This window comes from Cryptomeria japonica, chromosome 6 (genome assembly GCF_030272615.1).
Source record: "Cryptomeria japonica chromosome 6, Sugi_1.0, whole genome shotgun sequence".
Lineage (NCBI taxonomy): Eukaryota > Viridiplantae > Streptophyta > Pinopsida > Cupressales > Cupressaceae > Cryptomeria > Cryptomeria japonica.
In genome coordinates this window covers 575141274-575274528 of record NC_081410.1, presented here as the reverse complement: position 1 = coordinate 575274528, position 133255 = coordinate 575141274, and the positions used below count along the sequence as shown (strand labels likewise).

At 36.2% G+C, this 133255-nt stretch overlaps 1 protein-coding gene across 4 annotated transcripts; it reads left to right on the top strand.

Annotated features, from left to right (window-relative positions):
* The first annotated feature begins 21768 nt into the window (after positions 1 to 21768).
* Positions 21769 to 121219, top strand: LOC131062953 (calcium/calmodulin-regulated receptor-like kinase 1). Of its 4 annotated transcripts, XM_059207495.1 has the most exons (8): positions 21769 to 21908; positions 22024 to 22205; positions 65078 to 65231; positions 94298 to 94424; positions 118207 to 118292; positions 118424 to 118495; positions 118833 to 119036; positions 119398 to 121219. In XM_059207495.1, the coding sequence occupies exons 2-8, from the start codon at positions 22156 to 22158 to the stop codon at positions 119716 to 119718; spliced, it is 1014 nt and encodes a 337-aa protein (XP_059063478.1). In that variant the 5' UTR covers positions 21769 to 21908; positions 22024 to 22155; the 3' UTR covers positions 119719 to 121219. The 4 variants fall into 4 exon arrangements, with proteins under 4 accessions (XP_059063478.1, XP_057852681.2, XP_059063477.1 ...); XM_057996698.2 differs by having other exon boundaries at positions 21867 to 22205; XM_059207494.1 differs by lacking the exons at positions 21769 to 21908; positions 22024 to 22205 and adding an exon at positions 27548 to 27929.
* The last annotated feature ends 12036 nt before the right edge of the window (positions 121220 to 133255 follow it).

Here is a 133255-nt window from a genome sequence, read left to right as displayed (position 1 = left end):
CAAATTAAGCCTTTTCTATGCATCCTCCATGTGTTTAAGCATTAATCCATATATCTCACATCATATTTTACATATGCACTTCTTAGAAGACTCAATACATTGACAACCTTGTCAATTTTGGCCACTAAATATACATTTGTTTTTATAGATTCAGGTCACACAAATACAACCAAGTGGTAAGATGAAACCACGTGCCTTCAAATCATACAAAGCTATAACCATTGACCCTTCATTTACTTTTTGATTTATATTATTAAATACATTTTTTTAAATAATTTTTTTTTTCTCACATAAAATAACCAACTCAATGTTACATACAATTTTACAAGTGGATCCAAATAAATATCTAATATGGCTAAACACGTCTTGAAGATATGCCATAGCTAACTATTTATTTAATTTACATAAATAAATTATTCCACATTGTGCAAGGTGTTTACAAAACTAGAAGTGCAAAAGGCATTAACCTCTCAATTACTTTTTGATTTACATTATTAAATATATTTTCTCGAGTAATACTTAATTATCTTGTCTTCTACACATAAAATGACTAACCTAATGTTACAAATTTACAAGTGAGCCCAAATAAATATTTAATAATTTAGTTTGCATAATTAAATTACTCCATGTTATGCAAGGTGTACAACACTTATCTTTATTTAATTTACATAAATAAATTATTCCACATTATGCAAGGTGTATACAAACTAGATGTTTATTGAGTTTGCATAATTAAATTACTCCATGTTATGCAAGGTGTACAACACTTATCTTTATTTAATTTACATAAATAAATTATTCCACATTATGCAAGGTGTATGCAAAACTAGGAGTACAAAAAGCATTAACCTCTCAATTACTTCTTGATTTACATTATTAAATATATTTTTTGAAGCAATAATTAATTATCTTCTCTTCTACACATAAAATGACGAACCCAATGTTACAAATTTATGGGTGAGCCCAAATAAATATTTAATGTGGCTAAATAAACACATCTTTTAGATGCACCACAACTAAATATTTCTTTAGTTTACATAATTAAATTACTCCATGTTACGCAAGATATACAAAACTTATTTTAACATTCTCCCACTTTTATATTTTGTATAAGGGTCAACGAATGAAATACATTATCATATTCATACATTAAATCAAACAAATCTCCAACATTCTTTCGAGTTCCATCAAGATACTTGCAATAAAACCAAGGTGACGACCATCTCAAGCTTTGATTGTCCAACATGCCACCTATGGAAGAAAAGGAACAATCCAAGGTGAAGAGGCACTAATCCAAAGAATACAAGTGTAAAATCCAAGTGATGACAAAGGCTCCAAGCTACCATTTAAGGTAAAAGCCCACATGTTTGGAAATAACACTCATAAGATATGATAATATATCCAACCATTCGTACCTCTGAAGTATCAACAACATTAATAATCTCATGCCAATAATCTATGCATCCCAGAAGCCACAATCACAAGCTCATTATACATTAAACTTGTCAATGAAGTACATACTCAGGAAATCTCATTGCATGAGTAATTTCAAATCTGAAAATACATTAAGGCATGTCAAGTCTACCAATCAAAACTCATACCAAGGTGTGGTTGATGGTCAAAACCATGTAGTACTAGTGACAATCACAACATTTGATCAACACATGCAACACATATAGTTGCATATTCTCTCACAATATGTCACCATAAATCTTCCAAATCATATGAAAACAAACCTTCAAGAAGTAACCACAAAAAGTTAAGAGAAAACCCATAAATCAAAACATGTCATAGAACCACCTCAAAGTGTTATGCTATGTAAAGTATGATATCCTTGTAACCTCGAACGAAAAGCCTCAACAACATCAAACTAATCTATCTCATAGATCAAATCAAACATGTATTGTGTAATACCAACATGGATGCAAGCTTTTCTTAACTAAGGAAGACCAAATTCAAAATATCCATTCTGAAAGCTAAAAAACCACTTGAATTAAACATCTCCTATGATCTTCATAAATGACATAAAACAACTCATATGCACAAGGAGGTAATCATGCCAAACATTCCTCAAATGAACTCTCCAAAACTAACTATCCACAACTTAAGATCCAATCTATGAGAAGACAATGCATAAAACATAATACATCTAAAAACAAGAATGGGAAAATACCTTTTAGGTGATAAAATGTCAAGTAGATCAATAGTGGGGAATGAGAATGTTCCTCCAAGATAACTGAGTCATCATGACTCTTTGCAAGAACGATTTCCTCCCAAGTTCATCATGAGCTTGCATCATATCCAAGTGTAGTCTCCTCGATATTCTTGTTGAAACCTCCAAAGAGAATAGTATCAACATATGTCTCTAATCTCAAGAGAACTCCAACCTCACCCAAGTATCCAAGTATCCATGTATCCATTAACACCGACAACTGATCAAATTATTCTAAGCTTCAAATGCAATACGACACTCTAATGAAGTTCCTAAGCACATAACCAATGCACTTAGTACAAAGAGAGCCAATACGACCATTGCCAAAACTTCAATTGCAAAATTAGGAACCTAATTGTGGCACCATGATCTAACATCCCCTAGATCACATGCACCAATGCAAACATCTTACTCTCAAGAGAGCCAGTATCATGCCTTGTAATGTCCCCTTTTTAGCTAGTTAACTCATGCTTTGTCGTTAGCCTATTTTCTCATGATCCCATAGGGTAACCAAGACACAAAAGGGATCCTGGGGGATTTTCACCTAGGCATTTTTAGTCACAGATCATTCTGAGATGCTTTGATGTAGTTTTGTCACATTTACTATTTATAGTAAGTCACTTTGGGATGATCCAGATCTTCAACAACATCATTGACTTCATGGTTGATGCTCAGATGGATGACAATAACTCATAGTCATTTAATTTTTATTTATTCAAGTAAGTTATAAAGTCAAATTAAATATTTAATTTAATTTAATAAATGACTATAATGGGACAATAAAATAACATGTAATAAAAATTAAATGTTCCCTTTCATTTAAAAGTACATAGTACACATAAAGAAGAATAAAATATGGAAGAAGTGTTTTATTATCCCACATTGACAAGACAAGTGAACAAGTCCCAAGAAGTTATAAAATAGATTGAAGAGCTCACTTTCATTTTACTTGGGTATATATGAAATAAAATAAAATATTGGAGTTCTTTTTGAAGGTTTGTGAGGAGGTAAACCGTCATGAATAGAATTCTTCTAGCTGTTGAAAGGCATAGTCAAGAGCATTTGAATCGAGTTTTAAGGAAGATATCTTGCTCCTATAGTAACGTGCTACAGTGTCGTGCTACAGTGTCGTGCTACAGTAGCGCAACTACAGTTTTCGCTATATTGCTAGTGATTGACATCATTTGGTGAGAGTATTTGTCGTGCTACAGTACAAGTCTAGTTGAGCCCAAAACTGAGCCGTGTGAGCTGGGAGGAAGATACAAGGGCCGTACAAGTCTGTGATCACATAGAACAACAATATAGTGGGAGCAACTACTAAAAATCAGTCGTAGCAGTCTGCAACTGCAATATAGAGGGAGCCATACAACCTGTAGGTGTATAGAAAAAGCTGAATTAGGGATTTGCTGCTCATGAAGGACAACAAATATATAGTTCCATCCAAGTATTTTTGATAGGGGTCTCAGTACTGTAGAAGTAGGACAGCGAACTTGGTATGTTGATAATGCTTTAATTGTTTGGAATCAAGTATCAAATATTGAATACAAGAGTGTCAAGATATGCTGTTAGCCTGTGACAAGATTGTAATCTTTGTGAAACATCATTGCTGTTACGGTTTCAGTTAAATCGCTTATCTAATAGAGTTCATGCATGCATTGGAATCTGTTTTGGTTGTATACACTTCTGTCCTTGTTAGTTATTAAGCATTAAATAGCATATACATCTGCACACTGAGAAAAATCAAACCCTAGTAGTCAGCTTGCAAGCCAACTGTTTGACAAAATTACATTGAGGGAAAAGGCACAAAATTTGGTCTAGAACATGAAGTGTTCTTGCATGCCTATACTCAAATCGAAATCAAGAGTAAACCAAGACATTATAACAAACATATTCTAAATAAATGATGATCATCTCAAATTAAATGAAGATAAGCATCTCCTAAAAGTGGAACTCAAGATATCTAAGCACTCATGCAACATAAGAATCATAATCCAAGAGTTTGTCCATAACACCCAACCATTGTAGTAGATCATCCATCACCAAATGATGAATCCATATCACTACCAAAAGCTCCCATTGAACTATGATATTTAGCTACACACTTAGTTGCAATCTCCTAAATGAAAATAACCCATGCTTCACACACACTTAATTGCAATATCCTAAATGAAAATAACCCATGGTTCACACACATTCACTTACAATCTTAATAGCTCTAGACAAGTAGAACCAAAATCTCCAATCCAAGAAGATATAAATTTTGACTCCTTTTCTAAGTACACAATAGGCTAATCCACACAACTCGATGCGCACGTTTGATGTACCAACATATCCTATATCAAGTAACTAAGTGTCCTAGAGAGTTTTATTTAATTATCAATTACTTGGATGCATCTTCTTGTACGATGCATTGTATGTGCAACTAAGGATTCTCCAAGTTACCTATCAATTGCGTAAAGGAAACTTAACTGAATTCAATAACTAATGAAAACATAAACAAGGCTAGGAATAAAACTATTTGCACACCAGTGGTTGCGGGTAACTAGCAAAGTGATTTAGCAGTGTTTGCGAGTGGTGTAGTATTATAACCATGTTGCAACTTCAATTCACAATCCTATGCTACTAGTACCATTAACAAATTATATCTATCTAACTAAAAAAGAACAACACAACAAATAATCTACTAAAGCAATGAACAACTTAAGTAATGCTAAAATTAACAATCTAACTATAAAGATGATTACAATACCTCAAGCGGCCCGTGCTTGAGGGTTGCAACCTTTGATCACAAAGTAGTCGTAAGGCAAGGTATCGTTAATCATCAACATTATTCATTCTTCACTAGTACATAACAAATAATTTCACTAGTCAACAAGAAAATCTAGCAAAATCTAATGTCCATCATATATTCAAAGATCCCCCAAACTCTGACAAGATTAGACTTTTATAGATAGTCCTGAGAAAGTGGGTTAATTACAGCTTAGAAACAACTATTAACACCTAGAGAGTGTGAATTTTATTAAGATTGTAGTAATGGCTCCCGCTGCTCCCGCCTCCTCGAATTTGAATGTTGCTCCATTTTTGCAAGCCTCATCCACTGTTTCTCTTATGGCAATGCCCTTCGCGTTGGGTGGATCAAGTCCCCCTCCCCCTTGCGCAGGTGCCAATGTGGTCTCCGATGGTGCTTCTGCTTTGGCTATGGAAGGTTTGTGCCCTCCCCCCCTTGTGGATGCCCTTCTTGGGGATGTTGCTGCTATGGAAGCTCTGGATAATGGTGTTGCTCCTCTATTTGGTGATGCTGCTACTGATGGCGACCCTGTTGTGAGTGCTAAGGTCACGCCTAGGCCTTCTTTTTTCACTAGTAAGAACAACTTTTCTTGTGTGGCTAGATCTGCTACCTAGCCCTCTAAGGGGATTCGTCCTCTTCCCTGTGCCAAGTCTTCTCCTATTGTGGTATGTGGACAGGATGTTTTAGATAATATTGGGTTCTACCAACGTTGTGCTTTGGTGTGCAAAATTTTTGGGCTTTGGCCTTCACTTCCAGACCTTCATCGTTGGGCGAGTGATTCCTAGAAGCCTTTGGTTTCTAATAGTATTAATCTTTTCCCTTGTGCTAAAGGCTTTTTCATTGCTTCCTTTGCTTCTTTGTCTAATCATGAATTGATATTGGGGAAGTAGTGGGCTTGGGGAGTTCACTCTTTCTCTATTAAGGCCTGGACAACCTCTTTTAATCCTCTTACTGAACCATTTAATGTGCGTCCGATTTGGGTTCACCTTTTGAATCTTCCCCTTCATTTCTGGGAGCATTCTTGCTACAAGGCTATTGGTAACCCTATAGACCGTTTCTTGAAGGTTGATGATGCTACGTCTTCCATGGGACACTCTGCCTTTGCCTGCATCTTAATCGATATTGACATCTCTTCACTTCTCCCTGGGGATGTGGTTCTTATGGTTGGGGATAGGCTTGGACTCAACCATTTGATTTTGAGGGCCTCCCCTTTCATTATCGAAAACGCTTCTCTACAAGTCATTTAGCTTCAAATTGCTCTCTTTCGCGTCACAAAGGTGCTACCACTTGGTGTAAGGATGTTATAGCTGATCACTTGACTATCTATGCTTCTGATGTAGATTCTGTGGACTCCTCTTAGGAGGATGTGACATCCTCCTGGGATGAAGTTGTGCCTCTTACTGCTACTGTAGATGTTGTTGTTGTGGCTTCTTGGACGTCCCTGAGGATTCAACTCTTGTTGCTCCTGTTTTGCAACTCCATCCTACTCCTATTGAATCTCCTCTTGATGTTGTTCCTCTACAACAATCTACTGTTGTTCTGCAATAACACTCTACTAGTGCTACTGATTGTAACCCAGTGGGATCTTCCCCACTTGGTCTCTCTTTTGATGGTCCTAATGATAGTATCGCTTGGACTGTAGTTTGTCGTAGGCAGAAGGGGAAGTCTTCTCACCTCTCCCAAACCCCTCCTTGTCAAGGCTTAGGTATCTTTCCCCTTCCTTGAGTTGGGTTCTGAGTTGTTGCTGGTTTGACAAGTTTTTTCTTTTGCCCCATCCGATCTTGTTTTTGGGGGACTTGCTCCCCTATTTTGTTGTCTCTCTTGTTGCCTACAGGCTATTGTATTAAGTACCAACACCCTTGTTTTTTGTTGCTTTCATTATAAAAAACAACTATTAACATATGTCGATCCTCCCTAATACCAAGATTGAATTATTCTCCTATAAAACTGAAAGTAAGATTTATAAAGTGACAAGAGTCACAATCCTGATTGGACTCTTATTCAACTATAGAACAGAAAGGATAAGAAACATGTAAGAATCAAATGGATGTCATAATGAAGCATGAATTCATTAGCGAGCTCCTCCATATTCTTCGAGTGCTTTTATTCCTCAATGACAAAGTCAATATAGCTCCTTAACAATTGCATTTCGATCAACACATTCTTGATTGTTTCCTCAAAGGTTGTAAAGAAAATTCTAAAGAAAATTCCTCAAAGGTTGTAAGGAAGATTTTCCTTTGGTTGTGGGCCAATAGTCAATTCTTCTTATGCATATTAGTATCATTTTTAGAGCCCATCATTCTTCCTTTTGTTTGCAAGCAAACTAAAGCCTATAGTATACTAATTCATTGACACCTGTACCCTACTTGAAATAAAAGCCCTTCAGTTTTTCTATTTTGTCCCAATGTTCCTTATCTACAGTCATGTCCTTTTTCTTCCAAATTCTGTAAACTTCCAAATGATTAGTAAACTATACAATTCCCCTTGTCTGCTCTCCTTCCATAAGATAATCAAATTAATGTAATAGCTAATGCTTGTCTTTCACTCGCGTGGGGTAATCAATGCAACTAGCCAAGTTTAAACTTTGTTGATCAATTACTAAAAATTTCAAGATGATGCAAAAGGTATTTAATCATGACGACAATCCCCCCCCAACTAAAGGTGTAATTTTTCCTCAAATTAATGACATTGTGATAAGGAGTATGAAGGCATAAAAATTAGGATATAGTGTGATGATATATGACTAAATAATGAGTAACATGCATGGAAAATCCATAGTGATAGTAAGATTAACATGAAATAAATGATTAAATGTGCGGAGTACCAATTTAAGATATGTAAATTGATATGCACCATGCTGGTAGCTCGCTGAGAGCTGGATAACGAGACCAAAGTGATAGTTGATTGATTGATGTGACTATTGTACACGCAACATAATTTTTCTGAGTATGTAGCCGTGATGCCACATGGCCAAAAAATGAAATTGGCGGGTTAAATATGATTGCATGCATGAAATTGAAAAAGTGCCTTGCACAGTGCGTAGAAATTTGAAATGGGTGCATGTTGGGTCGTTTATTCTTATGCTGCATGCTACTGACTAAATTGACGACTACACCAAAGACATCAATTGGTAGACATGAACAAAATTAGGTCTCGACTAAGAATAGATTTTATAAGTTCCAATTGTTGTATGATGCTATGTTCTCCTTGGTGGGACTGGAAAACATAAGTGGATGATATGGGCAGAAGCTAATCTGGTTCTAAAAATACAGTGTGTTTGCACAGAATGCACATAACATGAAAGTTAGTCACACATTTTATACCGTTGATTGTGAAAGTTACGACTGCGATTTTCCAAGCAGGCAATAACACAATGTACGACTGCGTTGTTTTGGAGCTAGAATAGCTGCATTGGATGATGTGTATAGCATGTGCATATGATAGCAAGACATAAACATTTATTTTAATGGAATGGTTGCAGGTGAACCAATTAGTTCATTAATAGTAGGTGCATGGAGTGAGGGTGATGCGCATGACGATGGAATGGTATTATCAGATGGAGTAGATGAGGTGGCTAATTCAAGTGATGAGATAATTTTTGGTGCAAGTGAAGCAAAAAATCATGTATATTATGGGGTTTCTTATATAACTTAAGCCTATTCCCATTCACCATCAAGGAGAAACAGAGTAGGTCTATATTGGTGAGCTAAACAACTCCATTTGAAAATACCCATTGAATCTCGTAGGGACCTAACCACCTTGTTTGAATTTTTCCATTGTCTTTTGTTGCCCCAATTTCAAACTCTTAAATTTTAAACTTTTGCATTAAATCCAATATCTAGCTTATCTGAGATGTGTACTTGTGAAAAGTTTTCTTAGGATATGCAATTATGTGGTCTCAGTTCAAAGTCATCATCTTCGAGCCCAGTCAACTATAGTCCTATCATGCATTGGCAAAAGCAATTAAATTTTGAAAATGGTAAGGCCTCAAGGAGAACCATCCTTTGAACATGTTTCTAATACCATTTTGAGTTATGGGGCAAATTTTCACGAAAGAAACACTTCATTGTTTATGAGATTTTTGTACTTATAAATATTTTAAAACCTATTTTTGAAAAATACTAAAATCTCATAATTTAATTTCTCATCATGAATAAATTCTCTTGGTTTATGGTCATCTCGCCACCTTTGATGCCTGGTGAAAATTTCAAGTCCAATCTCACCATCAATCAAAAGTTATGACAAGTTTCAAAAAGAGGGCAAAAAAAAGTGAATAAAATAGAATTAAAATTAAAACTAAATAAATTCACTTCTTAAAAATTTTAATAAATAAAAAAACATTGTGCAATCCAAATTCATAACTATAATTTTGAAGAGTCAAACACACAAGGTTGTGACTTATGGGAGGTGACAACGTGCAAAACAAAATCACAACTCACAATTAGTTGTGATTTTGAAAAGTCAAATTTTTAGAGGTTATGAATTGCAAATTTTGAAAGCGATAGGTTGTGGATTGCAAATATGAATACGGAAGTGGTTATGCAAAATCAAAATCCACAACTAACAACTGATTATAATTTTGAAAAGTCAAACATAGAAGGCTGTGACTAAAGGTTGTGGGTTGTGAAATCAAAATTCACAACTCAAAACTAGGTTGTGAGTTGTACATTGTAAAAATGGAATGCAACTATGTTCTGAATGATGAAAAGTAAATGCAGGGTAAGTTGTTAGTTGTACAATTTGAACGTAAATGAGTTGTGAAAAGCATTTTAACAACTCACAACTAAATTATGAATTGTGAATTTTGACAACACAATTGAAAAAAGCTATTAACTACTTGAGAAGAAGAATTCTTCGGATAAAAAAACATTAATTATTGCACAGTTCAATTTTCCAAATTCTATCCGTATACTCTTTGTGAATAAGTTATGAGCAACCATTATAATACAAGGGATTTCTATCAGATGTTTTTGTGACTGACATAATAGACATGCAAAACTAGAAACATACACAAGGGAAGAAGCCTGCTTGACAAAATGCTTTGAAGAGATATCATCTAAGGGAATGTGATGAATACTAAATATGCACTAATAGATCTGATAAAAAGGTTTCAAGAAAACGTTCGTGCAAACGCAATGGTCAGGTGTAAAACCAAAACTAATAACCTTTCTCCACCCCCCCTCAACCCCCCGTCCATGCAAGAAAATGGGCGGAGGGCTTAAATCTCTCACACTAAGTTTTGACTTTTAGATTTAAAAGTGTTAAACACTCAGAGTTCTCTAGACTTAATAATATGTTGCTTAGTGTATGTGATTTAAGGCTCGTCGAAAATGGGAGTCTTGGAACAGGTTAAGAACATTTATGAGAGTTGCAGAAATTGGTTCGATAAATGAAGATAGCACGATATTTCTAGATACAAAGCAATCACTTAAACTTAAATCCATGAAAGAAACAAGTAAAGGAATTGTTAATTGTCACCATCATGAAAAGTTAATGATTGCATCTTTTATGGTTTTTTAAATATGCCTCGGAGAATAGTTGTTAAGAATGCGAAAGTGTGCATTAGCTATGACGTGGTTGGGCCATCCTTAAACCACACACACTAAGCAACATATTAAGTCTAGAGAATGTCGGCCAGCCTTAAACCACACGCACTAAGCAACATATTAAGTCTAGAGGATGTTAGTCAACTCTGAGTGTTTAACACTTTTAAGCCTAGAAGTGTATTCTTAGTGTGACAACATACATTTAGCAACATATTAAGTCTAGAAAATGTGAGTCAACTCTGAGTATTTAACACTTTTAAGCCTAGAAGTATAAGCTTAGTGTGTGTGATTTAAGCCGTTCCGAAAAGGTCAGTCAATTTTGAGTGTTTAACACTTTTAAACCTAGAAATTAAATCTTAATGTGCGTGATTTAAGCCGTCCGAATTGAGATGCATGCCAAATGTAGAATCATAAAAAACGCACATGAATAATTTGACTAAGTGCTCCAAAGAGATGTCATCTCAACGGATGAAATGAAATGAAAGGATTGTAGGATGTGCGAAAAATAGAATTTGGAAGGAAGCTCTCAAAGTTTTTAGGTTAACGAATCACTCCCGAATACATTCTAACATTACAAGCTTGGTTTTTGTTCTAGTTGGTGAATACACACTCCATTCACATGAGCTGCATTATGGTTGATCAATACGTTTGTGTGGACGTATTTTCTTGATGTATGTAAGTCGAGTATTATCAACAACTGGACTTCTATTTATGGTCAGATCCTAAAACGCCGCAACTTATGTTCTTCTCGTGAACATCTAGGCAGGAGTGAGCATTTGCAGTGAAGTTCAAATAGTAAAAAGATTGATGAAAAATAGAGGAATTAAAACAATACTTGGAATGTAGTGGGATTAAAGGCCATAAAATGAGTCAATTATTTTTGTGTAGGAGACAAATAACATCTACAAGCACATGAATAATTCCTAGTAGGTCCAGATAGAGCTCAAGCAATTCACCTTCAATGTTCTTGGCTACTTTCATATTTGAGCAAGAATGGACCCCTACAACAATTGGGAGTTGAAATCATTGTTTATTTTTGCTTATAGTCAAATTATGGGCATTTGCCACCTACTGACATAATTCCAAAACACTAAGGTGATGACATGGATATCAGGGCAATTTGTGTGAAGGAACTATGTACCCTTCAACCCTTATATATGTAAATGTCTTAAACTGAGTAAAGTAGCTACCAAAATACCTAATTTCTTTGTCAGCCTCGGGGAATATCCTGTTACTAAAGTCTCCCTCAATGGACCTGATAATTGCAAAAACAAAGAAATCATTGACAACCCAATGATATTTTATGCTCCTATGTAGCTGCAACTAGGGGTAATAGTTATATATAGGATTACTTGGAAGGGATCCCTCTCTTCTCAACCCTGGGTAAGTAACTTGGGCTGCAAGCAAGTAGATCACATATGAAGTCATGTAGAACCTTGGGTCTGTCTTTACTCATTGTAGTTGCATGTACAAGTTATCACTGATCATTTTGCCCCAATCAATATATTCTTTCCTTGCCAATTTTTTTTAATGAAGAGCAACATCCAAGGACGAAATTCCTTTGCATCTGGTAATCCCGACACCCTGCTAAGGAGAGTGACATAGTCTTTAACATCCATGTGGAAATAGGCCTAGTGAAAGATCTTGATTTGTTCAATCTGACTAAGTTTCTTGGTTTTCTCCATCAAATTTTTATTTCTATACCTCATGGGATCTCCTTCTCTTGAAAGTACCGCTCCCCATGAGTCATTGTAACGTGAGCATATGAATCATATTTGGGAATATGAAACAAATATTCTATGACATTAGGGGAGATGTCCAAGATCACATTGTCAAGGGGGCCATAGACTCTTCTTTCATTCAACTTATATTTGTATGCACAAGCCATTATCAGGTCTGGAGACTGCAATGACACTGGGAATCTTGTTGTTGGAACAAGTCCTGAACTTACCAATGAAGTAGCCCAAGTGGTCCTTCCATCTGGCTTGGCCATTGTTTGCAAGAATTTATTTAAGTCCACATGACCAATGTTAGTATCAATGATGTCCCTATTTGATGAATGTAACTTTGTAGGTGGGAGATAGGAATTGAACTTGCACTTCATGGCGACCACTCTCAATCCATACGTTAGCAATTCTGCACCCAAAAGAGTTGTATCAGAAACATTATTGAGAAATAAAACTCAAAACAACTACACTAATTGATGCAATACACCTTTTTAAGGAACTAAAACCTACAAATAGTTGGGGGTTGGGGATAGGAACATCCCCAATCTGACCCTTATTACAAACTCAAAACCCATCGGTGGTTAGGAAAAATATAGTGTATTAAGTTGCACTACAAAAATTCATATGTGAACTGGTAGGTATAAAGGGAACAAACATCATGATATTATCTCAAATTAATTTTGTGTAGGTATATGCCTTATATTACATTAAGGATTTGCCTTATATTGTATTTGATGAAGGATATGCCTTATATTGCATTAAGAATATTCCTAATTGTAGTATATTTGATGAACAAATGCTTTACTATCACAATGATCATTTATTTATTCATAGATAGAGGATAAAATATTTTTCTATGAAATATAATGGCTATTAAATATACATAAGAAAAATTCAAAATTTATAAATTTATCATTAGCATTTTTTTGGAGATCAAAGAGATTTGTTGTCTTATTTTGTATTTGATCCAATTTTAAATCATTCTATTGTGAAAAATAAAACACCTAATATTGATCTTATAATGGGTGGCTATCGCTCCTATAAACTGTTTGGGGATCACACCTTAAAAGAATAGCTCACCCATTGCTTTTTTTGGATGATTACTATATGTAGTAGCATGCATACTTCTATTTTAAACAAGCCAACTAATTATTCATGCTTATGCTCATGAAAATATATGTTGATCCCCTTGCTACTTTTATGAGGAATACTATATGATCTTTGGCTAAATGACAAATACATAATATTATGTTTTTTCTTGCACCAAGAACCAATTTTAATTGATTATTATGTTCTCACTATATTAGTGGTTCTATTTTAGATTATGCCTTCAAAACATATGGTGTAGGGCCTATTACATGGATGGTGAAATACTTTAATAAGAAGGTTATCTATTATGTGTATTTGAATCAAAAGGGGCAAAATATGAAAATAGCTCTTGAAGAATAAATATGACCTTGAATATTTATGGAAGAGTTCCAATTGGGTACATGTAAAAGTACCATCTTACTTGAAGATATTCTACTCTTTTCCGAAGAATATCATTTATAAAGAGAGAAAATCACATTGAAGATCATGAGTACTTCACTAAAGTGAATATATTTCATCATATAAGTTCTCTCCAGTTCCATCATAAAAGCACATTGAATATCATGGGCACATCTTATATATTGAATAGTCATCACTTGTTAAAATCTCTATGCAGTGATTGAGTTTTAGGTGATGCCATTCAGGGGGTGTGTACATGACACCACCTAGTGGCTTAAGCCTATATGTAATGCCTAATAGGCATAAGACCTTTAGGCATTATTAGCTCCAAATTCAAATCAATTATTGGCCTTAGGTGATGTCATTGAGGGGGAATATGCATGTTAGTGACACCACCTAGTGGCTAAATCCTAGTTTTAAATCCCACGAGTAGGCATACGAAAAGTCCTAATAGGCATAAAATAAGACCTACGTAGGCATTTGTGAGTCCTTTAAGCCTATATGTAGGCATAAGTAAGTCCTTTATTGTTTTAAATTCTATGGATAGGCATTAGTAAGTCCTATAGGCACATTTGTCCTAAGGTCCTATGGGCATATTGAAAATTCTTCTCCTTGTAATATTTTGGACACTTGTAATAGAATTTTATTAAGTCCTGTGGGTACTATGTAGTGAACTCAAGGGGAGAGGCTAATTTGAGGAGATTATAGCTGCAATATAATTTTTTATAAGACCTTATAACATCATTTAAAAAAATTGGTATTATAAATTATGACAAGATGACTTTCATGTAGTTAGGAAAGCATGATCTTCATGATGGCATATATTTTGTCCTTGTTTATCATTGTCAAAGAAGACCTACATTATTAGGGTACTTCATTATTTCTTTTATGAAAATTTACATGTGATGTCCCCTATTAACATTAAGGTTCTAAAACATTATATATCGTATGCTTTATAAGCATATCCCATTTGAAATAATTATAATCTAATAACTAAATTAGATTATTAATTATTTATGAATTAGGGCTATAGAAAAGGTTTGACTAGTGAAGCCACCCTTCCTCCTATGTTTAAGGAGGTTCTCTCTCATTTGAGAGGTGTGGGAATTTGGAGATTGATAGTGAGTTACATCACTAAGCACAAGAGGTATTATTGGCCATTTGGAAGTATTAAAGGAGTTTCCTCAGCTTCTAGTCTATTTTATGATAGACTGCATTTATATGTGTTTTAACAAAATGATATTCTGTGGGGTTTTTACTAGAAAGAGTTTTCCCCATGTATATCTTGTGTAATGTATACATTTATGCAAGTATGATTCTTAGTTCATTTATTTTATATCTTATTTATAATGATTAATATCCGAAGATCCCGATTTCTGACAATTTTGTCGCCATGTCTATGACAATGGGTTCTGAGGGGAATGCAATGGTATATTATACATTGAGTTTCAAGGTGGGTAATTCTAATTTACAACATTTGAATTGACTCTAGGGAATGAAACATTATAATATAGTGGGTCTAGAGACATGCTTTATTTTTGTTGCCATGGTTTATGTTGAGCAATGTATAAGAATCACCCTTCTTCATCTTCCAAGGCATGAAACTCTGGTCATGTAAGCTTTTCTTTATAGATAACAATAATCTTCCTAGATTTACGATTGCCATTGTTTTGTCTACAGTGAGGGAAATACTGTATGAGAGTTGCTTCGGTTTCATCTCATTCCTTCTTTATATGTAGGGTACCCAATTATGTGGCAAGATTATTGATAATGTCTTCCTTCATATTAGAGAAAAGCTTGTTGAGATTAACTCTAGAGATAATATTAGATGTATTGGTGGTATGTAAGAGTCTAGAGATTTTAGTCTTCCTTAAATTTTAGCTAGAATAGTTCCTACAAAGATTGCATATGTCATCAAATGGTACTTGAGAGATATCACCTTGTTCAGAACAATTATGTGCGTCCATGCATTACTCACTCACTCCGAGCTTAGAAATACCATCTTGAGGAATTTAGGGGAGAGTTTGTTTTGTCAAAACTTCTTCAAGAGAAATTGGAATCTCTCCACATAATATTCAAGAGGCTCATCCCCTTTTTTTGGACATCTTGAAGATGTCTTCTTTCTTCATGTCTCCACCCCTACAATAGCCCTAGTACTTCAACATAATTTCCCCTTCATTACATCCTAGCTTGTAATAGTATTTCTATCCAACCCCATAAACCATCTCAAAGCAACATCCTTCAAGGTATCACACAAAACATCGAACTCAAACAAGATAGTATCATGGTTCTCCAAAATTAGACCATAGAAGTTAGGCAGAGTGGATGAAGGTATGTTTTTTAGAATAACAACATGCTCTTGATCAGATATGGGGAACTCAAAATTGACTGGTTCCATAAGGTTCTCCACTTCCTCTTCAACCATTATGGAGGTTGTTTCTTCTATTGTTGTGGATGCTTTGGGTTCCTCAAAAGATATTGAATCCTTTGTTGTATCTAATATATCTTCTCACTCCTCTATTGTGTCTAATATATCTTTTGAATCCCTTGTTATGTCTGATATATCTTTTGAACTCTATGTGGATGGAAGGAGCCTTCCTAAAGCATCCCTCTACCACTAAATACAATTAAAATTTTGAGATTATGGGCTACCTTCTTGCACTTGTTAGTAAATAGTTTGAATTTTATCTCAAAATCTATTGTTCTTAATGCTAAAAAATAAAAAAATTAATATAATAAAAGAAAATAACATAAAACAAATAGAAAATAAACAAATCTAAACCTAGGGATCCTAAATCTGTTATCCTAGAGAGGTTCATTTAATTATTGACCAAGGACATATCTTCTTGGATGATGCTAGCACTATATGTGTAGCTAAGGATTCTTCAAGTTACCTATCACTTACCTATCAATTGCGTAAAGGAAACTTAACTAAATTAAATCACTAAAGAAAAGAAAAACAATATTGGGAATACAACTATTTGCACAACAATGGCTGCAGGTAATTGACAAAGTGACTCAACATTGGTTGCAAGTGGTGTAGTATTATAACTGTGCCATGGGTATTCCAGAGCGAGATTTGACAATGGTGAATGAGGCTTTGAGAACAAGGAAGATTATTTTATCAAATAAGGAGGAAGAGGTGATTTGGTGTGGGTCGAAGTCAGGAGACTATTATGTGCGGTTGGGTTATCAAATTCAAATCATTTATGGTGCTCCCACAAATTAGCCTAGGAGATTGTGTTGGCATAAATTTGTTCTCCTGAAAGTGGGAGCCTTTTTGTGGACCACATTGCATGGACGGATTTTGACAAGTGATTGTCTTATGCAACTGGGTATTCAAGGTCCTAGTGTGTGCAGGTTGTGCTTTAACAATGGCTAACTTGAATAAAAAAGGGGAAGAAGAATTGGTTCTTTTCCACTTGGAACTACAAAAGAATTGGGGGAGGCTTGGGCCTTCAGTTCAGATATTACCTAATAAAGGCAAGGATATGAAAGATCTAAAATGGAGTGCACCAACCGTAGGAAGGTTTAAATTAAATTTTGATGGAGCAACTAAAGGTAATCCGAGAGAAGCAGGGGCATGGTGTGTTATTAGAAATTACAAAGGTGAATGCATTTAGGCTTTGGCTAGGAAGGTAGGGATTGCATCTAATAATGAAGCGGATTTTGAAGCTTTGTCTTGTGGTTTGAATTTTTGTATAAAAAAAGATTTTAAGGAAATTGATGTTGAGGGAGACTCTTTCTATGTGTTAATGCAGTTAGCAAGAATGTTGCTCATAACTAGAAACTAAAGAAATGGTTGGGGATTATCAATAATCTAATGAATCAAGTGGGAAACGTCTCTATATTGCATGTGTATAGAGAGGCCAACTGTTTAGCAGATAAATTGGCCAATATTGGAGTCGAGCTTGATTCAAAAGAGAAGATCTAGGCCTTTGATGATTTGGGCAAGGACTTAGTGGATATTGTTGAGATGGAGGGCTGATTTTGTCAAGTTTGAGTTGTTGAGTTAGGGCCCAGGGGTACTTTTTTGATCGATTTAGCATCTCCAGATTTGTTTGTTAAATATGGCAAAGATTTCCTTAGTGAAGAAGTGTTATGTATAAAATCCAGAATGTTCTCCAAGGATCCTTATATCTGTCGTGCTCGAAGGGAAGAGACACTAGTTTTTCATTTATCTTTGCAGGTTTAGGGGTCAAGCTATGGTAGAGAGAATTTGCTTTGGAGCGATGTGCCTGTGCGACATAGAGAAGTTCAATTCTCAACTAAAGCGACTTTTTGTGGTTGAGGAGGATTCACTATTGCAGACAATCAAAAACATTCTAGGTGACAGGTTCCTCCTTGGTTCTTACATCCATGATGGGCTCATACTCAAGCGCCTCTTCACGATGGTGGCACAAGCGACATGAAAGATATACAAGGTGGTTAAGGTGGCATATAGGCTGCTGCAGGAGCGTTATAAGGAAGGAGTAAGAGCGCCTATTCAACCTGTGAAGCCCAACCCGAAGGAAGGATTTATTGCAGATGTTTTCGATGCTGAGGCAGTGGGGAAGAAGCAGAGGGTTGTTGAAGACACAACTATGCCCTTTGCTAATTTTTTTTGGGATTCATGGAGATTTGTTCAATGCCTCTTAGATTGAGAGGATTAATGTTCTTAGTGAAGGGATCATCCATAGATGTAATGTTTTTTGTTTTTTAGATTTATGAAAAAGGGATCTACCCCTTATGGTAGAGGTTTATCTAAAAAATAAAAATGGATACGGATATCGTTCCTAAAAATCAATGTAATTAAAGTAAGTTCTTAAATTCATATTATAAAAATAAAATTGATAATTTTTTAAAAAAATATTTAAAAAATAAAAAAATAATAATACTGTATTATTTAAGTGAAAAATACAATATTATATTATTAAATTTTAATATTTTTTCTTTTATCTTTTTAAAACCTCAAAAAAAAAGATAGAATGTGCTCATAATAATCATCAATTGAACTAAATAATTCATCACCATCTCCTTATCACTTTGAAATGACAATTTTTCATTCTTCAACTTAGATCCTTGATCTTATCTTCATCTTTCAATTTCTTCCCTAGAAAAATCTATAAATAAGATCATTATTCAAAATTTTCATACAATCACATTTATGCAAATCTAGACTATTGGAATCAACCATCAATAAAATCAAAGTGCATCAATTTTGAGGTTTGCATCTCAGATTAGGATTTTAATTTCATTTTCAACTTTTGGTTTCAAATTGTTTATATTTCTTTTTTCTTTTTTATTTTAATGCTTACATTAGAGTTGGGTGAAGCTATGGATGCACAATTCTATTTTCTTGTTTTTTGATTTTAATGCTTATAATTGGAGTTGGGTCAAACTGTGGATGCACAATTCTATTTTGTAGGAATATCCTACTCGGTATACATTGAACTAGGGAGCAATGAATATCAAATGAGAGAGTTAGTTGGTAATGGGAGAGATATTTTGCAAATGAGGGTAATGTTGATGAAGAAGTCGGCCCTAAAGTTGATGTTGAGATTAAAATTATAATAAGTCCAACTGGGGCCTCGAGTGTTGATAACTGTATTAGATTTGTTGCTTACTTGAGTTTTCAAAGGAAGCACTACAAGTAATGGTAGATGAGAATTGTGGAAATTGAGTTTGGGTGCAAGTGGAGCAAAGAGCACAACACTAGATTAGTTTTGCACTTATCTTAGGTTCAAAGATGCCCATTAGTTGCATGAACTTTCTTCTCATCTTATCAATGTAGTTTCGTTAGCTAGAAATGCCAAGGGAGGTCCCCTTTTGTCATTTGTGAATGGAGTATGTGTGGATCTGTTCATGACCTTGAAGCCCAATTATAGAGAAGTTGTGAAGAATTAATATACTACTAAAATTAATTTAGTATATTTTATGAATAAGCTATATGTCTTTCTTTCATCCCAAAATTTAATAACACGAGATATATTTAAGTGATTTTAGTCCATTTTGTTATTTGAATGTTTTTGAATCTTCAATTCGATGAGAATTTACGTTGCCTATTAAATAATATGCTAATGAAAGTAATGAAAAACTTCTTCAATTAATACTCAATTTAATTATCACTTTTCTAATAAAAATCTTAAGCCTAGAATAATAAAGTCTAGATTTTTTAAAATTTAATATATTAAAAAAATAATATTTTAAAATGTAACATTTTTATTTTCAATTATTAATGTATGTTTGAATTTAATTATTTTGATAGTTTTATTTTATGTTTATAATATTCAAAAAATTATAATTTAATTTATTAAGAAAATTTAAATATAAAAAAATTGCAAACTTGCATTAGTTGGATTTATTTTCATTTTTTTGATGAATTTTAATTTTGTCCAATTTATTTTAATTTAATTTTTTGATGATGGAAAATTTGTTAATGAGATTTATATTTAGTATTAGTATTCTTATATTTATGTCTCTATGTGTAATTTAAATTGATATTTGTTTGGGTATTTTACATAATTTTTAAAATATAAATATATTAATAATATTCTTCTTGTTATACTGAAAGACATTCTGTAATGACCTTGTGAAATCTCATATTGTAATCATGTGAACATAAATAGAAAAACTTCATAATATTGAAACTATTTACTTATGATATAATTTATATTCAATAATAAACATAATATTAATATAAAAAAGAAAAACCCAATTTCACATTATGAGTAGATGACCATACAAACTTATAAATAATTATTAATATAAAAAAGAAAAACCCAATGTCACATTATAAGTAGATGACCATACAAACTTATAAATATAAATGTATACAAATCACACAAATTATCCAACAAACAAAAAGATATGATGAACCCTACATTTTTCTTTTAAATTAATATGGAAGTCATAATATCAATCTTTTCTTTTCTTTTTTATTCTTGTAGGGTGATGTTTGGTTGAAGATGTGTTTGAAATTCATACTCAAAATTTAAAAATGATAAGAAAAAACAACTCTTAAAGTAAAGAAAAATAAACTTATTTTTTAATAAAAGTAGATCTTCAAACACAATAAGATTTCTTAAATATAAAAACCAAATAGTCTAAAATAAAATGAAATAAAATAATTCTAACTAAATAAAATGATTTTCATATCTTTCACAATTTTTTATATAGATGTGTTTATGATAGTTATATTAGTTGTTAATATAAACATTTATTAATTAAAAAATAACAAAAATTCTTATTTTTAACTTAAATTTGACAACCATTTCTTTCTCTATATTTTTTTGAAATAGTGGTAGAACTTAAAAATTTATATATAAAAAACTAGAAATTAGAATAAAAAATTTATATTAAAGAAATTTTTTAGATTCAATAAAATATAGATGTTTTTTATGAAATAAATAATTTTTTTAAATAAATAAAATAATTCCAATTGATATCTCTAGAGATTTATTTAATATTTAAGATATCTATCATAGTTAAATATAAGAAATACAATAATTCTTTTCTTTAAGAAGTCAATCATGATATAATTCGATGATTAAATTGCAACATTGTTATCCTTGTCACCAGATTTCATACTTTTATGAGTGCCTTGAGTTCATGTTGAGTTGTTATGCTCACAAGTTTAATTATTCATCCTTCTATAAATTATAAATAAATTTCTGAATTTAACTCTGTAAATTTTTTTGCATCAACATTTCATATCACCCTCCTAAAATCATCAACCTTCTATATTCAAACTTTTGTTGGTCTCCTAGAGTGATAGACTTTCAGGCCCTATTTGTCTGCTGAATTGAAAGACTTGGAATTGTTGAATTAATCTTGAGCTGAAAGAAAATATCTGCAAGAACTATTCAACTTTAATAAAATATAATTTTTTCAATTATTATTTGTCTTTGACTCAGATCCCCATGCAAGAAAACGATCGCTCAAAATTGAAAAATCTTCTACGAGAGGGTAAAAGCCAAGCCGCGGATTCTATGCAACTTGTCACGTGCGGGCATTTCGTGGCGAGTTAACGCGTGCCACTAAAATCCAACAATTATTTTCCATTTCCTTCTCCTTTCGGCCCCACAAATTTTTTTTGGGAGTCATATCAGCAGAGCTTCGTGGAAACAGAGGACTGCTAAATTAGTTCACCTTTCTTCCTCATGGTGGTAAGTTTCCCGACGTTGCATGACAGCCAAGTAACGAATTACACGACATTCATTACCAATAATCACAGAATTAAACCACATGAATGTTGACTTTTGGATTTTCACTGGTAAACAGTTCGTATGATGAAAACGAGGAGATTGGGGAATGACAAGTCAATGAAGATGACGAGGTAGAAATGATATTCATTCATTCCCATCAACACAGATCCTCCCGCCAGTGAAATGAAAAGCCCTAGCATGGAATTTAATGCTCTGCATGAAGAAAATGATGAAGGGGACTGTTCACGTACTCCACAGGTTGTTTGATTTCTTGTCTTTTTGTTTACAGAGAATTTCAGCAGAGAAATTGATCTTAATTTCTGTAGTTTTGTGTTTTGGACTGTATATACCACATATATATGCTTCGGCTTCATGTATAATCATTCGTCTTTTCAAAATTCATAAGATGCAGTATGACCTGAATCGTCAAATATCATAACTGTCTAGACATGGTTTTCTTTACTGGTTATTATTGACCAACGTTTATGGATTGTGGAAGCTTGAAATCTTTAATTCGAACATTTGTTATAGGCAGGTTTTGCCACCGAGTAAAAACTTAAATTGGCTTGAAACGGAATAGGTTATTGTTTGGACTCTGGAACAACCAGTGAAATGGTACAGAGATCTTTCTACCGAATTTGGATTTGTTTTTATATTTGATTAACAAAGATCTGTACTACAAAAATAAATGGAATCGTTGCAAAACCCTTTTTAAGTACCAGCTTGCAATGGTGTTTACAAACTCCCAAAAAGGGAGGTAAATAACACATAAGACTAGGAGATGGTACAGACAATCAAGATCAATAAACTCTGTTCTTGTATTTGTTTAATTTTCTGAGGTTATCGACACAAATAGCCTGTGACTCACCGAACTTGAAGTTAACAGGGATTTTAGAACTTTGACATAGTCGCGATCCAAGTGTCTAATTGTAAGGGGTAGCACTTAGCGTCACAACGGTCCAAGATTAAAACTGGAAGGGTGGAGATATAAGAGGATGAATAAATTGGTAGTAATGCAAGCCAAAGCTGTTTTGCAAATAAGGAAAAGTCCATTCCACAATTTAAATATGTTTTATATATATCTGAAGACCATCATATTATCTCGAGGTACAAGGAGGAGTTGTGCATACATATATTATTATCAAGTGCAAGACTAATGGGAAAAGGGTAATCAAGTAATCCCACTAGAATGAAGCTTTGTACCATGCAGCCTTTGGGTCACTCACCTTCTGTAAGTATGGAATTTGCAAAAGTGTGTGCATCGAACCTCCAACAGCCTAAACATATATTTTTTTTGGCTTCACTATTAGTATTATTCAGGTTGGGACTCTGTACAATGTAGCTGACATTTGTGCTTTGCATTTTGATACTCTGCCTTTGGGTCACTCACCTTCTGTAAGTATGGAATTTGCAAAAGTGTGTGCATCGAACCTCCAACAGCCTAAACATATATTTTTTTTTGGCTTCACTATTAGTATTATTCAGGTTGGGACTCTGTATGATGTAGCTGACATTTGTGCTTTGCATTTTGATTTTAGCCACATAGTTATATTATACAATCTATGAATAAAAAGGTGAAACTGTATAATGTTGTGATGTTGGAAGAAACTGAAATATGAAATCAATGATTCTGCTGCTGGTCCTGCCAAGTAACTAATTAGCTGATACCTTATTTTTCTATGGAAGATATTGTTGTCGGTAAAAAGAAATTTAAACTAGCAACTTCCACTATGGTTAAAACATAAACTACAAAAAAAACTGGTGCATGCAATTTATTTGAAGAAAAAATGATATATAAAATATTTTCTACAATAAATAGGTTCAAAAGAGACAAAACAGAGAACAATTCAAGAGGAGAAGACAGCCACTATGAATTAGAGGGTTATCAGAGGGTAGAGTTTTGAGCCTGTTGGTGTTCACCAATGTGGGAGAAAAAATGAGACAATTTTGAAGGACCATGAATGAAATGTTTCAATGGTATTTCTGATTTTCTGCAGGCATTCAAGGAATATTTATTGCCGGATGCTTGAAGTACAAAAGCAAATAGCTGGAGGTTAGTGATTCTTTGGTGATGCAAGGGCTTTTATTTGACCATCCATATTTGACCCAGCCGAAGAATCAATTGGGTTATGCTACTTTGGGTATATTTATATTGGTCGTTGTCAGATTTTGTGAAAGCTTACATCTTGAAAGATGCTGGAAGAAGATTGAGTGAAGTCGTGTGTATAGCCGAGATCACCCAACCAAGGGATATTTCCCCATATGCAAGCATATGTTTCAAAAAGGATCTCTTAACCTTTTGGCCCTTGGAAGTAGCTATTGGACTTGAAATGCATGCCATTTTGATGTCATGAATGTCATGAGCAAGGTTATATAGTTAGAGAATACTCAAAAGGAAAAAGTTTGATGTTGACAATAATGGTCTTTGGTAGATATTAGATAACAAGGGACAAGAAAAAACTCCCCAGCCTAAGAAGAAAAGCTGGCAATCAAAACCCACTTTAGAGGAAAGGAATAAAGAGCTAAAGGCACTATACCATGACATGTTGGTTTGCAAGGCCAAGACTACGTAGTTTCAACCGCAAAACAAAAGGAAACCCTCCAAATCTTGGTCTGAACCCTAGCAACAGGGAATTTAGGAGGAAAAAGTTCATGCCAGGGATGAGATATTTTGGGTGCAAGAGTCTAGAGATCAGTGAGTCAAGGAAAGGGGTAGGAGCTCTAGGTTCTTTCATCGATCCACTGTAGCAATAAGACAAGTGGATTGAATTACCAAAATATACACTTAGGATGGCTGCCAACTCTCATCACCAAAGTAGATTAGGGAGGAAGCAATATTTCACTTTCAATCAATTCTCGTAGAGGACCACATAGATTAGATAGAGCCCCAAATGTCTATGGCAAATAGATCCCATTTCTAATTTTGGAGGATCATGACAATGCTCTTTTGACTCCTTTTTTAGATGTAGAAATTACATCAGTTTTTTCAAAAATTTCAAAAGAAAAGCTCCTAGCCTAGATGGCTCCCTCCCATGGTTATTTTCTAGCCTTCTGGAAGTGGTGGTTCATGATGTAGTGCCAGCTGTAAATGAATATGGGAAATATATGCTACCCCGAGTTTCTGGGATGGGGGGATACATTTCTGAGTCCTCGATTTTTCGAGCCATTTTTGGGGATGGCTAGGGGATGGCAAATGGGACAGCTATATAAAAAATAGGGAAAATTTAAAATATATAGGGACATTTTAAATATTTATATGATAACATTGATATTTGATAAAGCATGCATATATATGTTATTGAACTTTTATATATAATCTTTGTGTTAAATTGAGAGTTCATATGAGAGTCAAAGTCAAACAAATTAGCAAAACTCAAACCTCAATTCAAATTAGCAAGTCTGGAAGCTTCACTTTCAGCAGCTTTGTAGGTAATTATAAGGAGAATTGTAGAAGGATTGAAGGGAATTCTCTCATCCATCATTTTTGGCAAATCAGTAAGGATTTTTAAAATGAAAATATATCGTCGATGAAGTCATATTCACTCAATATAAAGTTAAACATAAAAAGATAAGGGTTCTATAATACGATAATCTGCAAGCTTATGATAGTACCCATTGGGATTATTGATGAAATTATTGGAGAGATTTGCATTTCAGACAATTAGTGTAGATGAATATATTGCTTCATTTCTACTCGTTGTTGCCCGGTTTTACTTAATGGAAGCCCAACTAGGTTTTCAAAAGCAACACAAGGGTTGAGACAGCAATATACCATTTCTTTGTAATTAGGGGCAAAGTTTTGGGATGATCTTTGGATGTGGCCAAACAAGTGTTGAGATTTAGGAGATTGTACATGACCCCACTATGATGGTTTTGTAGACGACACTATTTGCATGGGAATGACAAAAATTGAAGAAGCCCAAAAATTCAAATGGATACTCCATTCTATTTGAAGTCTTGGCTCAATTTATCAACATATGTGAATCCAAAATTCCAACGTTGCCTATCAAATTGGAATTTGAGATTGGGGTGCTTCCCCAAAAATATTTGAAAATCTTGTTTGGAGGAGGACATGTGGTGCACCTTTGGAAGGACTTGTTGGAGACATTTCAGGGAAGACTGACATCACAAAAGGTTAGCTGGCTGTCCCTAGCTGGGATAGTTCAACTGATAAATCAGTATTACAAGCTATCCCAATCTATCTCTTTTCCATCATGAAGGCCCCTTAATGTTGTCCTATCAAATCTACGGAATTTTGTGAAGAAATTCTTGTGACAAGAGATGTTGAAAGATTCAAATCCCCCCTCTAAAATGCAACAGAGTCTGCTGCCTTAAATAACATGGTGGCACAACTATCAGAGATCCGATGATCTTGGACTGAGCCCTTAGAGCAAAGTTAGTCTGTAGATTTTTCAGAGAAGATTATTATGAGGCAGAAGAAGATGGTATGAAATACAAGAGTATCAATAAAAAGAGTAAGTGAGTAAACCCATTAGTATAAAGATTTTCATTTTATCCATGCATCTTGGAAATTTGCCAATTTGCCAGTTAACTATTGTAAGATATGGATCAGCTAAGATTTATACCTCGGATGATACATAACCAGAGTGGATATTCCACACCTTGATTCACTAGCATGAATATGCATAAGTTGCTTCTTCCTAATGCAGAATTATGGAAAATCAGTCCCTATTAATGAATATCAGGACACTGAACAAGATATTAAATATGGAAATGCAAACAAATAGGATAATAAGAATGGTTGACCCCCCCAACTTAAAGCACAAGGCACATGTGACGTTTCACAACCTAAAAGTAAAAGCATTATGGTTTCATCATTATTCTGGATGGAACCCTGCACCATTTAGCCAGCCAATCGTCTAATTTGTCTTTAAATCACAGTCATATCCCACTATTTATAAATAAAAAAGCTGAAACTTTATTGTTTTGTGGCAATGGAAGAAATTAAAACAGGATACATGTTGCTGCAGCTATTAATGAATTAGATTCCTTATATTTCAGGGGAGTATTTTGTTATGCCAACAATACTTGGAAATTGGTAGTCTCCATTGTGGTTAAAACTTAAATCACAGAGTGAGAAAAAAAATCTGAGACACATATAAGAGTTTTTTATAAAATAATATCAGATTTGAAAAAGAAAAGAACACAGAACAATGCCTAAAGATCTTGCCATAGTTGAAAAATTCGTTCCTGGCAAAACCTGGCAGACACAAATCTGGTTTGGACTCAACAAACAATAAATGTTAAGACGACAACCATAACCAATAAGACCTGATATTGCTTATAAACAAAAGACAAAAGTTGATGAACTTTCAAATAGAGAAAATCCTAATTTTCCAATAATAAGGATTGACAATGTGACAGGAAGCTGAAAATATGTTATCTTTTTTTAACCAAAGGCCCTTGAACTATGTCAAGGCATGCATCATTTACATTTCATTAATTACAGTTACTGAATGTTAAATTTGTACATTGAAGCAATCATGTTTTGATAACCATCATAAATTTTTGCAGTCCCATTATAAGGATTAATCAAATTTTTCATTCTCACTCTGCTTATATGTTGCAATTTGCAGGTGTAAACATTGATTCATGTTTTGCAGAAGCTGTTCTGGACCCTATAATTCAGAAAAGTACCGAGGAAATGAAGAGCGAATATATAGGAATGATAATAGGAATTTCCATAGGTGTGATTGTTGGAGTGCTGTTAGCTGTTTTCTCACTGCTCTTTATTAGGTTTAGGAGGAAACATGCTCAAGTCCATCGTAGCAGTAGTGATCAAAGAGGTGTGACCATCCCCATTCGTTTCAATGGTGTTGATTCAAGTGTAATACTTTCAGATTCCACTATTGGTCATGAGTCACCTCCAGCAGCTAGACACAATGGTCTTTCCTTGTGGTGGGAAGGACACACCAAGAATATGGTAGCATCAGCTTCAGGGATTCTAAGATATCCATACAAGTATATTCCTTTTCCTCTGTGTGTGTTGGGTGGTGGTTCATGGAATGTAGGTGCAATAAATGAAGAGAATTGAGTTTTGAATTCTAGAATCTTACCTCAAAATTATATTCATTTCACATTTATGCTTACAATATGCCAAGTTTTATAAATTACTGAAGGTAAGAGAAGACTATTACCTTGTTCAAGCTTTGCTAGAACCAATTTTTTTTTGTTTGGATTTGGAACTAAATAAACAAATTGTTGAAATACATGATTCCAGTAGATGCATTGTAGTTGCACCCTTAATCAAAACATATACTGTCTACTCCACTAATAGTCTAGCTAATCTGTTAAGGCTTTATGGTAGTTTATCAGTCATCCAGATCCAATACCTATTCCAAGTCTTCACACAGTAAAATCTCACTGCCATTTGGTTTAGCGTACCTTGGTATCCCGTAAATTCTTCCAAATATTTAGTAGCAACTTGCTGTCTAAGCTATTACAAGGTTGAGATGTTTCATGCAAAAAATGGAGCTGTCTTGTGAAAATTTTGTCCTGCACACATATCTTGAAAATAAATATTTATAGAAGATCCACCACGCCATACTTTGAAGTTTGAAGTATTTTGTGAATTTTATCAGTAGGTACCATATATAAATGTAAACCTTCTAGTGCGCATAAGTGGATTCCAATAGCTTCATATCATTGAAGGTGTATATACTTATAATTTATGTTAGGTAACTTGTGTCATGAGATTGAAGGTGTAGAGATATGTTCAATGGATTAGAAGCTTCTGCAAAGATTTGATACATTTGTACCATTATCTGAATTGATTTTATTACAGAGCTTGTAAAATACATTACTAAACCCCTCCCTTTTCAGACCAATAAGCAACCTACTAGACATGTATGTCGCTGGACATGACTTTAGGAGGCCTTAAACAATGTTGACTAGCAATTTTCTAGATTCCTAATGGTACTGTTGGATAATCTTGACCACATGCAGGAATATCTAAATTTAAAAGAATGTGATTGAAATATTAGGAGAGCTTTGGCAAGATCCAACTATATTTAGACCATAACGAATATAACTTTTTACATTTGTGCTGTGTGTGTGTTGTGAAGGGAAGAAATTAATTAATACTTATTGGAAGCAGCTGGGCTTTACCTAGCCGTACCAATTTCCAGCTCTTTGAAGAAGTCGTACCCTACTCTAAGAGCCTACAAAAGAGCCGTACCATAGCAAAGGGTTGAATGATATTTATAAAGACTTGGGAGCAATTTTCCTTGATCTCACGTGGCCTCCATAGGGCCCCACCAAGCTAGGCACAACTTCTATTAGGCTACCGTACCTTCCTTTAATGCTGTTGTAATTCAACAAAGAGTGCCTTGCCATATTTTTGGGCCCATTGTGAATAACGTGGTATCTTGGGGAACTCATAACATGGTCCAATTTGGAAAAGCTTGGTAAAAGAAAGTCAACAAAACCTCCGCCACCTTCCAAAAGTAGAAGCAACCTTACTTGTAGCTGCAATGCCTTGTAGAGGAGTGCAGTACTAGTGGGAAGGAGTCCGTACAGATGGAAAAGGGAAAAATAAGGATGTTGGATGATTGGTTGTTGACCATTCTTTTGTTGAGGTCAGCATGTTAAGCTTCAAATATTAGTTTTTATCTATGTTATTAATTCTGTGAGTAATAGTAGTACACAAAATTATTTAATGATATTTGATGCATATGTTATTCAACAATCTTGGCAAAATTGAATTGCTATCAATATTCAGAAATTGAGAAATCAATGTTATGATTACCATTATGATAATTCTTCAAAACATGTTGAAAAAGCAAATTCAGTCTTGCTGAATACAAAATATTTAATGAAATATTTGTGTACTAAAACTCTGGAAAATTGTAAAAATTTGGTTCGAAAATTTGGTCCAGCTTATTACAGTGGTATCAGAGTAGAGTATCCTACCAGCCAGTGGGAATTTGAGGCACTTTTTGTTAGCGGAAATTTCTTATGCAGATTGAGGGTTCACGGAGGTATTATTTTAGAAGAAGGGCAAATAATCTGCTAGAATAGTCAGATGTTAAGAGGAAGTTCTCATTGCAGATTTGTTTGTTGAGGGAGCTCTAGGGAACATGTGTGACGGGATAGACCCAAATGAGTGCAGTTCAATGCAAATTTTGAATGCTCTTGCTAGAGGGCAGTAGCAGATAGTCTAGTTGATGCAACATATGAATGCCGATCAAAACAATAGAGGCAACAATGGCAATCAAGGGAACAATGAACAAGCCACAACACCAACGTATGTGCTAACAATAATTCTAGGGCAGTTAGTGGGACAACAACTAGACCTCTAATGCCTACTTTTCTACAGAACACAGTTGGAGCAATAGGAAATCAGTAGAATGTAGATGAAGGTTTTGTAGAGTGGTTGCATGAGTACGAGGCATTGGGTGATGGATTTCATGGTGCTATGTCTCCACAGGATTTCTATTAGCTCAAGATCAAGGATGGACCCAACAAGGATAGAGGCCCTAATAGTCATGATTTGAAGAAGAGGTTGGGCAAGCTCTCTATTCCTACTTTTGATGGCTCTAGTAAATGCACAACAAGATCATGGGCTCAAAAACTTGATACTTATTTCTCATTGAACCCTATGTTTGAGAATGAGGCTATCAAGTATGCCACTTTGCACTTGGATGGTGATGCACATGAATGGTGGTATCATAAGATGGTGACGTAGTGTCATAATCTCATTAACTCTTATGCAGAATTCAGCCAGAGGCTTATAGACAGATTTGACAAGAAAGACCAAAAATACAGTTCTGGGAGTTAGCCCTTTTGAAACAACATGGTTCAGTGGATGCTTACGTGTCAGAATTTTAAAGGTTGTTAGTTATGATTCTTGATATTTCAGAGAGGAGGTTGATACTTCTTTGTTTTGGAAGGATTTGTTGTTTGTAACTAGGGCTATATAGGGTTCGGATTGCCTTAAGGCAACATCCGAACCCTTTTAGGTCTGGGCCCTAAAGGGTAACGTGCCCCAAGTCTAGGCCCTGCCCTATTCCTCACGCTATCCTAAATACACACGCCATAATAATATTGGCGCCAAAACTTAAAGGAGGCCGACTTACAAATAAGGGTTAAAGGTGCATATAAATAAAAGACATTTCACAAGTCAAATACATTCAGTTTTTGCTTATGCTCTCAGTTATGCAAAATAACTCCAGCAAGGTGCGAATTCAGTCTATGTGAAATACTTCAGTCAAGGTGCAAATTCAGTCTAATCTAAGTGCGACCTTGATACCTAGAAGTGCGAATATTATTGTGCAAGTTGAAGACTCTGCTGATAACACAAGATTCAACTTTGTGTGAAGATCTCTATGCCCTAATTGCAAACTGAAAGTGTAGATTCAGTTGTCAAGAAAGTGCAGACCTGGTGCATGTGAATGTCCAGATTCAGCTGTTAAAAGGAGCAGACCTGGTGCATGTCAAGGTCCAGATCTGGTTGATGTTAAAGTTCAGACCTGGTGTTTAAAAAGGGCAGATCTGATTCATGCAAGTGTGCAGTTTGAAGATCTCACTTTTGAGCTAAGTATTGTATTATTATAATTCAGAATTGAATACATAATCTGACCTGTGGGTCTTTAGTGCTGGGTTTTTCCTCCTTGGAGATTTTCCCAGGGTAATTGAGTTGGTCTCTTGTGCACTCATTTCTTTCTTTCATTTACTAGTCTTATTCACTTAATCCTAATCTGAAATTACATATTGAAAGTCTGATTGCTGGTCTAATACTCAAAATCCAACATGGTATCAGAGCTAAGGTTATACTAACATTCAGATTTCAGCAAGCCTTTTACTTTTAGTTGCTGTTCGTTTTTCAGATTAAGATAATGGTAGGGTTGAAGAGGATAGAGTTGATGGGGCACTCAACTTTACCTCCTGGAAAGTTTTGTACCCTTTGAGGGGAATGACTTACTAAATGTTTGGGAATCAGATTGAAGAATAAGGACATTGAGGGGTCCACATCAAAGGTATAAAGGATTCAATCAAATAAGTGTCTTCATTCCCCTGGTTTCAAGAAGGGTTCACTTTTCTTGAGCATTTGCATTGGTTTGCCTTGTTGTTATAACCCTAGTTGGGGCCTTATCTAAAAGCTAAGGATGCTCTAACTTTCTATCACATCAAGAGTATTATTGAGGGTTTGCATATTTTCTAGGTTTTGTAATTTTGTCTAAACCCTACATTGATATATATTTCATGATTCTTAACCCTTGACGTGATCTGATCCAATATTAATGATGATTGAAGCTGTTATTGAATGGTAGATTTATTTTGCTACTAGACATGCAACACTTTATTATTGGACCTAGGTGTTGTTGCTAGACATGAGATGCCAATCTTCCCTTGTCCCATTGTTGTTGTTTTGTGTTACTTGATGGCACAAAAGGTACCTCTTCCGATTGGCTGTGATCATTCCATCACCCTGGCAATGTATGTCTCTTATTGCTGGATGATTGGACCTATAGGGCTTCTGTAGACAATGATACATCATTGTTAATTGGTTATGATGATGCTTTGATGCTCTGTCCTACATAGTAGAGGTTAGTATGTGTTGCAGTAAATAGCATATGTAGGAAGAGTGAAAGATGAATGATTCAATAAAGACAGAGGCTTCCTCTTGTGATTAGCATTGAGGTTACTACAGGTTGAGGTAAGCATTTCACTTGTTAGTTTATTCTACTTCCATAAAAGCTGAAGATTCCGTTCCATTTGATATTTATCAATCATATGTATGTGGCCAACTATATATTGTGATTGAGTCACTAAGGTTTATCAATTTCATTTGTTCAGATAACTTGGTTATGTACATCGCTTGCCTGAAACTGACATTTGTTCTTCTGATCAGTATAGAAGGTTCCTTTTAGGCATGGCTGGCTATTCAGATGTTGACTAGTTTGTACATCAGCCTCTCATTTAACTCTCAGGGTCAAAAGTGAAGGGTAAGGTTGGCCTCTCAGCTTTTCAGAGATTCTTGGGCTTGAATAGCTTAAGGATGCTGGAGGATTAACAACCAATGAAAGAGATAAGCCTTCCTTTATGATTAATTATATCTGATTTTAATTTGATTGTTCTCTTCAAGTTAATATTTGATTCAAGTTTCAGAGGGAGCTTGAAATAGCTATGAAATCCTATACAAACCTTCAGCTCATCTCCTTACTAAAAAGATGACTAAAGGTACGTCATAGGGACCTTTCACAGAAAGTGAAAATAAGGGAAATAAAAATTTAGTATCTTCAGATTTATATGATGAGTGCTTTCTTTATTGATTCTTATATTTGATTGTCAAATGTTAAAGATTAAGAGGGAGTCCTATATGCCCAGAAATACTTTTCAAAGCACAGATGATTGTGAGTTGAAGCTGTAATCACCTTTGAAGATTATCTCAGGTTCTGATTGAACAAGAAATGCTACAGATAAGGAAGTCAGTTCAAGCATTTCCTTCAACTTGGATACTCTGGGCCTACAGTGAACAGTCCTCAGTTGCATTGAGTAATGCTGAAGCTAATTCACTGTTGCAAGTTTTGCCTCAGGAGAAGTAGTGTGGCTTCTCAAAATTCTTGTTAAAGTTATTTGATTTATTATCAAAATTGTATATAAATATTTGACAATGCAATGTTTTATGGCAGGACAATCCTGTGTTGCAAATGTTCTCACCAAGTCCCTTGAAGCTTGAGATAGACTTGGAGCTGTGAAGAACACCGCCTTGGTTGAGAGGGAGTCTCAACCTCAGTGATACATTGTGTTGTATCAAACCACCCTTTGCGGGCAATGTAAGGTGTTATTGTAATCTTCTCAGGGAGAAGAGTAATTGTTAACCATCCTCTACGGGCAATGTAAGATGGTATTGTAATCTTCTCAGGGAGAAGAGTAATTGTTAAACATCCTCTGCGGGCAATGTAAGATGGTAGAAAAGATCCTCTCCACCCTCTGTTGGCATTATAAGGTGGATCCAGTCTATGCTTGTGTGCAAGCTGGAAGATTATATTATGTAGTTCCATTGTATGCATGTGTGCAAGATGGAAGACTACAATATTCTGATTATGTTTATTCCATTCTTTGCTTGTGTGCAAGATGGAAGATTATGATGTTACATTCTTCTCTGGGAGAAGATTGAGGTAAAAGTATTACATTCCTCTCTGGGAGAAGATTAAGGAGGATACTTATGTGCAAAATGGAAATAAAGATGGTCTTGCAATCTTCTCTGAGAGAAGATTAAAATTGAAAGTTCTCCATCCTTAGCAGGCAATGAATGATGGATATCATGGAAAGAGTCCACGATGTGCATGAATATACTTATGTATGAATTCATGACTTGCAGGCGTGCATGTTAAAGTTTGGATTCATCCTCTACAGGGAATGCAAGATGGATATTATGGGCTATTATTATGTGATGCTACTTATTGTGATCCTCTCTAAGGAGTATTGAAGTTGATAGCTAAGTTCGGATTACAAATTGAAAATTGATTGTATTATTTAGGTTTGGGCACTAATCACGTAACTTGGTTGTAAGATTATTTTTCTCCCTAGTTAAGAGGGAGTGTTGATTCGGGACATGATGCAAGAGGCACCATTCATCTAAAGTACATTAGCACGGATGAACAGATTGCGGACATCCTTACCAAACATGTATCCAGAGTGAAGTTCGAATACTTCTGAGACAGATTTGGTGTTCTGAAAAAAAAAACGGAACCCTGATTGAGAGAGAGCTTCAATCTCAATGACTCTATGTGCAGCACTTTGAATCATCCTTTGCTTGTGTGCTAGAATGATTTATGTCCAATCTATGCTTGTGTGCTAGATGGATAATCTCATTAACTCTTATGCAGAATTCAGCCAGAGGCTTATAGACAGATTTGACAAGAAAGACCAAAAATACAGTTTTGGGAGTTAGCCCTTTTGAAACAACATGGTTCAGTGGATGCTTATGTGTCAGAATTTTAAAGGTTGTTAGTTATGATTCTTGATATTTCAGAGAGGAGGTTGATACTTCTTTGTTTTGGAAGGATTTGTTGTTTGTAACTAGGGCTATATAGGGTTCGGATTGCCTTAAGGCAACATCCGAACCCTTTTAGGTCTGGGCCCTAAAGGGTAACGTGCCCCAAGTCTAGGCCCTGCCCTATTCCTCACGCTATCCTAAATACACACGCCATAATAATATTGGTGCCAAAACTTAAAGGAGGCCGACTTACAAATAAGGGTTAAAGGTGCATATAAATAAAAGACATTTCACAAGTCAAATACATTCAGTTTTTGCTTATGCTCTCAGTTATGCGAAATAACTCCAGCAAGGTGCGAATTCAGTCTATGTGAAATACTTCAGTCAAGGTGCAAATTCAGTCTAATCTAAGTGCGACCTTGATACCTAGAAGTGCGAATATTATTGTGCAAGTTGAAGACTTTGCTGATAACACAAGATTCAACTTTGTGTGAAGATCTCTATGCCCTAATTGCAAACTGAAAGTGTAGATTCAGTTGTCAAGAAAGTGCAGACTTGGTGCATGTGAATGTCCAGATTCAGCTGTTAAAAGGAGCAGACCTGGTGCATGTCAAGGTCCAGATCTGGTTGATGTTAAAGTGCAGACCTGGTGTTTAAAAAGGGCAGATCTGATTCATGCAAGTGTGCAGTTTGAAGATCTCACTTTTGAGCTAAGTATTGTATTATTATAATTCAGAATTGAATACATAATCTGACCTGTGGGTCTTTAGTGCTGGGTTTTTCCTCCTTGGAGGTTTTCCCAGGGTAATTGAGTTGGTCTCTTGTGCACTCATTTCTTTCTTTCATTTACTAGTCTTATTCACTTAATCCTAATCTGAAATTACATATTGAAAGTCTGATTGCTGGTCTAATACTCAAAATCCAACAGGATTGACAAAACCACTATGCGGTTGGGTTAAGGCATTTGACCCACCTACTCTACATGATGCAATAAGAAGAGCACATAACATTGAGTTTTCTACCTCTAAGGGTAAACTTAGTTCAGATGACTCAAATGCCAAACAACAAAAGAAGCCTCAAAAAGAAGAGTCCCATATTCAGCCTCAAAGGAGCTTACCACCCAAAACAAACAAGGAGAATGAATCAAAGGAAGAACTTAGAAAGAAGAATTTGCATTTCCAATGTAGGGAACTGTTGAGGGGTGTTTTGACACACTCATCAACATGTAGGTAGAACACCAAATGCACCACCTCTCCTGAAAGGAAACCAACCTCAAGAGCTTGATAACCCCAAGGTCTCTTTGTGTCAGGTGATGACAATGATGGATAATTCAGTGGCTTATGTAGCTGTAGCTGTATAAGGGGCTGCTGGTAATCAAGTAAACAAGTGGTTAAATGCACAAGGAGATCAGCAAATAAGATAAACAATATATGAACAGGCTGCTCCAATCATCTATTGCACAAAATTGAACACTTTCAGCACTATAACAGCAGTAGGACAACTTGCAAATATGAAGAATCTGATTTATAACAGCAAGTTTTTAAAAATCTGCTCCTAAACTAATTAGATTTTTAAAAAAGAACAAAGATGAGGGTTTAGAGGAAAATAAAATGAAAATAAAAAAAGGACCAGCTTTGCATTTAATTTGATATCTTTTATCTTGTAGGATCCAATGAAATTCGATTAAGATACAATGCCATGACTAGTATTTCACACAATCATAAACATCATAGATGCAAGATCCTAAGGAATTTTGTGAAAATGGTAAAGTGATTGCATAAACTACCATATTACATGTACAATTATTACACAAATTTTTTAACTTCACCATTAAAGATGTAAACGTTCAGCACTTTATTGAATTCCATCAAATAATCCAAATTTCAAAACATAGCAAATACAAATGCATCACCATCCAAGTGAAGAACCAGCAAGTTATGGAAATGTGATACACTTTCAGCAGACATGCACTCTGAAAATCATCATTATCCTTGTCTTTATGCTCTGGAAATTGCTCTCCTAGATTCCCCCCCCTCAAAATGAATGACACACCTTATAAAGAAGTGATTTTACACTTTGTTTCTTGATTGACTCAAACTAATCTCAAATTTAGATCAACATTTTAGGGTAAGCCCTATCTCAACTTTAAGTTACAATGAGATAAGATGAGTCCTACTAGACCACACTATGAGTGAATTACAACTCAAAGTTCAAGTCACATTCTCTTTGTTATCCTCATGCAACTCTTGTTTTCCGTCCATCATGCAAAAGTGAACTTGTTGTAGAAGATCGATGCAATCATGCATAGTATGCTTTCTTCACATCTTCACATATCTCCATATTGTTTCCAACATCTTAAACCTACAAACAAGCAAAAAGAGCATCAAATTCTTCATCATAAAATCAAATCAATCAAGAAACATCAAGGTCTATCAGCACAATCATTAAGTCAATGAACTCCAAATTCTGGGCAGATTTGTTGCAACTGGCAATTTAAAAAAAATTGTTATAATTCAAGGTCTTCATCCTTGGATCTGCATCTTCAACTCATATCATATTATCCTTGATCCCATTATTCATCTAAATCAAGTTTTCGTAATAATGCAAGTAAAAATTAAGAGATAACCATTGCTGTCCTAAAGTTGTTAAGCCTGTCAACATGCATCTTTGGACAGCTGTATGAAGCTCTTAGGGAAATGACGATTGCTCCCTATACCCAAACCTATATGGATTACATTTTTCAATCACAGAACCACCCAAAATGAAATGAAATACAATACAATTCTTGGTTCACAAAACATGCTCAAATATGAAAATACCATCGATACTGTTTATGACAGTCATAATTGTCTGCGACATTTTGGCTGCACTTTTGATTCTTTAGGATTAAAATCAGGTATTTTCATGGGTATTATGACTTTAGAAATTAGGAATGACATTCCTCCATCGTATCCAAAAGGTATATCTCATTTTCATTGAGTAAATTGTGAGAACTTTTAACCAGTCCTAAAAGTGCTGTTGCTGATCATTATTTGCAGCAGTCACTAAGCTCATGAAAAACTTAATTTCCAGGAAGCCCATGCCCTATAACTCATTGGGTGATGTCTTGACTTCATGTAGACTATTCCCAATATCCATTTAAGTCAAAATTCATGGTTTATGAGCACAAAAAATTCACCATATTGCTGTCCAAAAGAGGGAAAATATTGAATATGATTGGGACAGAATTGCATCACATGAAAAATCATATTGATTTGCAAATCTCTAGCTCAAAACACATTGGATAGAGTCTGAATACCTTGTAAACAACTTGAATTGTTCATTTGGGCAAAATTTCATGTCTCATTGGTTTGAAAACTTTACCATACTGCAGCCCCAAAGAGATAAAATGTTGATCATGTCTAGGACAGCACTGTAGCTGTGATGTAAAAAAGCATTTGCATAGCTACCCACTTCACCTTATGGTTCTTAATTGTCCTCTAAGATTCTCAAGATGGTCTCCACCCATTTATTTCCATTGGAAACAAGGATTTATTCCTGCATCTACATTGCCAAGCAACCCAAAATGAAAGTCACACCCAAATCTTCTAAAACCCTCAAAACATTTTCAGATTTTTGAAGCTTGTGAGAATTTTAGAGCCTTTATTTAAGACTATATATTTCATGGTATCAAACAAGACTCATAATAACCCTTTCTTCTCTAAACCATGGTTTTTGAAATGGAATAAAAGAGAAAGAAACCTTGTATCTCCTGTTTAACACAATCCATGAAGAAGTCCTGATAGCCATTGTTGAAAAGCATAGTGATAACATCCCTACAATATTAAAAGAAATAAATTCATTAAATCTGAAATAAAAATCATGAAATATAGATCCATGTGAAAAATAATTGAATGAATTAATTATGAATATACAACTGTATATAAAGGAATTACAAGACGGTGTTCTAAAAAGAACGAATTGTTAATCTAAAGCTTCAACATGAAGCTAAAATGCTTAAAGCGCTAAATAAAGTTAAAAAGCTAAAATCTAAAAAGCAAACTATGAGTTCTTATAAAAGAAGCAATAGTTTCACTTAACGAACTAAAAAGCTAAAAAGTTAAATGACCATTAATAAAAGAACTAAATATAAGTGACTAAAATATAATTAAATATTCTTATACCCTCCCTTAATAGTTATTCTATCTACTACACCAAGTTGCCCTCTAAATTTGACAAACTTTGCTAGGCTCAGAGACTTAGTGAGGATATCTGCAATCTGATCTTCTTTTGGAATGTACTGCAATATCATTGATCCATCTTCAACATGCTTGCGGATGAGATGTCAATGAAGCTCTACATGCTTTGGTCCGCTCATGTAAGACTAGATTTTTGGCTAATTTCAGATCCCCTTGATTATCACAAAACAAGGGAGTAGGTCCTGGTTGAGACATTTGCATGTCTGCAAGCATCCCACGTAGCCAAATTGCCTCACAAGCTGCCTTAATAGTTCCCCGATACTCTGCTTCAGTGGAAGAAAGAGCTAGTGCTTGCCGATTCTTGCTGGTCCATGTGACTGCACCTATGCCCAAGTTGAAAACATACCAATAAGTTGACTTTCTGTCATCAACACAACTTGCCCAATTTGAGTCTGTGAAACCAACCAGCCTAAGATTTTTGCTTTTGCCGTACAAAATGCCAAAATCAGGAGTGCCCTTCACATACCTTAGCACACGCTTCGCTGCAACCCAATGTTCAGCTTTTGGGGTTGACATGAAGCGAGAAATATAGCTCACAGCATAACTTATGTCAAGTCTAGTGGCGGTGTGATAGATGAGGTTGCCCACTAGTTGTTTGAATGAAGATTTATCCACTATAGGTGAATCTGATTTGGTTGACAATTTCAGCCCTATCTCCATAGTTGTAGATGCAGGTTTGCAATCTTGCATCCAAAATTTATCCACTAGGCTCTTGGCATACTTTGACTAAGAAATGAATATGTGGATATCAGTCTGCCAAACTTCTACACCGAGACAATAATGGAGAAGTCCCAAATCTGTCATATCAAAATTCTTGCACAAATTCTGTTTGACTTGCTTGATTAAATGTGTTGCATTGCCAGTAATGATGTATCGTCAACATAGATGACTAGAAATAGAATATCATCACCGGTATGCTTGACATACAAATTTGGATTGGAAGGACTCCTCTGAAAGACTTGATCAATCAAGTACTTATCAATTTTTATGTACCATGCACGAGGAGCTTGTTTGAGGCCATAGAGTGCTTTGACTAGTCTGCATATCTGGTGGTTTTTTTCGATGTGAGATTTTGCCAAGATCAAGGGCACAATGAAAAGCACACAAAAGAGAGACAATAGTTTGACAAGAACAAACTGTATTCTCATCAATATGCAAATGATCAATTGGATTAACCAATACAATGAATATGGGCCTGCATATATAGGCAAGGCCAAATGGATATGTGAGCACACAATCATGACATGTGGCTCAATGAGAAACAAGGGTAGGTAAGAAAAAGTAGGGTTAGGTAGGAGAAATAATATAATATTCCACAAGAGGTGGATCACTGATAGGGAGAGTCCTATTCTTCCACCATTGGAGTACTATGATGGTTTTGTTCTAGTCTCTCTTAGGGCCCCTAGTCTTCTCCTTTAAGACTACAAGATACTTCCCTACCATTAGTTTCTTGTTTCACCCTTCTCAAGCTCACACAGTAAGCTTGCTCACTATCTCTCCTAATTCATTCACCATGACCTTGCAGGGGTGTAGGATAATCAAAACATGCTCACTCATTGCAAAACCACCCATCTTGTTTGGTTAGGTAATCTTTCATCTTTCAGCTTCAAGTTATCTAAGTTTCAGGGCTTGTAGCCTTTTGGATACTCTGTCAGTTTCCAGTGGATTCCCCTGCAACTTACTTCTTCAATGTTTACTAACACCTAGCCGGACTATTACCAAGCTCGCCTAGGGCCAGTTTGCAGGATCAGCCAATGCCATTTCCCGGTCTCCTTCTAATGAAATCCTACTGTACATGGTCGACTCTTCTTGACAACCTCCAATGGCCGTGTGGATCCCACGATGGAGTTTCAAGACATAGCCATATTACAGCTACTTGTTACAAACAGAGAACAAAAAACAAAATGGAAAACAAAACTTTATTTACAAACCCCAAACTTGCCATGGATTCAACTCAGGAACTCACACAAACAAGGAAAAGAAACATCAATACTATCTGTTGTGGCAAACTTAAAGATTTTAAGCCATTATCTACAATTCACGAGCAAAAATTAAACTTTCTAAAAGAAAACCAAAAAACAAACTTTGATATTGTTGATTAGAAAAACAACAAAAATGATTTTTCCTCTGAGGTAACCAACCTCTTACAAATGCCCATTGGGTCTTTTATATCCTCCTTCCCTTGTCGTGAATCACTCCAAATGGACGAGATTAATTTCGACACAAACGGTTACCAGCTGCAACCGATTTTTAGTTTCCATTGGGTCATCGGGGTAGCAGCAAAACATGGCTTTCGATGGTCGATGGCAACGCACCAAATAGAAAGCGATCCCATTGGAGCATCGGGTGGCAAGAAAACACGTCCTGCCGATACCCGAGTGGCAAGAAAACACGTCCTGCCGATACCCGATAACAACACTCCGAACACTGATGACTTATCGGGTCATCAGGGTAAGTGTGAACCACTCCTGCCGATAACTCCACTCCACGCCTAAGCGATCTCATCGGGTCATCGGGTTAGGGTAAAACCGGGCTTGCCGATAACCGATGGCAACGCTCCAAGCACTGGCGGTCTCATCGGGGAAAGACTTGCCGATGCCAACATGACAAAATACATTCTAGGCTTCCTGTAAACAAACTACTGGACTTGAACTAGTCCTTACGTATGCACATGACCTTTGCAAGGTCTCTTCAAGCCAAAATTGTAAGGGTATCTGCTCAACCCTTAGGTGCTCCTGCACCATACTCCCCAAAAAGGAAAGAAGCTAAGTCACCGCCGGTGACAACAGATTGGAATCAATGCCACGCTTCTGGAACTCACTTTCAGCAACCCAGGTGGCCTCATCTTCAGGCAAGTCTCGCCATTTGATGAGATGCTCCATATAAACGCCATGGCGGGTCTGCCTCATAACTCGGGAATCGAACACCTCTCAGCTTGTGGTTTAGCGGACGAGGGTAAAATCAAATCAGTGATTACCTCTGCTTTTTTAGGAATGCTGTGACCATTGATGGCTGTAGGTCCTTTATACTTGACAAGATCAGATACATTAAAAACCGGCGAAAGGTACTGTATACGTGCTGAGTGTACAGTACTTTGCTGATCAGTCGCCACATTTCTACACCACATGCATCTGTTGAAATCATCGACAGACAATAGAAAATACCTACATCCAGTGACTGATGGAGTGTTCATGGGACCACAGATATTTGCATGAACTAGCTGCAAGACCTTGGATGCTCTCCAAGCGTCTCCATCTAAAAATGGAGTGCTATGTTGCTTTCCAACTTGACAAGCTCTGCAAACTCCATGATTCTGAGTCTGAATCTCAGGTAATTCAATAACTAGATCCCCCTGAACCAATTGAGAGAGATAGTGAATATTTAGGTGCCCATATCGTTGATGCCAAAGAGTGCTGATGGAAGTACTCCTAGCTGCCATGGCGAGCTCTTGAAAACCATCAGAATTAACAAGTCTATAAAGACCAAGATCCTCAATGCCAACAACAACTATAGTGCAAGTCTCCTTGTCAACAATGCTGCACTGGTGCAAACCAAAGATGGCATCCAGCTGTGGAGAATGTTGCATAATTTGACTGATTGACAGTAGATTGAGCTTCCTACCAGGTACAAAGTATACATTGAGAAATATCAAATCCCTCCCACCAGATGAAATCTGAATGTTGCCCTTGCTGGCGATAGTATACTCTTCGCCTCCTCCAAAGATCACTGATTTAGTGAAAGACATGTACTCTGTAAACCAATCCTCACGACGTGTGAAATGCCGAGAGGCTCCAGAGTCAATGTAAAAGGCTGATGATTGCCCATCATCAAATGGGCTTTGGGCCATGAATGCATAGAAGGCATATTCCTTCTAATCAAGATTCGTTGCAGAATTGGCCTTCTGCTTGGACCCTCCTTGTTTGAATTGCTGGGATGCTATCAACTTCTTGCAATCTGAAAGATGGCAACTGAGATATTGGCACAATCTGATTTGTTGTTTCAATCAAGTTCTTTGACCAGCGAAAAATGGTTTGATTTTCAATGTAGAGTTTTGTGCTTTTTGGATTTTTTAGGTTTATGCTTGAAACCTTGACAATGTAGAAATGAATACAAGTGCAAATTCATAAAGAATAATTAACTAAAATTATGTTGCAGACTTCTGATTTTATTTAACAACAATGAACAAATGGAAATAAATAATTATTTTTCAACAATCAAAGTCAATAATGGCCTACTAGTCATCCAACGCTAGGATTGAAAGAGAATTATTGGCCTGAATAGGTAGAAAGAATGATAGAAGCCCTTCCAACGACAACTAATAACTCCAATGAGCTTTATTCACCTCCAAGATAATTACCAAAAACAAATCTGTGAAGAAATCTTAGGTTCAGAGAATCTTGCCAGGCAGGATCTCTAGGAATGACCAATTTTCCTCACTGTTTTGCTAACATAGCTCCAGAATGATGTAATATCACCAAACAAAACTTTGATATCTTCTTATTAACTGTTGACAATAATTTTTGAACAAAAAACCAGCTGCAAACCCTTCTATTTATTTTTATTGAAACCCCAGGCAAGCTAAAATAGTACGGCTAGCTAGCTCCAAAATGACACAATTTTCAATGAGATGTCTCTTATTCCTGCTCAGATCTAAAAATCAGACCCTAATGATGTTGTATTACTGCAATTAGCTCTTGAATTTGGTTCTAATAACCTGATAAGAGCTTCCTTTGCTGAACAAATTGCTGATTGGTTTCAAGGGATTTTGTCATGTCCCCTCCCTAATCATTATATATATAAAACTTAAATTACTAATTAATATAATATTTATTAATGAAAGATTAATTGAAATTATTAAATACTTGTTTGTTTATTAATATTACTATTTAATATTCATTAATGATAATATTCTGAAGATAGATATTCATGACTAAACCATGACCACAGTGGCACTAATTTGGAAGAAGTCAATGTCTACTAAGTAGGACTGATTCTATAAACAAGGTACGCAATTATCATAGTCAGTAATCAAAGAAAATTTAGGGATTATGTTTTCTAAATAATCAATTCTGGAATAACGATCATATTATGAGGCCCATACCAGAACATCGACACCCCCATGTGCCTTATGCGACGATTTGTTTAAATTTATTGTCAGCAATTCATGGTCAAAGACTACAACAAGTAATCCTTAGTGGCAAAAATGACCTTATCGATATCATGATGTGGATTCAATGTCTGCAGTGATATACTTACCAATCAACAACAAACAATCATAATCGCTACAAGTAAATGTTACGGCAATCAGCAAGTAAGCACATTACATATCATGTTATAAAGAATGATTAAATCATTAGTTAAGTCTTAGTCGATCAACTCAACTAAGCAAATACCAATATCGCCGCCAAAGAGAGGTCTAAGATCAATGTCTAACAAATTATTGAATAGTTAACCATAAGGAGTGCGAAGAAGAGTTTTATATTAAGGGTGCGATGTAGAGTCACCACTCCTTCAATCTCAGCATTGATATTAAATGACATCAATAATCATTTGAAGGGGGGTACGTGTGGGGGAAATAGGAAGAAAAAGAAATGCCATGACAGGAAAGGAGGAAACACGTATGCTTAACATAGGAAGTCTATTAATGTTTGAATGCAGAGCTTAACAAGACTGCAACACGTATGATAGTCATTCTTAACTTCTTATACAGTGGCAGACCAGATCTGACGCATGACAGATCTGTCTGCCCATACACTCTACTAAATATAATTTTTGCTTTTTAGTCTGTGACGGTAATATTAAGTTATATCTTCAGTAATTAGAAAATACATAAAGATTTGATAATATAATTTAATTTCCTTTATTTATATTCCAGTCAGACAAGGATAATAGATTTATTCAAATAATAATTGTCAGCAAGATTGTCCAGATCAGATCAGAACTGTCATTAAGTCATTGGCAGTATTCCCTTCTTAGTGGCATGAACGGTGACATGCTTAATAGGTATGTTTCATATATGAAGAACGATAATATTTTGTAATTACATAAATATTAATAATAATATAATTATTATAATTATTATAATAATTTTTGGAATCCATTCTGCAGTAATATATAATAAATCATATTATAGGTAATCGATAAATAGGTAGTTAATAAATATATAAATGATTTATAATATAATATAATTCATTTATCTGTTTATTTAAATGTTCAAATCAGAATAAGGATAATATATTTGTGATATAATATCAATAAGAGCATACACACATACATATATATACATAATGTCTTAATCAAACAAATAACAATATTTGATTGTAAATCTGAAAGAGCTCATTAGATAATAAACAGTAAGAAAGATTATGAATGACAAAACTAATTCTTTAGTATAGGGGAATGAACAAATAAAAATATTAGGTTTGGTTCATGTTAAGATGGGATTGTTACCTAATCAATCTAGTTACCTAATCAATCTAGTTTAAGTTATAAATATATGGAACTAGATTAATTATGGTTAAAACAGGCCTAATCTTAGTAGGGGACATTACATATTTCGTCCTAACACCCTGGAATGGAGGTTTTCGTCCCCAAACCTGCTCCAGAACTCTGCCAAACTCGTTGCAAACCTGTAGAAGATAATATTCTCAAAATATAAACAACTCCATGCCAAAATAATTGTCAAATTCACATTTTATTTCAGCTCTAACTCTAATTTCGAATTAGGGTTTCATCTCCCCTTTTATTAATAAGATAACTTAATTTTATTTATGCCTCATGAAAAACGAACCACAAGGGGCCTCCATCATTATTTTAATTTGGCCCCCTCATTATTATAATAATATTTGCTAAAATGGCTAGGTAATAGGGCCAATGAATTATTATAACTTATTTCCCCATAAAGTGATTATAATATCACTTCATTATTATTTTATTAAATCCAAACTTAGGAAATATTAAAATATTTCCCTATTTAATATTTATTTATAAAGTGAGATTCGGGGCTCAGATTGGAATTCCGTCTGAAGTGCTATGATCACTGCTGACGACTGAAGCCCATGCAGGCTGACTGACAGTTCCTCCTAAAAAATAGGAACTTGCCCTAAAAAATAGGAACCTCGCTCAAAGTGCCAAAAACTGTCTGAGAGGCTCCTGCTCAGCTCCGTGGTCCCTCGGGTGGTCAACTTGTTAACTGCCAATTCCCCCTAAAAAATAGGAGACCTCCCTAAAAGATAGGAATTGTTGTCTGAACATCTGAATCAGCTCACAAAGCCCCCTGCAAGGCTCCATGACTCCTGAATGGGTTCCCTCTTCACTCCACTGGCCTACAAAAACCAAATGATAGGCCAATCCCTGCTCAACTGTCTGTCACCTAGGAAGGGGACATTACATAATCTTTCACCAAATGGCCCTACTGATGACAGTAGTTACACTGTAAGCTCTTCTTCTTCGAAGATTGCTGAGGTTGACCTTGACCTTGTCCTTTCTGCTGGAAGGATTGAGCTTTAGCTTTGTTCTTATCTGAAGCTTTGGCTGTGAAGGCTTGTTCAGTGAACGAACTAGCACTACTTCCAAACTGCCGCTTCCATCAATTCTGTTGTAAAAGCTTGTTGTAGAGATCAGGAAACTTCATATCAACACTAGTAGAAGAGATATTGAGCATATCGATAAAATGCTTGTAGGATCTGGGAAGGCTCTTCAGCATGATCACTACCATATCCCATATCCTCTTCATCCATGGTGCAACCAATAGCTTGCAACTGGTCATGGATGTCCTTGATCTTCGTAAGATGTGCCTGGATAGATGTCTTTTCATCCATCATGATAAAAAACAACATATTCTTCAGAAAGAAAGCTCGGCTCTTGTCGGACATTTCATGAAGATCCTTCAAGAGATCTCATATCTCTTTAGCTGTTTTACCTGAAGGCACCTGAGGGAGTTGATCATGTATGATTGATAACTTGATGAGCATGACAGCCTCACAAGTGCGCTCATCAAATTTATCTTGGTCTGTACTTCTTGTTGCAGGACGAGAAGCCCTGCCTAGAACAATTTGATCAAGGCAACAATATTCAAATATCGTTAACATACATTGTTTCCAAGTGTTGTAGTTGCGGCTGTTGAATTTTTTACTGTGTTCCAACATGATATTGGTTAAAGATGTCATCATGGAAATTGAGGTTGAATGAGGTCAACCTTGTGAAGGCACGCAAAACGAGATAGAAGAATTTGATTAAAAATCATAATAGAAACAACTACACAAAGAAACTAAAACACTAGAACAAAATTTGAGGCACAAATCCCAATGCACAAATTTCGAGGTTTGCTGAAAAACCCAAAAATTAAAATTTCCTGCAAATTTAAAACCTGGAAATTTTCTGAAAATAATCAGAAAAATAATAATCTACAAAAAATAAAAAAATTTACAGGCACAGAGCTCAATAATCTACAAAAATTAAAAATATTTACAGGCACAGAGCTCGAGGTATCTTTTTGCAGAATGAAAACATAATTTAAAAAAAAATATGCAGAAAAGATAACTGTGATTTTTTTATGAAAAAAAAATTGTAAAGAAAAGGAAAATCCTAGGTCGCAATAAAAATCGCATCAAATCCGCAAAGTCTTTGGTAATGAAGTTGCCCTCGTGGGTTGACAGAGCTGGAATAAAAAATCTCGCACCTAGAAAAATAAAAAACATGGAGGTCGTGAAAAATTGCACAAAAAAAATAGTTGCGGCTGCCACGAAAATTGCATGCGTAGCACAGAGATAAATTGTGGATTCTGAAAAAACCGTCTGCGAAAAAATCACGGGTCACAGAGGTGGTGGAAAGAAACAAAATCGTGCAGGCAAATCAGACGTTGCATCGAAAAATCATGTCGTAGAAATCTTGTAAAACACAAACCCACGAGTTGCAGACATAAACCCTTCTGCAAAGAAAATTCGCCCACAAAAAAAAACGAACCTGCAAAAGAAATCTGCCCAGAAAAATGTGATCTGCAGAAATGCAATCAGAAACCCTGCGAAAAAAAAACTCCTTGACCACAAACTCTAGCACGCCCATAAAAGAGACTTTGAAAAAATATCTCTTAAAAAAACTTTTTAAATTTTTTACTCGGAATATTTTAATTTTCATGCTTTGATACCATGAAAAATAATTGAATGAATGAATTACGAACATACAACCGTATATAAAGGAATTACAAGACGGTGTTCTAAAAGGAACAAACCGTTAATCTAAAGATTCAACATGAAGCTAAAACGCTAAATAAAACTAAAATCTAAAAAGCAAACTATGTGTTCTTATAAAAGAAGCAATAGTTTCATCTAACTAACTAAAAAGCTAAAAAGCTAAATGACCATTAATAATATAAGTGACTAAAATATAATTAAATATTCTAATACCATGAAATGTTCAACCTCTCAAATCAAGAGATGCACCATTCAATCCACATTACACAATTAATATCTATGAATTTCACTATGCCTGTGACTGATAACTGTAGGTTTCTCTCCTCTTCTCACCAAAATCATGCACAATAAACCCCCAAATCTTCAAAAATTAAGCATGCATGACCTAGCATAGTTCCCAAATGTGTAGAAGTTGAAAAATTATGCAAATGGTGTGAAAATTGAGATATCTATTATGTATCAATAGAGGTGAGTAATAAAATTAAAAAATCACGAAGTTCAACACTTCACTTCCTCAAATTTATCATTTTTTGTAAATATTGTTGATACATGATAGCCTCGGTAAGATAAATGATTGAATGAGAGATAAATGAAGTCTCTCATTCAATCATCTATCTCATCGATAGACTATGATAAGACTTCAGTCATCATTCCTTCGTCTGATAAATATAATTACTCTTCGATATGTCATCTTCGATTTATATTATATCAACAATAGTATGCATGATATATACAATCTAGTTGTGATCGTATCCCTTGATTCTTATATATAACCTTGCTAATAATCGGGTTCTTAACTAATGCACGAAATACAGATTGTTATCGGGTTTATTGTTAAACTACATAACATACCCGTTGTTATCGGGTTTTATGATAACTGTATATATACCAATTACTATTGGGTTTATTAAATGACTGCATACATACCGATTAGTATCGGTTCACTTGTTAATTATATGCACGCCAGTTAGCATCGGTTAACTTGTTAAGTTATATACATACCGATTGGTATAAGTTAAATGCGATTATGATTGAGGAGGTGCGATCAAGTAATATCTTGATTGGTCATGTCTAATAGACATGACTGGTCAAGGTATTGCTTGATCCTCCTTGTTGACATATATATATCAATCGGTGATTATGAGAAGAACGTCGAAATTCATAAATGCTCTTTCTCCATCTGCAACATACCAGATAATAATCAGATCTTTTATATTAAGAAATAACATATACTTGTAAGAAGAAAAATAACCTTGAATATAACTTGCATCTTGAATTGAAAATTGAATAACATTTACAAATATTAGCATGTGAGCTCATAAATGATAAATCAGTAAATTAATTTCTTTAAACTTATAAAGTTTATTAAAAAATTTAAATTATTCATCAAAAGAGGGTGATGGTTTAACTAATGTATTTACTTCAAATTCCAACCGTCAAATTTGAGATGAAAAGAAATACAAATTATAAATTTAAACTTCTTTTTCCTCTTTATTAATTTATTTTTTTGAATAACCTTTACCCTTGAATTTTCCCAAATTTTCAAAATGTGACCAATCAAACACTAAATTTTCATTTTCAAGAGATCTGAAGACCAATCAAGGAAGTGTATTATAAAATGCAAGCTTTTAAAGTATGCTTCAGTTAGACCAAAGTCCTCAAACCCAATCACATCATCAAATTAAATTTTGAAGAACACTAGCATGATGTCAAAGACAAGATCATCAATAAAATTTTCCATGTGAGCAAAAGTATCCAATAAAGAAAAGCTGTATCTCTCTTAACAAGACACCTCAAGCAAAGTGTGCTAAGACCATCAATTGAGAACTAGATTTACTCGATGACATCAAATGAATGCATCTAAGCACCAAAAACAACTTACCTTGAAAATATCTTTTAATCAAATCAAGAGGGGGTCCCCATTTTGTTGATGCAAAGTATGGGGTGTGTGTGCAAGGGGCACAACAGGAACGGTGGACCCAGGTCATGATACGTTATGTTAGGTGATTTTTGATGATGAGGAAGAAACTATAAATCCATCAAATGTGGGAAAGGATCTAAATCAACAAATAGACGTTGAGGATAATGGCATCAAGGGAGGTACACTTTCTTCTCTTTCTGACACACCAAGCTATAATCCCTTCAGATTCCAAGGAGTTTTGTGTGCACGTGAAGTTATAGTACTTCTTGATGGTAGTGCCACTCATAAGTACATTGATGAGGGCTTAGTGGTAAAAAGGGATCTGCATGTAGAAGAATTTGAAGGTTTTGATGTAATAGTGGCTGATGGGTTCGTTCGCAGGGAAATAGGTGCAGAGACAGATCTACAGAACTCGCTGCATCTCATTGCATGAATTTTGCGGAAGCTAAGCTTTAGAACATAGAAAGTAGACTAGGGATACCATCTAAGGGTTGCATCGTATGTACTAGATATAAGTATATTGTAAGATCCATTCATCAGTATACCGGTGAATATAGCAATGAAGAAGAGAGATAAGAGATAGATGAAGAATGATATGTGAAGGATTGTATATATAAATATAAAGAGTTTTAATGATATGTAATACAAACCAATTGATACAAACAAATATAAATTCTTTTGAAGTCTCAATATGTATATGTTGTGTATGTTCTAATTCTGATTAGTATCTAACCCTCTGTCCAGATGCAATTCCTTGTTGCCTCAATAGGATTGAGTTTGGCCTTTAAAGACTACAACACTAGAAATCCTTATGGTACAAAACTCCAGTCCACATCCCTTAGATTTCTTGCTAACAGGGTTTACCATCCTTTGTAGAAGAAGATCAATAATCACAACAACCTTATTGTTGAGATACAATTTGTGATGATTTTTATGTTATTGGCTTAGGAGGGATTAACTTAGTTCTTGGAGTCCCAATGGTTATATTCATTGGGTGAAATTTTTCAAACTATCAGACCATGGAGTTTAGTTTTCAGCATAAGGGGAAAGAACTGACATTGAAGGGGTATTCCTCACCCTTTACCTCATCAAATTATAGCTAAATGACTGGAAGCTATCATTACTCAATAGTCCATCACAGCTTTGGGTAAGTAAACAATTTCTCACTTGCATAACATGAGAGGAGAAATTGTTAAGGATGTTAGTGGTTTACCTTTGAAACAATTACAAGTTAACAGATTTTCACATAACTATGGCCATCAGTCAGAGGCTCTAGAAGTGAAAATAGAGAATATTTTCACAAGTTTGTCAATTTTTATTAGAGCAGCACAACGGAAACATGGGAGAGCAAAGTTGATGATAGGGGATTTTGTTGCGTACTTGCAAAAGATTGCTGCAGTATTGGTTAGACATTTGAAGGAGGTTCCATTTGCAGGTGTGATGCAACATAGCATATCAAACAAGAAGATTCACAAACCTCCTAGGGTAATTTGGGATCTTGGAATCTCAGAGAGTTGTATTTAGGATTAGTCAGTGATTAAGAGGAGATTGCTTGAGGACAAGCAATCTTTGGGAAGGGTGGATTGTAATTTCCCCTTTTTGTGGCCTTTCTAGTATCCTCAGGAGCTCCAAATTTCTTGGAGAGTGTTGTCCTTGTTGGAATGGAGCTCAATTACTGGTGTTGTGTTCAAGGGATCAAGTTGAGTTCGTTGATGCTTTCTAGGGACAATTTTGTCCATTTTGGTGCATTCCAAACTTTTTTGAAGGAATATTCTAATTTTGGAAAGTGTCAATTTTAACTAGGCTGGATATCTATTGAGCTTTTGATTATGTTGGCACAGTTAGTATTCACCTTCGGGCTATTTTTGTATTTTCTACAACTTTGGTTGGATGTGTGAAAAATAATTTAAATAATTAAAACATAAGTTGGTGAAAAAGCAAAACTAAAAGACAAATTATATTAATTATTTATAAAAGGTAAATTTTAAGTGACTAAAGTGTTGGAAAAAGGAAATAATTAAATAAAGTCACTTTTATGGATTAAAAAGGTTAATTATTAAAAAGTGATTTTAAAATATAATTTCTAGAAAGTTCTATAGGGTTATAAAAAGAGGTTGAAGAGTCATTTGATTCATTTTGAACATTTGAAATTTTCTTAAAAACCTTGTGTGGAGGTTGTGCTAAGGCTATATTATCTTGTTCTTCATTGCCACTCTCTGAAGTATCATCAATTCTATCATCATTGTTAGATTGAAGTTTGACATAATACATTTTACCTTTCTCAAGGCATCTATGACTAGGCACCCATGGTTCTCAACAAGTAAAACACAACTTCTTATGCAGCTCATTCTTGCTCTCAAAATTCAGCTTCTTATCATCTTCCTTACTTGGTTTGGATGGAACCCTTGACTTCTCTTGCGATAGCTTCTTTTGCTTGGAATTTGTATTCTCGTAATTGTGCTTACCCGTAGGAGTAGAAAAATCCTTGTGGCATGCTCTCTTAATGGCATCATCAAGAGTAGGAGGATTAGAAGCTTTAACCCAACCCTTGAGAGGTTCCGACAAACCCTCTATGAACCAAGAAATCAACTTCTTTTCGGTCACATTAGAAACCATTATTGACAACAACCAAAACTATGAAATGTATGCATCAAGTGTCCCCACCTGTCTCAACTGAGCCAACTCTCTGGAATGTGCTTCTGAATCCTTGTGCTCAAATTGCTCTGTCAATGAAGTGCAAAATCGATCATAAGAAACAATCGAATCATGACCTTGTGTCACTAAACCATGATACCATTACTCATGGGCAGCTCCTTCAAGGTGAAGGGTCGCAAATTTGATGGCCTCAATCTCCTTCATCTGATTCAAGGCACGTATCCAATTTCTAAATCCAATCTCTAGTTGTACCCTTGGATGATCCATCAAAACAAGGGGGATAGACGTCCCAACCTTTTCTGCAACCCGTAATTCTTCTTCCCTTGATTCCATTGTTTTCGCTTTGGCTTTGTGTGTTTGATGACCTCCAAGTAGTCTATTAAAGAGATAGCTGAATGAAAATCTTCCCCTAAAGCTTGGTACTTAGCCAAAATCTTAGCATCCTCATTGCCCTCCATGGGTTCCTCTTGTGTGGGTCCATCCTCTTTTATAAAGATAGGCATGAAAGGTCTGGATTGTGATGAATCTGTAGGTTTGCTGATAGGACGCTTATTGTTTTCCGCAACTTTTCTTCTTTCCTCTGTCTCTGTATGCACCATATTTCTTCCATTTGTTGTGTTATGAGCCATCTGACTCAAATAAAGGTTGGTATTTTGTAGCTGTCTTAATATTTTTGTGAACATTTGTTTAGCCTCCTCTTCATTTGTGGATGGTGGTTGATTTCTGCCAGCCGTTATTCCTTTTTGTTTCTCTAGGTTATGACTACCCTTATCATGCATACAATCACCCCAAACAGGTTGCCAAGACTTGCAGCTCTGATACCACTGTAGTATCTCCAAATAGGGATAATAGAAAAACAACAATATTTCCAAAACTAGGGTACAAAAAAATCTGAAACTTTATTTGCATATAAGAAACTACACAATAAACTTAGAAATATGATCAGATTACTGATTTGATTTTTTTTGCTAAAAGAAACAAATTTTTGAGTATTACTCAACTTAGGAAAAGTACAGAGAATCCCTTTATTCCTGTGCAAAATTTTCAGAAATGCATTACAGTGATTTTTCTTTTTTCTTTTTTAGATAAAGATGAAATAAGTATGCAGATTTAAATACCAAAATAGCTCAAACTTGTTCAAACTGTAGCCACCCTCAAATATGGTTTTAAACTCCCAAGACAAACAATGGCAGGTTTGATTTATTTGTGCTTTCTGTTGCTATCTTCAAGAATGATCGGAAATATGAAGATGCCATGTAGTAGTTAATTCAAATCTGTACCTTCTACTCTGACTTTCACCCCTAAGTAGGCCTTCAAACCAATAATTAATTGACCCAGCATTAAACTTTATTCTTCAGCAATAATATAATTAATTTTCCGATCAAAATAACTATATTATGAAAATTGTAGTACCTTTATTTTTGAATCAAACACTCAACCCCTGCAAATTTATCTCCAATGGAGACTTCACAAATTTGGCCCAATTTTGAACTCCGTTGCGAATCCACCTTTCGAAAGAATCAGGTTTTCGTCCAACCTTTGTTGATCTATTGAAGGTTTCCATCCTCAGCTTCTCATAAATCAACATACAAATATAAAAACATGCTTACTACAGCCCAACAAGCCCCCTTATGGAGAACTCCAACCTCTATCTAGAAGATTGGGCCACATTTAATTTTTGCAAGGCCTCATTAAATATTTGTGACAATTGGAGAACTTTATTTAGTAAAGTGACTTTTAATATTTTATTGTTTTCACTTTATTTTTTAAATAAATTAATCAATCAAAGTCATCCATTTTTGAAATAGTATAAATTTTTGGACAAATTAATCAACTAATTTAATTATGCCACTTTTTAAAAATTTGGGGACCCTTCTTAATTTGCCCTAGAATCATAAATGCAACAAATTAGGGCTAGGGTTCAATCTTACCAAGTAAATATCTGTTTAATAATATGATCCTAGGTTTGAATCCTATAATCATAACATAAGCAACATATACACATATATAATATATATCCATTATTAGGGTTAGTCCATAACACATGATATTCATATAATATCTATAACATCATTTCAAACACATTAGGGTGTGGGAGAAGAAGCATGATAGGTCCACCTGAAGCCATCCCACACTAAGCCCAAGAGCAGAACTTTGGCCCTCTTGGCCCCAATGGCAGGCAACATGGACATCCACTCAGGGTATCCTACCTAGTGGGGTGCTTGTACCTGCTTTCCCTATCCATGCTTCATCTCCTAAGATTAATAGCCATCATTATAGAGTTGGAGAGCAGATTGTAATGGAGGTTCTTAGATTGTCCTATTGTAAAGTTTATTCAATTTCAATTGAAGAACAAGTTATATTACTAATAATGCTATGTGATTATTATTTCTAAATTCAATGTCTAATAATTCTGATTTATGATGCAGGCTGAAGGAGAGAGATCATTTATCGTTTTCTATGTCTTCTCCAAATGATTCTTATCGGCCTTCATATGTTTAGGCAATCGATCAATAGATGTCTTGACCGGCCGATCAAGGCACCTATTGATTGGTGCCTGTTCATGCCCGATATCGGTTATTATTTGGCATTTAGCAATTATCATTTTTTATGCAGCCCGATAATGAATCGGTGTTTGATAATAAAGCGGGGTTTAATGTATGTTTACCCGATACCATTACATTGCGGGTTTTATAACATAACATTATATGTTATCGGGTTAATACCCTGATAACATATTAATGTCGATTCATAAAATGAATCGCCATTAATATGCTATCGGGTTTATTAGCCCGATAGCATATAGATCAATGCTTATCATATATGCACAGTGTTAACAATTGCTAATAACAGTGACAATATTTATAATTTGACAATCATCTGTTAAAACCCGATTATCATATTCAAATCGGAAAGCATAGTAAAGAAGAATAAACAATAACAGAATTAAGGAGATCAATTGCAATGGTTACAGATGTCTTATCTTGCAGAAGCTATTATGCATTAACACCTATGACTATCTAAGCCCAAGAGTGGAGCTTTGGCCCTCTTGGCCCTGGTGGCAGGCAACATGGACATCCACTTGGGGTAGCCTAACTAGATGGAGATCCTCATAATTTCCCCCTTCCTTGCACCTCCTTCCTTCTATACGTGATGGGGGTTTACAAACAGATTTATTAATCAGACATGCAATTTATATCCAATCATATATGTATATAAGAAATAAATATTGACAATTAATGCAAAAGATAAATATATACCACAAGAGCAATTATTCAGATTATTAGATGCTGATTATAGTAGGTCTGAATTAGATTCGTGAGAATCTGATCCTGATTATATTTCTGCTGTTTACACGATTTCTGAGTTTGCTTATTGTTCCTTGTTTGCTGATTGCTGTGCTTAATTCTTAGCCGATGATTGTAAATGCTTGCCATGGATGATCCTCTCTCTTTCCATGCAGATCGATCTTATAGCTTCTAAGACAAGGCGTAAAGTCATCCCTGTTTGCAATGGATGTCATGTTTCATAAGAACGTGTCTCTTCTCTTTGCTGTTTACTTATATTAATCTTTTAACAAATTAATCACTTTGTATTATATGAATTGCTGTCCTAACATCTCTTTGTAATCGCTACTTGTCTTTAATAAACAAAGCGCTACCTTATAAAGTCACCATTTGTTATTATCTAAACTCGCCATCCTTCAAAAGATAATTGTCGCTGTCTATGATATTACTATCATTTGCTGCTAATCTAAATCACTGTTTATTAATGTTTCATCAAATATCATTGCTGCTCTTAATTGTATGTCACTCTTGTAATGGTACTCTATAATAAAAATTGCTGCATTATTAGATGTCGACTCTTTGACACATGGCAATTAGAACATGGCCGGCTGTAATGTCCCTGACTTACTGAAGGAAGGCGACTGTGGCAAGATTTACAGTTAATGAAATTGTGAAGTCTTATGTTTGTAAGACTATTTCATGTTACAGGATTGTTGTTCCTTTAGTGTCAGGTTGGGGACATGACATTACAGGAGCCCCTGACACCAAGCCCAAATGAAGACCTTAAAATCCATACAAACTTTTATTATACACACCATTTTTCGTAATTTTTTAAAGGCAAAAAAAATGTTTATAAAGCCAAAAAATAGAGCTTTTGTAGTGTCTAACCCACATTTTTCCCCGTAAAATTTGATATTTTGTTGGAACCATGAGTTAAATGGACTTCCTAGAAACTCAGCAAGTAAACCTCAGCAAATCTTGCAGAGCAAAAAAATTCTTTAGCAAGTGCATTTTTAGATTGGTCTTGGTTTCTAGCTGTATTTTGTTTTTCTTTCTAATGTACTTGCTTTAATTTTAGATTACAAATGCATTATCCACTTGCTTGGTGTGTTGTTTTATGATGTAATTCCATTCCCGTTAACTATTTTTGTTCTTCTTGGCCACTGATATGATTTTTTTTCTTTTTTTTCCCTTTCAGCCCTGGTGTTTCGCTGTACTGTATGGTTGTTGGTATTTGAAAATGTTTTTCTTCATTCCTATTGGTAGATAATGTTCTTTTAAATTTCAATTTTGTTTGATGCATTTCATAAATTGATATTTTGTCTCTTTCATCCTGATAATGGATCATAGCGTGTGATCTGAAACATTGATGTTAAAATTTCTATTTGCTTTATCTGGAAATCTTCACAAATTCTTACTATTTTGTAGTTTCACAAACTCTATGCAGGCCATGTTATCTTAAAGTGATAACTTCATTTGATAGTAGTCATTTATTTGAAATCCTATTGTAGGTTTAATGCTTTATTCAGCAAAAGAACTAAGTTATCGATTTGGGTATGGGTATGGATTTGTGGGTACGACAATTTTTTTTTCCTTGGGTATTGGTACAGGTGCATCCATCTATATATATATATATATATTTTTTTTTTTTGATAGTAGTCCTTTATTTGAAATCCTATTGTAGGTTTAATGCTTTATTCAGCAAAAGAACTAAGTTACCGATTTGGGTATGGATACAGATTTGCAGGTACAACAATTTTTTTTTCCTTGGGTAAGGGTACAGCTGCGTCTCTCTCTCTCTCTCTCTCTATATATATATATATATATATGTTCAAACATCAAAATTATAAAATATAAACTGTCACTCCCATCATTACAATGATACAATCCATACATTGTAACTTTCCCATACATAAATCTATAATTGCCAATAAATATTCATAATATCGTAAATGTAATATCATATTCATAATTTGCAAAAATGATAATATTCAACTTTCAAGTCTCAAAATGTCATGACACAATGAAAATTCAAATTACAAGCCATATGGGATTGAATATTCATCTTCATCCTAAGTTATTGGTTTGGGTTCGGGCACGCGAACCCGGTTCGTGGGTTTGGGTTTGGCTGTACACACAGAAACACATATATACAAAAATTTAAAGAAATATACAAAATTATAAAACCAAATACATTTTATAGTATGATACTTCATCATTGATCAATGCCAAATGTCAATTGATAGTTCGGAATTGAATTGGAAGATGGAACAATGACAAATGGCAAAAGAAAAACAACAAAGGGCAGTTGGAATGCCTAGGGCAAACCCAAACCCGGGGCGAACCCAGTTTGGGTACAGGGACCAAAATTGGAGAACCCGGTAACTGAGTCTTCATCTGAAAGATCAAGCCCAAGCCCAAGATCATCATTTGGTGCAAATTCAACATCATTTGAACCACAATCCATTGGATTGCCACTTCTGCTAGCTACTTCTTTGTCAAGTTCCACAATTGCCTCATCTATAGAGACTTGGGCAAGTTGTGCTAAATCAGCACACTTAGGGGCTAGATCCCCTCTTCTTGTCGCACCTGCATTATATTCAGCTTTCTTATGTGAGAATAGACGAAAGTTGGAGTGTATGTAGACCAAATTCTCTACTTTTTTTGCACCCAAACGATTACGCTTGACTGAGTGGATGAAGGATTATGTACTCCAATTCCGCTCAGCTGAAGAAGAACTTGCAATCTGTTAAAACATAATTTTGAATTTATAAATTATAAAATAAAAATATTTTAATATGATAGCGTCAAATGGAATTGAAAAACGATAAAAATAAAAAATTAAAAAGATACATACTTGGGAGAGAATTTTAATTCCAAGAGGTTGCAAGAAAGTGGAGCCTTGACCATGTACACACCACCACTCATTAGCATCCATCCCATATCTGGCTTGAAGAGCTACAACATCATGAAATTTTGTAGATATGAATTAGCCAAACTCCCTCAAGACAATATTTCTAGTCTCCTCACCTGAATATATCATTTTAAATGCAGCCCTATATCTAGTAGCAACCTCTGCATCTCTATATGGTGGCACCCTCCTTGGCAATTCAAGCATCTCTATGCTATAAAACTTTAGTTTCAAAGCAAATGCTAAGAGATGTAAGGGGGTGGTCATCTTGTTTCAACGATCAACAACAATTTGCTGCACAACTATGAAAAATGTTTACGTTGTGTCAGTTTCCTTTTTCTCTATTATTTCTCTTATTTTCTCCACCATGCTATCCATGCCATCATAAATTTCACCCAAACATGGGCGATCAATATCGACATACCTAATCATGCTCATGTTGGGCCCAGTGAAACTCAAAACACATTTCACACGATCCCACCATTTATCATCAAGGATCAATGCTCTTACTTTTTGGGCTCTTTTTTTTGTTTGACTACTTCCATACACAAAACAAGGTGTTGATGACCATAGCACTCAAGGCCTCTTGCACCTTCACAAGTTGTCTTAAGACGAGTGTGTGAGATGCAAATTGGGTTTCGGTAGCCTAACATGGCATAAAAAATACATGTTATATATTAACTATAAAAAATAAAAACTAAAAAATTAAATTTAAATTATCTTCAACAACCCCAGTTGGAGAAGATCTTGAATATGGCTTGTGACGTGATGATTAGTCACAAACATTTGAATCTCTTCGCCCTTTGTGTAAACTTGTTTGACCAAATTTTTTTGTGTGCCAATCTTTTGCATGATTAAATTGAGTGAGTGGTCTGCACATGGTGTCCAAAAAATGTGGCTATATGTAGCCTCCACGATAGACCCAACTGCCCTAAAATTTTTAGCATTGTTCGTTATGACTTGGACAACATTTTGAGGCCCACCATGTCAATGGATTCTATGAGGATATTGGCAATAAAACTTGCATCTTTCACTTGCCCCTCACAATCCGCCGCTTTCAAAAACATCACCCCTTTAGGGCACACTACTATAACATTGATCAATGGCCTATTTTTACAATCTTTCTATCCATCAAAAACGATGGACACACCAGTTTCTGGCCATGAATCTTTGATGACTTTCAATTGTGTCTCTATGGAGGTTTTCTCCTTTACCAATAAGGTGGTTCCGGGTTTGCACCCTTTCATACTCGAGACAAACATAATCAAAAGGTGTATTGCAAAGGGTATGCACCATGTCTCAAAAATAAGGTGACAATGTTGAAAGGAAGCCCATTGCCATAAATGCAATGAGCAATGCTCTGATTTGCAATCTCTCCGATTTCATTTTTGAGGGTAGTATCCAATGGGCCTCTCTTTCGTGTAACCACAACATTCTCTGGTTCAGAAGGTGGTGGCATTGGCATGAGAGGATGTGGGTCAGCCGGTCTTGTGGAGCCACTACTACTAGAAGGCCCTTTTAAGCTTGCCTTGGCAAGAGGATGATCAGCCTTTGCTTTGTTGCTTCTCCTGTCGGCTTCCTCTTGTTCTCTAATATATTCCATAACTAGAGCTTTCGGCAGCCCTTTGCCATTTGACCCCTTACAAATTTCATTCCATGTCCACAGATGAAAAAAAGGTGACCTTTCACTCGATAGTATGAGCTGGTATACTCTATGTTACAGTGGCTCTGCTGCCAAAGAAAACTCCCACCACTAGACATTTGCTTGATCATTGCTGTATAATGCCAAAGTGGTGAATCAACATCAATTTTAAAAGGGTTTTGTTGAGTTTGGGTCTGGGCAACTGAACTAGAGTTTGCACTTGCACTTCTAGCCTAAGCCATTATGTATGAATAATGAACCTAAAATAAATAATGGAAAACTCGACATTATTGAAAAAAATTGAAAAAAATCTGGCATTATAATAACCCACTATTATGCATACAAAGTGTAAAAATATATTCAAAACATCTTATAAAAATAAAAATAAGAACTTGAAAAAATTCTTGAAAACTTTAAAAAAATGAGGATTCACTCATTTTCGATGGCTAAATCTGCCATCTCCAACGATTCCTAAGCCTTTGATGCATGTCTCACACCTCTATAGCCTTCACCTTCGAAGAAAAATGCAACCACCTTCAAAACAAGCTTGGAAGAAAAAATGGTGAAAAATGCAAGTGAGATCAGTTAATGAGCAAATAGAAGGTGAAAAATGTCTCATATGGGCAAAATTAGGGTTTCAATGGTTTTTAAAATCATAGAAATTTGTTTTTTATTGTTGGTGGGGTCGTTTTTTCAGCTGCCCACGCATCCAGGTACGCTCGGGTTCGCACCTGGGTTCGTTCTGGGTGCTTAGGTCGATGTTTATGTTTGGAGGAATGTGGAGAATGCTTTGAAAATTGCTTCGCTTTTTGTGTTTCTTCACTACTATGTGTACTCCTGTTTTTGTAAAGTAAATATGTTCAGTAAATTTACCACATCTGTTCTTTAAAGAAGAAGAAGAAATTATTTTAACGTCCATGAGACTAAAAATAGCCTATGGGACAGATCGCCTCACAAATTGACTTCTGCATTTCAGTCTTTTTCCGATGCAACATGATGATGAGCTCCCCCAACTTCTCCACAGTCTTCTTGTTGAATAAATTATCCCAATATTTCCCTGCCAAGGTATTTACATAACTATCCCTGCTGTCCTTGAAGGCATCACACTCTAAGATGAAGTGTTTTCTTGTTTCCACTTTTCCAAAAGTGTAAAAAGCACACACTCTTTCTTCCCGAGCTTCTTTTGGTCCTTTCCAACGCTCGATTTCACAACAGAGTTGATGAGAGTTCGTTCTTAATTGAGCAATACATTTTTTGGCTCTCGAAGGGCTATTGGCCCCTATGTACGCTTTTTAATGATGTTTACAGGTGGGATTAAACTCTTCAATATAATACTTTTTCTTTCTCCCTAGCCCTTTTTGAAGTACACTTGTGGAACTTATCCATAACAAAATTCTTTATCTCTTTACTATTCGTGGGGCACGTGTTCAAATAAATATCCCATTTACTAAACCATTTGCTATTTTGTCGCATCCAAGTCTTCTTTCTTTTGCACAATGTGTCATTGATGACAACCTTAGGCATCTGCCCTCTTCCATTTGCTCAATTCTTTTTAAACATCTTATGAGTCTCACCATAGCAATTGCTTCAATAAGCGCAGCCCCCACTTGACTCAACATGATATCATAAGGGACTGAACTTTTAATTTTGAAATTGTTTGTAGTCAAACATTTTTGAATTTTCTCATTTTGCTTCCACTGTAAATCAGAGGTACTGCTGGCCCACAATTCACAACCATAGAGCACAACCGGAAGCACCAAAAGCCCCAAAAGAGTGGGTAGTCTTCCAATCCCATAGCTCAGCCTCTTTGTACCTATTTTGTAAAGCATAAAATGCTTTCCAGACTCCCAAAGTTCTCTTCTTTCTACAACCTTCCCAACTTAGATTTTTGTTGAAGTCAATTCCGAGGTATTTGTAATCTGCCACTTCTTCATGAGTACTGCCATCAAATTAGAACTTATGCTGGTCATGTTTTCTTTTGTGAATTGACATTAGTGAGCAATTCACATATAGAATCAAAGGTTGCATTATTTGTCTTATCACCGAGTTGCGCATTTCTAAAAATCTGGTATAAGTTGGACCAAGACCATTCAAAATAATAGAGATTAGCATATCATCATCGATCTTCTCTCTTGTGGTATTATATTCTTGTTTCAAGTTATTCATCTTAAAAATGTATTAAAAAACATCTTCATCAACACAAACTTTAGTATGTAACAATTGCATTAGGAGATCAATTTTTTTAGACGCTGACTGTTGGTCATACAGATCTTTGAGTGCTTTCCAAGGTTTAGATTTAATGGCTTCTATGTGAATGATAACTTGTGTAGAACAACAAGATTTTAACAGTGCATCTGCTTTCTTATCTCGTTTTTCAAACTTCAATTAGAAGTATTGGTAGGGGTGTGGATTGTTTTTGAAATAAATCTCAAATATCATTAAAAGCTAGTGTGCTTTCCATTGATGCTCTATTATTTGTAGTTTTTGTGTGTTCGTCTCCTTGCCTCTGAGATGAGGCTCTGTATTTTAGCCACGTTGACACAAGGAAAGAAAATAAAGAATAGGAATACTACTAGGGTTTTTGCCTCTACCCTCTAGTAGATCCTTGATATGATGCCAGTTTTGATCGTAAGACCTGTAGTTGGATAAATACAAACATACGTAGAGAAAAAATAAAAACACTTTCAAATACACCTTTATATTTCTTATTGACAAATAAAAATATAGACGTTTGTATCTAAAATTTTGCCTGTTTAACAAATAATATAGATTACAAGAATAAATCCACAGTTTTTCCATCAAGCGTAAGCACATGCTTAAGACTATCATTGCAAAATTTAGGTATGGTTTCAAGTTTGCTGGAAATGGAAAAAAGAAGAAGAAGAAGAAAGCTTTGCTTTTGATGTCGCCTTCTAAATACATCCAATTTGAAATTTGAGTGATTTTGAATGTATGCCAAAGTTAACTAGAAGCTTTTGCTTACCTTTCTAGTATTTTTAAATGCATTATCAATACTTTTTCTGATGCAAGTTTTCAAGCCAATTTCAACACAGAATTCTTTTCTAATGCCATTCCAACCCAGCAAACTACCTAATTTAGCCACAGCCTCCAAATGAAGAAATCAATGCAGCTGAGAAAAATTAGAAAGACATTGCAGATTACAATACCATTGCAAGGAAATTGCAGGAAATTCAAGACCTCCAGCACAAGGAAATTCAGTGGCATACAAAACAAATATTAAATAAATTTTTGCAACACTCTAATTGTTTTTTTCTTTTGTCATTGTGCCAGCATTCAACAGGGAAATATCAATCCCAAGTCCATTTCAGCATCAGTTTAAAAATTCCAACAAAATAGCACCAAAAATCGCACAGATTTTTTTTATCTCACATAAGTTTTTTATGCCTCAGGCAAGCTTTAAGAAACAAATACAGTCTCAACCTTCATTTTACAGCCCAATCTCATATGCTCTGATACCCCTGGTGAATCAAAATTAAATAGAAAATTACATTGCAAATGACAATGAAACCTCCAAATGTTGTATTGTGCAAAGTGACTTCAAAGGGTCCTTTATAAAGGTACGTTTTCAGGGAAAGTAATTCCTGAAACTATCTGTTAATTAACTTACTCAAGTAACAACAGTAAGCATTAATTACTTTCTAAAGCTACTGCAAATTAAAGCGATGTATGCCCCATACAAACTAAATAAAACAAAACTAATAAATTAAATAATTTGTATCACATGATCTAACTTATGTTTACATTTTTTGTCATTTAAATATCTATAATCAATATCGATCGTCTTAGCTGCTTAGGATATCCATTTTACACAAAATTTATTGTTTGTCTCTGGTTCTTGTTTTTTACCTTGCAAATGTTTCTATAAGTCAGTACCAAGCTAAAAGATTTCTACTTTAATCTTGCCATGTTATCTGGAGGATTGCCTAGATATGATTGTACATTTATCCAGGAACTTGAATTTTAAATGCTTTTTGGATTTGGGAGATAAGAGGACCTAATGAGGATGCTTAGAGACCTGTTCGTCTTTGAAAGAAGTGGTTGTTTTAACTTTTATTAGGGCATACCTTTTTGTCTGTTGAATATTATGGGTTGGTTCTTTTGTTATATTAATTCCATTGGCTTGATAGATGGATTGGTTTTGTTAGCTTTCTAAATATAGAGATTTCCAATTCCCTGAGATGCATGGGAGAAGAGTATCAATTGCCTAAACTATTAAGGAATTACTTTATTTGTAGTTACTAATTTCTATTCCTTTATCACATCCAAATTTCCATACTCATTTTTGAACATGCATTTCCAGGGACCTCCAGAAGGCTACACAAAATTTTACAACAGTTATAGGACAGGGGGCCTTTGGCCCAGTTTACAAAGCTACGATGCCATCTGGTGAAATAGTAGCAGTGAAATCTCTTTCTACAGATTCAAAACAAGGGGAGCAAGAGTTCCAGACAGAGGTAATGATGTACCGAGTCAATTGATGGAAACACAATGAAGCATAATGATTTTTTACCTGTACAAGTTGACATTGATTTTGAGTATAGAGGTCACTACGAAAAGATGTTATCCTAGGATGATTGTATCATTTCATTTACAATTTTATTTGTTTCATTGAGTATTTTTCCTAGACAAAATTGTAAATGATGTTCAATTTACAATTCAATATGCAAGATGTATTCTAATTTTATATTATCTTGTTCTATATATTACTGAATTAACACATGAATCTGACTATCTTCTTTTGTGTGGCAGGTGAGAGGAGCATTTGTTATTTTCTATGTCCTTTCTCACAAATGCCATTCAATATATATATAGCAAGCGGGGTACGATCAAGCAATGCCTTGATTGGTCATGACCGATCAAGACATTGCTTGATCCTGCCCCTTTGCTAATTATATAAATAACAAACAGTGCATATTAATAACCAATGTCAACTGGTGTATGTTTATACTTTAACAATCGATAACTATCGGTGTATGTTTTAACCTTAACAACCGATAACTATCGGTGTAACTTTATCATGCCACCCGATATTAATCGGTGCACATATAATTGTTGTGCGAATCGCACACCCATCCCCGTCTTGGACAGGGACCCCCCAGTTTGTGCCTTTCTATCCTGCCCTGAAATTTGGCTAAGTCTGGAATGTCCTGACCCTGAAATTTGGCTAAGTCTGGAATTTCTTGATCCTAAAATTTGACTAACTTTGAAAAACTGAGGAAACCTCCAAAAACTAGAATTTGCAATATAACTCTTGAAGGTCTGAAACCACTCTCAAACATCCTGAAAGTATATATGGAATATAACTTAAAGTATAAGAAAGGAGAAGGATATAAGGAAATGTCACTTATACTTGACAAACTTGCCCAAGTGCCTAAGCTCGCACTTCTTGAAAAAAACGTGTAAAATCGCCCAAAATGCCCAATTTCGGACCCAGAGGCAAAAACTGGAAAATGTTTAAAAGTTGCAAAAAGCCCCCAGAGGTCCGAAAATCACTTAAGTCCTCCAATTTCGGACCTTGGGGCTAAAATGTGAAAAAGTGAAAAAGTTGACAAAACTGGCTGGAGGTCCGAAATTCACTTAACTTGCCAAAAGTGCTTTTAGGTCCGAATTTCACTTAAACGCCCAATTTCGGACCCTGGCTCTGAAATTTGAAAGTTTGTTATAAATTTGCAAAAAGACCCCAGACGTCCGAAAATCACTTGAAATGCCCAATTTTGGACCATGGGGCAAAAAGTTCAAAAAGTAAAAAACTTGCCAAAAGGTGGTTTAGGTCCGAAAATATTCCCAGTTCGCCCAAAACGCTTGAAAACTCCGAAATTCCAAAAACGCCTAAGGATCCGAAATTCGTCGAATTTGCAAAAATAGCCATATGGTTCAAAGTTTTTTTTCGATTTTCAAAAACGCCTTCAAACCTCCAAAATTTGCAAACGCGTTTATAGATCCGAAGTTTTACAAAGGGCATTTAGGTCCGAAATTTCTATAGGTTATAAAAACGCTGGAAGCTCCGAAATTTGTTTAAATTCGCAAAATATGCTTTAAAACGCTAAAAGCTCCAGAAGGTTAAAATTGCGAAAAATACCTTTGGGCACCAAAACGTTAAAACCTCCAAAAAATCCGAACTTCACTTTAAGATTCGCAAAAACGTTGAATGGTTCGAAATTCTGGGCAAGTTGTAAAACGCCTTATGGCCCGAAGTTTTCTTTTAAATTCCAAAAACGCCAGAAGGTCCGAAAATGCTTAAAAGGTTTGTAAGAAACCCCAAGAGCTCCGAATTTCGCCCAAAACATCAATTTCGGACCATGGGGCCGAAATTTAATATTTGGAAGAGTTGCAAAAATCCCCAAATGGTCCGAAATTTCACTTAAAATGCCAATTTCGGACCCTGGGGGGCTAAATTGGAGAATATGATGAAATTACAAAAAGAGCCCTCCATTCTCCGAAATTCACCAGAAAAGGCATGAGAGTTAGAGTTTTAAAATTCGCGGAAGCTCTTCAAATCTCCAGAATCACACCGTAAACCCATTCAAAACACCCAAGACTCCAAAGGTAAAAATCACGCAAAAGTAAATCGCCCAAACACCATCAAGACCAAGGATCAGATTTCACATTCGAAGAGAAAGGAGAAGCATTTAAAAGATACATCTCATAAAGAGCTTCTCAAGCCAGACATCGTAATTAGATTTAATATTTGTTAAATTAATTAATTAATTTTTCAAATTGATTTAATGAAATGAAATTGGTTGATTGATCGCAGGACGTCATTAAAGAACCAGGAGAAGGCCTCAAACGCAAATCAAGGAAGGATCGCAATTCAAGGCCAGGCATTGAAGACTGAAAAAAGAAAAGATGCAAGAGCGCGAGAGCAACCAAACATTGGGAACCGTGCCGCTGAACAAAGATGAAGTCCACCACCGAGACCAAAGACCAAAGAACACTGAATGCTGCAAAGTTTATGCCTTCTCAAGAAAAAGCACACAACTGAATTTAAGTCCAAAAATTCAGTTTTAAAACTAAAACTGCTTTATTGTAAACTGCCTATGGGTCCCGCGCAAGATATTTTTGTGGATAACTATTCCCAACCACCAAGAAGACCGGATAAACCTGAATTAAAGCCAAAAGTGATTGGTAGTTGAGATATTTGTTGGTTGGATAATTAAGAATTAATTGGGCATGGGTTAAAGCTGCCAACTTCTGGAAGGCAGATCAAGGCCCTTGGATGCAGTCCATCCTAGCCTTCGATTCAAAATTGTAATATCTATAAAAGGCATAGGCCTTTCTTTTGTAAAGGGTTAGATAGTTGAAGACTTTTGTCAGACAATTGGTTAGAATTTTGTAGTTAGCTCTTAGAGGTTAGAATAGGTTAGATCTTAGCAGTAGCATAGAGATGCTGTAGAAATTGTTGTAATGGCAGCTGAAGCAAATATATGAACATTGAAATATGGTGTTTGTTGTCTTTGTTTTGGTTTGTTTGCATGGTTTCTTTCAACTGGTTAATTTTAGAGTGCAGGGATTTTAATGGTGAAGTGTGGAGGGGTATTTGATGCATTTCTAGTTCATACCATTGGGGGTCTGCTGATTGTAGGTCACCGTGCATGGTTAGTCTGAACCCAAACTGTGCATAGTTCAACTGCGGGTGTCATCTTAGGCTGCGCTAGAATTGGGTGCCTAAAACGGGTGTCTCCGGTCTGAAAATCTTTCATCCCTTGGAGCTTGCACCATTTTTGTCCAGTTGTGAGGGTATCTCTGGCGAAACAAGAATTGGTTTATCGAAATCTGTCTACCCACTGCATTAGCTGTTATCATCCTTGTCCTTAGGCTTCCTGAACCCTTCCCTTTTGATTTTATTTCGTAATTCGAGAATCACAGCAGACTAGCTTGTTGCAAATCGTAAGTCCCCTTGTGTTTCCAGCAAAAACACATCAAGCCACTGAGAGGTCCCGCAGTCAAGACCTGACAAAAGAAACCTTGAGGTTATCCCCTTTGATCAAAACGTAGAAAATTGCATTAGGGATTCCCTTATTTCAAGAGAGGATAGGATAACCAGTCGGCTATTCTATTCTGTGTTGGCCGTATGGAGTTTGCAGCGATGCGATTTCAGACACGTCAACAATAACCCGATATCAATCGGTGTTCGATTAATCATTTGTTTATTAATTATGTTAACCGATACAAATCGGAATGCATTAGCATGATTTAGTAATCGGTGAACATAAACAGTGATATAGTATGATTATCAATGTTAAGCATTTGATCGAACTAAATAGGTTAATTATATGCAAATGTAGAATGGCTATCAAATGAAGGATTAATTGCTTGAAGGTTTTCATCATAATTATCGATATGATAAATGACTGAATGAGAGACTTCATTTATCTCTCATTCAATCATTTATCTTACCGAAGCTATCATGCATTAACAAAAATTGCATTGGAATTTTGTTTTTGGGTACATTTATTAAAAAACAGCTACTGAATCGTGAATACAAAACAAATACAAATGATTTCCTTTTTTGTTACTCTAATAAAAAATTGACATTTCATTAATGGCAAATATTGGTTTGCCTTTCTGGCAAGCATCATACGTTAAATATGAACTCCTTTGATTGTGTATGCTTGTACATATTGTCATTAACAAAAAGCATGAGCATATTAACAAATCTAAATGTACATAATCATGTCACTAGCTAGCTTAAGGTAAAACACATGCATATAGATTCTACCAGGCTTGCATGGAATAGTTGGAGTTTTTGATCATAATAAAATCAAATAGGTATTACTTAGCATCATGGGCTTTAACATTGTTAAGAAATTATATTAGGTTGATCAAACCATTTCCTACATAACCATTTGCATTTAGTGTGTCCAAATCATTAAAAAATTTAGGCATTGGTGTGCTAATGCTTGAATTACCTATTGAATACAATTTTGACAACTCATGTTTTCGTCTTCTTTGAACTCTAGTTGGTTGCAGCACTCAATAGCATATCTTTGTAAGATCTTAGACATGATAGGAAAACACTTTCAATAATGACACAATGTGGAAAAATGATGCAGAAGCATCCCAAACTGAAGAGTGATCCCGCATTGCCCGAAACAATTCCCATTTTTGTTAATGTTTGCTTCTTGCTTTTCTATTTTTCTTATCAAGTTTTGTTTTTGAGTTTCAGTCCTAGTAATCGATAAGAACCCCTCTAATTTCTCCACAATCATGCATTCCTCGTCATACACATTTTGTCAAACACTTTGCATACTTCCTTAGGTTAAGAGGTTTTCTTGTTGTAGGTTTGGTATGTTCAGGTTTATGAATTTTCATAGCATGAGTGATGCGAATCATATAGGAAATGACGCATGAAAAATCATACAAACATTTGATATAGAAAATGCCAAATAAATTTCTGAATATGGATTGTATTAAATATCAAAAAATGACACATGGCTATATTATTTTATATAGGAATGCATGATGCGAAGGGGTAGAGTGCGATTGTGCGAAGGATTCAAGTGTGGGCGGGAATGTGTGGGCGTTGGAGGTGTGTAGGTCAATGGTGATGGAGCAAAGGTGAAGGCAAAGTGTGTAGGTGCGAAGTGAGGAAAGGCTCGAGAAGATTTCAGGTGGAGTTTTGTTGATGGAGAGGAACATAGGGTTGGGTAGGAGCGATATTTGCTCTGCTCCAACTCTAGCAAACCCTCGTGAAATCTGCAAGGAGAGCTTGCGATTTTAGGCCCTTTCAACCCTCTTGGTATGGCTTCGATTGCTCAACTAGGGGCTAGCCTTTCGGCTCCATCTCCTTCCTTTCTTGCAGTAGCATCCTTACATTCAGATTCTCAAACCCTTCTGGTTTGCAAAATCAATTCCAATCCATACCATGTTTGTAGTAGTTTCTGTTTGGAACAGATCAAGCATGCAATCCTTAACCCCACACCTCCAACATCTTCGCCTTCTTCACCTTCTGCTTCCATTGAGACGCCTGCCCCAAATCCCTGCTGGTCCCTCTTCCTTCTCTTACTTCTATTTCAGTTGGGGATGCGGAAGTGGCTTTTTCAGACGAGCACTTGGACTTCCATATTTTTGACATGTTGATGCTACCTCAGCAGATATGGGGAGTTGATCACTAGTCCTCAGATTTATGAGGAAACGCCTGCCTTTTGATTGGGTCAAAACAACATGGAGCAATTTGTCTCTCCTAGCCATTGAACCTTTGGATTTTGATTTTTTTCTGATTTGTTTCTGCTCTATTGCAGACTGCAATTATGTAGTTCAGAAAGGTCTTGTTGGTGTGTTTTTTATGCACGCTCAATTCGGAATAAAATACCCAAAGATATCCTATTCTCTCTTGATCAAAATCTTCTATGTGCTAAACAGATGGACCGTGTGATCACAAAGACGACTCCAAGGTTCCAAATTCATACAGATAGTCTTAGTTGGTTCATTGTGATTTACTGGTAATCTCAAGGGGGACTTACACAATTGTTCGAGGAGTAAATCATTCTAAGGATTTTGCTGATTCTTGACTTCTTTTTTTTGGAACGATTTTTCAATAAGTTCTATTTAATCCTACTTCTACCATGACTTTGAAAAAAAAGGGGCAAAAGGATGAGGGTTTACGAAGATAATTCTAACCCTAAGCTAATCCTATGAACTCTAGAGACAAAAATTGCAAAAGTGGAATTAAAACCAATTCTTGCTTCGCCAGATTCAACAACTACACAAGAACGGTGCTATCTTCTAAGGAATTCAAAATTTTTTCATATCATCCATATTCACCAACATTTTGAACAATGAATAAAGCAATAGAAGTTAAATTTTTATTTATTGGTTCAGGCTAACTTTGCAAAATAATTGAAAATCATCCAATCATAAAATGTATGAACACATAATTCCGCATTAAACAACTTTATCAAATCCTTCATTCAATCTAACAACTTGGAAATAAAATCAATTCTAATGAGAGCCAAGAAACCGTGCTAACTTGCAAAAGTGGACAAAGATTCACCAACAATTGAACAATGAATAATGTCTGGTACTTAAGAAGTATCACTACAACAATTTCTCCGAAATCTCTCATATATCTACAAATGAAATGAGGGTGGTTTATATAGGCACCCTTATTACAAAGCAATGACCTAGATTGATTTAAGATCAATGGCCAAGATTAAAATAACAACTCTAATTAGGGCAAGCTAACATAGTTATCGAAAATGGACCAATGAGAAATAAACAACTAATAAATTCAGCTTTCTTCTAGAAGTGGGCGTCCCTTATCCTTTTCCTTGGCAGCAAATTCGATGAACCTAGTCACTATGGGATCAATTTCTTCCATTGGCACACTTGGCAAAATGTCAATCTTGTATTCCATCAAGTCCATCTCATCTTGACATGTGACAAACGTGACTATCCAATCTGTTTCCAGCTTTTGAAAACTACCCTCAATGGATAGAAATGAGGATGCCTTGCTGAAATGATGTTTCTAAATTGGATTCATGAAAGTGAAGAAATTGTTTTGAACTTTGGCCTTCAAGTTCTCCACATCCAAGTCCCTATCTTGGACTATTTCCTACTCAAGCACATCATGAACTATGATGAAAACCTTGTCTTGGACTGTCTTGATTGTTTCTTCTATTCTGACACTATCAATCTTCATTGTTTCCAAGACTTCTCCTATCCACCAAGGCGTGATACCATGTGCTGAAGTCATATGATGTTCCAACGTCAATTACATTTCCACTGACCAAGTCATGTTCAGGAATTCCTTTCCGCACCTTCAAACATGGAATTGTCTTTCCTTGGATAGTTTGGAAATCTTCCCAAAATTTGGCTATGCTCTGGATTCTATACATGAATGAGGAGATTCGACCACAAACTTGTGCCACTTCCTCCATGAATTTGATAGTTTTGTCTGCAACTTCTACAATCCATTCCTTAGCCTCTTGAGCTGCCATCTTCATTCCTTCAAAATTCTCAACTGACTCTTGTGGAAGAATCAAAGGTGGAGTGACTGCTGCTTCTTCTCTTCTAATAGGATTTACCAAATGCTGGATATAACCCTTCAATTGTTCAATTTCTTCTTTGAGTTTGTTTTTCTTTTCTTCCTCTTTCCTTAGCCTTTCCGTGATGGCGTTGATTGAATTATCTAACTCTTGGACTTTTTGTTCTTTTGTAGCAGGACCTATGTCCAGACTCCATAGTCATTAGTTCATATTCTTCAGGAGCAATGTCTTCTTTGGATTGACCAATTGTATTGAATGGGATCCTGTGCCATCCTTATGGATTAAGGAATATTTCTTTGCCTTCTTCTTTTCCACAGGCCGGTTCAATTTGGCTAAGAATTCTGTTGAATCGTCCATTGGTTGGACTTCTACAATAGCTTTCTTTTTCATTCTTGCTAGTAACCAATCTGGTATTGTTGGCTGTTCAATGTCATCATCTTCTTTATTTTCCCGATTTCCCTCACTTCCTTCAATTCCCTTAAGTGCGGAAATCATTCCCTCTTGAAAATCCCCTTCCAAGATATCCACCTCAATATTCTCTAATTCTTCATCCATGACTGTCACTGGATTATCAAGGCCATTAGGAACAATTTGCTGCTGAACTAGGTCTTCATTTGGTTCTTCACAAATTGGAGGAGGAATTTCCATCTCAATTTGTAATTTGTCTGCAATCGGAGCTTTGTTCCTACTTGTAGATGAACCAACTTCTTCAACCAAAGAAGTTTTGGTAGATTGTTTGCTCTTTGTTTCTTACATGTAATTTCCTTATCTGAAGTCTTCTTTCTTCTTGGCCTTAGTGAACTCTTTGTTGTATCCTTCCTTTTCTTGGAACTTCCACTTTCTGGTCTCCCAACGTCATGAGTTACTTCATCATCATCGGAAGAACAGGAATCCATGCTTCCCATCAAATCATAGGTGAAAGTAGTATTCTTTTCCTTCAGTTTGTGAGTTTGCTGATCCACCCAGCACTTGGTGAATTTCATGACTGACCTCATTAATATTTCCAAATCTGAAAGCTTAGGTCTAGACCAATCTGTTGCAGGGAGAGGGTTATCTTTTTCTTATTTATAGTGTGGCTGTGTGAAATTTCCATCATCCTCCAACTGATTTGGTATAGGAAGATCATGCTCATTGATATCCTGGACCACATTCTCCTTATTTCATATTCATCAGGTGCATTGGCCCAGAAATCTTCAAGATCAATTCTGTGTCTATACCTCCTTTTGTTTATCATCCCAATGTGGTGATGGGGATCAAAATTGGATCTTCATCGGTAGAAGGAAAATGTATACCATTGCATTTCTACATCTGCTTTATCAGCTGCCTGTGCTAATGGACATGATTCTAACATCTTTCGAATGAAAAGAGGAAAATAATTTCCAACCTTCTTCTTGCCTCTTTGGTTTTTCTCATATGTGTCCAGCTGCCTAATAACCTCTAGTAATACCATTTTATTTGTTGGATACCTTGGATACCTAATGCAAGATATTTAGACAAAAAATCCGCCCAAGAAAAAATCGCGTGAAAAAAAAACTTTCACGTTTTGCAGGCACAACCACGGCGAAAATAAATCGCACAAATGCAGACATGGGAGGTTGCAGATGACACAGAAGGAGCCAGGGTTTATCTCGGGCTAGCCGTTTAAAAAAAACGACTCCTTGAAAACTTTCGAGAAACCTTCAAATTTAAAAAAAAAAAAGAAAAATTTTCCTTAGAAAATTTTATTAAATTTTTTTTTTCGAAATTGATCCTAGGCTCTGATACCATATTACGCAAGTAATTGGTAAAAAATTGAATGTATATTAACAATGAGCAAACACTCAATAAATAGGATTACAAAGAATTACAAGAGGGCAAGTTTCTAAAAAGAAATTGCCAATAAGATCGAGCAAGATCTTATTAAGATATTTACACTAAGTTTACAATATTGAGCTTTAATAATAAAATAATAAAGTATTATTCTAAATTCTAATACTTGGAGGTTTGTATGGGCATCCTGTAAATCCTTGCATTCTCAGGTATGTAAATCTAGGGAATTGAATGTACCAAGATCCAAACCTGCTTATCAAGTCTTTGGCCTCTTGTGTCAATCTTTGATGAGTGCGTCCTTGAAATAGCTTGGTGATGTACATTAGGAATGCATCATAGACTCTTTTGAAATGGGATATCTTCTGTACCAAGATCCAAACCTGCTTATCAAGTCTTTGGCCTCTTGTGTCAATCTTTGATGAGTGCGTCCTTGAAATAGCCTGGTGATGTACATTAGGAATGCATCATAGACTCTTTTGAAATGGGATTTCTTCTGTTCATGCAATTGCAGATAGCAATCATATGATTTGAATTGACCATCCTTGTTTCCCACAATGCCTTTGCAAATCAATCCCTCATATCTGTAACATCTTGCCAACATGTACATGATGTAAGAACTCTTGTAAAAAGTCTTTGTGTGTTCCAAGTTTCTCAGCTGCTCATCAATATTATCACTGATTATTTTTGCCCAATTAATCATCTTGACACTAGTAGTGATTTCATCGATTAAGTGATACATCCAAGGCTCGAATGAGGAGGTTTGAGGACTTCCTGCAACTCTATTTAGCAATAGGATGAGGTCTCCCTATTCTTCTATGAAATCAGTCCAGAAAAGGTTCTTAGGCACTTTGGAATAATGAGGTCTTGGCTTAAGCAACCATTGCTTGTTGATTACTTCCGTACAAGAGATAGATTCTGCTTCAAAAATCTTTAAGGCTTCTTCCTTGGTCTTGTATATGGTAGAATGATAATCTGGAATGCCAAATGCTTCTTTGATGGCCATTTTTTCCAAGGTAGGCCAGCACTCTGCCATCAGGTGCCACAGTTTGTCTATCTTGGATGTTGTAATGTTTGGCACATTCGAATATCAGCTCATAGCACTGCATTGTTGGAGGAAATCCAGCTGCTTGAACAATTCCATTTCTCATCATCTTGTGTGCTAATGGTGAAGGAAAGTAATCATCGAGCCCACACATTCTTTTCTTGAAGTCTTCGAGGTCCACATAGCCAAGGTTAGTATCTCCAATCGTTTTCCACTTTGTCACGATTTTGGATTCCTGCTGAGGTCCTTTGTTCTTGAACTTCATTTGTGTTTTTCTGGAAATCCCTCCTTGAGCTGACATCTACTACCTGAAAAACATGAGAAATTCTTAAGTTAAAAAAAAAAGAATAAGGGGGTTTGATGTTTGCTTGAGGAATCCTGAAGATTAATCCTGATTTAATTCATGAATTCTGGAAATCAGACTTAGTTAAGTCTGAAAAATAAAAAATCAGACTTAGTAAAATTTTGGAAATTGTGAAATCAAGTCTGATTATGAAATTTTCTGCCTTCAAAACTGTAAAAATAAGTAAAAAGCAACATGATTCCTAGATGAAATTCGAAGAATTTGGAATGAAGGTTCTTGTGCAAGTTTAAAAAATGGAAATTCAGGCTGAAGAAATAAATCTTGAAGTGTGAATGAGACTGAAATTCTGAAAATCTGCCTTCAATCTTTCATAAACCTGAAAATTTTGATGAAATTCCTTGATTGCTTGGAGGAATTTCTTCCAACTTCGTCTCCAAATGTTTGAATTGTCCTAAGGAATTGTTATACACGTGCAACTTTCTTCTGATTTCACTTTGAAGTTCAATAGAAATTCTTTCTTGAGCTTCAACTTTCAACTTTTGAGAAGCAACATGTGAGTTGAATGAATGCCAAGGCTCAAGTTTATAGAGAAGTCGAACTCTTGCTATGCTTTTTTTTTTTTTTCTTTTCTTTTCTGTTTTTCTGTTTTATTGGAAACGAACCTAGTCATGCTTTGAGCATCAAATCGAATCTTCCCTTTTCTTTCTTTTGCTTTATGATTTCAATGGCGATCTTCTTTTTGCTTTCTTTTAGAAGTTCTCCCTTTGGGTGAATATCATTTCAATTTTAGTTTTTTTTTTTGCTTTAATTTCTCAACACGTTGCCAAAAAACTCAAACTCTTTCCTTTCCAAGACTTAGGCAAAATTTTTTCTGATTTTATCTTTTTGCTTGCTTTAACCCACCTCATCATTTTCCTTTCAATACTTGGGTGAGTTTTATCTTTCTTTAATCATCTTTCCTTCAACACAGGCGATTTAATCTTGATTTTTATAGTTGCTTTAATCACCTTTCCTTCACACTTAGGCGATTTTTCTCTTCTTATCTTCCTTGGGCGGACTTCATATGGTCTTGTGGATAATCCTTGCTGCTTGGGCGGAATCAAGGAATTTCTTCCTTACACATTGGATGTTCTTCATGCTTACCCAAGGATTTCATAAGCTTGGGGCCGACTTTGCTTGCTCCCAAGGAATCTTCATGCTTGGAGGGGTGGATTTTGTGTTAGGACTAGGATTTTCCTGTTCTCCCTAGGCAAACTTTGTTGAGACATGGACCAGCTAGGACTCGAACCTAGGACCTTCCATACGCTGCTGGAGTGCTCTACCACTGAGCTACTGGCCCCTCTTGGACCAGTCCATCGTCGGTCCGGGTGTGGCTTATTTCCAACACCAACACCCCCCCTTAAGCCACACCTCTCGTGTGCTTGGGTCTCCTAGCCTAGACCTGGCTCTAATACCATGTTGAGACATGGACCAGCTAGGACTCAAACCTAGGACCTTCCATACGCTGTTGGAGTGCTGTACCACTGAGCTACTGGTCCCTCTTGGACCAGTCCATCGTCGGTCCGGGTGTGGCTTATTTCCAACACCAACACCCCTCCTTAAGCCACACCTCTTGTGTGCTTGGGGCTCCTAGCTTGGGCCTGGCTTTGATACCATGTTGAGACATGGACTAGCTAGGACTTGAACCTAGGACCTTCCATACGCTGCTGAAGTGCTCTACCACTGAGCTACTGGCCCCCCTTGGACCAGTCCATCGTCGGTCCGGGTGTGGCTTATTTCCAACACCAACAGACTTGGTATGCAGTTAAGATTTTTTAACATGCAATCCAAGGCAGACTTTCTTCTTGATTGGAATTTTTCATTATGTTGCCATACTTAGCCAAATTCCATACCTTCTCCTTGGGCAGACTTTGCATGCTTTCAAGGAAATTTTACTCACCTAGGGTGGACTTCTTGTTTGGATAGGGAAATTATTTCTTGGAAAGGGCGGACTTGGTGTTTGATTGACGAATTTTCCTCATGCTAGAGGGCAGACTTGCATGTGCCACTAGGAATTTTCATGTTTGCAAGGCAGACTTGGAGTGGTTTCAAGGATTTTTCCCAATGCAAGGGTGGACTTCAACATGGAACAAGAAATCTTCTCATCTTCCTAGGCGGACTTTGCCATTGAACAAGGAATTCTACCCACCATGCTAGGGCGGACTTCATGCTTGCCCAAGGAATTCCACCTTTCCTAGGCGGACTTGCATTGAAGACAGAAAATTTTCACTCTTGGAGGGTGGACTTGCATTTGATCATGGAATTCTCCATGTTCAAAACAGATTTCAACTGGAAACAAGGAATTTCTTCCCTACTTAGCCATTTTTTTATCAACATTCGTGACCATGAACTCCCTTGACCTGACATTTCATCTGATTTTGAAACTACCCATGACTCTGAAAAAGAAAAAAAACAACTTTCTGTTTTTAGAAAAAGCCAAAACGAAAAAGAAGGTTCTTGGATTGGCCCCAAAATGCCAAAAACAAAACTTTCTAAATCTAGAAAATGTAGGAAAAAGCAAATTTCCTAAAAATAGGAAGTTGTCAGAATTGATCCTGGAAAATTGCGATTTTACTCCTTTGACCTGTGTGAGCACATTCGTAGCATCATAACTCTCTTTTGACCATTCTTTCCCCTTACTGATTTTGGTGACTCCAAATTTAAAAAAAAAACTTGACTCATTTGCAGGGGCTAGAGACTGGAGACAAAACCCTAAGATGCCAAAGTACTACCCTAAAAAGCAAAAACAAGGGGGTCCCCATTTGCAATGGGGCGATGTGTGATTATGTCACAATAGGTCCTTAGTTCTTCGGTCAATCTGGTCTCTTTATTTCACCTTGGACCCCTTCCTTTGATTCGGCCTCTATCAAAATCACTGAAATCCTTATGTGGATCAGGCTCTACAGTCTTCCTTTGATTATGCATGATTTAGATCTTATCAAGAATTTGATCAACCAAGTGTGAATCTTTGTCAAGCAAGACGTTGAAGAGGTGGTTCCATTGTGTAGGTTCATCAAGGTTTGTGCCTAGTTGGATATTTCTAAACCTCTTCCTCAATCTATCCAGATTCATTCTTCTTCGACACTTGGATCAAATTTCTAAACTTTGAAGGCCTTCCTGTCAGATGCTTTCACTGCAACAAGATGGGACACATAATCGAGGCTTGTACTTTTCAAAGATAGCTTGGATCAAGGAAAATCATTCTTAAGAAATGTATGAAGAAGCTTGGGTCTCCGGATGCTGATTTCATCTGGCGCAATCACGACAAGTTCATGGATTCTTAGACAGATTCCAGACCTGATCCTGTGGAGCCTTTAGACCCCATTTCACCTCTAGAGATTCCTGTCAAAGAGAATCCAATTGATAGATCTTTACTACCTGAGGTGGAGGATGACGGTTCTGATCTTGATGATGTGTCTCTTGATTTCTTTGATCACGATGTAGTGCTGCCCCTTCGAGGAAATGTTTGATTGCACAAACAGTGAGCAACAAATCCAACAGGGTTGTGGCCTTTCAAAGAGGAAGAAAGGGCACAAGTCAGAAGCAAAAAATTTCGTATTGAAGTTAGGGAAGTTGTGGAGGAGGGCTCCCAGTGGACTATGGATGCTCTTCTTTCACGGAGCAGCAAATGAGTTTAGATAGATTGACCTTTGGTCAAGTTCTGTTTGATTCTTGTAGTTTTCAGTTTGTCTGACTCAAATTATGGGTTGGAGTTTCTCTTCCTATTTCTCTTCTTCTTATCTCTCTCTAAGCCTTATTTCCCTTTCTTGGGCTTTGTGATGTCTCCTCTTTTCCTTTTGCTCCTTGCGTGGCAGGTCTGAAGCTTCTTTTATTTTGATATGATTTTATATATGGGATTGGATCCTCATCCCATAGCTTACCGATAAAAAAAAATAGAAAAAAAATAAAAAAAAATAAAATGAGGAATAACTTATAGCTGACCTGTCATTTGTTACTTGAAATCTTGCATGACATTGTTGACCAAGTTTGGTACAGATTTACATAAATCATGTGGCTGCCAGTATACTTCTGAAATATCTGCCCAAACTCATCAAATAAATGCTCAAAAAACCCTGATTTGATATCCTTGGCTGCACTGAAATTGCCAGACCTAAATCCTGAAATCACCCAAAATTAATGCACAAAAATTACCCTTCACACAGCCATAAATCTGTCCAGAATTTCTGTCATCAAAATTGCCCAGTATGGCTGCAATTCACGCCTCTAATGATGGGATAATCTGCCCAGAAATTGCTGTATTCAGATCAAATATTTTCTGCTCAAACCCTACACCTGTAGCTCACAAAAAATACTCTGAAAAATCCCTGAAATTTGTTTTTTTGGAAAGACTTCACAAATTTCTAAAATCTTCACAATTTGACCATTGAAGTGCAACTGTGAGTCCTGAGATGAATTCACCAAGGATTGAGCTGGGTTTTCGTCCAACCAACCAAAATACCCAAGGGTTTTAATCCTAGGACATGCTGAACCTGCAAAACAAGCTCTCCATGTTCTTTGGAAGAAATATCAAAACCAAGATGTCCAATGACTTGCTCTCGTCTCCTTTTAAAGGTTCAGCTGGATTTTCTAGAAAGTTCCAATTTATCCTCCATAAAGCTTCTAGAAGAATCACTGAAAAATATTTAATAAAGTGACTTTATAATATATAATTTATTTTTTTACTCAAGTCACTTTAAAAATATTAAATAAAGTGAATTTATAATATTTAATTTATTTTTCTTTTAAGTTATTTTTATTAAATTAATTAAAATAAAGTTATCTTTAGGATTTAATTTTATTGGGATAATTTTAAAATAATTAACTTAATTAATTTAATTTACCCCCTTGCAATTTTCCACCTTAGCCTATGTGAATAAAAATAGGCCAGAAAACTTTGTTGAATGATCTCATGGAAAACGGGGACATTACATAATTAGCTCAGTTACTTTTTGAGATTCCCTATGGTCAGATCTACATCACAGTTGGGTTCCGTTTTTTTTCACTGCAGAGTTCTGGATTTCCCAACTAGGCAGCTATGTATTTTGTTTGGGCTTCCCTGTTTCTTCCCATATTGAAGGTTCTAAATGGCATGCAAACTGTATTTAATTATCTTTTGGGTCCCTTGGGCTATTGCACTCAAACTCCACTTTTCTTTGGTTTGGGCTTTCAAGCATCTGATAACACAATATAAAATTGCAATTTTTGTCATTATCAATCTACTTTATCCAGTTTTCCTTTTGTTAGTTTTCTAATTTCAAATCTTTTGAAGACTTAGAGTCTGGTTTCATAAATGTTTGGGTCCATTTGGGTTATTGGTTTGTCCTTCTTTTGAGTTTTCAAGCCTCTGATAAAATCAGGTTTGATATTCATGTTAAGTATGCTTTTCGTGCCATTTTCATTTCTATCTTTGGACTCCAAGTTTTCCGCTGTTGGATTCAAAGGCAAATTGTGAAGTGTTCCAAGAGTCTGCTCATTTTCTTACATTCTAAAAGACCCTAGATTCCAAGTTTTCTTCTTGAGAGCTTGAGAATGCAATATAAGTTGGAAATGGATAAAGGCATTATGCTCCTTTTAATAGGCCTACATTCTTTCATCATTGGATTTCAATTCTCTATTGGCATATATTGAATTGGGTTTGGTAATACCTCGGGTTTGCTTCGTTGAACCACGACACCTTCATATAACCCAAAAACCAAATTCTTCCTTTGAGTTCTCAGTAAAAGGTTTTGAATTTGAGTTATGTGATGCCTCTGAGCCTATTATAAAATTGGGTTTAATAATCTTTTGAGTCCACTTCATAGACTTCGTGTTTGTTTTTTGCTAGATGCCAAGGATGTGATAAAACTGTCTTTGGTAAAAGATTTTAGATGCATATGGTCATCACACTTTACACTCAAGATTTCAACTAGGGCTTTTTGAGATGCCAAGCAATAAAAGCTGATTTGAAGATTGTCTCATGTCTAGCTTGTTAGATTGTTGTGAGTCTTTCCATGAAAAGACCAAAAGGTTCTCACATCAAATGTTTATTCTTTTCATGGCTTGAGGCTTTGATAGAGCCAATAATGTGATATGTCTAGATAATAAATATTGTCTTGGATTTGCAACTTTCTATTGTTTGTATTTTTGGCTGTTGTTCATCCATGTGACTTCCAAGTTCTTGGGTTAATTGACTGGTTGTTGCCATGTGTTCTAGAGTAAAGGTCCATTTTTCCTAACTCAACCGTATTGCCTCATAGAGATTTGAACTATTAAGTGAAATTATCTGCCAGAGAATGCTTTGGAAATTAGAGAAAGAGGTTGTTGGGATTTGAATTTATAGTGTCTTGAGTCCCTTCCATTTTGTGTCTTAGTCATATTTGATTCATTGTTGATAATTGTTTCGAGACATCCTAAATGGGTCCCCTAGATGTCAAAAGGTGCAAGAAACTATAAAATGTCTAAGTTTGGGCCATTTCTAGTGTCTTGGTATTTTGAAAAGGTTGGCCTTTTGGACTTTTGGGGAAGTCCATACCTGCATACCTTCCCTGTCAATCTCAACAACTCTCCCATGCCTTTGTAAAATTCGTCTAAGCGTTATTTAGTTAGAATTTCAGAGTTCCCTATTCCTCAATACCATTCCTTTCGCATTCCCATTCCTCAAAGCTTGAAATTCTATTAAAAGTCGAATTCCTTTGCATCTGTCAGACTTCTGGGCTTCTTCATTCATCCCACACCCTGGTACCCATTCTCTTGCATCTCTGCTCTTTGAACTCTAATTTTTTGTATTCAAGATTTCTAAGACATTCACACTGGATTTTTAGACTTTCCTGTGTCCAAGTACCCATTTCCTTCCTTGTAATCTTAGAACTCTACCTGTTATTTTTATGATCAGATTAATAACATGCAGATATGAGACAATTCAATCAAATTTGCACAACATATACCCTGGGAAAACTCTCCAACATGAGGGAGAAAAACCCAGCAACAAATGTCTCTTATTATATTTATCAAACAGCAAGATGTCTTTACAAAAATCGCTTCACTCCTTGAAGCTAGGTGAATGAAACAGTCCACACTAGATGAAATACGATCTGCTGCATGAATCAGTCTTCCTTAGATGATTCACGAACTGCTGTAGGAGAGACACAGACTGCAGGTGATAATAATCTATGCAAAGTGAGGAGAGCCGATCTACTTTTATATCCTAGCAAAGGTGACCCTTCACCAAGAGTCGTCTCTCTCCGATCCAAGACAACTCTTATTACAATGCAAGGTGGTCTTTCATAGGGTGGCTGACTTTCCCAAAAGTCATCTTTTTTAATAAATGTATATATTTGCCAAACAAATAAAATTGCACATCTTTTAATTATTGGTCAACCTCAAATATACAAAGCTGAAGGCTAATTGTATATTTAGTGAAATCGACCCAAGGTGACTCCCGTAGATACATACGTCAACACTCCATCTTAGCTAGGGAGGAATCTTTGCTGATATCTGTGTCATGGAATGGCATTCACCATGGCTACTCCCAGAGGGTGGAACAAAGTTCATCACGGAGGCACTTAACGTGATGACATCCTTCGTGGCTACTCCCATGTATGGAAATGAATATGAACACAAGTGCCCATCATGGAGTCACTCAACGTGATGTCGTCATCTCATCATGACGGTCACCATGGCTACTCCCAGAGGGTGAACAAACACAAGTGATGTTGTCATGGAGTCTCTCAACATGACATCCACCTTGGCTACTCCCAGAGGGTGGAACAAGGGCTTTCACCTCAAACTTTTCTCTCACAGAGAAGAATGCATTAACAAGGGCTTGCACCTCAAACTTTTCTCTCACAGAGAAGAATGCATTAACAAGGGCTTGCACCTCAAACTTCTCTTTCACAGAGAAGAATGCATTGAAAGAGAAGAATGCATTAAAGTACATCTCAATAAATCACTGATGTTGAGACTCCCTCTCAGCAAGTGCTTCATTCTCCACAACTCCAAGCTTGTCTCGAAAATGCACAAACTTCACTTTGGCAAGGGGCTTGGTGAGAATATCGGCTGTCTGATCATCAGTGCTAATGTACCTCAGCTGAATGGCTTTCCCTAGAACCATATCTTGAATGTAGTGGTATTTGATCTCCACATGTTTTGTTTCGTTTCCCTAGAACCATATCTTGAATGTAGTGGTATTTGATCTCCACATGTTTTGTTTTGTCACGAAACATAGGGTTGACAGGTAGTTTCACACAACTTTGATTATCACAATGAATGACAGTAGGCTCCATCGATTGTCCAAACAATCTTGCAAGGAGCTTCCAAAGCCACACAGCTTCTCGGGCCGCCACACATGCTGCAATATACTCTACTTCTGTGGTGCTTAGTGCCACTGAAGACTGCTTCTTGCTACACTAAGAAACCATAGCAGACCCCAAACTGAAGCAACTTGAGGTGCTATTCGGATCAGTAACATTCCCTGCCCAATCATAATCAGAATATCCTTGCAGATTTAGATCAGCACTGGAGGTATATCTCAACCCATATCCTACAGTGCCACGCAAGTACCTCAATATATTTTTTGCTGCAACTAGATGAATATGTCTTGGTTCACACATAAATTGACTGAGAGCACTCACTGCATAACAAATGTCAGGTCTAGTATTGACTAGATACATCAATGAACCAATCAACTGTCTGTACATGGTAGGATCTACCAAACCTAAACTAGCTGCAAACTCACTCAACTTATTCAAATTTGTCTCCATAGGTGTAGACATAGACTTGCAGTCCATCATTCCAAATTTCTTCAAGATTTCTATTGTATATCTCCCTTGACTTAGAATAATCTCACTAGGTCTTTGCTATACCTTCAATTCTAGAAAGTAGTGCATAAGACCTAGGTCCTTCATCTCAAACTCAGAAGCTAACTCCTCCTTACATTTGTCAATGAGATGATCTTCTCCAGTAATAAATAAATCATCAACATAAAGAACCAAAATAAGAGCCTCGCCATCAATTACCTTGAAGTAAAGATTTGGATCTGCATCATTCTTGAAGAACCCCAAGCCCATCAAGTATCGATCAATCCTCTCATACCAAGCCCGAGGAACCTGCTTTAGGCCATATGAAGTCTTTGTTAATCTGCAAACATGAGACTCCTTCCCATGAATCACAAAGCCTTCAGGTTGCTCAATGTAGACCTCTTCTTCAATTACCCCATTGAGAAAAGATGTCTTCACATTCATCTAATGTAGCTTCCATCCTTTTGCTGCTACAATGGCAATAATGGCCCTGATGGAAGTATAGCGAGCAACTGGAGCAAAGGTTTCTTCATAGTCTATTCCCTCTTTCTGAGAGAATCCTCTAGCCACAAATCTTGCTTTGTACTTCTCAATACTTCCATTTGTTGCATGCTTGATCTTGAACAACCATTTGGAGGATACAACTGATTTTCCTTTAGGTCTTGGAACAATGTCCCAAACATCATTCTTAATAATGGATTGCTATTCTTCATCCATAGCATCTCTCCAGACATGTTGACTTGAGGCTTCCTCAACACTGGAAGGCTTAGATTCAATGATATTACTCATTAATGCAACATAGCTTGAAAATTTTTGAGGTCTTTTGCTTTCTTGGAATGTGCCTCTAGGAGCTGCAAACTTTTTTGCCTCCTGTGTAGTTTTCCTAGCCCAAAGAGGTCTCTCCTTGGTTATGACAATGTCTCTTGGACCATTAGTAGGTTCCAATGGCTCAATTGGATCAATGGCCTCTACTGGTTCAGTAGAGTCTCTCTGAATCTCAGGAGTATGATCAATGTCCATGTCTTGAGGATTCTCTTGATTTTCATCATCTACCTCCATGCATGAACCTTTAGATCTTCTGAATGCAACATCTTCCTCAAATGTAACATCTTTGCTAACCTCTATCTATTTCTGACTTGGAATGTAAATCCTGTAGGCTTTTGAAGTTTCACTGTAGCCTACAAATATTCCTCTCTTGCCAGAAGGTTCCAACTTGGTTCTTTTATCTTTAGGTACATGAACATATACTGGACAACCAAAGATTCTCAAATGACTGACTTCAGGTTTAACCCCTGTAAAGGCTTCTTCCAGAGTCATGTTCTGCAATATCCGATGAGGACATCTATTTTGAACATATACAATTGTTCTAGAAGCTTCTGCCCAAAGAAAGGTTTGAAGGTCTTGGTCATGAATCATGACTTTAACTGCTTCAACTATGTACTTGTTCTTCCTTTCTGCAACCCCATTTTACTGTGGGTTGTAAGGAACACAAAACTCCCTCTTAATTCGTGCCTCAATGCAGAAATTATGAAACTTGCTGAAGTGTATTCACCTCCATTATCAGACCTTAGGACTTTAATCCTCTTTCCAGACAAGTTTTCTACTTGAGCTTTAAACTCATTAAACCTATCTAGGACTCCTTTAGACTCTTTGGACTTCAAAAAATAAATCCAAGTTTTCCTAGAGTAATCATCTATGAAAATTACATAATACAAAAATCCGCTTAGGGATGCCACTGATATTGGACCACATAAATCAGAATGTATAAGGTCTAATATTTCTTTTGACCTACTTTCACTACTATGAAATAGACTCTTAGTATTTTTACCCATGGCACAACCTTTACAAGTGCCATCATGCTCATGACTGAGCTTAGGTACACCTTTAACCATTTTCTCCAATGATGGGAGGGCCTTGTAGTGCAAATGAGCAAATCTTCTATGCCATACTAGCTGGAATTGATAGTCATGTAGAAGAGCTTGAACTAGACGGATGTAAAGCTTGTATAGACTCTCATGCCGGTTGCCAATCACACGTGTTGTCTTGATGCTAGAGTTCTTTGGCCAAGCAAGAACTTTCCCTTTTGAAAATGCAACTTGATAACCTTTGTCTTCCAAGGCTGAAATGCAGACAAGGTTCCTCTTGATTCCTGGTACGAACAAGACATCACTTAGATGGAGAGGGATGCCAGATTCTAGGTTGAGAGAGGTAGATCCGGAACCATTCACTGAGTAGCATGCATCATCTCCAATTATCACTTGAAGATTGGTCTTTCTTTCCACCAAGTCTGAAAGATGTTCCCTATATCCTGTGATGTGTCGAGAAGCGCCACTATCAATTAACCAAGTGCTGGTATTAGTTGGAACATTGCTAGATAGGGTAGAAATGAATTAGCACCCTTTTTGATTGTTCCTAGATTCCTTTTGAGGAGATACTTCACCAACATCCGCCATAGAAGCATGTTGCTTTGGCCTTGTCAAACAATCTCTTGCATAGTGACCATACTTGTCACATCTAAAACACTGGATGTGAGAGGGATCTTTCTTCTTCTTAGAATTAGGTGCGGAAACTGAACTTCTATCTCTATTTCTCTTGAAGTTGCCTTTTCTCCCATCTCTTCCTTTCTTCTTTGAAGTTTGAGAGGCTAGAACATGATTGTCTTCATTGTGAGAGCTTCGGCCATTTCCTCTTGTAGCCAACCTAGATTCTTCTTGGATACAATCAACACGGAGACGATCAAACTTGGGAAATTTGGATCTCCCACTAATACTTTGAATGAATGGTTCCCAAGATTGAGGAAGACCATTCAATGCCAACATGACTAGATATTTATCCATAACTTGATCTCCAATTGAGCATAGTTGATCTCTTAGCTCGGAAATTTTCATGAAGAATGATATGACGGTTTCTCCTTTCACCATTTTGATTTGATGGAGTTATTGCCTTAGAGAAAGGGCTCTACTAGTGTTCTTGATCCCATAGAGTCCTTCCAAGGTCTTGAACATATCTCTAGTAGTTGACATCTTGGAGATAAGTGGCACTAAATGATCCTTCATCGAATCGATCAACATCTTCTTGGCCTTTATGCCATTCTTCTTCATTTGAAGTTTCTCAGCTTCATCGGCTGGTTCAGATATATTATCTTTTTTGATGAACTCAAGAAGATCATTTTCTTCTAGTGCAATTAGAATTATATATTTCCATGAAGTGAAGTTTTTTGCACCTTCAAGCCTGTCTTCAACCTTAAGTCCGTTCACCATATTGATGCTAAGAATTACTCCTTAGGATGAGAAGAAGAATAGAGAAATTTGCTGCTTTAGAGAAATCTGATCACGATCTTCTTAAACCTGCTCTCATACCATGTTATTTTTATGATCAGATTAATAACATGCAGATATAAGACAATTCAATCAAATTTGCACAACATATACTCTGGGAAACCCTCCAACATGAGGGAGAAAAACCCAGCAACAAATGTCTCTTATTATATTTATCAAACAGCAAGATGTCTTTACAAAAATCACTTCACTCCTTGAAGCTAGATGGATGAAACAATCCACACTAGATGAAATGCGATCTGTTGTGTGAATCAATCTTCCTTAGATGATTCACGAACTGCTGTAGAAGATATTTGATCTGCTGTAGGAGAGACACGGACTGCAGGTGATAATAATTGATGCAAAGTGAGGAGAGCCAATCTCCTTTTATATTCTAGCGGAGGTGACCCTTCACCAAGGGTCGGCTCCCTCTGAACCAAGACAACTCTTCATACAATGCAAGGTGGTCTTTCATAGGGTGTCAGACTTTCCCAAAAGTCGGCCCCCTTAATAAATGTATATATTTTCCAAACAAATAAAATCTAACATCTTTTAATTATCGGTCAACCTCAAATATACAAGGCCAAAGGCTAATTGTATATTTAGTGAAATCAACCCAAGGTGACTCCCACAGATACATACGTCAACACTACCACTCCTTTGTTAACTTAATTCAAAGTTAGACTTGGGCCTTGCCATTAATTGGTTCCCCTTTCCATTAAACCTCAAAAGTTTGAGAGTCCTTCAATTGCTCTTTATATCATTTTGGAGTTAGACTATTAGGCATCTGTTGTCTTGGTATCTCTTTAAAGGCATTCTTGACACGTCAATCTCAACATCCCAAAAGCATTTACTTTGTCAAGGTTTTGTAGTCGGCATAAAATGCCTATCGTTATATTTGATAGTATTTGTTATCTTCCAATGTATTAATTGTTTGTATTAAGTGGGTTGTCACTCTTGGTAGTTAATGTGTCGGTTGGTTGATGGTTGTGTTCCTCTTGGCAACTGTCGAGTCCTTTAAATATGTAGTGTACCACCAAAGAAGTAGTATGGTATAGTTGGGTGAATTGTAATCCTTGGCCAACCATCTCTAGTCTTCTTTGTAATAATTGCATGTGCGAATAAAGATATATTTTATTGCCGTGTTTGGTATGCGTTATCATTTGTATTATTATTTCTTGTACTTAATTTATTAGATATAGCAGCAAACATTTTGGTGCCGTTGCCCTAAAAGAAATTGGGTCAGCCTTGAGTGATTCATGTTCGTAGACCCCAATAAAGGTGAGAAGAGGCCACAGGGTGGTCAAGGCCAAGTGCTTAGGTGATTTGTCCACCCTCGAACAGAGGGAGCACAAGGACGAGTTAGAGCCTGGAAGTACCTGGAGTGTTGGGACATTGGAGGTGGACGTGAGAGTGCAAGGAAAGCACCAGACTGTAGTGGTTAGAACAATCCACCTAGGTCCGACACACCTGGAAGTACCCAAAGTGTTGGGGATGCTGGAGGTAGACGTGTAGAGGATGCGTGCGTGGCCCAGAGTGCAGGGAAAGCATTGGAACAATCCACCTAGGTTTGACACACAAGGGAGTAAGCAGGCGAGAAGCCAATTCGCACGAACTTGCCCCTTGTCGTGGAACTGAGAATAGGGGGGCCTGAGCCGAAGACCCCAAGGAGGAGAGAGAATAGAAATGAAGCTGACCAAGGTGCGGAAGATGCAGAAGGTGGATGCGTAGAGAGCTCGCATGTGTTCGAGAGTGCAAGAGAGGCACCGGAACGCGAAGAGCAAGACGGTCCAATCTGGTCAAACACACACGGTACGTTCCAAGCAAGGACAATGTTGCACAACTAGAATACCCAGGAGAAGCAAAAACTCTTGAGTTCATAGGAGATGGATCAGAAGATCCCATACGACATTGTAAGATATGTATAACAATATGAGAGATGAGTGGCCAAGATGACCACGATTATTGGTTGAAGGCATTTCTCGCCACCCTTCAGGGAATTGCTGTTGACTGGTATACAGACCTAGATGCTAAGGACAAGGCTGGGTGGAGTGAACTGAAGAAGGCATTCGAAGAGGAGTTCAGACTTCTGAGGGATGACAACAAGATCATGGCCGAAATCTCAAGCAAGGGAAAAATGAGAGTGTATGCGCTTACAACCGTAGGCTCAAAGAGTTGTTAAATAAGATGGAACACCAGCCATCCGATGGGTTGAAGAAGAGGTGGTTCACTGAGGGATTGATCCCTTCACTGTGCAAGAAGATGAAAGTAGTGCCTTTGTCCTCATAGGCCGATGCTTACAATCGGGCGATGGACATCGAGAGTGAAAACAAAACATCCTCCCGAGGGAAGAGGAAGATCGATGACGAGGGCACCGAAGGTAGTAGTGATGAAGAATCCAAAACCGTACAGGCCCTTTGATGGGATATGTTGAGAATGATGAAAGAATTAAAGGTTGAGAAAGGAACCAATAAAGAAAGTAATGAATTATGGTGTATTGAGTGCAAAATTGAGAGGCACACGAAAGATAATTGTCCTAAAAAGATGTTTTGTGAGATTTGCTAGGTGATGGGTCATTCAATAAAGGAATGTCCATACAATTTGAAGAGTAGAAGTACGCTAGTACTCTTCACACAGGGAGAGTCTATCCCATCAAAGTCACATAATGTATTGCTAGGCGGTTATGGAAATCAACGAGGGCGAAATCAAATACAATACAACTCTAGAGGACGTCCTATCATACAATGCCGACAATGTAGTGAATGTGAACACTTTGCGAGAGACTGCCAGAATAAGAAAGACAACATACAATTATTGTGCAAATGCTGTGGACCCAGGAATCATGAAGACACCGACTGTCCGAAGAAAAAGGGTATTAATATGCTGGATGTAGAGGAACAAGACGAGGCAGTTCTGGCAATCACGAGAGCACAGAGGAAGAAGACAATGTACCTGAACGCTTGTACGGAGAAGGAACGACTTTGAGAAGCCAGAGCCAAAGTAGAACAATTGTTGGCGAAGGAACAAGTAACCTCCAATGGAACTACAGGTAAGTCATTGCAGGAGTCAGAGAAGAACATAGTTCGATAGATGCTACAGACAACCATACCCATCAAGGTGGCAGACATTCTTCAAACTATGCTGCAACTGAGAATGGTGATTGCCAACATAGTTAGTGATGACACAGTCATCCAAAAACAATGTAAGCCACAAGAGGAGGAATTGACGGGAAAACCACCACCGGAAGGGAATGAGGCCAACGATCCAATGTTGCTGACGGTAAGCATTGGGAGGAAGATGGTTGTTGTCGAGATGGAAATAATGGGCCAAAAGTTGGCAAACACCATCATCGACGGGGGCTCGAGAGTTAATGTGCTGTCGGAGGACACTTGGAAATGTTTGGGGAAGCTGACACTTTGGCCACCAACCTTCCACTTGGTAGGTGCCGACCAATACGACATCAAACCATTGGGAACATTGACGACACAAAAAGTAATGATTGGGACACAACATTTTTTCTTGGACTTTGTCGCCATCTCGTTACAGAAGAAGGCGTATGACGCTCTCCTTGGGAGGGGATGGCAAATCATAATTGGAAGCAAAACACATTCTTGATCAAGAGTCATGGGAGGAAGCACATCATTGACTTGAGAAACCAGGTGGTTAGTGAGGAACTGGCATCCTTCGACTCAAAGTTCGAGGGTGGAGAGTTAGGTATGAACGAAGTGAGGAAAGGCATGGAACCCAACAACGAAGGGGTGCTCGAGTTGGAAGATTTCTTTGACGACGAGATAAGTTCCTTGAATGGACTATTCCACTGACAAATGGAGGACTACAAGGTATTTTCGCCAACATGCAATTTTCTTGAAGCCGCAACTCTTGGTGAAGAGAAACCGAGGCAAGTACGTAGAATTGTGAATGATACATCCTAGAGTTCAAAGAGCAAAACATCTAATGTGGAGCATATAAATAAGTGTCAAGGGAAATCAACTTCACTGGAAATTCACAAGAAAGGAAAAAGGAATTAGGAGGGATTGGAAATGGAAAGCAAAAAATAATGGAGTTAGGGAAAATTATCAAATTGAAAGGGGAGCTGGAGAGTGAGAAAAATAATGCACGTTGTGTACAGCAGATTCTTCCTTGTACGGTAGTTTCATCGTCAAGGGAGCCTCTTGTTTTGTCTGTATGACCTCCAATTTCTACAGTACGAACTCCACAATTGTTTTCACTACATATGGCACATAAATGTCAATTCAAATTTTGCACCATACGGCGGCATTATACTGCTCACGTGCCGTCTCCATCTTATATCATACAACATCTTAAGTTGGCCACCGTACGACAGTCTTGCATTTTTCCCGTTCAACACCATGTTGCCCCTACCATACAGCCATCTTCTCCTCACCACGTATGGCACCTCGGAACCGTAAGTCAACGCATTGAACTTCCAACTGTACAACACATTACTATATCCGTACAACATTCCTTGGCATGTTCTCACATACGACGATTTCTTGTACGAAATCCCTTTCCTCACCCCGTACGACAGTGCATTTCCATTCAGCACGTATGGCGTTGTTGTCCTGTTCAGGATGTACGGTGGTGTTGGAAATTTGAGTTCACCGTGCGACATTGCTTGGCCGTACGGAAACCTTATTCTACTGTATAGGTACGATTCATAGAAAAGCTCTTCCACACAATACGGGAACATCTTCCTAGCTCGTGGTTTGGCAATGTACGGGTATGTCTTCCTCGTTTGTCGCATATCGTACAACTTATTCAAGGACAATCCATACATTGTCTCATTTGCACCGTACGGCTTCTTAGTTATTCAGTAGGACAACAACAGGTCGTGGGATTGATATGGCAATCTTATGCAAATTTTGTACGACAACTTTTAGTACAGCCATCAATTCTAAAGTGGAGAGTATGACTTGATCAAAAAGTTGACATAATATGTTCGTTAAACACTACCAAATCTTCATTTTTTGTTTTCATTTTTTTGGTTAGTACAGCTCCACTTTACCACAGTGACATAGGAGCACCACAAATAGGTGTTTCATGTGCAAGCTTTGAGGAGTTTCATCTCTGCACAAGAGGTATTTTTCCAGATTATGCATTCTGGACAGAACTGTACTTATTTCTTTGTTAAAATATAAACTCAGACCTGAATGTATATTCAGAAATTAAAAAGCAGTATTAAACACTGTTATTTCTTTAATATGGCAATCAATGATATTAAATTTCAATTGGTGAATATCTGAATAGTAGCACATTACTGATACCCAAATCATGTTTTTGATCAATATAGTTTGTAATATCTAGTGGTGATTTGAACAACCATTTTGAAACACATTCAAGTTTTCCCTACTATGAACTGTTTGACGAAATGCCCGTGTACCCAAACTCGTGAAAATTGCATTTTATTGGTCAAAATTTTTGGTGGCGTTCTTACAAAATTCTATTATATATATATATTTTTTTTTAATTGGTTAAGTGTGGACTCAGAGTCTGCTTCCCATATACTATTTTCTTAATTTGTGATATTTTATTCTATTGATAAATCATAAATATCATTAGCAAATTCCTTGCCTTGGTTCTATTGTGCATCCGTAACACTTGTGTCTCGATAGTTAGGCTGTTTTTGATTGGCAACTCTTCATTGAGTTGTCCAATCCATGACTACATCAAAAAAGTGTAGATATTTTTCAGACAGTTTGAAACAGCAATTAGCTTAATCTTCTTTGGTGATTGTTCTTGGACTTTTTTATATGCAATGATCGTATACATGATGTCTTTTGTGACTGTTTTAGGCTTTACCCATTTCAATTTCACTAATTTATTAATTAGAATATTTGGTTACTCTGCTTCTAGTTTGTGGCTTCCATTTTTTTCTATAAATTGGAGCTCATTTATGGCTCCCAATGCTATTCTAACTAGCTGTACTTTTGAGTCCCATTGGCTTCATTTGGTTATCCAAAGACATTAATATATTCTCTTTCTTACCTTCTCCCTTATTTTTCGCCCTACAATATATTTCCTCTATGAAATATTCACAAGTAGCTATTATAACATGCAATTCACAATCACATAATGCTGCTGGCATGATTTTCTGGGTTTAAATGGGCTGTTTTCCACATGATTTTTTCTGTGGTCAACCTTCTAGAACTGCCATCAATTCTTTTGTTTTCTGTGTTCATAATAAATCTGATAACTTTGTTATAAAAATTTCCTTTGTCTTATTGCAGGTTTCCCTGCTAGGAAGGTTACATCATAGAAATCTTGTAAATCTGCTTGGATATTGTGTGGATAAAGGTCACCGCATGCTGATCTATGTGTACATGAGTAATGGCAGTCTTGCACACCATCTGTACAGTAAGTTAATCTATTCACTCCTTTTTTCTCTTGCATTTTTATGAAACTATAGATATCAATAGCCTAGTAGGGTGAGCATGATGTTGACTTGTTTGGTACAAATAGTGCTAGAACAGACAAACTGGGGCTCCATAAAAATGTCTGGGATCATAAAACAGGTAGTAACATTTTTTATGTAATTCAAAATATGCATATAGAAAAGTAATTTGTCCATTGCATGGTATAAAAAATTCTTCTATTTATTCAAGTTTACTTTTTTTTAATACAACTAGAAATGGGGGACATGAAATCTGTTTGGTTCTATGGGTTTTCCAGACTTAATATGGACATTACACATACAGACTAACTTTTAGTTTACAATGTGTCTGTGTGCCATTTTTAATCTATATATTCCATTCAATTCTTGTATGTTGGGAAACTGTCGATATGACTATCAGAGTAGTTGTCATGATATTGACTTTTTTGATACAAATAGTGCTAGAACATGGAATTTTGGATCATAATATGTTTATGAGAGTAATATTGCCATTAATATATCCATTTCTGATATCAAAGGTTTTTCTATGTATTGTAATTTACCTTTTAATACGACTACAAATGAAGACATGAGGCAGAGAACAAAATTGAGACAAATCATGTAATAAAGTTTTCTATAGTTTTAGTAATGCTCAAGAGGAGGAAGTTTTGATTTGTTGATGTTTTGTTTGTTCTTTGAAATCAATAGAATCATAACCTGAATGTTCTGTAACAAATTACTAAAAGCAAGCCATGGAATGCGGAGCTTCTGATGCAGCCAAGTTGAAATCTGCGATGTGTTTTTCAGCTGGAAGGAGAAAAGAAAACCTATGAAGTACACACTGATCAACTCCACATCTAGAATGTAGTGCACTGTATGGAGAATGTACTTGCCAATAGCCATGCAATTTAATGAATTGTGTTGCACTGGACAACCAAGTCACCAAACTCTTCTCACTATCTCATTTTCTTTTCCTGTATTCAATATGTCATGTCTCTTTCAATCTTATGAATAATTGATCTCCTTGACCCAATTGTATGAGGCTTTAGGCACTTGTCTTTCACAATTTTTTTTATAATAAGCTCCCTTGTTTGATTGGCTTCAAGTGTGGTGGGGCACCCGAGTAAAGTATCTAGACTCCCCACAAATGTGACGAATCAATTTCTCATCTTTTTTTTCTTCTAATTTCATTCTATTGCCTTTGATTTAGCCTCCCAAATATTGGCTTCTTGATTAATGTAATCTGCAGGCACAACATTTGAGCAGTAGGGAACTGTACTGCTCTAACAAAAAGGGTAACTGTACAGCTGTAATAATTAAAGCTCTTTAGTTGTATAATAGATGAGACATACAAGGATTGTATGATATTTTGCAACTGTATGACGATATGGGGGAGCATAGGATGTTGTTCGGTGATATAGGTTTGAACATATTGTGCAATAGAAGAATCACCCAATTGTATGGTGTGTAGGGGATGTTTGCTGTAACAAAAAGTGGGTTTTGTGGTGGTAGCATAAAGTTGTACGATGGCAACAGGTTGTGCAAAGGAGGAATGTGGAGTTAGGGCGATACAAGAGAGTTAAAGCCAAAAATTTCATTTTGAGATCATATGATGGAGTGATGGGCAATTTGTTATTATTGTTTCTAATTTTCTCCTTTACACATCTACATAGTGGAAGCTTTCTTATTATTTAAAAAAAAATTCTCCATGGATTGCCATATGCTGGAATAATTGGGAACTTCATTCATTTATTTAACCCATTGTAATACGTGAGGTTTTCCTTTGTTATTTTGTCCTTATTATTTTCATGTGGGATGCATCTTTTATTTCTCTCTCCAAGTTCATCAATTTGCCTTGTATTACTTTTTTTTCAATTTCATTAATTTGTCATGTATGTCGATTTACATAAGATGGGTAGGGTCCCTTGTAACATTCATTAACACAACATGAAACAATGGACTTTGAGAGCAAATCTTTTAATAATTTATCTATTTTTAATTGTACCTTGTTCAACATTATGTAAGTTCAGTTTCAACAATTCAGTGAAGTCTGCGAAATTTATCATGTTTATGGCTTCTCCAACTTGAATCATTTTGTTATCACCTTCTAATCCCTAATTGTGATTTACCAGTGCAAGTTCGTTATAGTTAATGTCCTCTTTGCTTCCAAATTGATGTGTTAATTCCATGTGTAACTTGAGGTCACACACTTTATATTCTGTAAATACTCAAGGATAAGTTTGATGAAGAGATACTTCATAGTCATCTATTGTTTTCCTTTTCCTTATTTGATATCTACGAAGTTACAATTAGGTTGAAACACTTCATAATCTTCCATTTGCTAATAGATCTTTAGGAGAGCTAGTTTTGTCTTTTGAACAGGTTTGGAATTCAAAAACCCCTTCATTGTTTGGCTATATGGTAACTCAGTCTTTGCTTTATAAGTATTCTTCATCAGAGTCTGAATTTGATGATTTGTAGATGAGGCCACTTCTTTGTTGACTAATTGGTTCTTCAAAGCTATGACATATTTCCAGCCTTTACTTTTGATAGAGAATAGATTCTTATTATAGCTATTAACAGTCTTGGCTGCTATCAGCCAACCTTGGTCCAATAATGCATCATAGGCCCTTTTTTTAAAGAGATGACTACGAAATTCAAAAGGAAATGTTGAGTGCTGATGATTACCTTTTGGCCCATGAGTACAATTAAGTTCCTTTACGTTAAATTGATCTGCTCACACCAATTGTAAAGTTCGTGGCTAGATTGTGGGTTTTACAAGATTCCTCCAACTTTCCTCCAAAAGCACATTCACCCCCAGTCCGCCATGAACATTGGTATTAGTGAGTGTACTCATCGATTTCTCCATGTGTACGATTGCTGGTCATTGGGCTAGGTTCATTGCCAACAATATGTGGTCAATCACTTGGTTTCTTGATAGAGGAGTTCCACAATCAATTCTTTTTGTTTTATCTAGTTTCTCTCATCAGATATTGCATCATCAATTATGAGGTGTGCATGTGTATACTCCATCTTGTGGTTAGAATGAGCATTTATATTTATAACTTAATTTTTGGAATGCTATGCAATAAATTTATCACCTTCATAGTTAGTGTTGTTTACAACACTTGTCTTGCAATTGCTGTTCTTAAACTAAATTTTCTCATAGTTGTTGCCTTGACACCAATGGCAAAGAAGTCCAGAAGTGCCTTGCTTGGTAGGCAATCTCTTGTGAAATGACCCCACTTGTTGCAATTCTGAAATGACTTGCATTTTGGCATCTATTATCTCTTTGGTTTTGGTATCCACCAAGTGATGCATTTGGAGGGGTGTTTGGTGTTGGTGGCTCTGCTTGAGTGAAGATTTCTTGGGTGCTCTTAATTTTTAGATTATATGGGCAATCTTTAATTGAATGGCCCACAAGTTAACATATTTCATACATCCTTTTGGGACTTCTTTTAGTATGACCTTCTATTTAATAATGAATATGCTAAAGTTCTTTCCCTTTTTCTTCTGTTTTCTTTAGCTCTTTCATCATTCTCATCATGTCTCACAAAGAGCCTGTACCAATCTTGTGTCATCATTCACTTGAATCAGAATCATCTTCACTTTCCTCAAGCAGGAAGATGTTTTTGTTTTCACTCTAGGTCCATTGCCCGCTTGTCTGCATTCTCATACAATGTGGGAGGTGCTATTTTCATCTTCTTTCTGTCAATACCCCTATGCATTTTAAAAGGGAAGACAAGATTTTTTTATTTTTATAAGCAGGGCTGACCTGCTGTTGCAACTGAAAAGAGGATTGACTGCATTTGATTTGAAGGATAAAAATGATATATACATAAGATTAAGTTGCATGTTTTTCACCCCGTCCCTAGCAGATTAGCAGTATAGGAAAGGAGCAAGATACAAATCCTATGATAGAGTAGATCAGCTGATTAAGGTGACAAATCAGGCACATGTGGCAGAAATCTAAGGGTAAAATTTAACAGACTTGCCTAGGTGCACTTTTGAGTGTGGCCAAACCTTCTTCAATCTCTGGAAAGGGTATAAAACAGGGCTTAAGTCATGAGTTTTTCTACCTCAATGCTAGTGCACATTTTCAATGACCAAACCATTGGTAAACTCTACCTCATCTAGAAAAAGTGGTTGAACCTCAAGTACATTCTGTCCAAGTATCACCAGGTGCACCTTTTGAGTGGCTTTGCCACCTGTTTTCTCCTCCGGTGCACAATTTCAATGGCAGAATCATAAGATTTCTGTGCCAAGGTCTAAATTGGAATGTGTCTTAAATCTGGGCACATATTTAAGTGGTTTAACCCTTCCAAATCTGCACTTAAAACATAAGGAATATTGACAAAGTAATTAGTGATCTGTGCCTGCAGTTCCAAATAGTGGCAAACACTTCAGTCTTTTCCACTAAAACTCTAAAAAGAGGGCAATAAATCATGACGTGTGTGCCAATGAGGACTTGGGCGTCTGTTTTTCCACCCAGCTTTAAAAAGTATAATGAAATCAGAAACAAGAACACCTTTTTCTGGGTTAGACCCTAAGCTCTTTCCACCAAGGCATAGAAAAAGAGGCTAAGTGGTTGCTAACACGTGTCAGAGGAGAATTAGCCATAAAATCAGACTGAGGGCACATTTTAAAGCTTCACTTAAGTGTGAAGATTAGCAAATGATTGCACCAATTACTATATTCAGTCTAAAGCAAAAGTACAAGTTAAAGCATGCAAGATGAATTCCAACATCTATAAAGGAATTGTAACGCCTCGCCAAGGAACCATAGAGGATAAGAGCAATCTATACAAGAAATGCATGTAATTTTTTTTTAAAAATAATTGTGTCATCATGCATTACATATACAAGTATAACGCTCAACCTCAAGATACGGTCAACCAATTGTTAACCAACTATGCACATGTGAAAGACTAAATGCTTGGAACACCAACCAAGATAACTCAAGTCACCTCTAAGGGTTCCTTGATGTCGGTACCTTTGCAACACATCCACAAGTAGGCCAATAACTCATGACCCACTAGGAGATGAATAAACCAACCTCCATTACCAAACCAACATGGCTCTGTTCATTTTAATACACCAATTGAAATGTTCCTATGATAACATCATGATACATCAAGAATAGAGAAGCATAAGAGACCATACATCGTGCCCAATTCCAACACCGGTGCACGTAAAGCACGGTGCACGTAAAGCAATACCAATACATATCCAATATCAATTATTACATCAAATCTCCCATTGGAGAGCTTCAATACATACATATGATCAATGATGCAATACATGAGCCAATATGTGGATGATTACATCATACAAGAAAGAGAAGAGAATAAGAAGAATCTAATGCTGAGGAAGGAGGTAAATCCATCGAGCCAGTCATGAACCAAGTCCTTTGATCCCCAATGGTGGTTGGCAACGCCACCCAACCATGTGGTATGCTCAGGTTCACCCCATTGTGCTCGTGGAGATAGTCACATGACCCAAATAGTCATACAAGTATATAAGGGAAGCAATAGGCTTACACAAGAGTCAAACATGGAGCAAACGCTCAACATAAACATAACACCTAACAAGAGTCATAAAGCCACAACAAGATGATAATGCCAACAATGCATCACTCACATCATAGAGCAACAATCAAATAAGAGAAGGTGCTTGAGCAATCAACAAGTAAAATACCAAATGAACGAGGAAGCATCCTCGGTCAGCAACAGTAAGGACAAGGAGGCACTCGCAAGAGCAACACCAAATTGCCATCTGACATATATCACAATGAGATAACCATAAGAGCAAGCAACATAAATCCATAGGGCGCTACTCAACTATTAGGACCTAGATACTAGAGTGCTAGTGTAGGGAGTGTCATCATATGTGCTCATGAGGATGCACCACACGGAACTGAGAATTCTCTCATACAGATGAGAATGGCGATCATGCAAGATCCGGCGCCACATGTGCAGGCATACCACTCCGGGTAAGATTTAGCGTCTACATGTGCGGGCACGCCTTCTCGATACATCCTTGGCCTCATACTAGTGCTCAAGGAATGTTTAGGGCACCAAATTATCTTAATTAATGTTATATCCTATCCCAAGTTATTATTATGTTATCACTTGATTAAGTAACTCCCTACATCATGATTGCCAGTGAGCCACTTTGGGTTGGGGACACGCTGGGAGCCACTCCCTAAACCCACTTTAGTATCTAGACTGATGCAGAGGAAGACAATAATCAAGTCCTATTACAATGGATCCACACATTCAAGCGTAGTTCATCATTCTAGGCACATTACTCCTTAAGCCTAATAGATGCATATTCATTTATCTTGATCAATCTTATGCCAATGATGGCTTGCCAAGCCCTTTACCAAGTCATTTGAAGCTCCAAAAACCATTACTCCTATTGGACAATTCAAAACAATGCATTATTTTATCAAACCCTCAATCACCTAGGTTCTTTCACAGTCTTCCCACAACATGAAACAAACAATCTTGCATAACTCACACATATGATCAAATTTTTCAATTTCTTTTGGTGGAAACCTGGGAAGAAATGCAAAGAAGGTTTTCACCAAGTTATATCAATTTTTAAGGGTTTGATCAAAATATATGAATTTTTCTTTCTTGCTGGAAACTCTAGGCAGGGTTTGGGACTGTTTTCATAAAAAATGCTCTAACTTTTGCAAAACTCAATGAAACGACTCCAAATGAAAACCAAAAATTATGTATTTCATAGATATATCATACCCATGCTTTCTCTTGACCATATCAGGTCGTACAGAATCGTACCAAGCAAGTTTCTTGCTGTAAAATAGTAAAAATCTGGAAATGGCAAAAATCACTAATTTGATCATAACTTTCACAAAACATAATGAAAATCAATCAAACAAAAAGAATTTGAAAGATAACAACATTTTCCAATTGGTTTCAGACCAATATCAATCTGTATCGGTCCATACAATGCAAATTACAATCAGATTTCATAGAAATTACAAGGAAAAAGTAGTGAAAAATGATGTATCTCTTTCATTCAAACTTCCCCAACCCCAAATTCGAGTTAGAAGAGTAAATTTATACATTTACCATCAATTCCAACTATTCTCAACCACCTTTTGATTAGTTTTTTAACAAAATACTATTTTGACACTTTTTGACAAAGTTGCTTGACAACTTTTTGAGCAACATTGACAATTTTTGTGCAACTTTTACAATTTCCAACATCTTGGTCTCAAACCTTCCAAAATGGATCAAAATGATCCCAAATGGTCTTAAATGACCTTATTAGACCCAAAACACCTAAACACACTAAAAAACAAAAAAGTGATATAATGCATGCTTATGAGGCCCCTGATGCCCTTGCGTCATACTCCCCACGAAAAGAAATTTGATTTCCATCTCAAATAGCATTCTTCTTTCTTCTCTTCCAACTCCTTTGTAGGCTTGCATTGCATTCTTTTTGTTGGATCTCAACTACATTCATTACAACTGATTCACTTGTGCTTTTTGGTCCAACAACATGCTTCTTGAGCCAAGGCCAACTTGGTGCTATATATCCATGGTTTACTGCTGCTCTCCTCATTCTAGTTTTAGCGTTATGGCAATTGGAGATTTATTTCCTCTTCCATCCACTTTGTCTTCTTGACCTGCACAAGGAACAAACATATTAAAGAAATCATCTTCTTTGTTTTCATACTTCACTTCTTCATCCACCTCATGTTGTTTGCCATACATTATTTTCTCTTCATTACTCCCTAAAATCTTTGGCATCACCTCAACCTTACTCAGCCATACATTTTTATTTCTGAATTGCTCATCCATTCTTTTGTTCTCCTTGACATCAACATTTTCAACGCTCGGTTCTTCTCTTGAGAACCATGCTATCTCCTTTCCCTCCATAACTATCTCCTCTCCTTGGACTATCCTTGAGTCCTACAGCATGTGCTGTCACTTCCTCTTCCTGAACATCACCCACTTCAACATCAATGTCACTATTACTTTCATTAGTTTGAGCAAATTCAAAAGAAATTTCTTCCACTTCATTTTCAACTGGTTTTTCAAACAACACGGTGTTTTCAAAATTGGGTACCTCAACCATTACCTCACTTGTCTTTGCTTCGTACGGCTGCATATCTGTCTTCTCACTTAATAACATGCTTTCAATTCCTATGCACTCACCCTTTAAGGTTGTTAATGCATATTTCTCCCCATCTTTTTCCAACTCATATGTGTTGTTTTTGTTGTTATGCTTTGTTGTCTTGCTATAATGCCACATCCTTCCAAAAACGAGGTGACATACATCCAAATGCATAATATCACAAACTATTGCATCCTTATAATTGCCTATGTGAAACTCAACTTTACATTGCTCACTTACGGTTACCTGGGTACCTATTTGAAGCCAAGTCACTGAATAGGGAGCGAGGTGTTGTATTCTTTCCAAACCCAATTTATCTATCATATATGCAGAAACAATATTATCCATGCAGTTATCTAAAATCACAACTTGACAACATTTACCTTTTGACTTGCAGGTAATTCGGAATAATCTTACCTTTGGCCAACTTGCTTTCTTTCTCGATTGCCATTTCTTCCTTCTGTAGCCTCTTTGTCATTTCTTCCTCTTGTAGCCTCTTTGCCACTTTGAACAATGTATCTAACAATGTTGATGCCCTTTGCCCATCTTTCTTCTTAGTAAGAGCCATCCTTCCAAAACACAAACTTCCCTTGCCGAGATCTTTGGGCTCTCAAAATTCTTTTCCCAGACCTTTTAGGCTCTGATACCAAAAATGATGCAGAGGAAGACAATAATCAAGTCCTATCACAATGGATCCACACATTCAAGCCTAGTTCATCATTTTAGGCACATTACTTCTTAAGCCTAATAGATGCATATTCATTTATCTTGATCAATCTTATGCCAATGATGTCTTGCCAAGCCCTTTACCAAGTCATTTGAGGGTCCACAAACCATTACTTCTGTTGGACAATTCAAAACAATGCATTATTTTATCAAATCCTCAATCACCTAGGTTCTTTCATAGTCTTCCCACAACATGAAACAAACAATCTTGCATAACTCACACACATGATAAAAAAAAATTCAATTTCCTTTGGTGGAAACCTAGGAAGAAATGCAAAGAAGGTTTTCACCAAGTTATATCAAATTTTAAGTGTTCAATCAAATGATATGAATTTTTCTTTCTTGCTGGAAACCCTATGCAGGGTTTGGAACTGTTTTCACCAAAAATGCTCTAAAACCCTAGGCAGGGTTTGGGACCGTTTTCACCAAAAATGCTCTAACTTTTGCAAAAATCAATGAAATGACTCCAAATGAAAACCAAAATTTTTGTATTTCATAGATACATCATCCCCATGCCTGCCCTTGACCATTTCAGGTTGTACAAAATCATACCAAGCAAGTTTCTTGCTGTAAAACAGTAAAAATCTGAAAATGGCAATCACTAATTTGATCATAACTTTCACAAAACATAATGAAAATCAATCAAACAAAAAGAATTTGAAACATAACAACATTTTCCAACTTTTCCAATTGGTTTTGGGCCAATATCAATCTATACCAGTCCGTACAATGCAAATTACAGTCAAATTTCACATAAATTACAAGGAAAAAGTAGTGAAAAATGATGTCTCTTTCATTCAAACTTCTCCAACCCCAAATTTGAGTTGGAAGGATACATTTATACATTTACCATCAATTCCAACTGTTCTCAACCACTTTTTGATTAGTTTTTTAACAAAACACTATTCGGACACTTTTTGACAAAGTTGCTTGATAGCTTTTTGAGCAACATTGACAATTTTTGTGCAACTTTTACAATTTCCATCATCTTGGTCTCAAACCTTCCAAAATGGATCAAAATGATCCCAAATGGTCTTAAATGACCTTATTAGACCCAAAACACCTAAACACACTAAAAAACAAAAAAGTGATATAATGCATGCTTATGAGGCTCTTGATGCCCCTACATCATAGACCTAGGATCATCCCATTCAATTGGATGAGGTATCAAATAAAACAATGCAATGATTCACTTTCCACATGTTCAATAACATCAAGTATCTCTTTTACACAATGCCTTCTCAACTGTATACAAGGCATACTCAATTGGTCATGCTACCAAGAGAATGGATCCACTTGATCCCATAATGAAATACAATCATATAGGAAGATACAATATGTTCATTTCAAAGATTTCCATAAGGCATTCACATATTCATATCAATTGCTCATATCAAGAGCTAGCAAATTAACACACCTAGAAAGGCCCGGGTCAAGCAACAGTATCAACACTCGCAACTCCAACGCAAATCAACATTCCAATCGTCAAGTGCATCATCTCAACCATAGCTACACATACTCATCAGCATAATAACATATCAAGAGGTCATAAACACAATGCATATCAAAGTCATAACTCAAGGAGCAACCTCTAGGTTTCCGAGTCAAGAACCTAATCTCGGAATGAACTTAATTTAAAGGTATGAATGAAAATTCAGTTTGGCATCTCATGGAAGCTTGCCTTGACAACACAATCATCATGCCACAAGACAAATGGACCCAAACACCAAGGCAAATAGGTGGGACAACCCAATGGATACACAATAAGGACCAAAATCCCAAAGGACTGATTAGAGCAGTCAATTGTAGAATTTTGGAAGCAATTGCAAAATTTTACAAGCAAATGCGAAATTCCTCAAGCAAATGTGAAATTCAATCTGCAGATGCATAATTCAACCTACAAATGTGTAAATTTGGGCCTCAATTGCATAATTTTGCTTTTCTGGGTGAGAATTGGGTCTGAAAGCTAACTAGGGCATCCAATTGGACAACTACAACCCATAGGAGGCTAAATCGAGACAAACCAATTTAAAAATATCCTCATAACATCCCAAAAACACCATTAGATTATTCCAACAAATATCTTAAAGGAACTTAGGCATCAATTTCCCAAAAAGAACTCATTTCCTCATCAGATCCAAACACACCCCCAAATTACATCAATCAAATACTTAGGGAATCATATTACCATCACAACATGATCAAAACTCAATTCCTAAAGCATCCTAAACAATCAAAGAGGATTTAATGAAAGAAATAAAGAGGAATGAGGAAGAACCTACCTCAAAATGAGGAAATCACTCAAATTCAAATTGCTCTTTCTACACTCCAATGCTCACAAGAATCGAGCAGCAGCAAAGCATCTGCAAACCAATTCAAACAATTCCACACCTACAAATTCTCCCTTCCAAAATCATTTCATCTCCCCATCACCATTTTGCCAACAAGAGGGTTTTTGAGAGCCCAACAAATGAACTCATTAACCAAATATAAACTCACTTTTAGGAGTGAATATAATAATAATAGTAATAACCAATTTAAAACTCAATTATCAAATAGGCTCCCTAAAGACCCCCATAAAATAATCACCCAAATCTCAATATATCAAATACATATAATACCTATTCCACATTTATATATTGAATTACCATTACATATGCACATTAAATAACGACAATACACATATGACCGACTATGCACAAATGGTTGTTATGGGCCGACTCAACATGATGACTGCGTATCTGAAAGCTACCAATTGCGGTATGTTGATGTCGCCAAAGTCATACTTCAACTCTTTCCGGTCAACACAAAATAGAATGTTGAGTATCCTATCCTCTTTTGAATAAGGAAATCCCTAATGCTATTCTAGATGATCAAAGGGGACAACGTCAAGGTTCCAAATGTCAGGCCTTGATGGCTTAGGATAACTCAGCAGTGATGTGTTTTGCTGGTAATACAAAGGGGCTTACGTTTACAACAAGTTTGTTTACTCCCTAAGGTGAATTGTTCAAGTTCATGGAATAAACAGTAAATGCACACAGAACATCCAACCAGCAATCCCAATGATATTTAGAGCATTAACCAAGTAACAGTCACAACGATATGGCAGAAGATGTTTTCTTTTATTGCATTCGCAAAATGTTCAGTACATCAACATTATTGCCAGGGTTCCCTTACATGGAAATATATACTATCTGGCAGTTGGCCGAGATACCAACCGTCGTAACTGACACGGGAACCCACATGGCCGACTCCAAAACATAACAAAATGACATAGCAATAAATTAAAGGTTTTATTTCTAATTATGGCCTAACAAAGTTGCCCTGCATCCGACGATGTTGTGATTCTCAGACTGGCAAATAAATAACAAAAGAGAAGGGTTTAGGGATCCTAAGTATGATGGTAGTAATGGCTGGTGCTACGGGTAGACAGATTTCCATAAACTAACCCTTGTTTTGCCAAAGACACCCTCACAACTCAACAAGAACAGTGCAATCTCCTAGGAAATTAAAGGTTTTCATACTATGAACATTCTTCTAGGCACCCAATTCTGGTGCAGCTTGAGAGGAATACCTATAGTTGAACTAAGCACAATAGTAAGGTTCAGATTAACCATACACGGTGACCTACAATCAGCAGGCCCCCAATGGTATGAACTGGAAACCTCATCAAATACCCTCACATTTCGCCATTAAAATCACTGAACTCTAATTAACCAGGTGAAGGGAAACCATGCAAACAGAAGAAGACAAAATAACAATCACCATACTTCAATGCTGATATATTGATTTCAATTGCCATTACGACAATTTCTTACAGCAGTCCTATTCTACTCCTAATTTGCAAATTGCATCTAACTTCTAAAATCTAACTCCAAAAAATTCTAACTACTTAGAAACTCTAGAATCTAACTTTCTAACCCTTTACAAAAGAGATGCACTACCTTTTATAGATTTTACATTTCAGATCAAGGGCCAAGATTGACTACATCCAATGGCTCTAATTTGCCTTCTAGAAGCCTGGCAGCTTTAGCCCGTGCTTAGTTAATTTCATAACTCCCAACCACATTCTCAACCACTTCCTCAGCTACCTACAACTATTTGGCATCAATTTGGTCAATCAGGCAGTTGAGGAATAATTGACCAGTGTACCCCCTTGTTTTGAATGCCTTGATGGGGCCCACAAGTAGCTATTTTACAATGAAGTAACTCAGTTTGACAAACAATTTTTTTGGAATTTCCAACTGTGTGGTTTATGAGTGTTCTACTGATGCCTTTCAGAGACTCACAACAACATCACTTTGGTCCTAACTTTATGGCATTCTCTTCAATGCTCCGTGATCACCATTTTGATCCTGCACGCTGTGATTGTTTCCTTCATCTGATCGAATTGATTATCACCATGCTCGTTGTGAGGTCATCCGCGGGAGTGGGAGGCACGTCGATTCCAGCTTTTGGGGAGGGCCGCACGCCCGTTGCACTTGGGCCCATGCAGCAGGTGGCATCACCTTCCATCGTACCACCTCCGTAGGCTAGTGCGCCACCCGCAGGACCGCCTCCGGCCATAGAGGCACGTACAGAAGGCATGGCGGAGTCGTGTGGATCACCGCAGCAAGTAGTGGCAGAGGAGGAGCACAGGGAGGTGGTCGATGCAGAGCCTCAGGTGCAGTTGGACGTTGTGGGATCCGAGGCAGTAGTGACGGTGTCTGCCTCCTTGTTGGAGGAGCCCATGGATAGACACACTTTAGAGGTGGAGAGATGTCCGGAGGTGTTGAGTACGGATCCATCGGTGGTGGCTATGGGGAGTTGGCTGACCCGGCGATTTCAGATGACGGTGATGCCACCAGTGGGAGCTGTTGTGTTCTCACCTCGGCGAGAGCCTCTGACGGAGGTGGTAGACTTGGAGGATTCATCGGGTGAGACACCGGTTCCAGCAGTAGGGCATGAGATAGGAGAAGTCGTCCCTGCTATCCAGGAGCAGGCGGGGGTAGAGGAGACACCTTTGTGCCAGCAGGATGCAGCAGTTTTGGTCCCACTTGAGCCTTCTGCACCTATATCGGGGTCCCAGCCTTCAGGGCAGGATGGGGAGGACATTGAGGCTTACTTAGCAGACATGGTGACGAGGGGTCGGTGAGTGGTGGCCACGGCTCAGACGCGAGCTTTGCAGCAGGTTGTGGAGGAATTAGCACAGGTCCTCGAGTTTATGCGGGTAGGCTGTTCGACAGCTTTTGCTACATGCTTTGAGTCACAGGGGTGGCCAGCTATTCAGACAGATGCGATGCTCGAGGCTTGGAGTGTGCCTCAGCCCGTCGTGGAGAGTAGGGTGACGACTCTCGTCCGACAGATTGCGCAGGTTTACAGGGATGCCTACTATGCATTGCGGCAGACGCAGCATGAGTCCGCGGTCCGGGAGGCTGCTCATGTAGAGATAGAGAGAGATCTCGCCAGACAGCAGGCTTTGTGGGCAGCCGAGAGGACGCAGTTGTTAGCACAGCTTGAGGCAGCCCGTGCAGAGAAGGTTGCGGTTGACATCCGCCTGTCGGAGGAGCAGAGTGCGCGGAGCCTTGTGTAGCAGGAGTTGGATGCTGTTACTGCAGAGCGGGGTTTGTTGTAGACTCAGTTGGTTGGTATGACAGAGTCCGCGGATACCAAGGAGAAGGAGTTGCTGGAAGCTGCGCATATGGTGAAGACAGCTTTAGAGAAGGTGTTGGTGGCGGAGCGGAATGTGGCAGCACGCACTCAGCAGGTTTATGACCTCCACGCCCGCCTGGCGGCCCAGACACCGGCATCCTAGCCTTCGACTTCAGGGACGCTTCCTTAGCCCCCTCCTTGACTTTGTTTTGGGTGTATATATGCATTGTCTCCATTTTGTTGTTAGTCGTCGGAGACGACTTCTTTTTTTGGGGGGGGATGATGTTATCGGAAAATATGTATAGTTTAGTAATGTTAATTGTTGATAGTTAGTTAGCCGACGGGTAGGTAGTTGGAGTCGCGACGGTTGTGTCGCACCCCTTCGGCTGTCATATATTGTACCACCTCCGGGTGTTGGAGGAGATGTAATGTGGACGACAGATTATAATATGAACATCTTTTGACATTAATGGAAAGCGTATTCTGGTACTTCCTTTGTAATTGCATTGTGCATTGCTGTTCAGTTTTTGTATTCTTCCTGTTTACCCAGTGAGGTAAACACTTGTGCTTCGTCATTTTGATCCTGTGCTGCATCTTCATCCTTTGGCCCCAACGCTCTTCAATTTGAGCTTTAAGCTTTCCCTCGGCTCTTTCCAGCAGCATCGATCTACAAAAGCGAGTTCAACTTGAATCAACCACCTTGAAAAATGTAAATAATTTTAACAAATATTAAATGTTATCAAGGCAACGTTGGACTTCGCTTTGGCTAATTAAAGATGTTTACTTTTAAAACAATTCGAACCTCCTTTACTTCATTTCACTCTTGGCTGGAGATCGCGCCACTTTTAAGGGAAAATTTAGGCAATTTAGGACAAAAGTGCCCAAAAAGTTCCTTTAATGATTTCACTTAATGTTTTCCTTTTAGGGAAAACTTCGGCGATTTGGAGCAAAAATGTCAAGAAGTTCCCTTTATGAAGCTTTTAACTTAAGTTGGTGTATTGATGCTTTTGAGGGAAAAGTTTAACAATTTTAGAACAAAAATGTCAAAAAGTTTCCTTATATTTTTATAAACCTACTGTTTGCCAACCCAAGGAAAAAGTAAGGCGTTTAAAGGGTAAAGTGCCAAAAAGTTTGCTAATGTTTGATGCACATGACTTAATAAAGGGGGAAATTAGGCGATTTAGCGAGCAAAGTGCAAAAAGGGCGATTTTATAAAAAAACCTTGAGGCACTTGAATCTATCGACTACCCCTTCATTATCCTTATTTTATCAGCTCCTTAGGGAAATTTTCGGCCATGTGAAGGCGAATTGACTTCTTTTAATAAAGTTTGAACTTTATTATTTTGCTCTTATACTTCTATCGGCAAAATAGGGGCAAATTCGGCGATTTAGGGAGTGAAGTGAAAATGGCCTTACACTTTTCAAATTTTTCTTTTGGCTTTGACTCGACTTTTGTACTACACAATGGTCACTTCAGGAGTTTTTCGGCGATTAGAGGCCTGACTCTTATTTGGTCTTTGCGTGAGGACTTTTCTCGGCATATACAGGGGAATTTATCTAGCTTGGGAGGCTTCAGTATTTTCATGGGACTTACAGTTCGCTTCAAAGAGGGCGCGATATGAAAACGACCTCTCATTTTCGAACTTTTATTTGACTCGACTTTGCCCTATCGCAAATTTCTCGGTGCTTGAAACCAAATGGGTGGGAAGGGGATTTTAGGCACTATGGATTCATTCTAAAGGGCCCCAACCTCCAGCATAATCCTATGAGAGTAAAACCCCCTTCCCTCATTAGGATTGGGAAATAAGCTAAGATAGAACTTAATGTAATGAATGTTATAGTAATAATTTAAGAAATATGAATTGAAGCATAGTAATGTATAATAATATATGTTAATTATTGGTAAACTGGCGGCCGTCCTAGTAGGGGACATTCAATAAACATCTCAAGTAATACCTTTGGTCTATTTGCCCATTGGTAGTCCATAAGGTAATGGATGTTTTACAATGCTTTATATGGTCTTCAAATCCATCTCCATTGAACTTCAATAGCTTTTTCTTTTCAACATCTGGACTTGAACTAGTCACCATTTCTTGGTGTGATTGCAGCATCTGAAACCTCCTCCTGGGGAACTTTTGGTTGAGATCTTCCTTTGCTCCTTGAGGACTTTTAGACATCTCTCAATCCTCAATCCTTGTAGAGACTTCGTTAATCTAGACACTACTAGTATGATGCTCAAGTTCTCTACTTTCTACTCCAACCCATTATTTTGGTGTCTTAGGCTCAGGTTCCTCAATCGTCAATTCTTTGATGCCTTAGAGATTGCTTTTGTATACTTACTGCTCTTCATCTACGAAGAAGCCCTTGGATTTTGTTTGACCACAAAAACTTCCCTTGTCCAGAGGGGTCTCAATTGACTCTGGAGATTTTGTTTTTTTCCTCTAAGCAAATTTGATCAGCAAGATCAGTGCATCTTTCTATAGGAAGAGGGAGTTCCTGGCAATCTCGATCCACTCTTTCTTTGTATGCTCTTGAATGTGCATAGTTAGTTGGAGAATCTTGTGTCCTTATTCCAAACTACGGCTTCTGCAGACTTCAGCCATAGGTTCTGCTTTGGTTCTAATGATGTAATTGTATTGAGGAATTTTCATGTAGTGTTCTTCATTTTCTTTGTGCCTCTAGTTTGAGAGATTGTCTAATCTCTTAGTTCTAATCACATCACATTGTGGTCTCTTTCTACATTTGTTGGGATCTAAGGGCATTAATTTCTTAAATCTGACCTGACTTCTTAAAGGTAACAGTGCCACTTTTTACTCCTTTATCTAGTAATCATAAGTAACAATTGCATAAATGAACATAGCCATAAAGCACAATTCATACAAAGATTGGGTAAACGATGTATGACAGTTGAAGCTTATCCATGTGGAGTTCTTTACATATAAGCATACCAAGTGTTGTGACGTTTTCACACATTGCCCCATTGCAAATGGGGACCCACACTTTTTGCATTTGCATTGGTTTTGAATGAGATCACGATTTTGCCAAGTGTGTTGCTAAGGGACTTAAGTGATATCGAGTTGGGAAGGATTTCAATCACTTCCAATGAGGGGTGAAATGTACTTAAGCATTTCAATCACTTCCTTCGACCCCTCCAAAGAGCAACATAAGCATTTTGGAAGACTTCCTTTGCCACTGGAAATGTGCAACTTAAGGATTGAGCGACTTCCTTTGCCACTAGAAATGTGGGACTTAAGGATTGAGTTACTTCCTTTGCAACTGGAAATGTGCTACTTAGGGATTGGGCGACTACCTTTGACACTTGAAACCTATCAAACATAAATCAGGCCCGAGACACAAAATCACACTTAAAATCAGATGTTTCCATGATCAGAAAATTCATTTCTAGATTTAGAGAAGGTAGTGGAAAGCTTGATTAAGTATTTTACAGAATGTTTTGATTCAAGTTATGTTAGTTTCCAGGTTTGATGCAAGGGGGATGAACATGCAAAGTAAGTGATGAGGATCAGCTCTATGATGAAGGCGTATCAGCTCTCATACAACTTCGAGATTTCACCACAAAGACAAGGACCCAAGGAAGACATTGCAACACTTCAAGTCTCTACAAGGCAGCTGATGGGATCATCATCACGGACTATAAGGCAAGAGTGGGAGTCATCTACATCAAGGGGACCACAAGAAGACTTCAGGCTTGGAATGAAAGATTTCTACCGCATGAAGAAGATAATATTATACAATGAAGATCAATGCTTTCAAGGCAAGAAGGAAGGATAAGCATAAGCATCACATGGTCTATGTCAAATGCAGCACTAAGGCGGAATTCTCAAACAAGGAGATGAAGAGTGAGAAGATCACGAAGAAGTACAAGGACACTTTTGTGATGAATTACAAAGATCAAGCAAGCTGAGGTGGTGCCTAATCATCACTTTTCCAATCATATCATTCCATGATAAGGTGTCCAAATTCAATGTATCTAGCTCATCCATCAAAGAAGATAACTACCACATGTGGGTGCAAGGTCCGATGCACCTACAGTTGTCGTCTATTGGTCAATTATTCAAGGAAGGATATGTGTCCCATTTATTGTAATTTTGTCATTGGTCAAGCATTAAATGCTTTGTAATGGGCATAACAAACCCTAATTAGGGTTTGTATCTTTCAATCTTGACCATTGATGATGATTTGATCTTGGCCCTTCATTGTAATGAGAGCACTATATAAGGCTCCACTTCTTCATTTGTAAAGATTAATAGTTAAGAGTTCAATAGCAGATAGCAGTTCGAGTAGAGTAGGAAGAGAAGGCAAAGATTGTTGCCAAGACTTTGTTGTAAGAAGCATGTAAACTTCATTGAAGATATGGTGAAATTCATATGCTGATTCAACAATTTGCATGGTCTCCATTTCTCATTTAATTTTCATGTTGTTTAGATGAATGGAAGAACTTTGTGCATGATCAATGATGGAATTCGTACATCCGTACTACTAACCATAGAAGCAATAGTTTGCAAAAAATCACGATTATACCCGATTAATCTTGAATCATGGAGCTAGCCGATTTATTCCCCGAAAAAATCCTGATTCATGAAAATATCGTTGACCCAATTTCAATGATTTTTTCGCATTTAAATCATGTTAATCTTATGTTAAAAACCCTCAAAAATGGCAAAAAATGTGAAAAAAATCATTGTATAAACTTGCAAAACCCTAGAAAAACTCATGAAATTACTGGATTGCTTAGAAATAGGGTTGATGTGAGACGAAATCAGAGACAATGTGGAAATCAAAGTTAAAAAAGTTTGTTATTTTGTCCCTTAGTTTTCTTTCCGACCTTTGAAAATCCCTAAATAAAGGAGTGGGAGGAGCAATGGCGATCATTAATTGAATTTGAAAGGGCCTCAATCATCCTAAATCGTGGGGGGCATATGAGATAGTATCGAAGCAGCTAGAAAATCTTCTTTAAATCATGGCTTCGATATGACTAAAGCTCTCTGCACACCCCAACCCATGGATTCTGAAGCGAACAAGTATATAATTAGTATTGTACACTAGCTTTAAAATTAATACTATTATGCACTATCAATTAAATAATATTATTGTCCTAATTTAATTGTGAATGATTATCAATATATAGATTTGATTAATAATATTCATAGTTACTGTTCTTTAATTAGCATAAATAATGTATATTATAATATTGATAAAAAATATATCATTATTATTGTGATAATAAATATATATATTAAGTTATAGTAATTAGATTATTTATATAATCTAATTTGAGTTTATAAGCAATATAAATTAGGAATATTTATGGATTTATAGTTAGTGGAATATTACTATATTGCCAATAATATTAAGTTATTTGCCCATGAATCCTTTTGTGTTAGGGTAATATTATTTATGCTATTAATCCATTAATGATATATTATAATATTTATATATTGTAGGAGTAAGCATATTCTATAAAATAATATGGCATTTTGACAAGGAAGGAGTGAACCCCCTATAGTTTATAATTAATACTACAAAGTAGTTTAAAAAATTTAACTATTATAGATTATGAATATATATTAATAGTTATATAATAAACTATATATAAAAAATAATGTAAAATTTATAATGTACATATTTGATTTTTAATATAATATATATATATATATATATGAAGGAAACTCAGGTTTTAGCTTGGTCTAATCCTAGAGGAGACCACTTATAGAGGATCTCTTCCCACAAGGCCATTTTTGGGGAGTCCTCATTCCCCACACTTGTTCAACCCACGAGCTAAACGACCCAACAAAGACAGAAAGCCCGCGAGCTCGATGACCCAGCAGGGGTTTGAACCTTGGTGGCTGCCTCACCAATGGAGTGTTTCTACCGCAACACTAAACATCTGAAAACATATATAATATATATAGATATAGATATATGATTTTTTATTTATAATTGATATAGTTAATTTTGCTTAAACAAAGACATACAATTCATTATGTGAGCAATATATCCAAAGTGCTCCATGAAATAAATCTGAATGACAACAAACAAGCTTACATACTTGTAAAATAGCCTCCAACACACAATCAATTAAGTTTGTCTCTACCAATTAAGTTTGTCTCTACCTAAAATAGTAGTTGCAAGCTAGGTATTGCCAAAACCAGTGGCTTGCTAATCTTTTACTTCAGCTAAATAAATGAATTTTGTTGAATTCTACCCCATATAAAAGATTTACCAATTGCCATCGGGGGATATAAAGCATTGCAACTGTGGAATATGATTTGATAAGCTTTCTCAAATATTGAACTACCCCTAGAAAACTCCTTGCCTCAATCACAATGAAAGTCTTGGATCACTTCAAAATGGCGTACACTTTTACTCAATTCTTAATAATAGCTGGACCTCTGTCTGATAAATTTTGATCTCAGCTACTTCATAGACTTAGCTAATCTTTGATCTCAGACTTACACAACTATTTGGTGTATTTGGTGACTGCCCTTTTAAAAAGTTAAATGAATATTTGCCCTATGTAATTAGCAATATGAATATAAACAACAAAAATATATTTTCTACAATTCATGGTTTAAACTCTATTTTATTTACTCTCTATATCTCTATGCTATGGAAATGCCTTTAAGATTAAAAAACAAAGTAGTTTGTGTCTATTTTTCTACAATTTTTTACGATTTTTTAAAATTCAATTTTTTACCCATTTTTTCAAAAAATCTTATACTTTTGGTTTGCTGATCTTTTCCCCGAATGATTTTTGTTGCTATGATATAAAGCATTGCAATTGTGGAATATGATTTGATAAGCTTTCTAAAATATTGAACTAACCCTACAAAACTCCTTGCCTCAATCACAATGAAATTCTTGGATCACTTCAAAATGGCTTCACTTTTACTATTTGTCTATTAACTTTTGATCTCAGTTACTTCATAGACTTAGCTAATATTTGATCTCAGATTAGACAATTGTTTGGTGTATTTGGTGACTGCCCTCTTAAAAAGTTAACTGAATATTTGCCTATGTAATCAGCAATATGAATATAAACAACAAAAAATTATTTTCTACAATTCATGGCTTAAACTCTATTTTATTTGCTCTTTCTATCTCTATGCTATGGAAATGCCCTTAAGTTTTTAAAAAATAGTCTCTTTTTCTACAATTTTTTATGTATTTTTTAAATCCGATTTTTTCCCGATTTACAATCCATACTACTAAACACCTTGCTGATTGTCAAGTGTCTTGCGTAGTCAATTGGATCCATCTTGGCCAAGCTTAACTTCAATTGCTACTTCTTCATTGATATGCATCAACTTGATGGTATCAATGCTTGTGGTGGTGATTTGAAAATCATCAAGCTTTCCCTAGAAGATCGCACTAGCCTTGTGGAGATGTTCGCCGCATGTCAAAGCAAAGCATAGTTGAGTTTCACCTCCATCGCTCTTACATTCTTAGGATTAGAGTAGCTTTCTCAGCCTTCATCCTTTTTCCCTTTTTTTAAGTTAAGTGAAATTCTACATTCCAGCAATATTCAAAGCATTCAAGATTCAACATAAGTCTACCTTGTGATTCCAACAATATCACATCAAACAACTGAGTCTATCCAAGAGCATGCCAAGACTTGACATTCGGAACCTTGGAGTCACCTCATATGATGACGCAGCTTAGCATAAGAGGAGATTTTGTTCAAGAGAGGATATAATACTTAGTATTTTATTCTGTGTTGCGTAGTGTGTAAAAACGCCATCAACACCAAGGATTAGACATCTTCCCCATCTACAAGAAGCATATTTAAACAACAATTACCAAGCATAACACAATCTTTGACAATCACTGACAACTAATTCCTAACAATGACTCGCAAGCTGACAAGTCATTAAGAAAATATAACTAATTAATTTTATGGACTACACTAGTTAGTCTAGTAATAGGAATTGAGAGTTTTGCAGCCAGGAAAGGTCCTATGATTCTATAGATTAAAGCTTTGTCTTTGAGAGTCCAGAGTTGGCTTTCCATTTCATCCACATTGAATAAAAGTTTTGGGGCAGTGTCCATTTTAAAATAGCATCCACTTTTATGTTTGCATGGAAAGGAAGACTTGATAATCTTTGTGAACTCATGGTGTTGTAGAAAGCATTTCAGACCTGCTGTATATTTTGAAGGACTTTTATTGATTATTATGTTGCAGTCATGTGTACTTATTTGCTTCCTCACTTGAAAAATAAATTTTACTACGGTGCTGATGAGGGAGATTGATTTAGGAAATTAAAGTGAAGAGAAAAACTTTAGTTGTGGGACCTTTTTTGAGTCTTTTGCATGAAGGGGTTCAACTTACATTGACATATTTGGTGTAATCAAAATAAAAACTACTTTGGTAAAATACACTGCTATTTACAAGGACCTCTTACAAGGAAATCATCATAGACAAAAGGAATTGGGAAAAGAACAATAAAATAATAACACTGAGGTATAAATAAATTCAGGCTTATTTGGATTGCCAATATGCTGAACTTGTTAATAGGAAGATTTAGACAGATACAGTGTTTTGAATTGTGAGATTAAGTATGAAGTATCAGCAGTGTGAGGATACAAGGGCCTTCCATACTGCTGATGAGTCACTTTTTTATTCTGCACATAGGCAGGGCGTGGTATCCAAACCATTTAGATTTACTTTTGACAAGTGGTGCCTATTCTGAATTGAATTTGTCCATGTCATCAGGATGCTGATCAGGAATATTGTGACAGAAAATCTTGATTATTTTGAATCCGTTGGCATGGAATGAAAGGGGAAATTGACATGGAATTTACTGCTTGGCACCCAACTTTCTTTTGACTGCATATCACCTGGATTGAATAATATTCTTCTTGGATATTGGCACCCAATTACATTTTGTTTCTGGGTAGTGGGTTCTCTAAGTCCAGTTGGTATAGGCTTCTTCCAAGAAGATCTTTCTTTCAGAACATTTTGAACATGGATGCTCATTTCAAATGCCTCATTTGCAAGCAGATCAATAACATGATTGTAGTATCTTTTTACATACATGAAATGTTAGGATCAAGAAAACCAAGCTACAATATCACTAACTACAGAAAGCTCATCTACCTCAGAAGAAAATATTCTCTGCTGCATAGAAAATGTTAAATAGTAGTACGATTCATGCCATTAATTAAACTTAGCATGTTTTTTTTCTCAAAATTAAATGTTTCTAGTATTAACACTTCCCACGTGTTTTTTCTTTATTAGATGAGCATGTGGAGCCATTAAGCTGGGATCTGAGGGTCTATATAGCCCAAGATATATCAAGGGGAATTGAATATCTTCATGATGGGGTATGTTTACAAGCTTAAGGCGTACAGTGGCTTCTTATTGCATTTTGCAGGAGTATGAACTAAAAAGGCCTTAAGAATAGGCATTTGGTAAAGTACTACTACATACAGTATATCTAATTTATTTTTGACAGGCAGTACCACCAGTAGTGCATCGGGATATAAAATCTCCAAATATTTTGTTGGACCGTTCTATGAGAGCCAGGGTATGTTGATATACTTTCTTTGCACTATCCGTAGAAATTTCTAATTTGCTTCTCTGATCTTGTTTTTCCTCTTTTAGTGGGCTATGCATAAAAGATTACATTTTCATCCATGATTTCACTCATTGGCTTTCTTCCTTATGATCATTTTCCATTAGGTCTACAATATAACTGTTCTGCAACCTCTTTTTATTAGCATTTTATTATTTTAACTCATAACTGATTTGACTGGCATTTTAACTTCTAAACTGTTCCAAACTTCAGAATTGTTGACATGGTAACCTGCTACGATTGCAAAGATTAAATTCCATCGGTCCTTTTTGAATCCTTGTTTAATCAGGTAGCTGATTTTGGGCTTTCGAAGGAGGAAAAGTTTGATGGTCGTTCTTCAGGTCTCAAGGGGACATTTGGCTATGTTGATCCTGAATATGTATCGTCAAAAAATTATACAAAGAACAGTGATGTATACAGCTTTGGCATTCTTCTTTTTGAACTGATTGCAGCAAGGAATCCACAACAAGGGCTCATGGATTACATAAATCTTGTAATATCTATCAGCTTTCTGATCATCTCTCTGTGGCTGAAAAAATCATTCCTCAAAGATTTAGAATGTAATTTAGTTGCACTGTTATTGCTTTCTATTAGTTATAGTAGATGACAATCTGTTAACTCATATGAGAATTCGATGTTTCCATAGAGGCCTTGGTCTATCATGGCATCTATAATAAAACTACCAGCAGCTTTTGAAGTCTTTCTTCAAGAGAAAATTATTAGGATAATTTGCTATATAAGATTCTTGTTCTATTGCCAAAAGTGTATATTGTCTATTTTGTTTTATTCTGATTTGAACAATGCTCTTGCCTTCCACATTCAGGTCACTGATTTGGCTACTTTTGATGAAACAGGCTGCAATTAGTGCAGATGGAAAAGCTGGGTGGGAGGAAATAGTTGATGCACGGTTGAATGGGAAATATAATATTGAAGAAGTCAGGTCCGTAGCTGCTATTGCTTACAAATGTGTGCAAAAAAATCCAAGGAAACGACCAACTATGAGAGATATTGCACAGGATCTATCAAGGATAAATGAGTATAGACACACTACTAACAATAATAGGGAAACTGTTTCTACTGTGGAGGAGGAAAGTTTTCAAGATATGGAAAATAGAGAGCTTACCAAAATTGATTTTGACAAGACAGATGGCATGGCAAAGGCACTGTATGTTTAAGTGCTTGTGCTAAAACACGTTGAAGTGTATGTTTAAGTGCTTGTTTCCCCTGCAGCTGATTATGTAACCATTTTGCACTTACAATGAAGTAGCAATTTGCAGTTTCTTCATCAAAGGAAAAAAATTGTATATTATTCAGAAATAACATTCCATTTTCAGAACGGAACATTTTTTAATATATTCTCCATTGATGAATAGAATATCAAAATCTGTATATTTCTGATACAAAATATCTACATCCAATATGTCATGTTGTATTATGACATAATTAAGGCACTTAAGTGTGCCCATCTGGAGGTAACATGTCACAGTGTCCGATGTCCATGTTCCTTTGTATTGATCTACAATTGTTAAATGTAGATCATTTTCTTTTTGTAATGTTTTTTAAGGGTTGGATTTGGGCCAACTTAATCAATCAGAGCAGCAAGATGACAAATAAAAGAGTAGAATAAGGAGCATCAAACAACAGACAGCAAGAAGTTAACTTAATATATAAGTAAAAGGTGAGTTGTTCCTTTTTTCCCCCATTCACCAGAACAACAAAGAGCAAAGATAAAGGGCAGACATCAGAGCAGCAAGCTGACAAATAAAAGAGCACAATAAGGAGAATTTGGAACATCAAACAACAGACAGCAAGAAGTTAGCACGAAAGATTTTCGCCTAAAACTCAGTTCACTTTTCCACCTTGCAAGCATGGTTTTCATTGATGATTTCCCCAATGGTAGAACCAATGTAAATAACTGCCTCCAATTGCTAAAAGGATTAAGTCTCTTTAAAGTTCCACTTGGGTTAAGCTATAGAAAATTTGCGCTTGGCGTCATCATCCCAAAGTTTCGCTTATCATTCAGAAAAAAGGCTAAGTTAATGAAGATTTCTGCCTCATCTTGGACGCTAAATACTTTTGTCATGGTAGGGTTATGTAAAATTTCTTCCTCACTTAACAAGTGGTAACGATACCAGAAAATTGTGCCTAGGTGCACATATAAGATGGCAAAACCAATAAAAAGTTCCGCTTAAGCTTAAGAATGGGGATAAGTCAACAAAGGCACGTACCAACTTTTGCCTTGACGTAGACCCTCCTAGTGTGCACTATCTCTACTGAAACCCAGAGTAAGCAATCCTAGCACACACTAGGCTTGCTCAACCAACACAAGGTTCTGCCTTGCTTTGACTGTGACAAACTTAACTCAAAATTTTTCCTGGGTGCACATTTGGCATGGCGTAGCTGCCTGGAAGTTACTACCTCATATATGTTGGCTAATACATCTAAAGTAAGAGATTGATTTGTTTTATGACAGCTTTAAGTGATACGAGGATGAAAATAAATTCTTGGGTCTACCATTGATAGGGTTTTTCCCATTTGAATACTATATCAATTTATATTGTAAACTTATGATATATGATAGGATCAAAAGCATTGTGAGTGTGGTTTGGTTTAGGGTATGTTGTTGATGTAGGTTTCCAATCTTTATAGGTAGTAAAGACATAACATTCAATTGTATGTGGCATGCAAATGGGTGTTCAAGGAAGTTGGGTTTTGATGGCAATGTTGAGAAGCATAAATCATAGTTGGTTGTGAAGGGGTATTCTCAGGTTAAGAGAATAGATTATGGTGAGATTTTATCTCTCGTTGCAAAGCTTACATCTATTTGGTTCTTATAATCACTTGATATGGTTTATGATTGGGAAATCGAGCAAATAGATGTTAAGACAACATTCTTTCATGTGATTTGGAGGAAGAGATTTACATGTCACAGATAGAGCATTTCATGCTAAAATGGTAAATAAATTCTAGTTTGCAAGATGAAAAAGTCTTTGTATTGTCTGAAATAGTCTCCTAAGATGTGGTGCCAAAAGTTTTATACCTGTGTTGAGTTTGAGATTTTAGAAGTCTAAATCCAATTATTGTGTTTACTTCAAAATTAATAATGGACACATTCTTATTATTGCATTATATGTGGATGATATATTGTTTGAGAATGAATATTTGATTTTTGATTTGAAGTCTCAGTTATCAACACAATTTGAAATGAAAGATCTATGTGCAGTTAGGTACATTCCAGGAATGGAGATCAAAAGAGAGAGATAACATCAAGATTTGGTTAAGCTAGAGTAATTATGTGAATTTAGTGTTGGAGAGATTCAACATGACAACTTGCAGAAGCATTGGGAATGAATTTCTCCATGAATGATTGTCCAAAATCTCCTACTAAGGTCCTACTAAGGACATGGCCATTCTACCATGTGTGAGTGTTGTTGGCAATCTTATGTGGGATTCTTGAATTGATATATGGCTAATCTTGGATGGGCACATTCAGATGTAAAAAAGAGAGTGTTCAGATATTTGAGGGGCGCTTGCGAGTATTCTTTGTGTTATCATGGTTATCCTATTGTACCTCGATATTTTATGAGTATCTATAGATATGTGGATTTAGATTGGGTAGGTGACATTGATAGTAGAAGATCCACCAATGGTTATGTCTTTATTATTTATGGTGGTGGCACTATTGTATTTGGCACCAATTTCCGACGAATGTTTGTTGAAACTTCGACAAACTATTGTCGGATTACTGACGAAACACACATACAAATTTCGTCTCTTTTTCGGCGAACCTAAATTCATCGAATCCCCGACGAAGTGTCGTCAAACAATGCCGCGAAAAAATGAAATTGGTTTTCGTCAGAAAAGAGACGAAAACTCTGTCCATCTTGTGACGAACAATAACCACAAAACATTGCAAAATGTCTCTTTCAAAACGTCGAAAAAGCACCAAACGTTTGTCGCAATTTCAACGATGTGGAGCATGCCATTATGACAAAAATATCATCATGCATACGACAGCTTCGTCAGAAGTTTTTAGTGGTTCGTCGCAATTGCGACAATGTCGAGCATGGCAATACAACGAAAATATTGTCTCACATACAACAACTTTGTTGGAAGTTTTAGTGGTTCGTTGCAATTGCGATAATGTGGACCATGCCAGTACAACGGAAATATCGTCGCACATACAACAACTTCGTCGGATAATTTAGTGGTTTGTCGGTTTGTGTTCATCGAAATTGCGATGAAAACGTGTTGTTTTTAAAAAAAAAAATTATTTGTTCAAATGTATGTTATTGCATACATTTGAACAAATTTTATTATTGGTAACAAATAAGAACAGGTTGCAAGTTACCGAGACATGTCTCTTGACTCAACTCATTTGCCCACTCACTAGGCATCTTAACCCTTAGCCGGTTAACACCAAACTTGACACAACTTCACCAAATGACCATGGAACCAAGGGGAAGGAATCTATAATTCTTAGATATGTCAATAACAAGTCCCAAATGCAAAGGTGTGACCCCAAAACACTTACTTATGAGGGTTCCCTTGTATTGGCTCATACACCCTACTAGCCCTACTCAGAAGTTTTTTTGCAATAACTCACAAACCACTGATCACAGAAATAAAACGTAAACCTTTCAGATACCCTTTTCAGAGTTACACAACATATGTCAAAATCCCTAGGGGCTGTTTTTGAATATAGGGCTCAATTATTGACTGGTAATTCTGTCCTAAGGCCTAATTAGAGCAACAACATGTGTATTTTGGCCATAAATTTCAAATAAGAATCGATATCCCAAAAAGGAAACTTGATTCAGATACCCATTTGGACTTTATAAAACATTGGTCAAAAGGGGGTAGGGTTTCTTTGGAAGGTATGTCTCAAAAATGGACTAGTCCCTAGTCCCAAATAGGCCTAATTAGATCACTTTTACAAAGGAGGTACCTCAAAAACTTATGCAAACAACAAACCAATAGATCCAACACTTGTATTTTGTCTCCAAACCATCAATTCCACCAATTTTATGTGCCCAAACATTCATATTTGTCTCAGACCTACTTCAACCCTCACTTCCATGCTTACTTGGCCTAACACATGAAGATGTTAGGCATTCATTGCTCCAAATGCATCCAACCTTGGTCCTTGCAAAAATGAAGAAAAACCCATCTGTACAAGACTTATCCCTACCATTCCACCAAGTTTCATTAATATCCCTTAGTGGAATGGAGAGATTTTTACATTTCTTTGATCAAACCCTTGTAAGTAGGGTTTCAGGACAGATTTTAGAAAAAATGTTCATCAAATGCACAAAACTCAACCAAATCTCACAAAATCGGTCTTGAATGAAAGTTAGTTCACATATCTTTCCAAAAAGTTCGGCCTTACATTCTGATCTATCCAGACAAAGAAGTTATGACCAAAATAGCAGCAAATTTTCTAAAAAATTGCAAAGAAAACCTTGCATTAAGAGTTATGGAAGACAAACTTAATTATCTTAAATGGTAGATGAACAATTCACTTATTAATAATAAATTAATTGAACTATGGATAGCACAGATTTGATTCATGTTAAAACAGATTTGTCTCCTAATCAATTTAGTTTAAATCATAAGTATATTGACATAGATTAATTGTGCTAATCAAGTAGGGGACATGACAAATGCTCAGTCAAAATTTCATAAGAGCCCAATTTGACATCTTCATACTATGTAAAGTTGATTTGCAAATTTTATATTTTTATATAGATTTCCCAAACAACTTATTCAACCATGGATATGCAGAATTAACATAGATAGAAAAGTAAGTTTCAGTGTGTATTATACCTGGCTATGGTTGTAGGCTCCAGTAGCTCTTCCCGAAATTCCATCTAGGATTTGCCAAGCCCTATTAATAGAATTGGAATTGTAACAACAATTATTAGTATCTTAACAAAAATGAAAAAGGTTTACGAACAAAAAAAAATACAACAGAACATACAAAATATTCTTAGTGAGCTTTGAAATTTGTAAGGTAGTGGCATGTGCAGATTGGCCTACCTAAAGATGCCATGTGTTTCATCTTTGTCCAAAAATGTTGGATGGTCACATAACGCTAGCACCTGTACAAATATCATTGAAAAAATGAAGTTTATAGAATATAAGGTTAAAGCTTCCACAAATCACGTCAATTTATAGATACACAAACAACAAAAAGAAATAAACCTCTCATAAAAATGTAATTGGTTGCTGGCCCAATGAATGTGGATTTCCAATATTGCAATAAATAATCTACAATTACAAAGCATGGTCCAGTTCAATGAATAATTTACTGTCTCTACAAAGATCTATGAATAAAAAAAGTTAAAAGAATGCCTTAACATGTTTCTATCAAGAATTAAATAAGTTCAAATGTAGAAATGTGTTCCCTAATTTATAATAAAAACAATTAACAAGTGTTCACATAGAAAAACAAACTTACCTAGCATAAAAACAAAATAAAAAAAAATATGTTACTAGTAATTTTTGTGATTAAACTACCATATATCTGATTATTTTATAACAAAATGACTTAATGTCGAAGGATAGACCATAACTGTAATGCCATTAATTTAATACTTTAACTGATTTAGCACAAAGTATTTGTGCTTGCCAAATTCAAAATAATCTAAGGAAAATGCAACCAATGAAGAAAGGGTGAATTTTGTGAGGCTAATCACAAACTAAGATTCATTGCAGCTTCATAAATTGACTCGAACAAAGGTGATATTCAAGACATGATCTGAATAATCTCTCAATTGGAAATATTGTGTCAACTGGAATCCCCTGCAAAAGCTTTCATCCAGGGTAACATATGAGATGTGTTAAAAAGTAAAATAAGTACAAAGGGTAACATATTGAAGCAAAGAGAACTAATGAAAATCACATAAGCTTAAAAGTGCAACATAATGAAATATTGAAAAGTGCATTACCTTATTGAACTTCTCTTTGTTTCGAGAATAGTTTAATATTCTCTACTTAACATGGCCAACCACATGAAGGTGGAGGCTCATTTGACACATTAATCATTTTCAATTCATTCATCCATTAATAACATATAACATTCATCACATATAACATTAATCATTCACTCATCCATTAATAACATATAACATTCATTCATCCATCCATTAATAACATATAACACTCATTCATTCATCCACTAATAACATATAACATTCATTCATTAAAATATTCGCTTTCATTCATTAACATAATCACATTCATTCATTAACATATAACATTCATTGTTTCAGTTTTTACATATTATTAAAAATATGGTTGTCATAATATGATTACCATCACTTCTTTTTTTGTTTCTTTTTTGCAGCTAAATAAAGAAGTGGAGCATCGTTTTCTAAATCATTTGTCCCCCCTTCAATTGTTCTGCCCTCTACTCATGATCTTATTGTATGCCTAGTCGTGTACTCACGGCGTGAAGGCCGCTACAAAGGGGTCTCCTGCAATAACAAAGAAATGTTAAATTGATATGTTTCATTATTATTGTTACAAGTATTTCATTAATTAAAAGAACATTAGAGTGGTGCTCTTTACCTGATGGGGCCACATCATGTTCCTGATCTTGTCTTATAGCCTCATGCTCAACATGTTGAACACCATCTAAATCCTCTAGAGTTGAAACACAAAATGTTACATTAATTAATACACCAATTGCAATTAAACATGTTTAAAAGAACATTAGAGTAGTCCTCTTTACCTGATGGGGCCACATCATGTTCCTAATCTTGTCTAGCCTGATCATGCTCAACATGTTGATCACGCTCTACATGCTCTAAAGTTGAAACACAAAAGGTTACATTAATTAATACACCAATTGCAATTAAAGATGTTTACTTGTATTAATCCATAATGTGTTTTGTATAGCACATGAATACATTCAGTACCGAGATGCACACGACCATGACCTTCATCTGCAGGTTGTGCTCCACCTTCACCAGGCTGCATTCCAATGTCATGTGCAATATTGTCATTGCTTGCCTATTTAAAACAAATAGGCACATAATTACTTTATCGTGGAAATTAATATTGAATGGATTGCACAAGTATTCAATTTTAAATAAACTTCATTGAGTTTATTTACCTGCGTGTCAAATGTAGTGGAAGGTTGTGTTTGCCCAGTCAAGAGTCTTAGGCATTCAGCCACGACTCCACAACTTTTCTAGAATGCAATCTTTAGGTCCTCTTCTATGGGCACTCTCTTGAATTCAGAGGCCTACATTTTTGCATAAGGTCATGAATTTTGCTTCTATGGTATGATAAATCCAAAATTGTTTGCAATTTATTATTTGGATGCTATATTTCATTTATCGATACTTATAATTGATGCAGTTAATTTCTTATAACCACCAGAGCCAAGTTTGTGTTGCCCGTGTTTTTCTGCTCTTGTCTTTGTTGCCTTCGATGTGTCAGACAGCCTATGAAAAGTTTGAAATACGTTAGATTATGTAAAAAGAAAGAGTAATCAGTATATAATTACATTGTTGATAGTATCACATACCTTCCTTGGCCCGGTGGTGTCTTTCCTTTTTTTCTTTTTAGCCTTCTCCTTTCCATCTGACACTAGGTCCTTCCATTCCCTCTCCGGAACCATGTGGGGATGCTCGTACTTTTTTTTCTTCTCTAAATGTGACCTATATTGGGCCCTTACATACTTTAGATAGGCACCAACTTTCTTAAGGACCTTGGTTCAGTTGAATGTGTTATTATCGAACAACACAACTAAACGATTAATGAGCTCAAGTTTTAAATCTTCATTTTGGGCATTTCACCGTGTACATATGGTGGGCCCGAAGATCTCCAATGTAATATCATTTATATGTTTATAAAAAACATCATTTTTTGCAAAAAGATCATGGGATCATTAGTCTAAAAAGAGTGATCAATAAGTAAATTTCAATTGGATTATATATAATAACTAAAATATTTTAAAGTACTTGGGATCTTCTCTATTTTAATGGGAACGAAATCCTTGATCACCACAAATGTGACTGGCAATATTCTCGTACTAGTAATACAGGAAGATCTAGGAAATGCTTCTAAAAGATCACCAGTACTAGTGGCCTCTACATCCCCAGGTACATGTCCTGACGCATGTTCTAGCATGTGTTCATTGCCAAAGGGTGCACTACCCGATGCCTGCATGCTATGTGTTGCTGACATTTCAGTCGACAATATAGGTACAGATGATGGGGTTGAATGATGTGATGTATGCACAGGAAGGTCAAGATCTACACTTATACCAACCCCTACTCCTCGGGCAACACCTGCAGTACCCTAATCATGACCAACAACATCATGAGGACGCAAAAAATCTTGTAAAAAACACACACACATTTTAGTCCATGACATAAAAAAGTACAAAATATAAAACCATGAATGAACTTATGTTATAATGAAAGATCTCATAACAACTTACTTGCAAGTTTCGTGCTCTCTCAGTCAATATTTTGAACCTTTCTCTTATTTCATCTATTTGAGGCACTATGAATAATAACTGAAGGATTTCTTCATTGCATTTTTTTTGGGTCTTCCTTGTCATATCCAGAGGGTTTGTGGAATATGCGATGACATCATCGCATAATAGTGACTACACCTCCCTATAGATGCTCTCCTCAATTGCTAGTGCCTTTCCCCAATCATCCGACTGTGACAAGAATATTAAAAACATTATTGAAATTAACCCAATAAACTTACAAAAAATAATAATAATAAAATAGTGCAGAGGCACCCAGGCATATAGATATCTTATGAGGTCAAAGTAATTTTTTTTTGCTTATTTTTAATTTTCATACATGATTTGTAAGGTCATAAAGTCCATTGATATAAAAAAAAACTCAATTGTAAGGCTTGAAGAGCCATTTTGTACCAAGAGACCTAATAGGTCTTGATAGAGTCAACTAAGGTTAAAATATCCATAAAAAGATTTTTTTTTTTGTAATTGATTATATTGAGTCCATTTTTGTCATGTTGGAAACATCCAAGAAGGATATGGTCAAAGTTGGCAAAGTTGTGTCAAAAATGCAAAAGTTGCAAAGTTGCAACATTGCCAAAAAGTGCAAAAGAGATGTAAAATGTCATCCATCGGTCATGAGTTGGTTGGAGCAGTTAGAAGGAGTGGAAACTAGTTTGTAATGGTTTATAAAACCATGTTTGGTCAAGGTCAAGAGGGGAGGAGCAGTTTGGAGGGCATTTGACAAAGTTTACCCATCAAACCTTCAATTGTCATTAAGGTTTAAAGGGTCTGTGACTGTCACAGAGCCAAGAAGGCTCATAAATGTTGTATTTTGAATTTGCAAGTATTTTAGAATGATGGTATAATGAAATAGCTTTCCAATGAATCCTTTCTTATGCATTTTCATGGAGTGTTTGAAGAGATATACTACTTTTTCTAAAAACTGTTAAAACCCTCTATTAGGGTAATCAGAGGCTTTTAAAATTATGTCTATGTATGTAATTCAATGTTGCAAATGGACAGGTTATTTGGTGAAGGTTTGGCAATGTTTATGGGAGGCCCTAGTAACACTATTATATTAATGGACAAGTGATTAACGTGAATCAATAAGTTTTTGACATTTTACTGTTGAATGCAATAACCACTCATGCTAAGGAAGTGATAATATGTTTTACTGGATATATGGGAGTTCATCTCATTAAGGGTTTGTTTTAAATAAAGATTTTTGGAGTCCTTTATACTATGATTAATTGGTTCCTTATCATGATCAGATTTGAAAGACTGATATAATGAAGATTTACTGCTCATCATTGAGTGTGGATTTAGTTGTAGTATGAAAGCCTTGAAGGCTCCAAGACAATAGGATTCACTCTCCAAGTGTGTTTTCTTTATGAAAGATTGTGATCAAAATCAAAATGTGATCAGGTAAAGAAGGTAAGGAATTGATAGTTCTAATTGGAGACAACAACATGAAACAATGAGGTAAACTCGTCGGGTAGAAGAGCTTGAAGATGCATCACGATCTGTGCTTTGGGTCGAAGCCTTTCCCATACGATCAATGTCCTGTTGTGACAAAAATTAAATATAAAAAAACATTAGCGAATTGAAACCAATAGACTTACGAAAAATAACATAATAATAAAATGGTATATTGGAGTCATTAATTGGAGGTTGGGTAAAATGGTATATAGTATGTACCACCCCCATAGTAACTGTGTTTGTATCTATGCAATTCAAATTGTATTCAATTAGCAACTCTTCCCCTACAGTTATTGATTTTATTGCATATACGAATACACAGTTTCCCTCACGCGCCTCGAATATGCAATTGGGTTGATTATTTGTTGACCCGGGTCGTGTATTATTTATAAACCTACAATATTCCCTGATGCTTTCGGCCTTCCGTCAATGTACATAGCCACTCCTTTATTTTGATCCTTATCTTTTAGTTGTATATAATTTTCTAACAGTGCATACCTATGCATACTTCGTGTATATCGAACCAGCATCATCCAATCTTTGTAACTGTAACAGGGTGTGACATACTCCATCAATTCAGTAACTTTATCGTAACAAACCTTTATGTTGTCCAGGCAAAATAGGCCCAAACCATGTAATGAGGATGGTGCTATGCGATATATCCTCTCGTTGGCACAAAAATCAGTGTTTATTGGAGCAAGTTCCTTGGGTACCCATTGTTTTTGTAGATGTTTGTACCTCAAGGGCACCTTGACGTCACCTATGCTCTCATCATTATAAGAACATGACCCCCCTTCAACAAGAAAAAAATCCATGCGTTACTGGAATTTTCTTCTAATCTTTTTACCTCTAGTTGATCTCCCTCTTTTAGACCTACTACATGTCTCATTTTCCTCTTCTCTTCCTTAATTTTATTCACTCGAAGAAGACAAATTTGACAAATACCTATTTGGTGGTACCTGCACTCCATCGAATGAGAGAGAGAGTTACCGAAAATTCCTTGAGGTTTTTCACGGTCCATCAAGACATGGGCGAGCTTAACTATAAGGTGACAAAGAGCATCTACAAGAGATCATGGACTTAGTAGAGATTTCCTGAAAGATGGACTTAGTTTTGCACATCCTTCAACTTGGCCGGTTATTTTTTATGGACTTTGATTTTATTTAAAAAGACATTGATAAAGCTAAGACGTATGTCATCTTGTGTCATCAAGGGAGCTCAACGAAGACAAAATTGTAATGGAGCACTTGGAGAGCGAATTGAACAAAGTTTAAGTATCATTTTACTAATATATTTTATTGTTGTTGATTGCAGGAAAGACCTTTTGTGCAATAAATTAGTGAGACAAGATGTAAATGTCTTATCCAAAAACATATTTCTTTTTTATTAACCATTGTATGGATAAATATATGGTAGGTTGGGCGTATGTAGGACACAAATGAAAACATACTCCCATGACTTGGCATGCCACTTCAGCTGGATGTGAAGTATTTAGTGCAGTGATGTAATTGGAAATAATGGCTCGTGTATGGGGTGTACAACCGAATCAAATTAGTTGGATCGCACATTCGGAATAACATCTCGCATTGTTCAAACATGGGGATTAAAGAGCATGTTTTTCACTGAGGCGGTACTTCAGGTGATCGAGCCAGAGATAGGAAGACACATGGACAATCAAGAACTAGGGCAATAGTCTATTCAAAAGTGGCGAAGGATTTGAAAAATAATCCATATCTTATACAATGGGGATTCTTACATGACATTATGGAAATCATTTCAGCATTCAATTTGATGCAGGAAAAGGCTACCAACGTGGAATCCGAGGATAGAGTAAGGACTTCATACAGATCTACTCCACACAAGTTATAGGAATTCCAATGTCCTTCCTCACCGGTTGTGTAATTTTATATATTTGTATTCCAAAAGTTTTTTACAATGTGTAAAGGTTAAATTCATCTCTGCGGAGTGTTCTGGCTCCGGGGTCTTAATTACAAACAATGTTCTACAATTTTGAGTGGTCTACCTTCATAAGAAGTTATTATGGCATCAAGAATATAGCTTCACAAGAGAATGCAAAACTTGGGTCTTTACACAAATGTCCATCCACTTAGCATGTTTGACACATTTGCAATACCATGTGGAAGTGTCGAATGCACTGTGAGGACACTCATAGGTGAAGAATGGATTATGGCACATCCGGTGGCTACTCCAAGCATGGTGGCTTCAAGGCTGGCTTTGATGGTTATGGATATCACACATTCAAAATAATATACCAGGGTGATAATTGGGGCCTTTGTTCACTCCTTTGTTTTCACTTGGGAAGAGCTCAATTTACAGTTAAATAAATATGATCTTTTTGCTGGAGATATTTGGTGGGGTGGTTTCCTGAATAGGGATTTCTTTATTTTTTATTCAGTGCCACATTCAGTTCTTCTCTCCTTCATATATGGTTTTGGATATGCTTCTCTACAACCCTTTCTTCAATGGGTCCGACAACATGCCCTCCAAATTGGTGAGCCCCTGGCTACAATAGCAATGGAAAAGTTTTATGCAGTCTGAGTTCTTAGGGAGCACACTTTGTTAGATCCGCATGGAACACATTTTTCATTCCCTCTTCCAACAGATGATGCCTCGTCTGAGGAGTCTGACATTGCTACATGAGCAGAGCTCGAGAGGGTGTTGAATTAGTTATCTCCCTACTGCAATTTTGTTGCCCCCTTTTCACACTTTGTATATTGTGTCAGGCTAGTCTTTTGCTCCAATTGTTTGAGTGGGAGATCAAATGGAATATATAATCTATTGTAATAGCAGACAAAAATGTAAAGGTTTGTCATACTAGTTCACTGTTCATGCTATTTTACCTTTTGCATGAACATCTGATTTTCCAATTTTGCAGGTTGGAAATCTCCTATTGTCCATAGTTGGGCAATATTAGTCGAGGTGTTTTTAGTTTGGATCTTGTAATCTCTATGTAATTTCTTCTTATTTTATATTAATATATTATAGGCCTCGGCCTTTCACTTAAAAAATAAATGTTATTCTTTCTAATGTCAAGCCTTCTAAAAATAGTCTACTCATGAGATTGCTCAGATTAGCTTCTTCCAGCACAAACTCTTCATTCCTTATATCCATGCGTTAATTTTGGATACCCAATAGTTTGGTGCTATGTTCTAGTACACTTTCAACTTCAACCATATTTAGATTAAACAACTTTATGTCAGAACTCATCATCCAAAATTGATTAAGGTTGATTGCATACATTCTCCTTGTTTTAGGTTTTCCACAAGATCAAGTTATTTAATGGGAGATCAAGTTATTCGAATCAATTTATTTAATTGATGAGCTAAAAGGCTCTATAATGAATTCTTCATAAGGCACAACACTTGTTGTAGGTTTTGCAAAAAACACAATTTTCTGCCCCAATAAGCCTTACCCACTCAATGTAAAAAAACACACTACCATTTCAACCATATTTAGTAAATTGGAAGGATTTTATAGTGGATTTGAAGATTAATGGGAGTTGACCAAAATATAGGATGCAACACTAACAGTGGATTTGCTGGCACTTGCACTTGTTTGTCCTCTTTCTCCTTCCATTTTTTAATTTCCGGTTGGCTAGATGCTTTGTGTGGCAGCTTGGTATTTCAATTGATCCTTGCAGTCATTATGCCAATGGAGGTTCTGCTGGAATTGCTTATAGAATTGGATTATGCCTTTTGTATCGTAGCCCCGACTCTCTGCTC

Excerpts from the sequence above, each read along its gene's own strand:
- LOC131062953 (XM_059207494.1), top strand. The coding sequence starts at position 27,613 with ATGAAGAGCGAATATATAGGAATGATAATAGGAATTTCCATAGGTGTG. Across the intron at positions 65,232-94,297 it reads AGCAAGAGTTCCAGACAGAG|GTTTCCCTGCTAGGAAGGTT; the intron begins GTAATGATGTAC and ends GTCTTATTGCAG. Across the intron at positions 118,293-118,423 it reads TTGAATATCTTCATGATGGG|GCAGTACCACCAGTAGTGCA; the intron begins GTATGTTTACAA and ends TATTTTTGACAG.